General features: G+C 43.2%; 2 long non-coding RNA genes across 3 annotated transcripts; both read left to right on the forward strand.

Moving 5' to 3' along the window:
• The first annotated feature begins 4,767 nt into the window (after positions 1 to 4,767).
• Positions 4,768 to 13,243, forward strand: LOC132401688 (uncharacterized). The gene is made up of 3 exons (XR_009514668.1): positions 4,768 to 5,644; positions 11,552 to 11,615; positions 12,444 to 13,243. It is a non-coding gene; the product is annotated as an uncharacterized LOC132401688 (long non-coding RNA).
• A 19,644-nt stretch (positions 13,244 to 32,887) lies between these two features.
• Positions 32,888 to 92,867, forward strand: LOC132401535 (uncharacterized). Of its 2 annotated transcripts, none has more exons than XR_009514602.1 (3): positions 32,888 to 32,959; positions 37,786 to 37,833; positions 71,434 to 71,475. It is a non-coding gene; the product is annotated as an uncharacterized LOC132401535 (long non-coding RNA). The 2 variants fall into 2 exon arrangements; XR_009514603.1 differs by lacking the exons at positions 32,888 to 32,959; positions 37,786 to 37,833 and adding exons at positions 65,241 to 65,417; positions 90,975 to 92,867.
• The last annotated feature ends 23,015 nt before the right edge of the window (positions 92,868 to 115,882 follow it).

Consider the following 115,882-nt stretch of genomic DNA (forward strand, 5'->3'; position numbering starts at 1 on the left):
AGATAATATGAAAGGACAGAGACTGGTAGAGAGCTTAAAGGGCCCAGTGGCTGGTATAGTCAGGTTCCTCAAGGCAGAAAGTCCATTAGCCACATCAGCTAATTACCTGCAAGTTCTGGAAGTCGCTTTTGGCACTGCTGAAAGTGCAGCTGATCTTAGGATACAGTTTAGGCACACATTCCAGAAGGAAGTGGAGAAGTTGTCTTGCCTACATTTTGAGGTTGGAGAAGCTGCTCCACTGTTTGTGCCACAAAGGGGGCATTCAGCTGTCTGAGAGAAATTGCTTGAGGATGGAGCAAGTTGTGAAGGGTGTTGTCACATGACATGATATTGGAATAACCCACAAGATGCGCCCTCCTCCACCTTTTACCGAGTTACTTAGAGAAGTTAGAGAGGAGGATTACATGATGGGGGAGCGTGAGGCTTCTGTCAGCAGAGCTCAGTCCTCAGTACTAACCACTGTTGCTGAAGTGACCCCTGATGTCCAGGTGGGGCTTTTACAGGATTTCATGAAGGATCTTAGAGCTGAGATACCCCGGTTGATATCGGCAGATGCAGCCACAAAGTATGGCAAAGCCAACAGGGTCAGACCTACTGATGAACATACAAAGCAGAGGGCTGCTGCTGAATTGACCAGAGAAGTAACTGAAATTTTCTGTTGCCACTATGGCAAAGATGGACATTTCAAGCAGAAGTATGAAGGACAAGAACATTTTCAGAAGGTAAATCAGCAGTTAATCAAACAGAGAAGAGGTAAAACTATGGAGGGACCCAGTAAAGGACTGGGCTGACATTTTGGAAAGGATATGCTCCTATTAATGTATGAAGGGAATTGATAAAGTATCAAATGCTATTCCCGAAGGTTTAGTGGGACCAAGCTCTGATGCATCCATACAGATGAAAGGTATTTATGCTAGAGCTACGCTTGACACAAATTCTCAGGTTATTTGCTTTATAGATGCTTTCACAAGCCATAAATGATGCATTCACCATTCATGCTTCTCAGTGCCGTTGAGTTTCAGAGGCCTTATCACTGATGAGTACCCATATGATGATTACTTGTTGTTGAAGATTTCGGAAGCAGATGTTGGAGTAACTGAGTCTATTGCCACACTAGTATTGGTCTGCCCGGATCTGGTTGCCAAGAGTGGAACTTCCATTCTTGTGGGAAGCAAGGAGAGGAATGGAGAGAACGTTTTGAAATGAGGAAATGGGTGGTGCACCCAGTCTAAACCTGTCATGTTACATCCTGGAGGAGTAGCCAGCATGACAGGAACCCCTGAATTTTCCGAAATATCTGAGGAACAGAAACAAAGGTTAACTGAGAAAATGTTGAGACACGAAGATGCATTTTTGACTGACGAGGTGATGTTGGTTACACCAGGAATATTTGCCACACTATTGGAGCGACCTAGGACACCCCTTTCCAAGAGAGGTCTCACCAGTTAGCACCAACAGAGATTGAGGGTGTTTGGTCATACTGGCTTAAACTGACAAATTAAATTTGGCCAAGGGGCAAGGGGGACTGAGCTGTCAGCTGACATGAGTGATATGGGGGAGAGGCACCCTCTAGCAGACAGGAAAGGTCTCAAGGTGTGGTTGAGGATAGAGGAGCTGAAGATAGTATAGGGAAGTCTGAAATATGCTCCCAGATAGGCTGGCCGATGATGCACCAGGGGAACGGAGTGTTGTGCCTATCCCCCTAGTGAGATATGTCACTCCGTTCACAAATGGATTGGAGGTCCCAACATCTCAAAATTCCTTTGAAAACTGTATTATTAATGCTGGGTGAATAAGTTTCAAAATCATGAGGACATGACTATTTTTGGTGGCCAAGAGTGTAATGCCCTAGTTAAAGCTGTTACTGCTATGCTGTCGGTATTTTATTTTAACAGTTTTGCAAGAGCTGTCTGTTCTGCTTTCAGCTTGTTTGGGCATGAGCTGAGATAAGAGGCTTTGTTATTCACCTTAGGAATGTGGTGTCAGCCAACCAGGGTGGTAGAACTGAGAGAAGGTTCTAGACAATGCTGGAAGGAGAGGTCTTTATTGTCTGGGAGCTGGGAGATATAGGAGGGAGGTGGTGGAAGATACTGTCCCTGTTGCACAAAGTGCTTTGTGCAGATGAATGGCTTCAAGGAGGAAGGACCAATACTCCCGTGGGGGAGCCCGTTTGTTCAGGATGGATTTTGAGTGACCTTTGCTAGGTGGTGTGTACTTCCGTGCAGACCGAGGGCCAGCGTCTGAGTTAAAGACAAGTTCAAGGTTTGAGCTCCACATGCACGTGTGACTGTTGAAGAATAATGGCCCTTTTTGCATTTTCTTTCTTTCCTTTAATAACTGTTTGCTTAAGTTAACATTCTTAAATGTACTTCTTATTAATTGTATGCAGTGTACGATCTGTTAATTCTTGCCAGGGGCAGTAAATCACAGAGCATTCACACAAACAAGGGTTTGTGTGGGTGAGACATCACAACCTCACGGATTTGGTGGGACCAAAGTCATATAAACCCTTGATGTACCAAGCCCGAGAAAGGTGAGTCTCTCGCTGTGGAATCCAGTGGCTGTTAGCAAGATGCCTAGTAAAAGGGGATTTCATGCGGAAATGCAAAAGGTAAATAAAAATACATAAATCGATCTGAGAATGTCGAGTTCTTGAAAGTGAGGCTGTAGGTTGTGGAATTAGTTCAGTGTAGGGGTGAGTGAAGTTATCCACATTGGTTCAGGAGTTTGATCATTGAAGGGTAGTAACTGTTCCCGCACCTGGTGGTGTGGAACCAGAGGGTCCTGTACCTCCTTCCAGATGGTAGCAGCCAAAAGACAGCATGACATGGATGGCTGAAGGCCCCTGATGATAATTCAGAATCAGATTCAGACTAAAATGCAGATTCATTGATCAGAATGAAGGATCAACTTTATTCGCCATATACATTTACATGTGATTGCAGTGATGCAACATATAACAAAAACCAGCAGCATTCAACAATTATAAAGAATAAGAATTAGATAAAACATTTAAGTTTGATGTTAAAGTCCAGATATGGCATAAGATATGCAAAAATGTTTTTACACCTTATTTATCACACGTACATCGAAACAGACAGTGAAATGTGTCATTTGCATCAACAACTACACGTTCAAGGACGTGTTGTGGGCATCCCACAACCAACGCCACATAGTCATACCCCAAAATGTTCTGCAGAACAACAAAAGCAACAAAAACAAAACTTAATAATAACAGCAAGGCAAGTACCTTTCCCAACCCACACACACAGGTCTCCAACCCCAGGACGGAACATCACCAGGCCTCCAATCCCAGTCCTTGGTCCGGGAGTTGCAGACAGGCTGACATTGGGCCTCTTACTTGTGGACAGACTAATCCAGCAGCTCGGTTCAGTTGAAGGAAGTAAGTTGTCAAACGTATAGAGGATTTTTTTCAAACAGAAGCATCAAGTTGAAATTTTGGAGTTAAGGCGGCTTTTTGCCTAATACTGCAACTGAGGGAAAATAAAAGATTCCTCTTATTTAGGACTTTTCACATTCGATTAACAAGGTACCCAAACACCTGGCTTTTTTTAAGTGCCGTCACTGTTGTATTGTAAGACATCAGCTAATCACCCCACTGAAATTGGAAACAAAATACTGTGGTTTTAGCTTATAGTCAAACTGACACAGGAGTAGTCATCCAGCAGAATTAAAGATTTCAAAGATTAACGAACAACACAGCAGTAGATTGAACTGAACTGAGCTGAAACTGACCATTCCTGAACTTTGTGGTTTGATGTTTTATATCATGTGTTTTTAACTCTTTATTTGCTATTTGCATGATTCGTTCTTTTTTTGTGCGGGGAGGGGTTAATGTTTTTCTTTAAACGGGTTCCATGGTGTTTCTTTGTTTCCAGGCTGTCTGTACAAAGACGAATCTCAGGGTTGTATACTACATACATACTTTGATAATAATTGTACTTTGAACCTTTGATTAGCTTTATTTGTCATGTGCGCATTGAAACATACAGCGAAATGCATCATTTGCACAGGATCAAATTGGAAAGGTGCTGCCAACCCACAAGTATTACCGACACTAATACTGCATGCCCACAACTCACTAACCTTCAACCTGTTCATCTTTGGAAGAGGGAGGAAACCAAAAGAAACTCACACAGACAGAGGGAGAATGTAAAATTCCCCTTCAGTCAGCAGTGGGAACCGAACCCTGAGTGGTAATCGCTGGCACTGTAAAGTGATCGCGCTAACCACTAGTCTAGGGTGGCACAGGGTCCATGCCAACTATTAAGTAACAAGTCAATAAGGGCCATTCTCCTCTCCTTTCTCTATAGCCCCTACCATCTCCCACTATAACAGTCAGTGTGGAAAGGGGGTGGGACAAGGCTCATGAGGGTCATCTAACTCCTCCTCACTGACCATCAACACCGGGGCACCTCAGGGGTGTGTGCTTAGCCCACTGTATACATGTGATTGTGTGGCTAGGCATAGCTCAAATACCATCTATAAATTTGCCAGTGACGCAACCATTGTTGGTAGAATCTCAGATGGTGACAAGAGAGCACACAGGAGCAAGAGATACCAACTAGTGGAGTGGTGCCACAGCAACAACCTTGCACTCAACGTCAGTAAGATGAAAGCTGATTGTAGACCTCAGGAAGAGTAAGATGAAGGAACACATACAAGTTCTCACAGATGGAGATCTTCCAACAACCAGGCATTCTTTCTTTCTTTCTTTTTTTCTATAGGGCAGTTAGGGGGGAGGGGTTAAGGGGAGGGGGTAAGGGTTATATACATTGTTTTTTCATACTTTGTAACCATTTAAAAATGCAATAAAAAAAGTTTAAAAAAAAAAGAAGTGGAGAGAGTGAGCAGCTTCAAGTTCCTGTGTGTCAAGATCTCTGAAGATCTAACCTGGTCCCAACATATTGATGCAGCTATAAAGAAGGCAAGACAGCAACTGTACTTCATTAGGAGTTTGAAGAGATTTGGTATGTCAACAAAAACACTCAATATCTTTTATAGATGTACTATAGAGAGCATTGTGTCAGGCTGCAACACTGTCTGGTATGGGAGAGGGGGCTACTGCACAGGACTGAAAGTAGTTGCAGAGGGTCATGAATCTAGTCAGCTCCATCTTGGGTACTAGACTATAAAGTACCCAGGACATCTTCAAGGAGCGGTGTCTCCGAAAGGCAACATCCATTATTAAGGACCCCCAGCACCCAGGGCATGCCCTTTTCTCACTGTTACCAACAGGTAGGAGGTACAGAAGTCTAAAGCCACATACTCAGCAATTCAGGAACAGCTTCTTCACCTCTGCCATCTGATTCCTAAATGGACATTGAACCTATTAACACTACCTCACTTTATTAATATATATTATTTCTGTTTTTGCACAATTTTTTATCTATCAAATATACATATACTGTAATTTATTTATTTATTCTGCTAGATTATGTATTGCATTGACCTGCTGCTGCTAAGTTAACAAGTTTCACGTCGGTGATGATAAAGCTGATTCTGAATATACATGCACTATGCTCACAGCCACTGCTTCGGATGTGGTGACCATTACTGAGGAATTTAGAAGACTGTGGGGAACCTCATTGAAACCTACCGAATGTTGAAAGGACTAGATAAGGTGACTGTGGAGAGGATGTTTCCTCTGGTGGGGGTAACAGAAACTAGAGGGCACAGACTCAAAATTGAGAGGCGACGCTTTAAAACAGAAGTAGAGAGGAATTTTTTTTAAACAAAGAGTGGCGAATCCGTAAAATGCTCTGCCGCAGACTGCAGTTGAGGCCAATTCTGTGGGTATGTTTAAAGCAGAAGTTGATAGATTTCTGATTGGTCGGGGCATCAAGGGATATTGCGAGAAAGCAGGTGTATGGGGTTGAATGAGATTCGGAATCAGCCATGATGAAATGGTGGAGTGGACTCGATGGGCTGAATGGCCTAATTCTGCTCCTGTGTCTTATGGTCATATACTCCCATAAGTTATTCTCTGTCACACTTACACAATAACTCTGCTTTGCTATTTTTTGCCATTACACAACAGTATTTTGCAGCTGTCAATCAATATACCAGAACATCTTTGCATCTTGATATTAGATCACAGTACTGGTCCTTCAGCCCACTACGCTGTGCTAATCTTTTAAATAACCTAGCATAAATAACCGAGTTAGACAGAGCTCTTATAGATAGCGAGGTCAAGGGATATGGGGAGAGGGCAGGAACGGGGTACTGATTGTGCATGATCAGCCATGATCACAGTGAATGGCGGTGCTGGCTAGAAGGGCCAAATGGCCTACTCCTGCACCTACTGTCTATTGTCTGTTGTCTAGCATCAATTTAACACTTCCCTTTATGTAGCCTCCATTTTTCTATTATTCACGTGCCTGTTTTAGAGTCTCTTAAATGTTTCATGCATCTACCACACTTACTCACCTATACTTTGCTCCAATAATCTTAAAATGATGCACTCTCATATTACTCACTAATGCTCTGAGAAAAAGTCTTCAGCTATCCATTTGATCTATGCCTTTTATCATTTTGTACACCTTGATGACCTCTCCCTGCATTCCTGTTAATTACTCTCTCCAATTGCAATTCTCACCTGGGACTCGAGGAGAAATTATCCTATCAACCTCCATTTGTCTGCAGTACACAGTAGTCAAATCTGCCCAACACATTACCGGCAGCACTCTACCTGTCATCAGGTGCAATATACAGAAAAGTGCTAGCAGTACCGTGAAGGATCCCATCCACCCTGCTCATGGATTGTTTGTTCCACTCCCGTCAGGGAGGAGGCTACAAAGCATCCTCAGCAAGGCCACAAAGGCTCAGAAAGAGTTACTTTCCCCCAGCAATAAGGCTGATCAACACCTCCACCCAGTAACCCACCCCTCCACACCTCAACCACCACTATTTAACCATTCCCTATCAGTCACCTTATGTACAGACACTCCTGTGTCTAGTGTCACTTTATGGACATACAATTTTATATATATACTGTATATATCTCTTGAATTATATGATTCTAATATTATCAGGCAAAAGGTACAGGAGCCTTAGGTCCGACACCACCAGATTCAGGAGCAGTTATCACCCTTCAACCATCAGACTCATGAACCAGAATGAATAATGCTACTCACCTTAATGCTGAACTGATTCCACAATCTATTGGAGCACTTCCAAGAACGTTTCAACTCATGTTCTCAGTATTGTTTGTTTATTTATTTGTTTGTTTGTTTGTTTATATATTCATATCTACTTAACTATTTTTTAAAATTTGCATGTTGGCTGTTTATCAGCCTTTATTCATGCATAGTTTTTCATAAACTTTATTGTATTTCTTTATTGTCCTGTGAATACCTGCAAGAAAATGAATGTCAAGGTGGTATATGGTGAGAGACATACAGTGGCCATTCTATTAGATACAGGATTCTGCTGTCGTAGCCCATCCACTTCTCTTTTGCACACTGTTGTTGTAACGTGGTTACTTGAGTTGTTGTCGCCGTCGTGTCAGTGTGAATCAGTCTGGCCATTCTCCTCTGATCTCTCTCATTAACAAGGCGATTTTGGCAACAGAGCTGCCACTCACTAGATCCTTGTTTTGTTTTTCACACCATTCCCTTGAGACAGTTCTATGAGAAAATCCCAGGAGATAAGCCGTTTCTGAGATACTCAAGCCACCCTGTCTGGAACCAACAATCATTCCATAGTCAACGTCACTGAGATCACATTTCCTGCCCAATCTGATGCTTGGTCTGAACAACTGAACATCTTGGCCATGTTTACGTGCTTTTACTCATTGAGTTGCTGACAGATGATTGGTCGATTAGATATTTGCTTTAATGAGCAGGTCTATAAGTGTACCTTATGGAGTAGCCACTGAGTGTCTACATAGCTTGATAGTAAATTTACTTTCATAATTTTGACTAATATCTGGATGTGGGAGGCAACTTGTTCATAGAGGAACCCTATGTTGTGGGAAGAAGGTGTGGACACCACACAAACAATACTTGAGGTGGAGGTTTGAACCTAGGTCTTGGAGAGAAGAAGGATTCTATTATTTGTGTTGTGTACCTCCCACCAGCAACAATCCACTAGTTTCATGTTTACCCTTACCAAGTCTGGATTTGGTACTCACAATCTATTTAAGTATTTGAATTTAAATTGCTGAGCTCCTGTGGTGTGATTTGTATTCCTATCCTTGAATCAATTGCCCAGTTACTTAATCACTATGCTTCTGTGCCCAAGGCAGATAAATAGAGCTGAGAAATGGATTAGCCTGTATTTTAATCAATTATCGGTGCAGCCTTCAGGGTTACTGGCCACCTCCTGTTCCCATTTTCCTATTATAAGAAGAAGGCACCAATGCACAGGATTGGGAAAAGCCGCAGAGGGCTGTAAACTCAGCCAGCTTCAGCATGGGCAGTAGCCTGCCCAGCACTGAGGACTTCTTCAAAAGGCAATTCCTCAAAGTTCAAAGTACATATGCATCACCATATATCACCCTGAGATTCATTTCCCTGTGGGCACACTCAGCAAACTATAACAGCATCAATGAAAGATCAACCAGAGTGCAAGAGACAACAAACTGCAAAGGCAAATATAAATAAATAGCAATAAATAACGAGAACATGCAATAATGTGATTAAGAGTCCTGAAAGTGAGATATTTGGTTGTAGGAACACTCTAATGATGGGGCAAGTGCATTAAGGACCCTCACCACTCAGGACATGCCTTCTCCTAATTACTGCTACCAGGGATAGGTATAGGAGCTTCAGGATGCTCTCTTAAGGTTTTAGAAACAGCTTCTTTCTCTCTGCCATCAGATTTCTGAATGGTCCACGAACCTATAAACACAAGCTCATTATTTTTTTTCTTTTCTTTTCCTCTCTATTTGCACTATCTATTTAACTGAATCTTGTGCATACAGTATCTAAGTATATGTGGAGATATATATATATAAATATAAATGTGTGCTGCAAGTCTTTTGAAATATACTTCCTATTGTAATTTATAGTTTTAAAAACTATTTAGTATTGCAATGTACTGCTGCCATAAAACAATGAATTTCATGACAGATGCTGGGTTCAGATTCTGTTTCAATACAGATGTCACACTAAATTTTCACTGACATCCAAGGTCTTGGAAGCCCTAGCATTAACAAAAGTCTGGAAAAATTGACTGTTCATTCCTGTTCATTGATACTGCCTGACCTGCTCGATTTCTGCAGTATTTTGTGCGTGATACCAGGATGCTGCCTGGATTAGGGGATATTGCCTATCAGGAGTACTTGGGCAAAGTTGTGATGCTGAGGGAAGATGATGAAAGTTTATAACATAATGAGAGGCATTTGTGGTAAACCATGTATACCTGTCTGGACACGCCCCTCTGCTGACTCCTCCCACAGACCCCTGTATAAAAGTGATTGGGGCACTGCTCCTCCCACAGTCATCCAACATGGTCGTGCTCCGTTTTCGCTGTTAATAAAAGCCTATCGTTATTTACACTACTTCCAGTCTCCTAGGGTTAATGATGGTGCATCAGTATTGATAAGGTAGACATTCAGAATCTTTTGCCCAAGGTAGAAACATCAAATACTAGAGGCCTCATACTTAAGGAGAGAGGCAGAAAGTTTGAAGAGATATGCAGGACAAATCATTTTACACAGCTGCTTGGAACAACCTTCCAAGGAAAAGATAAAGAGATAAAGATGAAGATTAGATAGGATAAAGTACATTGAATCATACAGTGAAATTCATCATTGCATCAAATCAAATCAGACTGGATTGTGCTGGACAGCTCATTGGTGTCCCCACATTTCTGGTGCCAACATACTGTGCCTACAAATCATCAAAGCTTACTGTGTGTCTTTACAACGTGAAAGGAAACTGGAACACCCTGAGGAAATCCACACAGTCATGAGGGCAATGTAGAATGTGGAACCTTGCAGCACAGTACAGACTCTTTGGCCAGAATTGTTGGGCTGATCTTTTAACCTACTGTAAGATCAATCCAGGTATTTCCTAATACATAGCCCACTATTTTTTTCTTTTATTCATGTGCCTATCTAAGAGTTTCATGAATGTCCTTTATGTCTCTACCACCACCCCAGGCAGGGCATGCCACATGCTCACCACTCCCTTGTAAAGAATTTACCTCTGACAACCCCCATCCACATGGACTCCTTGCTGTCAGTGGCAGGAATTGAGCCCCAGTGAGTGAGTGCTAGTGTGGTAATAACGTTAATGTTAATCGCTGTACTACGGGGATGCCCTGCGTGGTGGAAGCCAGTACAATGTTGGCATTTAAAAAGTTTTTATGTCCATGAATATGCAGGAAATGGAGGGATACAGTTCATGTGGACATTTTGAGATTAACTCAGCGTCAACTCAGTGCAGATAGCATGAGCTGAAGGGCCTGTTTCTGTGCTGTTCTGTTCGATGTTTTATGTTCTATATCTACCCCTGGCTTTTAAAAGAAGCTGCAATGGCTGGATTGGCAGTCAGAGTTACTCGTTCTCACCGGCCCTGTTTAAGAAGTCTCAGTGTGCCTAACAACCAGCCGTGAGCGCTCTCAGCCCCTAGACACGGGCTGCTTTAAGCATCTGTCTTGCAGCCTCATTATCCTGGCCCATGCCTCGCCAGCCTCACACCTTCTCACCAACTACCCGCACTCAGCTCATTTTGCAGCTCATTTTTGGAGCTGGCAGCGAGCTGGATGACATACAGCCTGCCTGCCTGTTATCCACATCAGTAAAGACGCCCGCCATCAAACAGAGAATGAAGGGGAGCAGCAAGAACCTGCTTAAAGGAGGAGGAACGTCGTCGCTTTGGGTTCACTTCTCTGTGTTGCAACTTTTGAGTTACAAGCAATGTTTCTTGAAAGTTTTGCTGCCAAAATAACACTGAGGTAAAATAAGATCTGCATTATTCATGTGTAAAAAGTACAGAGGCCTCCAGAGCAACATGCACAGAGTGCTGGAGGAACTCAGCATCTACGGAGGTGAATAAACAGTCGATGTTTTGGACCAGCACCCTTCATCAGGACTAGAAAGGAAGGGAGAAGAGGTCAGAATAACAACGTGTGGTCAGGGGGTGAAGTTTAAACTGGAAGGTGATATATTAGAAGGAATCTGATAGGAGAAGAGAGTGGACCATGAGAGAAAGGGAAGGAGGAGGGAAACCAGAGGGAAGTGATAGGTAGGTGAGGAGATGAGGAGGGTGATGCACCATCAATAACTCACACTGAGACGTAGGTGAGATATCGGCTTTTATTGACTGGAAGAAGGAACCAGGAGTGAGTGTCTATCATACAAGGTCCTGGAGACTGAGGCCAATCTTCAGGCCGCAGGTCTCCTTTATACAGGGGCCTGTGGGAGGAGCCACAGGAGCAGTCAGCAGGGGCGTGTCCCGACAGGCACATAGTTCACCACAGAGGGGTAACAGGGAAGCAGGATGAAGAATGGGAGAATAGAGAAGGGAGAGAGGGGCGAGAAATTACTGGAAGTTTGATTAACTGATGTTTATTTCATCAGGTTGGAGTCTACCTAAACGGAATCCAAGGCGTTGTTTTGACAACCTGAGACTGACCTCATCATGGTAGTAGAAGCCTTGCCCTTCCCCTCCCTTCCGTTCCATAGAAGCTGCCTGACTGCTGAGGTCCTCTGGTGGGTGGGGGGGGGGGGGGTGTGAGAGTTACTCTGGGTTTCTGGGTTTCCAGCATCTATAGAATTCTTGTCTTTATCAGAGACTTCAAGGGAAAGGCAGAAAAAGAGTTTGTGTGAATACCCAAAAAGTGCTGCCTATTCATTGATGTATTTATTGAGATATAGTGCAGAGTAGGCCTTTCTGGCCTTTCAAGCTGCGCCGCCCAGCAGACCCCCGATTTAATCCTATCCTAATCACGGGACAACTTACAATGACCAATTAACCTACCAACCAGAGGAAAGTCTTTGAACTGTGTGAGGAAACTGGAGCACCTGGAGGAACTCACGCGGTCACAGAAAGGACGTATAAACTCCTTACCAGCAACAGCGGGAATTGAACCCTGGACACCTGCACTATAAAGTTTTCTCCTAAGCACTACTTTGCCATGCCACCCCTGATTCATTGATGGGTCTCGTTTGTTTGAGGGGTGTCAGCCCAAAACATTGACTGTTTATTGCTCTCCATAGATGCTGCCTGACCTGCTGAGCTCCTCCAGCATTTTGTGTGTGTTACTCATTTAAAGGTTATGGTTATCACCAAGCTGAACCTTTACTGCCCACTATAAATTCACCTTGAGCAGGGAATGCTGGGGAATTACTGAATTGGTCTACTAATGACGTGGAGATTATTTGGTTTGCATGCTGTCCATAAAGATCACTTCATTACATCAGTATAGGTACTGCAAGAGAAAAACAATAATAATTTATTTTTTATTTACAGATACTGCAAGTAACAGACCCTTCTAGCCCCATGAGCTGGACCACCCAGCAATCTACCTATTTAACACCAGCAGGACCACAGGACAGTCTACAATGACCAATTAACCTGCTAGCCAATATGTTTTTGGTCTATTGGAGGAAACTGGAGCATCCGGAACAAACTCGAGCAGTCTACAGGGAGAATGTACCAACTCCTTACATACAGTACCGTAATTGATCACCAAACTCTGGAGTGCCCCAAGCAGTCGGACAATCAGATGCGAGGAGCATAGCAAAGCAGATTGTGAGATAAAGAGTCCACCTTAATGTATAAGAGGTCCATTCAATAGTGCATAGCAACAGGAGAGGAACTGTCTTTGAACCTGATGGTATGTTGTGGTGAACTAAAGATACCTGTCTGGACATGCCCCTCTGCTGACTGCTCCTGTGGCTCCTCCCACAGACCCCGGTATAAAGGCGATTGGAGACACTGTCCCTCAGTCTCCAGGATGTTGTGTGATGGTCTCTTGCTGCTGACAGTGCTTTCTTCCAGCTAATAAAAGCCTATCTCTCGCCTCACGTCTCCAAGAGTTATTGATGGTGCATCATATGTGCTTTCAAGTTATTGTGTCTTCTTCTTGATGTGAGAAGGGAGAAGAGAAAATGTCCAGGCTGGGCAAGTTCTTTAGTTATATTGGCTACTGTACTGAGGTAGCAAGAAATGGAGACAGGGCAATTGGTTTTCGTGATGCGCTGATCTTTGCTCACATCTATCAGAATTAGATTTAATATCACCGGCAAACCAAAAGCAACAGATATAAAATGTTGGAGGAGCTCAGCAGGCCAGGGTCATCTATGACCGAAAACATCGACTGTACTTTTCTCCATAGAAGCTGCCTGGCCTGCTGAGTTCCTCCAGCATTTTGTGACTGTTGCTCTTATTATCACTGGCATATGTTGTGAAATTTGTTGTTTTGTGGCAGCAGTGCATTGCAATACATAATAAAACTGTGAATTACAGTAACAAGTATGTATATATAAAAACAAAATCAAATATGCCGTGCAAAAAACAGTAGTGGGGTAGTGTTCAAAGGTTCAAAGTCTATTCAGAAATCTAATGGCAGAGGGAAAAAACTGTTCCTGAATCACTGAGTGTGTGCCTTTAGGCTCCTGCACCCCCTTTCTGATGGAAGAGGGTATGAAGAGGGTATGTCCTGGGTGATGAGGAGGCTCATGCCCATGATGAAGCTCACTTTCACAATTTTCTGCCTCTTATTTCATTCCTGTGCAGATTCCACCCCCCCCCCCCACCACCCACTATACCAGACGGGGATTCAGCCAGTTCGAAAGTTCTCCACAGTACATCTGTAGAAACTTGTGAGTGTCTTTATGACAGCAAATCTCCTCAAACTCCTAATGAAAGAGAGCCACTATCAAGCCTTCTTTGTAACTGCATCAGTATGAAACTCTCTACAGTTTTTTTGCAGCTGTGTGCTGAGCAGTTGCCATACCAAATGATAATGCTGTTGGAATGCTTCAAGAACCTGGAATTACAGCACAGTACATGTGCTTCAGCCCATGTTGTTCCAATTTTTAACCTATTTTAAGATCAATCTAATACTTCCCTCCAACATAGCCCTCCATTTTTCTATCTCTCATTTGCAATTTCACTAATGTATCTCTCTCTACCGAGGTTCCCAACTTGGCATCCACGGACTGTTGCAGATGAAGGAGCTAGGCCGGAAAGATTGACTGTATCTCACCATGGATGCTGCCTGGCCCATTAAGTTCCTCCAGCTTTTCGTGTGTTGCTCCAGATTCCAGCACTTGCAGACTCTTAAGTCAGCCTTTCTGGAAGTTAGTTAAGCTCTATTCACATAGATGCTAGGGAAGGAATTCCTGGCAAGTGCGATGGGTTTGAGAGGGCTGGTTCAGCATGTCCTCTGAAAGACTCCGGCTCAAAGTGTGGACCTCTATCCTCAGTACTGTGATGCAGCAATAAACTGCACCTAATGCATCACTCTGTGGGTGGAAGTGAACTTGAACCCATGACTACTTACTCTCAGGTTGGAAGAGCAACAATTCATATTCTGTCTGGATAGTCTCCAACCTGATGGAATGAACACTGATTTGTCAAATTTCCAGTAATCACACCCATTCATCTCCTTCACCTTTCCCCATTCCTGTTTTCCTCTCTTACCTTATCTCCTTACCTGCCCATCACCTCCCTCTCAAGCTCCTCCCCCTTCCCTTTCTTCCACTGTCTTCTCCTCCCATCAGACTCCCCCTCCTCCAGCCCTTTATCTGTTCACCGATCGATTTCCAAGCTCTTTACTTCAAACCCTCCTCCTCCCCTCCTGGTTTCATCAATCACCTATGAGATTGTACTTCTACCACCCCTCTCCCCACCTTCTCATTCTTGATTTCTTCCCCCTTCCTTCCTAGACCCGATGAAGAGTCTTGGCTCAAAACATCAACCATTTATTCATTTCCATAGATGCAGCCTGACCTGCTGAGTTCCTCCAACATATTTTGTGTGTTTCTCTGCATTTCCAACATCTACAGTAGTAGCTATGGCTATCTAGCTCAGTTGTGTGTGTGTGTTTGTCTCCCTCTCCAGAGGAGGCTGAAGAGAGAAAGACGCGGGAAGATCTTACATTTGTGTCCCCCCCCCCACAACTAAAGTTGACCCCTATTTGTAGAAACAATTTCAACTACATTGGGCAAATTCCATGTGCAGCGTTTTCCCCTCCAAGAAGCAGGAACAAGATAAGCGACACTCCATTCTGATTTGATGCCATTTGCCGAGGAAAAAATTTCAATCAAAAAATCTCCTCTTTTGGCTGGGAATGCTCTGAAATTCTCACCAGGAAAAATTTGATATTGGCCCCCATGTCGTAAGAACTTTCTACAGGGGCACAATTTGAGAACATCCTGACTGGCTGCATCACTGCCTGGTATGGGAACTGTACTTCCCTCAGTCGCAGGACTCGGCAGAGAGTGGTGCGGACAGCCCACTGTATCTGTAAATGTGAACTTCCCACTATTCAGGATATTTACAAAGACAGGTGTGTAAAAAGAGCCTGAAGGATCACTGGACACCCGAGTCACCCACCCACAAACTGTTCCAGTTGCTACCATCCAGGAAATGGTATCGCAGCATAAAAGCCAGGACCGACAGGTTCCAGGACAATTTATTCCACCAGGCCATCAGGCTGATTAATTCACACTGATACAATTGTATTTCTATGCTATATTGACTGTCCTGTTGTACATACTATTTATTATAAATTATTATAAATTGCACATGGCACATTTAGACAGAGACGTAACGTAAAGATTTTTACTCCTCATGTATATGAAGGATGTAAGAAGTAAAGTCAACTTAATTCAATTCAATTCATCATGAGAATAGCTTGTGTAACCTGAAGTGTGGTGGGGTGGAGATAATCCTCTACCAAAGGAGGTGTAAGGCACTCCTTCCCTTCACTAGCCAGCCAGTCACCCTTGGACAAGGTGTAGCACCTGCTTAGCCACCCCTTAGCCTCCCCTCAATTATGGTCACGTGAAGCCATGGCTAATACCAGGCAGACAACCTCTGAAGAGTATTAATAACGGCTGGGGTCACCTGTCTTGTAAAGACACTGCGCAAAAGAAGGCAATGGAAAACCACTTCTGTAGAAAAATTTGGAAGAATGATCATGGCCATAGAAAGACCATGGCTACCCACATTATACAACATGGTACACAATGAAGAGACCACCCCTCCCGCCCTCACTAACATATCAGCTGACCTGTGGGCTTGAGTCATAGATAAGCACATAAATGATAGAAGAATGGAGGACTAGGTAGGAGGGGAGGGTGAGCTTGATCTTAGAGTAGGTGAAAAAGCCGGCACAACATTGTGAGCTGAAGGACCGCCACTGTGCTTTAATGTTGTATGTTCCATTAAGGCTGCTATGTTTGAGGTATCACTTTTATCTGCTGTAGGTAATGCACACCAAGGCATCTGAAAGACAGCCAATAAAACATATATAATAAATACTGCGAGACGGAGTCAGCAAGAATTCATGGTTTTACTGAAGCCTTTTGAAGATAATATAGGCTTTAGTGGAAAATAAAATTTACTGCCACTGATACAACATGGCTTTTTATCCGCTATTTGCAACCATTATTTTCTTACTGGCTCACCAAACTGTCCACGTGCCTTTGATTTTCCTTTAGTCAGCTGAGACTCAGTGTATCACAGTCTTGCTTAAAGAGCAACTGTTATGGATCCAAATCTAATCCATGTAGTTGGAGAATCAGGGAAGATTTGGATGACTCCAAGACTGCAGGTGTAGTGGACAGTGAAGAAGACTATCAAAGATAGAATCAGGATCTGGGTCAGCTGTAAAAATGGGCTGAAAAACGGCAGATAGATTTTAATGCAGACAAGTGTGAGGTGTTGCACTTTGGGAGGACCAACCAGAGAAGGACTTACACAGTAAATCATAGGGCACTGAGAAGTGTGGTTAAACAGAGGATTCTGGGGTTTCTTAATAATGGATGCTGCTTTTCTGAGGCACTGCTCCTTGAAAATGTCCTGAATATTTTGTAGACGAGTAGTCAAGATGGAGCCTACTAAATTTACAACCTTCTGCAGATTCTTTCAGTCCTGTGCAGTAGCCACCCGTGCCTCCCACCCCCCATACCGGACAGTGACGCAGCCTGTCAGAATGCTCTCCAATGTACATCTATAGAAGTTTTTGAGTGTATTTGTTGACATACCATTTATTCCCCTGTTCCTCCACACTACTAAGAAACTTGTTGTGGAGGGCATATCAGAACTTCAGGATGTGGATCAGACCGGGAACTTGGTCAGCATGAACAAGTTGGACCGAAGAGCCTTGGTTTCCTTGTTGTATAACAACATAAGTTGATGGAACCCATAGAGATGAAGCAGAAGTATATAAATTCACATCAGGATGGTGCGTGACTTTGACAGGCCCAATCAAGTATGAGGATAAAAGCTATCCTTTGATCTGGTAGTTCATTGTCTTAAGCTTTTGTATCATCTGCCCAACAGGAGACAAGTGCAGAGATAATGACCAGGATGGCAGGGATCCTTGATTATGTTAGCAACAGGAAATATGGACAAAGTCAACTGAATCAAAGCTTGACAGACAAAATTAGGAATATAAGAAATAGAAATAGCTGTAATCAAATTGGATTCTTAGACATGTTCAGGACAATTTTCATGCACTCAAGACCTTGGCCTTAACACCTCCTTGAGCAATAGGGTCCTTGATTTACTCACTTGCAGACCCCAGTCAGTTCAGACTGGGAAAAATATCTCCTTCACAATCTCCAACAGCACAAGTCTGAGTGCTTAGCCCCCACTCAGACTAAGCACTGAGTCTGAGTGCTTAGACTCGCTTTACGTTTATGGCTGTATGACTATGCACTGCTCCACTGCTAAATTTAAGTTTGCTGACGACACAATTGTCATTGGCTGATTCACAGGTGGTGACAAATTAGCATATAGGAGGGAAATTGAAAATCTGGCTTCAGAGGACCTGTCCTGAGCCCTGCAGTGAGGGCAATTATGAGGGAATCACGGCTGTGCCTCAACTTCCTTAAAAGGTTGTGAAGATTTGGCACGTCATCTGAAGCTTTGACAAATTTCTATGGATGTGTAGTGGAGAGTATATTGACTAGCTGTATCACAGCCTGGTATGGGAATACCAATGCCCTTGAATGGAAAATCCTACAAAAAATAGTGAAGAGGGCCCAGTCCATCATGGGTAAAACCTTTCCCACCACTGAGCACAGATACAAGGAGTGTTGTCGTAAGAAAGCAATGTTCATCATCAGAGACCCCCACCATCCAGGTCACACTTTCTTCTTGCTGCTGCTGCTATCAGGAAGAAGGTACAGGAACCCCAGAAATCACACCACCAGGTTCATGAACAGCCATTACCCCTCAATCATCAGGGTCATGAACCAGAGGAGATAACTTCACTTAACTTAAGTTGGCCCATCACTGAACTGTTCCAACACATCCTATGCACTTACTTTCAAGGACACCTCATCTCATGCTCTTGATATTTATTCTTTATTTATGTATTATTAATATATTTTTATCTTTTCTCAGCTCAAGCCGATAAAGCCTGAGATAAGGGCATAGCCAAACACAATAATTTCTCAATTGCTAGGAACATTTAGACAATTCTAGTGTGCTTAGTATTGTGGCTTTCTGAAGATCTGCATAAGTATTGCTGTGTAGCCCAAAGTGTTTAATGTTATTGTGTAGTGACTTTCGGATGATGGCAGTTTTAGATATTAGTGTTGGGGCAATTGGGAGAATCCATTTTGACTACTGTTCATTTTCCATGGTCCTTCAATTTCCTTCTTAAATTCAGCATATTTCTGGTATTCTTCACTTTTGATTTCTGTATGTTATGTGTGTTTGGAATGGCTATATCTATTAAGTAAGTTACTCTTGCTTGTTTATACTGTATTACTAGATGGTTACTATAGTTTGTCCTAACTGTAATAATGTATCACTCAAAATACAATTTGTGGTACTCCAAAGCTGACTCTGAAATGGATCAGGTTTGTATTTATAGTAGTGTATGGTTTCTTTTCAGAGTTTGTATTTTAAAGGTGAATGATGTTCGCCACTCAATTGTGACTGTATAAGTAATCAGATTCAGTTAAACTGCTGCAGGGTCCTGTAAAGTGTTGGATTGTTCCTGGCTTCTCTTGGCATTTTCTGCATTTATTGCCTTGAACTTGTTGGTCTTTTATTAATTATTTTTGATTTTTTTGTGTGTTAACCACTTGACCTGTATTGTCACAAGGAACCCTTCTGTTTTTGGGAAGGACGAGGTCTCCAACTCTGTGCCAGGTGTTCGATGCTTCCTTGTCAACGTCTAGTAATGTGGAATGCTGAATCCTATTTTCGTTGATGAAAGTATATCTTTGGAAGTTTTATCTGACCATTATATAATTTTTTATGTCTATTATTCCTCTTCCTCCTTGAGTACCAGCTTGAGCCGAGAAAAAAAAATTCAGAATGTTATTTTTTATTGTGAATTGAATACAATTTGAGGCTTTATAAGGCATTGCTCATCACATTTGGAATTATAATGAGCAGATTTGGGCCCCTTATCTAAGAAAATATATGCTAGCATTGGAGAGGATCCAGAGGATTACAGGAATGATCAGGGTAATGAAAGGATTAAATTATGAAGAACATTTTCTGGCTCTGGGCCTGTACTGGGTCTATTTACCACAAAAGACGGGATCTCCCAGTGACCATTCATTTCAAATTGACTTGCACTTCCCATTCTGACATGTTGGTCCATGACCTTCTTCTTTGCCATGATGAGGATAAACTCAAATTGGACATGAAACACTTCGTATTCAATGGGTAGCCTCCAACCTGATACATGAGCTTCTGATAGTATCTCCTTCTTCCATCCTTCTCTCTTTTTACATTCTCATTCTGGCTCCCCTCACACTCCCTCTCTTTTCTTTACCTGTCTACCAACTTCCTCTGGCACCCTTCTTCATTTTTTTCTTCCATGTTCCACTGTCCTCTCCTATCAGTGTCCTTCATCAGTCCTTTACCTCTGCCAACTCTGTCCTCCCAGCATCACACTAGATCCTGCTTCCTCCACCTAATTATCTTCCCCCTCACCTGGTCTTACACATCACCTGCCAACTTGTATTCCTTTGCCTCTCCCCACCTTCTTATTGTGATCTTCCCCCTTCTTTTCCAGGCCGAGAATAACTAAATGCACATTGACTCTTTTGTGCCTTATACAGCACAGACTTTGTTCAGTGGTTAACACAATTATTTTATTTTATTTAAAGGCATATCGTGGAATATGCCCTTTCAGCAATCCCTGACTTAACCCTAGCCTAATCATGGGACAATTTACAATGATCAATTAACCTACCATCTGGTTCATCTTTGGACTCTCCCTCCAGCGGTTTGGACACACAGGAGGTACCTAATAATGTGGCCAGTGAATGTATGGCAGCTATAGTTAGAAATTTAAGCCAAGAAATTAAGCCTGCAGTCTGTTTAACCTTGAGGTCAGATTTGATGTTTCTTATTGTAAGTTGAAGTGGAGTATAATACCACCAGCTCTGAATATCAAGTCACTCTTGCTGCCACTTGTGAGACTTTTTTGTGTATGACTAACATTTCTCTTAACAACATGAAGTATCTGAATTGGTGTAAAGCAATTTGAGATTCTTCAAGGTCAAAAATGATGACACAGAAACCAAGTGTTTACATGTCCATTTTCAGTAAGAAACATCAAATCTGACCTCAAGGTTAAGCATACTTTGCACTTACTGTAATTCCTTTGCTTAAAATTCTAATAATAGCCTTCTGTACTTAATAAAGTGACCACTGAGTGTACGTCTCTGATTTTTTGCTGCTGTAACCCATCCACTTCAAGTTTCAAGGTGCTGTGCATTCAGAGATGTTTTTCTGCACACCATTGTTTTAACGTGTAGTTATTTGTGTTCCCGTCTCCTTTCTGTCAGCTTGAACCAGTTTGATCATTCTCCTCTGACCTCTCTCATTAACAATGTTTGTTCATCCACAGAACTGCTTTTCACTGGATGCTTTTAGTTTCTCACACCACCCTCTGTAAATCTAGAGTCTGTTGAATGTGAAAATCCCAAGTGATGAGCTGTTTCTGTGATACTCAAACCACCCTGTCTGGCACCAACAATCATTACACAGTCAACGTCACTTAGGTCGCATTTCAAACCCATTCTGATGTTTGGTCTGAACAACAGCTGAACATCTATAATCATGCTTGCATGCTTTTCGGCACTGAGTTGCTGCCACATGATTGGCTGATTGGATACTTGCATTTATTGAGCCGGTGCACAGGTGCACCTAAAAACTGGCCTCTGTGTGTATTTCCAGCTATTGAATGTAGGCTGAGCTGGGGCGAAAGTATAAACATCACTGTAAATATGAGAGAGAAAGAAAGACGATTTTATCAAAAAATATTAGGTTCCAAGATTTCTTTGGAGCAGAGACTCACAACATTTTTTATCCATAGACCAATACCATTAAGCAAGGGGTCTGAGGACCCCAGGTGGGGAATCCCTACTTTAGAGGTTAAATGCTTGGAGGATAATTCCTTTCATTAGAATATAGAACATTACAACACAGTACCGGCCCTCTGCCCCCTGATGTTGTGCCAACTTTTTAACCTACTCCAAGATCAATCTAACCATCCTACATAGCCCTCCATTTTTCTACCAGCCATACACCTATATGAAAGTTTTTAAAAGCCCTAATGTATCTGCCCTTACCACCACCCCTGGCATGGAGTTCCATGCACCCACCGCTCTCTACATGAAAAATTTATGTCTGACATCAACCCCCTACACATTTCTCCCATCACCTTCGTTTGAATCTCTGGAACGAGGTGGCCTGGTGTCAGTGTAAGTGCTTGCCATCAATGCTTTGTATCCACCTACAAAATGCATTGCATTTACTCACCCTGGACACTCCATCTGCATCTCCCAAACCCACAACTTCTACCATCATGAAGAACAAGGGCAACAGGTATAAAAAGCATTATTACATGCAACCTTTGCAGTCATTTCTATAAGACACAAGACATAGGAGCAGAATTAGGCCATTCAGCCCATCGAGATTGCTCCACCATTCCACATTTATTTATTTATCAATTTATTGTTTATTTATTCATTTATTTATTTATTGGAATACAGTGTGGATCAGTTTCTTTCAGTGCTGCCCAACAATCTCTTATCTTGCTCTAGCCTAATTATGGAACAATTTACAAAGACCATTTAACCTACCAACCAGTACATCTTCGGACTGTAGGAGTAAACCAGAGCACTAGGGGGAAACACATGCAGACTGCAGACTCCTTACAGACTGTGGTGGGAATTGAACCAGGTAGCTAGCACTGTAAGTTGTTGTGCCAGCCAGACACTCTGCTAACGTGCCACCCAATTGGCTGATTTATTGTCCCTCTCAACACCACTCACCTGCCTTCTCCCCGTAACCTCTGACAACCGGACTCATCAGCCTCTGCTTTAAATATAGCCTATGATCTGGCCTCCACAGCAAACTGTGGCAATAAATTCCACATCACCCTCTGGCTAAAGAAATTCATCCTCATCTCTGTTCTAAAGGGGATATCCTGTTATTCTGTGGATATGATCTCTGGTCTTAGATTCTCCTGCTGTAGGAAACATCCTCTCCATGTCCACTCTATCTAGGCCTTTCAATATTCAGTAGGTTTCAATGAGATACCCACTCCCCCCCAGTTCTTCTAAACTCCAGTGAATACAGGCCCAGAGCTGCTGGAGTTATTCCAGTAGTTAGTTTTGTGCACTACAGTATTAATCGAACTTTTTAATACCCTCCTGTGTGGCAACATATTGAATGATTTTAGAAAGTCCAGTTGCTGTAATTCCACTGTTTCCCCTGAACTAATCAGCAAGATACAAGCTTAAAAAGCTCCAAAAGATTTGTCAGATGTGATTTCCCATTCAAAAATCCCCATTGACCCTGCTAATGCTAATGTTATATTCTCAGAGCCTTGTTACTCTTCCTTAATAGATTCCAGCATTTTCTCGACTACTGATCTCTCTTCCTTCTTCAACAGAGGGGTTGTACCTTCTACCTTCAAATCTATGGAAAAAAAATCCTGAAATCTATAGAATTTTGGCAAAAAAATCATCGTCTTCCTGGCAAGACCTTTTAAAACCCCAGGAAGCATGTAATCAGATGCTGAGGAATTATTAGTTTTTGGTCTTGCTATTTCACGAGCTGCTGTTCATTATTTCCACAAATTATTGAATTGCTAACTTTGCTTATTATTCTCAGATTGGTTTGCTATTGTGATAGGTACCAAGGTACAATGAAAAACTTAGTTTTGCATGCCACATCGTGAATCACACCAGTACATTGAGTGGTACAAAGGAATGACAATCACAGAATGCAGATTCATAAACACAAGAGGTTTGGCAGATGCTGCAAATCCAGAGCAAAACACACACAAAGTAAGAGAGAGAGAGAGAGAGAGAGAGAGAGAGAGAGAGAGAGAGAGAGAGAGAGAGAGAGAGAGAGAGAGAGAGAGAGAGAGAGTGTGTGTGTGTGTGTGTGTGTGTGAGAGAGAGTGTGTTTGAGAGTGTGTGTGAGAGTGTGGGTGTGTGCGTATGTGTGTGTGTTTGAGAGTATGTGTGTGAGAGAGTGTGTGTCTGAGTGTGTGTGTGTGTGAGAGAGAGTGTGTGTGTGAGAGAGTGTGTGTGTGTGTGTGAGAGTGTGTGTGTGTGAGTGTCGGTGTGTGTGTGAGTGTGTGTGTTTGAGAGTATGTGTGTGAGAGAGTGTGTGTGTGTGTGAGAGAGTGTGTGTGTGTGAGAGAGTATGTGTGTGTGTGAGAGTGTGTGTGTGAGTGTGTGTGTGAATGTGTGTGTCTGAGTGTGTGACTGTGCGTGTATGTGAGTGTCTGAGTGTGTGAGTGTGAGAGAGAGTGTGTGAGAGAGAGAGTGTGTGTGTGTGTGTGTGTGTGAGAGTGTGTGTGTGTGTGTGTGAGAGAGTATGTTTGAGAGTGTGTGTGTGAGAGAGTATGTGTGTGTGTGAGAGTGTGTGTGTGAGTGTGTATGTGTGTGAGAGTGTGTGTGTATGTGTGTGAATGTGTGTGTATGTGTGAGAGAGTGTGTGTGAGAGAGTGTGTGTGTGTGTGAGAGTGTGTGTGTGTGTGTGTGTCTGAGTGTGTGAGTGTGAGAGAGAGTGTGTGTGAGAGAGTGTATGTGTGTGAGAGTGTGGGAGAGTATGTTTGAGTGTGTGAGTGTGAGAGAGAGTGTGTGAGTGTGAGAGAGAGTGTGTGAGAGAGAGTGTGTGTGTGTGTGTGTATGTGTGAGAGAGTGTGTGTGAGAGAGTGTGTGTGTGTGAGAGTGTGGGTGTGTGTGAGAGTGTGTGTGTGTGTGTGTGTCTGAGTGTGTGAGTGTGAGAGAGAGTGTGTGTGATAAATGTCGACAAAGGGGAGAACGATTTCTGTGATGTGCTGAGCTATGTCTAAAACTCGTTCCTAAAGCTATTGTGCTTTTTTTTCAGAAGCCGGATACAAAATTTTTACTTGTTTTCTTGGCCACTTCCTTATTCCCACAGGTAATTTCGATTGCCTCAATCCGTAAGGAATGAAAGGGGACCACTGCACAGAGTGCTGGAGGAAGGCAAAGGATCAGACAGCGTCGATGAAGAAAAATGAACAGCCAGCATCTTGGGTCAAGGCCCGTCATTGGTACTGGAAAAGAAGCAGGTTAGACTATGGGGAGAGATTGAGTTGCCTGGGACTGTACTCGTTGGAATTCAGAAGATTGAGAGGAGGTCTTATAGAAACATAAAATTATGAAAGGGGTGGATAAGATAGAGGCAGGAAAGTTGTTCCCGTTGGTAAGTGAGACTAGAACTAGGGGACATTGCCTCAAGATTCAGGGGAGTAGATTTAGGACAGAGGTGAGGAGGAACTGCTTTTCCTAAAGAGTGGTGAATCTGTGGAATTCTTTGCCCAAAGAAGCAATGGAGGTACCTCAGTAAATATACTTAAGACAAGGTTGGATAGATTGTTGCATAGTAGGGGAGTTAAGGGTTACGGGGAAAAAGCAGGTAGGTGGAGATGGGTCTATGGTCAGATCAGCCATGATCTTATTGAATGGAGGAGCAAGCCTGATGGGCCAGATGGCCTCCTCCTGCTCCTGTTTCTGATGTTCTAGGTAGAGCCAGTAATAAGAGGGTGGAGGGTAAATGTGAAGCAAGATCTGGTGGATGATAAATTAATCCTGCTGCGAGTGGGGAGCGTAGTAGGAATGATGTAAGAAGCTGCAAGGTGATAGGTGGAAGAGACAAAAGGAGTGAATAAGATGGAGTCTGATAAGACCATGGAATAAAGGTTATGTCATAGAGCAAATATTCTGGAGCTATGGTATAGAGCAAATATTAATTTCAACAGAAACCAGATTTCAGGCCTGAATGTGGATTATAGATTGAGTTTAAAATGCAGCTCAGAACAATGGTGTTCTTGGAGCTGCAGACTGGGGTTAATAGCAAACCAGGAAACATACCCAATTGACCTGAGATGTCTGCATATGCACGAGTGCAGATCAAGAAACAATGGTGATTAACATTTGATTCTGAGTGTCTGGAATGTTGCTGTGAAGATCTAGGTGTTTGAAAATTATACATAACTCAAAGGAAGTATTGTCAACCCAAAGTATTGAAGTAAATGATGCCATTGTAACTATTGAAACTATATCAGGTTACCATTGATCTTAAGGGTATAAAAAATGTGATGTACTTTGAGTTTATGAGCCTCTTCTTCCAAGAGTGTCTTCAGTATGATTCCTGCTGTTTGGCTGAATAAAAGAATTCTATATCTAGCAGCTTCAAGATCTCTCCAGTGACTTTGTTCACAGTCACAACAGAGGGAACCAGATGAAGGAATGTCTGGGTGATGGACAGATTGAGAGGGTGGGAAAGGGGTGACAGGGCTGGTGGGATAAGGTAAAACAACGTAGGGGGGGGCAGAGGGTGGGAGTGCTTACTGGAAGTTAGAGAAGTCGATGTTCAAACTATCAGGACAGTTAATACCAATGTGAAATATAATGTCTACCCTCAACTTGGCTGATGAGGAGGCTTGTGTCTCGGAATAAAAAGGCAATATGATGTTAGAAACACTGAACCGAACTTGGAACATCTCTAAAGAGAGAAAAAAATAGGTGGTGGTTCTGTCAGTTTTTCCTCTTTATGTAAGGTTAGCGAAAGCATAAATAGAGTAAGCAGCCAGAATCTTTTGCCCAGGGCAGAAATATCAGATCAAAATTCAAATTCGAAGTATGCACACCATGTACAACCTTGAGGTCTGTCTCCTTGCGGGCAGTCACGGAACAAAGAAACACAATAGAGTCCACAAAACACCCCGCACAACAGAGACCGTCAGACATCCAATGTGTAAACAAATTGTGCAAACAATGAAACAAAGTAAACAAAAGCGGGTTCACAGCCATGGAGCCAGATCAGCACGGAGGTGAGTGAAATCGGTCCAGGAACCCAGTGGCTACAGGACAACAATTGCCCTCGAAGCCAGTGGCATGGACACAAGACTCCTGCACTACCTTCCAGTGAGAAGAGAGGGAGGTGGGTCAAACACAGGCATACAGGACAGGTCCAGATGAGGGATCCTGGCTGGCATGGAGGAGAGAACTGAATGCAAGTTCGCACTCTGCCCTCACCCTCAGTGCCCTATTGTTAGAAGACACTCCTAAAAGGTGCGGAGGTGAAAGTTTAAAGAACATGTGTGGTCCAAGATATTCTGAAGAGTGGTACGTTGCCGAGGATTGTGATGGAAGCAAATGCAATCAAGGAATTGAAGAGACTGTTCGATGGACAGGTGAACATGCAATGGATGGAGGAGATGGATCATGTACAGCCAGAGGAAAACTGGTTTACTTCAGCATCATGTTCAGCGTAGACATTCTGGATCAAAGGGCCTATTCTTGTCAGTACTGTTCTATACGTTCTACGTTCTATTATGTATGGAAGTGTTTCCACGCTTCACCTATCACCTCCTTCCCTTCTCTCCACCTTTCTATTCTGGCTTCTTCTCCCTTCCTTTTCAGTCTTGATGAAGGGTCTCGGCCCGAAACGTCAACTGTACTCGTTTCCATAGTTGGTGCCTGACCTGCTGAGATCCTCCAGCATTTTGTGTGTGTTGCTCTGGATTTCCAGCATCTGCAGACTTTCCCCTGTTTACGTTTACACACTGCTTGTGTGTTCACATTTTTAAAAATTTTGCGATACAACACAGTAACGGGCCCTCCTGACCCAAGGAGCTCGCGCTGCCCAATTACACCCATGTGACCAATTAATCCACTAACCTGTACATCTTTGGATTGTGGGAGGAAACAGGAGCAACTGGAGGAAACCCACGCGGTCTAACAGAGAACATACCAACTCTTTGCAAACAGCAGTGGAATGGAACCTGGGTGGGGCTGAACAACATTACACTAAGCAGTCCCCTCTTTCCTAAACAATTTCTAGGATCCCCTTTGCTAACTTCTGAAATTTTTGGGCATCATTGCAGGCCTTTGTTTTTAGATCTACTGCCATCTTTAATTTCTTTTGTTAGCCATGGATAGTCAACTTCTTTCTGGTTAATGTTTTGTGCCCTAAGGGGGTACAGTATGTATTTGTTGTAAACTATGTTGAGTCCATGTCTCTCGGTAGACTCTTGTGTTCCTATGTATTGGAATTTCCTCACCAGGCCCTGATTCAATCAGTCACACTTTAAACCGTAGATCTTCAAGCTCTGCATAGCCAACTCAATGTCATACCATATTAACATATATAAAACACCAGAGAAACTCAGCAGGTCTGATAGCATCTATGGAAAGGAGTTATAACAGGTCCTGATGAAGGGTCTCCACCTGAAAGATTGCCTATATATTCCTTTCTGGCCTGCTGTGTTCCTCCAGCATTTTGTGTGTGCTACTCTGGATTCCCACATCTGCAGAAAGTCTTGATTCAATGTCATGCCCTAATATATTAAGTAATTGAACAAAAGGTAAGTTTCAAAGGGGAGATGCCTCAGCTGGAGTCTTAGTACATTTACACAGGGGAAGTGTGGAATTTAAAACCAGAGCTTCCTGGTTGACCAAACTGATAGAAAGTAAAATAGAGCAAAGAAACTAAGAGCAGATGATAGATCTCGGTTTGCCGATGTTAATGATTGAAGTAAGTTCAGAAACAAAGTGAAAAAAGAAATAAGAGATGGCAAAGGGAGAGCTTGAAAAAGAGTATGAAACACAGGAGGAGTTTCACAAAAGGACTTCTGAACAGGAAGGGGGTTGTAAATGGAGAAGAGAAGCCAATTTGAAGCTAGAAATGTGCAAAGTGATACACATTGGAAGGTCAAACTTGAAGGCACAGTACAAGTTTACTGGTGGGATTGTTAGCAGTGTGGAGGAGCAGAGGTCTTTGACAGAGATCCTTCAAAGTTGCCATGCAATTTTATAGTGTAGTTAGGATGTGTTGTTCTTCATTAGTCAGGAATTGAGTTCAAGAGTAGTAAGGCAATATTACAGCTCGATAAAACTCTGGCTATTATCTTGTAAACACTTACAGACTCAGGAGTCTAAGTGGAAAATTGATCTCAAACCTTCGCTGCCTTGCAGCTATACCCCTTCATGGGGATGGCTTTGGGAGTAAACCCTGGGGAATTATCCAGAGCTGGGGTCCCTAAGTCAGTCTTAAGTTGAGTTTACCAGCTGCTGCGACACTGTTGGTGCCAAGCTGTACCATTCTCTGGTGTTTCTTCAGATTCATCAGCTGTGTGGAGAGGGAGAGAGGGCAACAGCTTGTTCTCATTCTACTGCTCTGGCTGGCATGTTACATACACAGCTAGGATACAACATCCATGGTGGACAACGACCAGTGACAGGCTTCAACTCAGAAGTGATGTATGAGGACTAATGTATAGCAACATAGAAAACCTACAGCACAATACAGGCTCTTTGGCCTACAAAGCTGTGCCAAAAATGTCTCTACCTTAGAACTACCTAGGCTTTACCCATCGCCCTCTATTTTTCTAAGCTCCATGTACCCATCCAGGAGGCTCTTAAAAGACTCTCTTATTTCCACCTCTACCACCTGCAGCCCATTCCACACACTCACCACTCTCTGCACAAGAAGCTTACCCCTGTGTAAAAAGCTTACCCCTAACATCTCCTCTGTACCTACTTCAAAGCACCTTAAAACTATGCCCTCTCATGCTAGCCATTTCAGCCCCAGAGAAAAGCCTCTGACTTCAATGTCTCTCATTATGTACACCTCCATCAAGTCACCTCTCATCCTCTGTCACTCCAGGGAGAAAAGGTCAAGTTCACTCAACCTATTCTCATAAGGCATGCTCCCCAATCCAGGCAACAGCCTTGCAAATCTCCTCTGCACCCTTGCTATGGTTTCCACGTCCATCCTGTAGTGAGGTGACCAGAATTGAGCACAGTACTCCAAGTGGGGTCTGACCAGGGTCCTATATAGCTGCAATATTACCTCTTTGTCATAAGGGGACAGGAGGGTTGGACCCAAACACAGGACACAGGCACTTAAGTACTAGGGGCAGGACAGGAACAACTGAACAAGAGACAAGACATGGAGACCATGGTGTGCATGAGGGACATGACATTCAAGGTGATTCTGGGGTTCCAGGAGAGTCTTAGAGTTCAGGCCAGGCAGGATCCCAGAGTTCACTGGGCAGGCCACATTACTCCTAGGCAGGGCCCAGACTCCCCAGGCAGGAACACAGGGGCCTGAGCAGGTCACAGGGCACCTGGGTAGGTTGCAGGGCACAACCCTTCAGCAGCAAGTGATGGAAAGGGGCAGAGTCTCCCACCAGGCAACAGCAGTCCAGAGGCCTAACAGAGGCAAGGGATAGGAAGGGAACTAGGTCCAGGATGACTGCCAGACTTACTCAAAGAAGTCATGTTTAACAACCCCCCCCACCCCCCCAAAAAAAAAACCCAGCAACCCCCAACTCCACTCAGTCCCAGAACCCCCTGTATACACCGCCAGCCGATGGGCATCAGGTGCACCTCCTTGAGTCCAAACAAGCCACGATGATCCACAGGTGTGACTAATTGGGCTCAAGGGTGAAAGGAGGGACGGCTACAAGACCCGGAGTCTGGAGTCCTCAGACCGGATCAAGACCCGGAGTGCGGGCTCTGGACTGGACCATAACACACTTGTCTCTTAAACTCAATCCCATGATTGATGGCCAATGCACTGTATGCCTTCTTAACCACAGAGTCAACCTGCATAGCAGCTTTGAGTGTCCTATGGACTCAGACCCCAAGATCCCTCTGATCCTCCACACTGCCAAGAGTCTTCCCATTAATACTATATTCTGCCATCATATTTGACCTACCAAAATGAACCACTTCACATTTATCTGGGTTGAATTCCATCTGCCACTTCTCAGCCCAGTTTTGCATCCTATCAATGTCCCGTTGCAATCTCTGACATTCCTCCACACTATCCACAACACCCCCAACCTTTGTGTCATCAGCAAACTTATTAATCCATCACTCCACCTCCTCACCCAGGTCATTTATAAAAATCACAAAGAGTAGGGGTCCCAGAACAGATTCCTGAGGCATACTATTTTTCACCAGCCTCCATGCAGAATATGACCTGTCTGCAACCACTCTTTGCCTTCTGTGGGCAAGCCAGTTCTGGATCCACAAAGCAATGTTCCCTTGGATCCCATGCCTCCTTACTTTCTCAATAATCCTTGTATGGGGTACCTTATCATGCTAAATGCTGAAATCCATATACACTACATCTACCACTCTGCCTTCATCAATGTGTTTAGTCACATCCTCAAAAAATTCAATCTGGCTCGTAATGCACAAACTGCCTTTGACAAAGCCATGCTGACTATTCCTAATCATATTATGCCTCTCCAAATGTTCCTAAATCCTACCTCTCAGGATCTTCTCCATCAGCTTACCAACTACTGAAGTAAGACTCACTGGCATATAATTTCCTGGGCTATCCCTACTCCCTTTTTTGAACAAGAGAAAAACATCTGCAACCCTCCAATCCTCCAGAGCCTCTCTCATCCTCATCGATGATGCAAAGATCATTGCCAGAAGCTCAGGAATCTCCTCCCTCGCCTCCCTCAGTACCCTGGGGTACACCCCTTCCGGTCCTGGTGACTTATCCAACGATGCTTTCCAAAAGCTCCAGCACATCCTCTTTCTTAATATCTACATTCTCAGGTTTTTCAAGTCATCACTGCAATCGCCAAGATCTTTTTAAATAGTGAATACTGAAGCAAAGTACCTCCGCTATTTCCTCCGGTTTAATACACACTTTTCCATTGTCACACTTAATTGGTCCTATTCTCTCACCTCTTATCCTCTTGCTCTTCACTTACTTGTAGAATGCCTTGGGGCGTTCCTTAATCCTGTCCGCCAAGGCCTTCTCATGGCCACTTCTGGCTCTCCAGCTCCTTCCTGCTAGCTTTATAATCTTCCAGATTCATATCATTACCTGGTTTTTTGAACCTTTCGTAAGCTCTTCTTTTCTTCTTGAAAATGCTACATCCTTGTTCAAAATAGATGTACGATAAACCCAGTAATTACAAGTCAACTGGCTTTACTCATCAAAGTTGTAAATATAGACTTGAAATTTAGCTTATCCCCAGTACAAATCCCACGTCACAGACATCTAAGCAAAACAGGATATGTTCAGTCCTACCCTCTCTGCTTGGTAAACAATCCTCAATTCACACCAATATATTACAGTCCAAATCCCTAGCAGTTTAATCTGTAAATTGGGAGAAATCTATAGAAATAATAATCAGATCACTGCATTTTTTTCCTGCAACGTCACTCACAAAGTTCCGGCATACTGTTGGTGGCTTCCACAGTGAAGACTAACGCAAAATACTTATTCAGTTTGTCCACCATTTCTTAGTCTCCCCCAACACCATTTTGCAGCAGTCCAAAATCTACTCTTCCCTCTCCGTGTTCTTTACATACTGAAAAAAACTTTTGGTATCCTCTTTGATATTGTTGGCTAGCTTACATATATATTTAATCTTTTTCCCTCTTATGGTTTTTTTAATTGACTGTTGTTGGATTTTAAAAGCTTCCCAGTTCTCTAGATTCCCACTATTATTTTGCTATATTTTATGCCCTCTCTTTGGCTTTTATCCTTTCTTTGACTTCCCTTGTCAGCCACAATTGCCTCATTCTCTCTTTCGAATACCCCTTTGTCTCTGGGGTGTATCTATTCTGTGCCTTCCTAATTCCTGTCAGAAACTCTAGCCATTGCTATTCTGCCTTCATCCCTGCTAGTGCCCTCTTCTAATAAGCTTTAGCCAGCTCTTCTCTTATGCCTCTTTAATTCCCTTTACTCCATTGTAATACTGATACATCTAACTTTATCTTTTTCCCCTCTTAAATTGAAGAGTGATTTCTACCATATTATGATCACTGCCTCCTAAATGTTCCTTTACTGGAAACTCCCTAATCAAATCTGGTGCATTACACAATGCCCAATTCAGAATTGTCTATTCCCTTGTGCTCTAAGCTGCTCTAAAAGCCATCTCACAGGCATTCGACTAATTCCTTCTCTCGGGATCCACCACCAGCATGATCCCAATCCTACTGCAAACTGAAATCCCCCCATGACTATTGTAACATGCCTTTTCTATGTCCTATTTTCCTGTCTAATGTTTGGAGGCCTTTATGAAACTCCTATCAGGGTGTTTTTTCCCTTACAGTTCCTTAACTCTACCCACAACAATTCTACATCTTCTGATCCTATCACAAACAAGAGAAAATATACAGATACTGGAAGTCCAAGCAACACACAAAATGCTGGAGGAACTCAGCAGATCAAGCAGCATCTGTGGAAAAGAGTACAGTCAACGTTTCAGGCTGAGGGCTTTCATCAGCACTGGAAAGAAAAGATGAGAGGTCAGTGTAAGAAGGCGGAGGGAGGGGAGGAAGAAATACAAAGAGATAGGTGAAACCAGGATGGGGGAGGGATGAAGAAAAGAGCTGGGAAGTCAATTGGTGAAAAAGATCAAGGGCTGGAGAAGGGGGAATCTGACAGGAAAGTACAGAAGGCCATTGAAGAAAGGGTAGCAGGAGAAGCACCAGAGGGAAGTGACAGACAAGTAAGGATTAAGGGGAGAGAGAGAGAGAGAGAGAAATGGGAATGGGAAATGTGGAATGGTGAAAGAGACGGGGCGGGGGGACATTACTGGAAGTTCGAGAAATCAATGTTTGTGCCATTAGGTTGGAGGCTTCCCAGACTGATGCTCTTCTGCCTGCTCTGGATCTTTACATTGCTCACTGCCAACAAGACATCAACTGCCCCAACTGCACCACTCCTCCATCCAATTCAAACTTCACTCCTTCCAAACACACTGCTAGCCACTCCCTCCGCCTAATCCTAACCTGCAGGTAAGTGGGTGCTGTAGTAGTTTGGCAGACTGACCTCTACCTTGCTGAGGCCAGGCAACAACAGTCAGACACTTCCACTTACTTATCTCTTGAAAAGGACCCCACCAAGGAGCAGCAGACCATTGCCTTACACAAGACACCATCAATGGCCTTATGAATTCTGGCACTGGCACCAACCTGGTAGTCCCTTCACCACTCACATCCCATTTAAACCTCCTACTCAAGATCCACAAACCTGACTGTCCAGGTAGACCCATTGTTTCTGCTTGTTCCTGCCCAACTGAACTTATATCTGCACACCTTGACTCAGTTTTATCCCCTCTGGTTCAGTCCCTTCCTATCTACATCCGTGAAACTTCACATGCTCTTGACCTTCTCAATGATTTCAAGTTCACTGGCCCCAATCAACCTATTTTCACTCTGGGTGTCCAGTCCCTACACACTTCCATCCCCAACCAGGAGGGCCTCAAAGCTCTTTGTTTCTTTCTGGACACCAATCCCAACCAGTTCCCTTCCACCACCACTCTCCTCTGTCTAGCGGAACTTGTCCTCACTCTCAATATTTCTCCTTTACTTCAAACAAAAGTTATACCCATGAGCACTCACATAAGTCCCAGCTATGTCTGCATTTCTGTTGGCTACATGAAACAGTCTTTGATCCAAGTCTACACTGGTGCCACTCTCCCGCTTTCCCTACGCTACATCGACGACTGCATTGGTGCTTCTTCCTACACCCATGCAGAACTCGTTGTCTTCATCAACTTTGTTTCCAACTTCCACACTGCCCTCAAATTTACTTAGTCATTCCAACACCTCCCTCCCGTTTCTCAATCTGTCTGTCTCTATCTCTGGAGATAAATTATCTACTGATGTCTATTATAAACACATGGACTCTCACAGCTACCTGGACTATACCTCGTCCCACCCTGTTACTTGTAAAAATGCCATCCCCTTCTCTCAATTCCTCCATCTGTAACACAGCTGCTCTGAGGATGAGGTTTTCTTATTCCAGGAGTAATGAGATTTCCTCCTTCTTCAAAGAAAGGGGCTTTCCTTCCTCCACCATCAACGCTGACCTCAACCACATCTCTTCCAATCTGCACATGACGGCCCTCACCTCATCGTCCTGCCACCCCTCCAGGGATAGGGTTCCTCTTGTCCTCACCTATTGCCCCATCAGCTTCCACATCTAGCATATGATTCTCCATAACTTCCGCCATCTCCAGCAGGATCCCACTACCAAGCACATCTTTCCCTACACCCCATTTCCTGCTTTCCGCAGATATCCCTCCCTATGTGACTCCGTTGTCCATTCGTCCCTCCCCACTGATCTCCCTCCCGGCACTTATCCTTGCAAGTGGAACAAATGCCACACCTGCCCCTACACCTCCTCCCTCACTATCATTCAGGGCCCCCAGCAGTCCTTCTGGTGAGGCGATGCTTCACCTGCCAGTCTGTTGAGGTCTACACTGTGTCCAGTGCTCCCGGTGTGGCCTGCACAGTGGTTCGGTGAGACCTGATGTAGATTAGGACACCACTTCACCAAGTACTTATGTTCCGTCCACAAGAAAAAGCAGGATCTCTCAGTGGCCACCCATTTTAATTCCACTTCCCATTCCCAGACCAACATGTCATGTCAGTCCATGGCTTTCTCTACTGTTGTGATGAGGCCACATTCAGGTTAGAGGAACAACACCTTGTATTCTGTTTAGGTAGCTTCTGACCTGATGGCATGAACATTGATTTCTCGAAATTACACAAATCACAGCCCCACCACCTCCTTCACTAATATTTCACCATTATTTTTTAACCCCTCTGCCTACCTGCCTGTCCTTTCAATACAAAGTGTATCCTTGGATGTTAAGCTCCCAACTATGGACTGTTGCCGGCAACCCATTCCACGCACTCACCACTCCCTGCATACAAAACTTACCCCTGACATCTCCTCTGTACCTACCCCCAAGCACCTTAAACCTGTGCCCTCTTGTGGCAGCCATTTCAGCCCTGGGAAAAAGCCTCTGACTATCCACACGATCAATGTCTCTCATCATTTTATGCACCTCTAAGTGGCTCAGCAGGGTCCCATGATTCTCTCAGTGCAACCTTCAAATGTCACGGTCTTTCCAAAAAGGACTTCCTCTTGAATGAATGTCAGAGAGAGCCAGTAAATGTGCCCAGATTCCGGGGAGAGGTACTCCGGTATAATTATACGTGAAAAGACAACTGGGCACTGGGGAGAGAGAGAATGACCAGAGAGAGAGAGAGAGAGAGAGAGACTAAATTAATGTGCCTCAAGACCAGGTTAACTTCAGTAAAATAACATGAAACACACCTCAAGAAGAAGAAGCCCAGGTTTAATATACAGGATTAAAGTAGATAAGTCTTCCCTGATTAATGATAAATTAGGATTTACATATAGAAAAGTGCTAAAGCCTTTTGCTTAAAATCTGCTTTGGCCTCACCAATTAAATGAAGACTTTTATAATTAAGGTTAACTCATTTATCAAGAAATTAAAAGGCCAAGTGATAGCACTACCACAGCGAGCACTAACAGACTGAAATGACTAATATAAGTTTGCACACTGCATGGCAAGGCAACAAGGAAATCTTTGGCATAAATACCATCTGCTTTAGAGTGAGATCAGAATTTAGGCAACTGATTAATTTTGGCTTAACAAACCTGGGAGGAAAATACTTTTAAATATTTTATCTCCTTTCCAGATGAAATTCCTTCATAGGGCCACTTTTAGAACATAGAACACACAACAGTACTTCACAGTAGAGACCCTTCTCCCCATGATATTGTGCCGAACTTTTAACCTACTCCAAGGTCAATTTAAACCTTCCTTCCTACATAGCCTTCCATTTTTCTATCAACCATGTGCCAATCTAAGAGTTTCTTAAATGCCCTAATGTATGTGTCTCTGCAACCACCCCTGACAGGTGTTCCATGCAGTCACCATTCTTTATGCTATAAATGTAACTTGACATCACTTTTATATTTTCCTCCAATCACCTTAAAATTATGCCCTCTCATGTTACCCATTTCGGCCGTGGAAAAGGTCTCTGGTTGTCCACCCAATCTATACCTCTCATCATCCCGTATATCTCTGTCAAGTCACCTCTCATTTTCCTTTGCTCCAAAGAGAAAAACTCAAGCTCACTCAACCAATGAGACATGCTCTTTAACCCAGGCAGCATCCTGGATCCATTCTTCTTCTATCTTGTTAACAGACTAGATATGAGACAAGATACAGGCCGATTCATTCATTCTGTGGATGCTGTCTAGACTTCTCGCTTCACCAGTACAGTTGCCAGCATAGTCAAAGACCCCATCCACCTTCTCCGTTTCTCTCTTCTCCCTTCTCCCGTTGGGCAGAAGGTGCAAAAGACTGTAAGCACAGATTACCAGGGTCATGGATTGCAGTGATCCTACTGTTATCAGACACTTGAATGGTCCTCTTTTACAATAAGATCAAATCATACCTCAGTATGATGGTGGACTTTATCTTTTACCTGCACAGCACACTTTTGGTAATGTTTACACTTTATTGTGCAGTGTTATTATTTTACTTTATTCTAGTTCAATGCACTGTGAAATGATCTGATCTTTATGATTAATAAGCAAGACAAGCTTTCCCTTGTATCTTGGAGTATGTGACAATAATAAACCAATGCCAATAAGTGTCCTCATGCACTTGAGCTCAGGTTATTAAACAGCGTAGTAGTCTCAAGCCAATTCAGCAGACTGGGGGGTTTCCAATCCAAGAATATCAGGAGTTAGTGGAAGGCAATCAGATATTTTGTCACCTGTATGTTGAAACATACATCATTTTAATCCACAACCAACACACCCAAGGGCAGCCCATATGTGTCACCATACATTCTGGTGCCAACATAGCTTGCTCACAGTGTTCAGCAGAACAACACAAACAACAACAGCAAAACATGTCCCTTTCACAATCACCCACTCGCTCACACACACAGACAAATCTCCAATCGCTCCGGGCATCCTGTCCTTGATCTCGGACTCTCAAACTACCAGGCTTCTGACCACCAGTCTCCAGTCCCTGGCCCAGACTAATAACGTATGCTCAGTGGTTAATTTATTGGGTATCTTCTCTCCCTGATAAGGTGGCCACTGGCGTATGTTTGTGGTCTTCTGCTGCTATAGCCCAGTCATTTTAAGGTTTGACGTGTTGTGCATTCAGAGATGCTCATCTGTGCACCACGGTTGTAACGTGTGGCTGTTTGAGTTACTGTCGCCTTCCTGTCAGCTTGAATCAGTCTGGCCATTCTGCCCTTTCTCATTAACAAGGTGTTTTTACCCACAGAACTGCTGCTCCGTGGATGGGGAATTAAGGATTATGGAGAAAAGGCAGGTAGGTGGAGATGTGTCCATGGCCACATCTTACTGAATGGTGGAGCAGGCTCGACGACCAGATGGCCTACTCCTGCTTCTTTTTCTTATGTTCTTATGCTTTTTTTGTTCTTTTGAATCATTCTCTGTAAAGTGTAGAGACTGGTGTGTATGAAACTCCCACCAATTCAGCACTCTCTGAGATAATCATATTACCCCATCTGGCACTAACAGTCATTCCCCAGTCAGCAACATTCCGTCTCCAATCTGATGTTTGAGCTGAGCAACAAGTGAACCACTTGACCACGTCTTCATGTTTTTATGTATTGAGTTGCTGCCACCTGATTGGCTGGTTAGATATTTACATTATGAGCAGGTGTATGGGTGTACCTAACAAAGTGGCCACTGATTGTATTTATCAATATAATCAGAATTTGCAGACTCATAGACATCTTGCCGCTGACTTCCAGAGAAGCTGAGCCAAAGGTTTTGAAACATGGTCATCCACCTCTGGAATCACCCACTTTGGCCTTTGACCTTCTACCTCCTGCACATTATTCCTGTCCCAACCCTTTGAAAAGGCTTTCCGGTCAGTCCCACTTTTCCTGCTCCATCGCCTCAGTCCCATAGGCTTTGTGTTCAAGTATCTGTCTGATCCTCTTTTAAACATTCAGGTGTGGGGTGACACGGTATTGTAGTGGTCAGCACAACGCTGTATAGTACCAGCGACCAGGGTTCAGCTCCGGCCCGCTGCCTGGAAGGAGTTTGTACGTTCTCCCCCGGTTGCCCGGGTTTCCTCCCACAGTACAAAGACATACTGATTTGTAGGTTAATTGGTCATTGTAAGTTGTTCTGTGATTAGGCTCGGGTTAAATCGGAGGATTACTGGGCAGTGTGGCTTGAAGGGCCTGTTCTGTGCTGTATTTTACTAAAATAAGATTCAAATTAAATAAAAATAAAACTAATATTTTAGTAATATTATTTCTTTTAAATTAAAGCTCTTTCAATCTGTCTTCTACCGTTTCTCCCTTTTATGTTTGGTTTATTATCTTTAAAAATCTGCACCCGTCTGCCTCGTGACTCGACTACCAAGGCAATGAATTCTCTTATCAATATCTCTCACTGTTTGAGTGCCTAAAAAGAATGTTTTCTGGCTTTTGTTCCTTCAGACAATGCTCAGTGTGATCCTACCACACACTGGACACATGAGCCATTGTGAAGGCTCTAAAGTGGAAATACTTTAAGCTGCCTGATCTCTCCCAGAGTAACATCGCTTCAACAAGCTTTAGATCAGGGATTACGGGTGGATTTTATGATTCAACACGACTTAATTAAAATCTGATATTTTTTGTGCTTCCGTTAAATATTATGGCATGTCAATGGGCCACATAAAATGTTTTCTCCGTGCCTGTTCCCTGCTAATCCCATTGTCTCAGACTCTCTCCTCCCACTCTATGCAGCACTGCTTCAAGTATTTGTCCACTTTAAGCAAAGAGATTCTGCAGATGCTGGAAATCTTGAACAACACACACAAACACCGACCACAGACATGAGAGTAATTCTGGAATGAAAGTACAAGGAGTATTTGTTGGCTCTGGGCCTGTACTCACTGTTGAGAAGAATGGGGGGGCGATTTCATTGAAATCTTTCAAATTTTGAAAGTTCTCAACAGAGTGGATGTGAAGAGGATGTTTCCTACGGTGGAAAAGTCTAGAACCAGAGGGGACAGTCTCAGAGTAGAAGAACAGAGGTGAAGAGAAATTTCTTTAGCCCGTGAGTGGTGAACCTGTCTAATTCATTGCCATGAACAGCTGTGGAAACCAAGTCTTTGGGTATATTTAAAGCAGAGGAAGGTTTGTAGGTTCTTGGTTAGTCAGTGTATCAAAGGTAATAGGGAGAGGCAGGTGAATGATATTGAAAGGGTTAATAAATTAGTCATGATGGAATAGATTTTATGACCTGAATGGCCTAATTTGGCTGCTATGTCTTTTGGTATTATAGTCTTAAAATGCTGGAGGAACTCAGCAGGTCAGGCAGCTTTTATGGAGGGAAGTGAACAGTCGAAATTTGAAACAGAGATGCTTCATGCCGAAAGGTTGACTGTTCATCCCCCTCCATAGACGCCGTCTGACGTGCTGAGTTCCTCCAGCATTTGGTCCAAGTTGCATTCCATGCGCAGCCTCTTGTCCTGTATCTGTTTTATCTGCTAATGCTCTCAGCCCTGTCTCATGGGTTCTCAGCGTGATCACCCCACCCACGGAAAATCAACGTGGATGCTCTTTGTGAGGGACAGTACTGTTGTACCGTTATGAGAGAAAATAACAACGTATTTAAAACAGAATCCAGTGGATTGTTTCATTATCATCATTCCTGTGAAGGCATCCCCATAGTGATCTTGGGAGGTGAGTTTGAGGATTTAGGCCCTAAAGCTGGTTAAAAAACCAGAACACAGAACATTACACCACAGTGCAGGCCCTTCAGCCCATGATGTCGTGCCAACCTTTAAACCTGCTCTAAACTAATTCTAGCCCTTCCCTCCCACATAGACCTCCATTTTTTATCACCACGTGTCTATGTATGAGTTCCTTAACTGCCCCTTTGTATCTGCCTCTACTATCCATCCCTGGTAATGTTTCCATGTTTCCAGTATTTGCTCTAAAATTATTTACCTCTGACTTCCCCCCTAAATTTTCCTCCAAGCACCCTAAAATTATGCTAATTCGTATTAGCTATTTCTGTCTGGCTTTCCACTTGACCTTTCCCTCCTATCATCTTGTATATCTCTACCAAGTCACCGCACATCCTCCTTTACTCCAAGAACCCGAGCTAGTTCAACCTATGCTCATGAGACCTAATATCTTATCGAGGCAGCATCCTGGTCAATCTCCTCTGCTCCCTTTCTAAACCTGTCACCTCTTTCCTGTAAAGAGCCAACCCAAAATGATCGCAATATTCTAAGTGTGGCCTAACCAAGGTTTTATAGATTTGTAAAATTACCAGAATCAGAATCAGGTTAATATCACTGGCATATGTCGTGAAATCAGTTGCCTTTGCGGCAGCAATACAATGCAATACATAATAATAGAGATCAAAACTGTGAATTACAGTGTGTATGTATGTATATGTGTGTGTGTGTGTGTGTGTGTGTGTGTGTGTGTGTGTGTGTGTGTGTCTGTGTGTCTGTGTGTCTGTGTGTCTGTGTGTGTGTGTGTGTGTGTGTGTGTGTGTGTGTGTGTGTCTGTGTGTCTGTGTGTGTCTGTGTGTGTGTGCGTGTGTGTGTCTGTGTGTCTGTGTGTCTGTGTGTCTGTGTCTGTGTGTGTGTGTGTCTGTGTGTGTGTGTGTGTGTGTGTGTGTGTCTGTGTGTCTGTGTGTCTGTGTGTGTCTGTGTGTGTGTGTGTGTGTGTTACCCTCAGGGCTCGGCCAGCTCATGTTCATCTAGGAAAAACAGCCCTCTAGCCCCGCCAAACTGAGAAATCGTGTTTGCGTGGATGTAGCGCCCAGTTACAAACTCACAACGCAAAATAACAGTACACCATATACAATTAAATGATTGAACTTTATGAATCTTAATCTGAATATAGGGTTAGTAATGAAAATAAGAAACAGCCCAATTTGAGGAAAAGTCAGAAATGCACGTTGGGACTCACTCATTCGCCATACTTCCACCATCGATCTCCTTTGGGTGCCGTCCACCTTTGGACCCTCAGATCCCAGTCCACCCTGTCCGGTGGTCTACCAGCTCTCTCCACAAGTGCCTTCCCTCTTCATCTATCCTCGACAAAGATTGCGAAAAATCTCCTTCCAGATTCACAGGATGGAGCAACAATCTCTGATTGGCTAACATGCGTACCACAGTCCCGTTATCTCCAGCCATAACCCAAACATTGCTGCTACAGAGAAACTGTTACCTCAGCAGTGATCATTACAAAGAAGCCATTACATTAGCAGTGAATCCTTACATACATAGAAACATAGAAAATAGGTGCAGGAGTAGGCCATTTGGCCCTTCGAGCCTGCACTGCCATTCAGTATGATCATGGCTGATCATCCAACTCAGAACCCTGTACCTGCTTTCTTTCCATAACCCCTTTAGCCACAAGGGCCATTTCTAACTTCCCCCCTCAATCTTCTATATTCCAGTGAGTATAAGCCTAGTCGATCCAGTCTTTCTTCATTTGAACGTCCTGCCATCCCAGGAATCAATCTTGTGAACCTTCTCTGTACTCCCTCTATGGCAAGAATGTCTTTCCACAGATTAGGGGACCAAAACTGCATACAATATTCTAGGTGCAGTCTCACCAAGGCCTTCTACAACTGCAGTAGAACCTCCTTGCTCCAGTACTCAAATCGTTTTGCTATGAATGCCAACATACCATTTGCCTTTTTCACCGCCTGCTGTACCTGCATGCCCACCTTCAATGACTGGTGTACAATGACACCCAGGTCTCGTTGCATCTCCCCTTTTCCTAATCGGCCACCATTCAGGTAATAATCTGTTTTCCTGTTCTTGCAACCAAAGTGGATAACCTCACATTTATCCACATTAAATTGCATCTAGCATGAATTTGCCCACTCACCTAACCTATCCAAGTCACCCTGCATCCTCTAAGCATCCTCCTCACAGCTAACACCGCCGCCCAGCTTCGTGTCATCTGCAAACTTGGAGATGCTGCATTTAATTCCCTCATCTAAATCATTAATATATATTGTAAACAACTGGGTCCCAGCACTGAGCCTTGCAGTACCCCATTAGTCACTGCCTGCCATTCTGAAAAAGTCCCATTTCTCCCACTTTTTGCTTCCTGTCTGCCAACCAATTCTCTATCCACATCAACACCATACCCCCAATACCGTGTGCTTTAAGTTTGCACACTAATCTCCTGTGTGGGGCCTTGTCAAAAACCTTTTGAAAATCTAAATATACCACATCCACTGGTTCTCCCCTATCCACTCTACTAGTTACATCTTCAAAAAATTCTATAAGATTCGTCAGACATGATTTTCCTTTCACAAATCCATGCTGACTTTGTCCGATGATTTCACCTCTTTCCAAATGTGCTGTTATCACAGCTTTGATAACCGACTCTAACATTTTCCCCACCACCGATGTCAGACTAACTGGTCTATAATTCCCTGGTTTCTCTCTCCCTCCTTTTTAGTGGGGTTACATTAGCCACCCTCCAATCCTCAGGAACTAATCCAGAATCTAAGGAGTTTTGAAAAATTATCACTAATGCATCCACTATTTCTTGGGCTACTTCCTTAAGCACTCTGGGATGCAGACCATCTGGCCCTGGGGATTTATCTGTCTTTAATCCCTTCAATTTACCTAACACCACTTCCCTACTAACATGTATTTCCCTCAGTTCCTCCATCTCACTAGACCCTCGGTCCCTTACTATTTCCGGAAGATTATTTATGTCCTCCTTAGTGAAGACAGAGCCAAAATAGTTATTCAATTGATCTGCCATGACTTTGTTCCCTATGATCAATTCACCTGTTTCTGACTGTAAAAGACCTACATTTGTCTTGACCTGTCTTTTTTTCTTTTCAAGTATCTATAAAAGCTTTTACAGTCAGTTTTTATGTTCCCTGCCAGCTTTCTCTCATAATCTTTTTTCCTTTTCCTTATTAAGTTCTTTGTCCTCCTCTGCTGGTCTCTGAATTTCTCCCAGTCCTCAGGTGTGCCGCTTTTTTTTGCTAATTTATATGTTTCTTCTTTGGACTTGATACTATCCCTAATTTCCCTTATCAGCCACGGGTGCACTACCTTCCTTGGTTTATTCTTTTGCCAAATTGGGATGAACAACTGTTGTAGTTCATCCATGCGATCTTTAAATGCTTGCCATTGCATATCCACCGTCAACCCTTTAAGTATTATTTGCCAGTCTACCTTAGTTAATTCACGTCTCATACCTTCAAAGTTACCCTTCTTTAAGTTCAGAACCTTTGTTTCTGAATAAACTATGTCACTCTCCATCTTAATGAAGAATTCCACCATATTATGGTCACTCTTACCCAAGGGGCCTCGCACGACAAGATTGCTAACTAACCCTTCCTCATTGCTCAATACCCAATCTAGAATGGCCTGCTCTCTAGTTAGTTCCTCGACACGTTGGTTCAGAAAACCATCCCGCATACATTCCAAGAAATCCTCTTCCTTAGCACCCTTGCCAATTTGGTTCACCCAATCTATATGTAGATTGAAGTCACCCACTATAACTACTGTTCCTTTATAGCACGCATTTCTAATTTCCTGTTTAATGCCATCCCCAACCTCACTACTACTGTTAGGTGGCCTGTACACAACTCCCACCAGAATTTTCTGCCCCTTAGTGTTATGCAGTTCTACCCATATCGATTCCACATCCTCCAGGCTAATGTCCTTCCTTTTTATTGCGTTATAATAGTTGAACCATATAATGTGTTCAACTTCCATTCTGAAATCAGATGGCAGAGGGGAAGAAGCTGTTCCTGCATCATAAGTGTGTGCCTTCCGGGTTCTGTATCTCCTGATGGTAGCAATGAGAAGAGGGCGTGTCCTGGGTGATGGGATCCTTAATGATGGATGCTGCCTTTTGAAGCTTTATTCCTTGAAGATGTCTTGGATACTGTGGAGGCTAGTGCCCATGATGGAGCTGACTGAGTTTACAACTCTCTGCAGCTTATCTTTGCAGTAGCCCCACGCCCCCTGCAAAGCAGAATGTGATGCAGCAGCCAATTGGAATGCTCTCTATGGTACGTACATAGTTTTAAGTTTAGCTGTAAAAGGTTTCATTAGAAGCTGATGGACAAATGGATTTTAACCATCTCCATCGTATCTCCTCTTAACCTTTGCTGGTCTATGGATATTATTGATAACTGAAGGACTGAGGAAAAGAGAGAAGTTGGACAGGGTAGAACTTTATTCCTGAGAGGTGATCTTATAGAGGTGTTTTAAATCTTGAGGGGCATAGATGGCATGAATATGCACAGTCTTTTTCCTAGGGTTGTAGAATTAAGAACAAGAAGATATAGGTTTAAGGTGAAAGAGCAGAAATATAATAAGAATCTAAGAGGCAACTTTTCCACTTAAAAGGTGGTCAGTGTGTGGAACGAGGGGCCAGTGAAAATAGTTGAGGCAAATACATTAACAATATTTCAAAGATATTTGGACAGGTACATGGTATTCTGACATTTTACATCCTTATTACTTGCCCCAGAGTCCCCTCCTCCTTTCCTTTTTCCTGTGGTCCACTCTCCTCTCTTATGAGATTCCTTCTTCTCCAGCTTTTTACCTTTCCCATCCACATGGCTTCACCTATCACCTTCTAGCTAACCTCCGCCTCCTCCCCCTCTTTTTTATTCTTGCATCTTCCCCATTCCTACTCACTCCTGACAAAGGGTCTCGGCTTGAAATAGAAACATAGAAAACCTACATCTCAATACAGGCCCTTCGGCCCACGAAGTGGTGCCAATACCTACCATGTCCCTACCTTAGAAACTTCTAGGGTTACCCAGCTCTCTATTTTTTAAGGTCCATTTAACTATCCAAAAGTCTCTTAAAAGACCCTAATGCATCTGCCTCCACCATGATTGCTGACAGCCCATTCCACGCACTCACCACTCTCTGCATAAGAATCTTACCCCTGACATTTCCTCTGTATCTACTCTCAAGCACCTTAATGTCGACTATCTATTGATTTCCATAGATGCTGCCTGACCTGCTGAGTTCCTCCAGCATTTTGTGTATGTTCTTTTATATGGATAGGAAATGTTAAGAGGAATATCTGCCAAAGATGGACTCTTGGCCTCTCAATCTACCTCCTTGGGAAGCTGCACTTTATCCTTTACCTGCACTGCACATTTTCGGTAATTTTTAGACTTTGTTGTTCATTGATATGGATTTGCGTTATTCTACTCAATGCACTGTGTAACAATTTTGATCTGTATGAGAGTTGTGCCAAGTGTCTTACCTGCTCATCATAAGCCGCTCCCCCATAGGAGGTGAGGAGTGGCCCATGTAATCAGCATTGCAAAGCCTCCCACTAGCTTCTCTTTAACTGATGATGTCATGGCACTGGTAGGGTTTAAATTTAGAGCGTGGCAACCAAGCGGTCTCCTTCCCTGACAGATCCAGTGGACCAGTTCAATGAGAGTGCCGCAGAAACAGTAAGCATTAGGGAGTTGGTATGCAGTAATGCAGAAGACCCATGTGCACACTCTAGCTAACTATTTGCCACTATATGTATGCTTACTGTCTGCTTTGTCCTGCCACTTCAGGCGCTCAGTTTAGATAAGAATCTTTAACCGAGTTTGAGCTTGAAAACTCATTGAATGGTTAGTGTCAAGGCTTATTTAAGTACTTGTTTGACTTAGAAGTTTTGTTAAGTATTTTACTGTATGTCTTGTAAATAAATAGTTAACATGCTTATTTGCAATCAGTGGCTTCTATCCCAGTCATAAAATCCACAAATCTGCTTCCACGTAACACCGAGCAGTATGCAAGACAAGCTTTTCCCTGTTCCTTGGTATATATGACAATAATAAACCAATAGCTATACCAAACCAAACTGTGGATAAATGGGACTGGATTGGATGGGAATCTTGGCCAGGCATGGACAGATGGGCTGAAAGGTCTTTTGCCATGCTGTATGACTCTGTGACATAACCTCCAACTTAATTTTTATATAATTCTTTATAACATTGTTTAGACAATAAGACATAGGAACAGAAATAGGCCATTCAGCAAATCGAGTCTGCTACGCCATTTCATCATGGCTAATCCCGGATCCCATTCAACCCCTACACCTGCCATCTCACCATGTCCCTTGATGCCTCGACCAATCAGTAATCTACTAACTTCTCCTTTAAATATACCCACAGATGTGGCCTCCACTACATTCTAACAGAACATTCCACAGATTCACCATTCTTTGGCTAAAAAAAAAATCCTCCTTACCACTGTACAAAAAGGTTGCTCCTCATTTCTGAGGTTGTGTCCTCTAGTTCTGGGTACCCCCACCAGAGGGAACATCCTCTCCACATCTACCTTATCTAATACTGTCAACATTTGGTAGGTTTCAATGAGATCCTCACACATTCTTCTAAATTCTAGTGAGTACATCCCCAAAGCTGCTAAATGGTCCTGATATGTTAACCCGTTCATTCGTGGAATCATCTTCGTGAACTTTCTCTGGATTCTCTCCAATGACAATACATCCTTTTGGAGTTAAGGGACCCAAAACTGTTGACAATACTCTAAGTGCAACCTGACTAGAGTCTTACAAAGCCTGAGTATTATTTCCTTGTTTTTATAGTCCATTCCCCTTGAAATAAATGCCAACATTGCATTTTCCTTCTTTACCACAGAGTGAACCTGTGAATTAACCTTCTGGGGGTCTTGCATGAGGACTCCTAATTTCCTCTGCACCTCTGATGTTTGAAAATTCGCACCATTTTGGTATAGTCTTTTAACAAAATGCCTCATCAATGGGAACAGGAGAGGTTCCAGAGGATTGGAAGGTTGCAGATGTTGTTCCCTTGTTCAAGAAAAGGAACAGAGATAGAAAGATAGGGAAAGGATCAGAGGGATCTTGGGGTCTGAGTCAATAGGACACTCAAAGCTGCTGCACAGGTTGACTCTGTGGTTAAGAAAGCATACGGTGCATTGGCCTTCATCAATCATGGGACTGAGTTTAGGAGATGAGAGGTAATGATGCAGCTATATAGGACCCTGGTCAGACCCCACTTGGAGTACTGTGCTCAGTTCTGGTCACCTCACTATCAGAAGGATGTGGAAACCATAGAAAGGATGCAGAGGAGATTTACAAGGATGTTGCCTGGATTAGGGAGCATGCCTTATGAAAATAGTTTGAGTGAACTCGGCCTTTTCTCCTTGGAGTGACGGAGGATGAGAGGTGACCAGATAGAGGTGTATAAGATGATGAGAGGCATCGATCTTGTGGATAATCAGAAGCGTTTTCCCAGGGCTGAAATGGCTAGCACATGAGGGCACAGTTTTAAGGTTCTGGGGAGTAGGTACAGAGGAGATACCAAGAGTAAGTTTTTTACATAGAGAATGGTGAGTGCGTGGAATGGGCTGCCAGGAGAGTGGTGTGTCAGATACAATGGTATCTTTTAAGAGACTCCTGGACAAGTATATGGAGCTCATAAGAATAGAGGGCTATGGGTAACCCTAGGTAATTTCACAGGTAAGGAAACGTTTGGTACAACTTTGTGGGCCTACAGCTGTATTGTGCTGTAGGTTTTCTATGTTTCTATGTTTCTATGAATTATATTTTATTAATATGTTTGTGGCAATATTTTGTTTCATGTGCTGTGTGCGTTATATATAGGTTTTGTGTGGGCATTGTGGTCTGAAGGAAGATTGTTTCATTTTGTTGTACAAACGTTTGTACATATGTACATTCAGATTACAATAAACAAGCTTGAAATAAATACTAGCCTTGCTTATATCCTAGAAGTTAAAAATAGCCCTATCTTTATTCCCTTAGGTGGAAAGAACCCATCATATTCTCTGAATAAAACCGAAGATTTTGTATAAATCTGAAGTTTAATCCATGCAAATAGATCACCTCGGAGCATTATACGTTATAGGAACACCAGTCACAACTAGCATAGTTCTATCAGGAATTCCTGCTTAATTAGTATGCCAGAACATTTGCTGTTTTTATCTCAGATTTGTGGCATCTGCTGCAATTATTGCCGTAACAGAAGGGAATATCATAGAGTGAGAAAAAGACCGTGTGATTATTGGAAAAGAGTGAAGCATCCCAGGGCAGTGAATTCAGGAAAACTGGTGTCCCAATTATGAACACAAAAGATAGTGCATATACTTGAAATCTTGAGCAACACACACAAAATGCTGGAGGAACTCAGCAAGTCAAGCAGCTTCCACAGGAAGGGCTAAACAGTCAACACTTTGGACTGAGACTCTTCGCCAGGACTGCAAAGGAAGGGAGTAGAGGTCAGAAAAAGAAGATGGGGGATGGGAAGGAATATAAGCTGGCAGGTGATAGGTGAGACCAGGTGAGGTGGAATGTGGGTAGATGGGGGAAAGTGGATGAAGTAAGAAGCTGTAAGGGTGGAGTAGGTAAAAGTCTGAAAAACAAAGAATCTGATAGGAGATGACAGTGGACCATGGGAGAAAGAGAAGGAGGAGGGGAACCAGACAGCTGAGGAGAAGGCAAGGGGTAAGAATGGGGAATGAGGGAGGGGGGAGAAATTCCCAGAATTTAGAGAAATCAATGTTCATGCCTGTGGTGAACTACATATATCTGTCTGGACACGCGCCCCCCCCCCCCCTCCGCTGACTGCTCCGGTGGCTCCTCCCACTGACCGTGGCTCCTCCCACTGACCCCGGTATAAAGGCGATTGGAGACACAGCCTCGGCCTCAGTCTCCAGGATGTAGTGTGGTGGTCAATTGCTGCTTGTTCTTTCTTCCAGTCAATAAAAGCCTATATCTCGCCTCACGTCTCCGAGAGTTATTGATGGTGCATCAATTTTATTAGCTGGAAGTTTAAAACATGGAAAGCATTTTACGTCCGGAAAAATTAGACGTTGATCCTCAAGACTCCGAAGCAGCTCTTGCCTTTGAACTCTGGCTTGCATGCTTCCAATCATACTTGGAACAGATTCCAGTGACTGAGCCTGCCACAAAGTACAAAATATTACTATCTAGAGTAAGTCCGAAAGTATTCTCCCTTATCAGGGACCTACCAACCTACCAAGGGGCACTGGTCGCCCTCAAAAGATGGTGCCTGCGGCCGGTGAACACCGTCTATGCAAGACGTCGCTTAGCGACGCGGCGACAGCGACCCGGTGAGTCGAGCGCCGAGTTTTTCCGAGCCCTAAAGGCACTCGTGTGAACTTGCGACTGCAAAGGACTGACGGCGGAACAACATGCAGAGCTGCTAGTACGAGACGCCTTCGTTACGGGGATCAGGTCAGTGTACGTGCACCAGCGGCTGCTGGAAAATGCCGATCTTACCTTACGCTCGGCGATCGAGACGGCCGACACGCTGGAGGCTGCTCTGCACAATGCTGACGCTGTCCAGCCGCGCAAACCCCCGCCGGTTCCGTGGACACTGCAGACCCCGCCAACCGCCAGCGAATTGACCTTGACTGCTGCCAATCGCGAGTCCACAAACTCCCCAAAACCGACCACAGCTGCTGCCAGTTGCAAGTCCGCGCAGTGTTACTTCTGCGGACTCGAAAAGCACCCCCGAGAAGTGACCTGCTCCAGCTGCAGGAAGAAGGGCCATTTTGCCAAGGAAGTCTGCCACTGGGACCATCCTACCAGCTTGGCTGACGTCCCCAGGGCCAACTGCTCCGGAAACATGTGAGGAGCAATAAATAATCCCCGCAGGTCGAGAGGGTTCACCTTCTACATGCGAACCCCCAGTATGCCTATGTGGTCTTACCTGATGGGCGGGAGGACATGGTCGACCTGGCGCCCGCAGGAGCAGCAGACCACTACCCCGAACACTCCATGGTAACTATGAACCCTGTACCTGAGGTGACACCGCGCACACCGAGCCCTACACAGACTCCTCATGACACTCCTATACCGGGCATTTCGTTTGCGCATATACCAGGTGCCTCGCACACACACGAGGGATCACTGACGCCTAATGGGCTGACACTTCGTTAGGCCGGAACCAGCACAACCACCGTCTCCGGTGCAATCACCACCGGCACCTGTGCAATCACAGCCGGTGCTACGTAGATCACAGCGACAGATTCGACCACCTGATAGACTTAACCTGTAAATATACTTGTAAGAAACTTCGCCCCATGGGGACTCTCTTTTAAAACAAAGGGGGGATGAATGTGGTGAACTACATATACCTGTCTGGACACGCCCCCCCCCCCCCCCCCCGCTGACTCTCCTGTGGCTCCTCCCACAGACCCCAGTATAAAGGTGATTGGAGCCTGAGACCTGGCCCCAGTCTCCAGGATGCAGTGTGGTGGTCAATTGCTGCTTGTTCTTTCTTCCAGTCAATAAAAGCCTGTATCTCGCCTCACGTCTCGGAGAGTTATTGATGGTGCATCAATGCCATCAAGTTATGATGGAATATGATGTAATATGAGCTGTTGCTCCTCCAGCCTGAGTTTGGCCTCACCATGCAGTAGAGGAGGCCGCAGACAGTCTAACTGAAGTGGCTAGCCACCGGGAGATCCTGACTTTTGTGACGCACATGAGCGAAGGTTATCCAATTAGTCATTGAAACTGGAGAACCAGAGAGAGAAAAAAAACATCAGACCTTGGCCTTGTTCTTGAAAATTTATTCCAAAGGAGCAAGATCTTTTTCCAGATTTCATTCTTTCAATTTGCTCCTTTGCCTGAGTTACTGCAAATTGTGTTGTGGGTTTAATGGGGAAAGGAAACACTTAATGCGCTGTGTTAAACCTTTAATGTGCCACTTTGTTTAAGGGTTTGTTCTTCCATTTCAAGCAGTTCCCTCATTGATAGGCTCCTGTCTAGAGCCCAGGAGGCATTTGCTTTAATGGAGATACTCTGATGTTATCAACACTGGGTATCTCGTGAAGCATTATGGTCGTTGCCTTTGATATTATAATTGATGTCTGATTTAATTCAGTTCCGGCAGAGTTCTTGCTAAATGCAGCAGTTCAGCAATAAACTTTAAAGTGATTTCTCCTCGATGTTGGAACCACCTTTAGGCCTATTACGAGCTTCTTTCAATTTCAGCTGGCAGTTTTCTGGCAAGTTTATTGCAAAACTCTTATTTTTATTCACTTTGTGTAAATAGAAAACAACATTGGTGTAGATGGGAGAGTTACGAGGACACAAGAGCCACATAAGTAGTCAGGGTGGTAAAGAAGGCATAGGGTATGCTCATAAACACCAGAGATCCTGCAAATCACAAACGCCAGTAAGTTTGCGAATGCTGGTGTAACACTTGCCCAACAGGCTGGTATATGTCTAGGGCGGGGGTCGGCAACCCGCGGCTCCGGAGCCACATGTGGCTCTTTTACCTCTGTGTTGCGGCTCCCTGTTGCTTTGGGAAATAATTGGTCTTTTGCAGCATCCACGCCCATGGGGGCCAGGTTGAGGGAGGCTTAAAAGCAAGGCTGTTTAGTTCAAATAAAGTTATTCGACTGCAGTTTACTGACTGCGTGAGCACACCGCTACAACGTGTTTTTATCGCTATTAATATACGTCACCACTGCCAGTACCTGACACCCGTCAGTGCGCGATTTCTTTAATTTTTCGATCCAAGGTAGGCCAACTATGGAGAATTCTAAAAAAAGAAAAGTGACTGAAGAAAACAGAACGTTTACTGATAAGTGGACAGATTCATTTGCTTTCACTGCTGACGAGACTGGTTTACCGGTATGCTTAATGTGCAATGAGAAACTACCAAACAAGAAATAGTCAAAAATCGCAAGACTTTTCCAGAATAAACACGCAGCCTTTGCTCAAAAATATCCGGATGGAGATGAGAGAGAAAAAGTCGTTTCGGAACTGATGCGGAAGGTTGATCTGAGCAAAAATCATTTCAAGCAATGGATGAAGTCCGGAAAACCAACGACATACGCTAGTTATATTGCCGCTCAGGAAATAGTCAGGCACGGGAAGCAGTTTACAGATGGTGAATATATAAAAGAATCTTTCATTAAGATTTCAGAACATCTATTCACGGACTTTAAAAACAAGAGTGAAATTGTGCAGAAAATCAGGGATATGCCCCTCTCTGCAAAGACTGTCAAAGACAGAACCATAAAAATGGCAGAAGACATCACAAGACAGCAAATTAAAGTCATCAATTCAGCTGTGGCCTACTCGATTGCCTGTGACGAGTCTCAAGACAAAGGTGATATTGAACAAATAGCGTTGTTCTGCCGGTATGTAAACTCTGCCGGGCCACAGGATGAACTGATTGAGTTGATACCTCTAAAAGACCAAACACGGGGGGAGGACATCTGTGAGGCTCTCTTGAATTGTTTAAGAGCCAAAGGAATAAAGACCACCCACCTGGTGTCAGTAGCTACTGATGGGGCACCGAATATGACGGGAACGCACAAGGGAATTGTGGCTTTACTGCAGAAGTCGCTGGACAGAAAGCTGCTGATTTTTCACTGCATCTTGCACCATGAGGCACTGTGCGCTCAAACATTTCCTCCGGAATGCACAGAAGTAATGGATGTTGTCATTCAGATTGTCAATAAAATAATGGCAAATCACCGTCAATTCCGTTTGTTACTGGACGAGCTGGAAAGCGCATATTCTGATCTGCTGCACAACAAAGTCCGGTGGCTGTCCAGAGGGGAGGTGCTGAAACGCTTTGTCGTGTGTCTGGAAGAAGTGAAAACTTTCCTGGGCAGCAAAGGGCTGGAAAAGCTACACTTCACGGTAAACATGACAGCACATCTGAACACGCTGAACACAGTTCTTCAGGGGAAAGGACGTACAGCCCTACACATGTTGGAGGAGTTTTGGCATTCGAGCGCAAGTTGACAGTGCTTGCCAGAGATTGACAGAAAGGCACTTTGTCTCACTTCCCCAATTTGAGAGAGTTCAAACAAGGTCACGACATGAGAATTTCGGACTATTTACATTCTGCAATCATTGCAATGCAAACATCATTTGGGAAACGCTTCTGTGAGTTCAGAGAGGAAAAATACACATTATCCTTCCCGGTCACTCCCCCAAGCATCGATTCATCTCTATTGAATACGACTGCATTGGCAGGTGTGAGTAAACCTGATCTTGAGATGGAACTGGCCGAAATAGCCGACAAAGACATATGGGTGTCCAAGTTTAGACGCTTGACAGCAGACCTTGAAGATGTTGCCCGTCAGAAGGCCGTTCTTGCTCAGAATCACAAATGGAGTGGTATTGAAAATCTCCTTAAACTGGACAAACTTGTGTTCGAAACATGGAATGTTATCCCCGACATTTATGTAAACATTAAAAAGTATGCGCTTGGAGTACTGTCGATCTTTGGATCCACATATGTATGTGAGCAGGTGTTCTCCAACATGAACTTTATTAAAAACAAACATCGTGCACGCCTCACAGATGACAGCTTGTGATCCTGTGTAAAGATGAAGGTGACATCATACAGCCCTGATGTGCAGATGCTGTGCGCTGAGGTCCAGGAGCAGAAATCCCATTAACCAAGTATGATACATATTTTAATTGCCTATTATTTTAGGAATATTCATATTTTTTCATTGTTCAGTGAAATAGTCCTTTGATTTTTCAGGTTGACAGCTGGCTGACGTTATTTTTGGTTTGCTGCTGGCGGAAAATTTAAGTTCAGCGTTTTTCATAAATAAAAGAAGGACTCAAATAGACGTTGAGTATTTTACTTAAAAGTAACCTTCAACCCAACGTCTTTTTTTCGGAGTTCAAAATGTTTTTGTTGCATGCAGAAATGTAATTTCGTTTTCTCTGCAGGAGTTCATCAATTTCATAAATGCAACACATTACAGTTTGTTTATACATAGCATAAGGGCAAAAAAAAAAACATTGTATGCAGTGTTATTTCATTTTAAATGTCAAACGGGTTTTGCGGCTCCCAGTGTTTTCTTTTCTGTGGGAAACGGGTCCAAGTGGCTCTTTCAGTGGTAAAGGTTGCTGACCCCTGGTCTAGGGGGAAAAGGAAATCCAGCCACACACCAACCCCACCTCCCGTACATGCAGGTGCTGTGAGAATCAAGTTTATGCCTCGCGCCCGCCCACAGTATCAAACCCACAACAAATACCGTTATGAAATACACTTTAAAGAGTTTACTAAAATTAACAGAGTATTAGGCAATATAATATATATGCAAGGGAAAAAAACAAAAAGGCGCCAACTTATCAAAGTTCAGTCAGTTTAGTGCACATCATTGGAGCTCAACCATCAACCATCCGACCCCTCGTCACTTACCTCCGACCTCCACATCTTCGCACCTAGGACCACGCCCAGTGGTCTTCCGAGCAGTGCAGCGCGCATCCACCTTCCTCGGCGTCGTCCTCCCGGTTCTCCACCAAAAGCCTGCGAAAAACCCCTCCCCCGAGTTTCCAGCCTCACAAGACAAAATAACATTCCCCATTGGTTAACAAATGAATACAATTACCATATCAACAAGAGTAAAGCAAAACAACTGCGAGCGAAACACTTATCAGACAAAGAAGCATTCCTACTCTTAACAAACCAAAAAAAAACCCATTTTGAGTAACATACACAGGACATGGTACACTGGAAATGCAGAGTAACATAACATGCCCAAAATGCTGGAGGAGCTCAGCATGTCAGCCAGCATCTATGGAAATAAATAAAAAGTCAGTATTTCGGGCCAATTCCCTTCTTCAGAACTGAGAATGATGGGGGGGAGGTGGGGGAGAGGGAGATGCCAGAATAAAAAAGGTGAGGGGGAGGGTAAAAAGAGGCTAGCTGGAAGGTGATAGGTCAAGTCAGGTAGGTAGGAAAAGTCAAGGGCTGGAGAAGAAAGAGTCTTCTAGGAGAAGAGAGTGGACCATAGGAGAAAGGGAAGGAGGAGGGGACCCGGGGAAGAGATGGGCAGTTGATAAGCAGTCCATCCACCACAAGTGAGCCTTCCTGGTAGCCAAACGTTTTAATTCCAATTCCCATTTCTGTTCTGCCATGTCAGTCCATAGCCTCCTCTTGTGCCAAGATGACGCCACCCTTAGAGTGGAGGAACAACACCTTATATTCTGACTGCGTACCCTCCAACCTGATGACATAAATATTGATTTCTCCTCTCAGTAGACAAACTACACACTCCCCCTTCCTCTGCACCCCACCCTGACCTTTTATCTTTCACCTACCTATCTCTTCCCCCGGGTCCCCTCTTCCTTCCCCTTCTCCTGTGAGATTCCTCTCCTATTGGATTCCTTCTTCTCCAGCACCTGACTTCACCCATCACCTTCCAGCTAGTTTCTTTCTCCTCCCCCTCCCTTTTTATTCTGGCATCTTGCCCCTTTCTTCTTAGTCTTGAGGAAGGGACTCAGCCTGAAACATCAACTATTTACTCATTTCCATAGATGCTGCCTGACCTGCTGAGTTCCTCCAGCATTTTGTGTGTGTTGCTTTAGAGATTCCGCAGAACCTCACATTTATCCCTGCAAGTGCTAGAAAGCCCACTTATCTCCTCCTTCACATCTATTCAGGGCCTCAAACTGTCCTTTCAGTTGAGACAACACTTCATCTGAGACCCTATTGGGGCATTCTATTCCATCTGGTGCTCCAGATATGGATTCCTCTACATTGGTGAGATCTGTTGTAGATTGGGGGACCACTTTCTTGAATTAGATTTCGCAGTGGCTGTCAGTTTTAAACCTAATCCCCATTCCCATGTCAGTCCATGGCCTCCTCTGCCACCGCAATGAGGCCTCTCTCAATTCGGAGGAACAACACCACATTCCATCTGGGTAGCCTCTAATCTGATGGTATGAACAGTGATTTCTCCAACTTCTGGTAATTTTCCATCTCTTCTTTCACTCTTCTTTAATTAACCACTCTTATCTTTTTTCTTCTCCTCACCTAATAATTACCTCCCCCAATGCCTCTCCTCCTTCTCTTTCTCCCTTTCTCCACTCTCCTCTTCAATCAGATTCCATCTTCTCCCTATCATTTCCCAGCTACTCACGTCATCCCCGCTCCTGCACCCACCCGGCTTCACCCATCACCTTCCAGCTTGTATTAACCCACCTTCTTCACCCTTCCTCACCCATCCTTTCTGGTCCTGATGAAAGGTCTTGGCCCAAAATGTTAACTGCTTATTCCTTTCCATGGATTCGGCCTGAGCTGATGAGTTCCTCCAGCATTTTTTGTGTGTTACACTGACCCCAAGGTCCTTTGCAACAGAGGCAGCCTGTCCTAAGGTTGGAGGCCTATCTGTGTGTGGATGGGAGGGCAGGAAAGGGGCTTGTTTGCTGCTGATCTCTTGATTAGATCTGTTGTTGCTGCTGCTGCTGCTTGTGTTGTTCTGCTGAACTTTGTGGGCATGCTGCGTTGGAATTGGAATGCCAATGCACGGCAACGCTTGTGGGCTTCTGCAGCACTTGCTAAGGTGCATCGGTTGTTAACACAAATGACACGATTCACTGTATGTTTGCCGAACACTTGTTGATGCACACTAGAATATTTTAAAAAGTATGTAATGTTGATGCTTTATAAAGCACTGGTGAGGCCTTAGTTGGAGCATTGTGAGCAGTTTTGGACCCCTTACCTAAACAAAGGATGTGCTGGCATTTGAGAGGGTTCAAACATTCATAAAAATGATTCCAGGATTGAAGAGCTTGTCATCTGAGGAGCATTTGATGGTTCTGGGCCTCTCTCCCTGGAATTCAGAATGCGGGGTAACCTCATTGAAACCATGTTGAATGTTGAAAGACCTAAATAGTGTGGAAGTGGAGAGCATGTTTCCTATGGTGGAGGAGTTTACAACCAGATGACGCAGCCTCAGATTAGAGGGGCATCCTTTTAGGACTGAGGTGAGGAGGGTTTTCTTTAGTCAGGGACTGATGAGTCTGTGGAATTCATTGCTACAGTCAGCTGTGGGGGTTAAGTCTTTGTGTATATTGAAAACAAAGGTTGATAGAATCTTGATTAGTCAGGGTATAAAGAGATATAGGAAGAAGACAGGAGATTGGGGCTGAGGGGGAAATAGACTTGCCCTGATGAAATAGTAGAACAGACTCGATGGGCCGAATATCCTAATTTTGTTTCTATATCTTAAGGTCTTATGGTTATGCCTCAATGATAACTGAATATAACTAGTTGTCAGCCCTCACGTGCACTTTTGGAATCTATCCTGGGCCAAACACATTGATGGAATTACAAACAGCGCACGGCAGCAGCTATCTTTCATTGGGAGTCTGCGGAGACTGTTGTAAGTCTCCAAAGAGTGTAGCAAATTTCTACAGACGTACCGTGGAGAACCTTCTAACTGGTTGCATTACCACCTGGTACAGAGGTGATGTTAAAATAGGTCTTGAATTCCACCCAGGATACTTGTTCATCTCTTCATTGCTGACTCCTCCAAACTGATCTGTTCCAGAAGGCTGGACAAGGTGACCATCCATGAGGTGGACTGAGGTCCATCTCATTCTCATTCTTGGATTACTGGTCGGTCCAGCTGGGTCCCCCACTGAACCCCACACTATATCCTTGCAGACAAAGCCAAATTTCTCCCCACTCACTGTCTATATATCACCAGGTATTGAAAGACTTTGTACTGTCCATAAATGGATTTGGAATTGGAATTTGTTTATTATTGTCACATGTACTAAGGTTCAGTGTAAAGCTTGTCTTAGCGCCCCGCTAATACAGATCCATTCATTACTCTGTGCACTGAAATGAGTAGTAGGTGGAAATACATCTCCATCAAGGCGCTCCCTCCCTCCACTAGCCTTGGGCAAATGTAGCACCTGCTTAGCCCTTGATCAGGGTTACTTGAAGCCATGGGAGCAGGTATGGTCGTATGAACAGCTGGTGTATATCACAAGTCCTAGTTATGTGTCCACTGACGCCAGACAGGCAATCTCTGAAGAGTATTGATGATGGCTGGGGCACCCGTCTTGAAAAGACACCGCCCAGAGGAAAGCAATGACAAACCACTTCTGTAGAGAAATTTGCCAAGAGCAGTCGTGGTGAAGACCATGATCGGCTACGTAATATGACAGGGTACATAATGAGTGAATAAATAAATGAGTATCCTGAGGTAGTCGAAGGGAAAATGCAGAATAAAGTGCAACAGTTACAGAGGAAGTGCAGTGCGGGTAGAGAATAAAATACAAGGGCTTAATAAGATAGATTGTGAGGTCACATGTTCAAAATATCAAATGAAGAAACTATTTAATAATCTTATAACAGCAGGATAGAAACTGTCCTTTGGGTATATTTAAAGCAGTGATTGATCAGTTCTTGATTAGTCAGGGCACCAAAGTTTATATGGAGAAAGCAAGAGAATGGGTATAATAAATCAGCTATGAGGGAATAGTAGCGATATTCTGAGAGGCTGAATGGCCTAATTCTGCTCCTGTGTCTTATGGTCTTATGATCCTTGAGCCTGATGGTACTTGCTTTCAGGCTTTTGTAATCTCTGCCCAATAGAAGAGGGACGAGATCTTGGATAATGCTGGCTGCTTTACTCAGGCAGTGAGAAGTAGAGGCACAGTCCATTGAGGGGACTCTTAGGGTTTAAAAGCTGCCCAGAGAAAATTAAAATATCTTCTAAAGTGTCATTAAAAATTAAATATAATTAAAATCATTTTCAAATCCCTGCAAATAATTAAAGATATTAAAGTGTAGAATAATATTTAGCTTCACAAATGGAATCGCTTCACAAGATCAGTGATTCCATTTATTTTATACTTTTAAATTCCCTTGTAGAGAATCTTATCAGATTTAATCATCCCTCTGAGCACTTTTTCCACGTATTTATTTCTCAGTAAACTATTTTCTCTCAAAGTCCAAGTCAAGTTTATTGCCATATGCACAAATCCATGGATGCACAGGCAATGAAAAATTTACTTGTAGCAGAATCACAGGCACATGATATTATGTAAGCACCCCTCACAAGGAAAACAAATTAAACATAAATGACGCACACGTTTACAGGAAAGGACACAGCTAGAACAAAACAAAAATAAGGACAGTCCATTATCATGCAGTCATCAAAGCAGTCAAGCATTGCTAAACTGTAGTGGTTAGGGTCGTGTGGGATGGTTCAAGAACTGAACAATTGAAGGGAAGTTCTCCAACCTAATGGTGTGGTACTTTAAGTGTAATGAGCACTTTGGGCCTGTGTGGGGCGCCAAAGAGCACTGGGCTCTCAAGCTTTTAGACCACCTGAATTGGTTAACTGTTGTTTAGCGACAATCGGTAATTGTTTAAAGTTCCTTGTGTTTTTCTCGAGTGACTCACTGTTTGTAATGCTGTCTCCTAGTGCCTTCTGTTTAAACTCATTAAGTTTATTTTGATAGGCTCAGGTTACTTGTATTGTTTAAATGGCTATCCAACCAGTGCTAATCACAGGGTCTTAGTATTGAGAATGTTACTTCGCGTGGTGTCACTTGTCACCATCCCTACCTCAGAGTCTGTCTTTCCTTCACACTTGAGTTCTGACGTTGCCAGCGCACGTTGTGACCTCAGGCTTCTGTACCTTCTGTCTGATGGTTGCTGTGAGAAGGTGGCATGGTCCTGATGGTGGGGGTCATTGATCAAGGATGTTGCCCCTGAGTTTGCACATCGGTGAGACTGGAGTTCAAGGCCCAGTGTTTGGTGATCTCCTTGATCTGGAATCAATGCCGAGGATCAAGGCCTGATGAGCAAATCGGAAGCCTGGAAGCTAAGGCTGGAGAGGCTGTGAATCTCTGTAAGTCCACTGGGGAGGTCAAAGCCCTGTGGGCCCACTGGAGGTATGTCTTGCTTTTAAAGGACTTTGTTTGTGTGTTATTTATTTATTTATTTATTCTTTATTTATTGAGATACAACATGGAATAGGCCCTTCAAATCACACAGCCCAGCAACCCCCAATTTATTGTAGCCTAATCATGGGAAAAGTTTCAATGACCAATTAACCTATCAACTGGTATGTCTTTGGACTGTGGGAGGAAACTGGAGCACCTGAAGAAAACCCACGCACTCACGGGGAGAAAATACAAACTCCTTACAAAGAGCAACAGGAATCGAACCCTGTCTCTGTACTGTACACCATCGTGCTAACTACTACCCTACCATGGGGGGGGGGGGGGGGGGGGGAGGGATGGAACTTTCTTTCGCTGTTGCTGTTTTGTTGCTTGCTGCATTCTGTGCTGCTCTGAAAAGTATTGTGTGCATGCTATGCTGGCTCCAGAATGGAAGACAACACTTGTGGGCTGCCCCCAGCAGACCCTTGGGTGTGTTGACTGTTAATGCAACCAACGCATCTCACTGTATGCTTCAATGTAAACATGACAAATAAACTTGAATCGTGAATCAGTGCTTATTAACATTCTTTACTGTAGTCATCCTGCACATGAAGCTAAGGATTGGACCAGAATGGCAGACAGACCCTTTCCGCTGCATGTCAGTTCTGAATCTACATACAGAATGGGACGTCCAGTCTACTGAGGGATGACTTCACTTCAACTGTGCTTCCTTTTCTAACCATGTCCATACAGATCTCTGGGACACACTGTATCCAAAATGCCTTAAGGTCTCTGCTTCAAGATTCAAGACTGTTTATTGTCATTCTTCAGTGCACGAGAATAAAGGAGAATAAAATAATAGTTACTCTGGATCCGATGCAGCTTGAAGAAAATAGAATAAGTGTAAAAAACACAATAATTATAAAAGCAGCCCTATAAACCACAATGTACAGGTGGCTGTTTGAGTGTGGCCACATATACATAAGATAGCATATATACATAGTCTGACTGTATGTCCATAAAGTGATGCTAGGCACAGGTGTATCTGTGCATAAGGTGACTCTGACAGGAAGTGGTAAAGTAGTGGTTGTGGGGGACTGTGATGGGATGGATTGTTGATCAGCCCTGACCCTTAGGGTTTCCATACTTTGTGGCTGCCTGCAAGGAGACGTATACACAGGGTTGTATAACATATACATACTGCAATAATAAATGTACTCTGAACTTTGAGGTGCTGGAAATCCGGATCAACACACACAAAATGCTGGAGGAGCTCAGCAGGTTGGGCAGCATCTATGGAGAGGAATAAACTGTTGGCATTTCAGGACAAGACTCTTCATCGGGATTGGAAAGGAATTAGAAATAAACCAGAATAAGAAGGTGGTGGGGAGTGGAAGGGGTACAAACTAGAAGGAAGAAACTATGTTTACAAAGTAAATTTATTATCAAAGTACATATATGTCACCACATACGGCTCAGTGATTCATTTTCCTGCAGGCATTTTTGAGTTTAATGATCCTGTCATGTATTCTACATAGCCTCTTCTCTAATGGGTTTGGGACAAACTGTCCATGAGCAGGCTGGGTAGAACACTTTATGATGTGCTAGCCTTTCTTCTGGCACCTTTCCAAATGTATGTCCGTGATGAAGGTTAGGCTGGTGCCGGTGATGCATTGGGCAATATTTTCTACCAGTTGTAGAGCCCACCTGCAGGTGGGTCATGGCCTGCTTATAACATGGGGGTGGGAACAGTTAGAAAAAATAAATCGATCCTGAGTAAAGACTGCTGAAGAAATGATCAATTCTGCTGAACTCTAGGCAGAGAAGAAACTGCTAACGACTTCATGCCATCCTGAGGAGCGTACCTATTCAGAACTGATTATCATTTGTCGCAATAATTTAATTAAACAGTGTCACAGTCACTAAAGACCACTTAGTATTCGTCTTGGGTTAATTTCCACACCATGGTTACTGAACTGTCACAAGGAATTTCACGGAAAATAATCTTAATTAATAGAGAAGATATGTAATATACGTTTTTAAAATGCGTCCCTGGAGGTCTCCATTTACTGTGTAATGACCGAGCACATCATTTAAAACAATCAGTTATACTGATATTAAGGAATAGGAAGCAATTCAGACACACAGGTCCACTGCCAAGAGCACCCATGTCAGATGGAACATAGCTAAATGAAAAGATCGCTCTACACTGCACTTCTCATCCCACCTTGGTTTCCAACTGCCTTTTCCCCCTATGGAGCATTTTATTTGTCTTATTTTCCTCACTCTCTCTCTGAGGAAGGCTGAAAGAAAAAACTTTACTTTTGAAAGAAAAACTAGCATTTATAAATAAAAGAGATTCTGCAGATAGCTGCTGGGAATCCAGAATAAGACACATACAAACTGCTGGAGCAACTCAGCAGGTCAGGCAGTACCAATGGAAAGTAATAAACAGGCCGAGACCATTCAGCAGGACTGGTGTAGGGCTTAAGCCCACAATGTCGCCTCTGTATTCCCTTCATCAATGTTGTCTGACCTGCTGAGTTGCTCCAGCATTTTGTGCGTGTTTCTCAGCATTTATGAAGCACTTTTTTGGGCTCCAATCTATACCAGTGTGAATTACAGCCAATACAATAGCGTCATAGAATCATACAGTACAGAACCAGATTCTTTCCTTCCTGCTAATCTCAGTTGTCCCTTAACACTCCAAGCCCCACCCCTCTATACACCTACCCACATTGCCTCTTAAAAGTCACCATTGTACTCACCTGCATCACCTCCTCTGGCAGCTCATTCCACCTACTAATTACCCACTCCGTAAACAAGCTATATTTCAGGTTGCTCGTTAAATCCTCCTGTTCCTGTGCCCTCTGATTTTCCACAACCCAACCCTGCCCATCCACCTGGGAGACTGGAAATTTGACCGAGTCGTCAAATATCAATAATGACGTACTCATTGTCAATAAGACCAAAGAACTGATGGTAGACTTCAGAAGAGGGAAACCAGAGGTCCATGAGCCAGTCCTCATCAGAAGATCAGAGGTGGAGAGGGTTAGCAACTTTGAATTCCTGCATGTTACTATTTCAGAGGATCTGTTCAAGACCAAGCACAGGTGTACTATTGCGAAGAAAGCATGGCAAAGCCTCTATTTCCTTATGAGTCTGTGGAACATTCGGCATGACATCAAAAGCTTTGACAAACTTGCATAGACGTGTGTTGGAGATTGTATTGATTGGCTGCATTATAGCCTAGTATTGAATGCAAAATCCCAGGAAAGGTAGTGGATTAGGTCTAGTTCATTAGGGGTAAAGCTCTCCCAACTACTGGCTATATCTACAAGAAACGCTGTTGTTTGAAGGCAGCATCTATTTGTCAGAGATCCTCACCACCCAGGCCATGCTCTTTTCTCACTGCTACCATCAGGTAGAAGGTACAGGTGCCTCAGAACTTGCACCGCCAGGTTCTCGAACAGTTACTACCCCACAAACATTAGGCTCTTGAACAAAGCGGATAACTTCTCTCATTTGCCCATCTATTGAGGGGTTCCCAAAGCCGATGCTCTCACTTCAAGGAATCTTTTATCTTGTAATCTCATGTTCTCATTATTTATTACTATTTATTTATATTTGGATTCACACAGTTTGTTGTCTTCTGCACTCTGGTTGATCTTTCATTGATCCTGTTATAGTTATTATTCTATAGATTTGCTGAGTATGGCCACAAGAAAATGAATCACAGGGCTGTAGTTGGTGGCATAAGAGGCCATCGTTCATATTCCTACAGTCCAAAGAATAAAGATCTATTGTTTAATTTATTAATTTTATTTAGAGATACGGCACGGTAACAGGTCCTTTGGCCCAATGAGTCTGTGCCACCTATTTATACCCATGTGACCAATTAGCTTACTCACCCATATTTCTTTGGAATGTGAGAGGAAACTAAAGTAACCAGAGGAAACCCATGCTGTCCCGGGTAGAATGTACAAATTCATTACAGGCAGTGGAAGGAATTGAACCCGTGTCACCAGGGTTGTAACAGAGTTATGCTAACCATTACATTACCCTCTGGCCAATCTCTCCGAAAAAGCCAGGCCCTTTAGGCCAGGCAGCTTCCTGGTAATCCTCTTCTGCACTATCTCCAGCTTGACTATGCCTTTCCTGCACGAGGGTGAGCAAAAGTGTTCACAGTACTCCACGTATGAAATATTGCAATGTAGGAAACAGGGCAGGCTATTTGGGCACGGAAAGCTTCCACAAACAAAAATTGCCACAAACTGGTCTCAGCAGTGAAGCCGGCTGTGGACTGAGCAATCAGTTTGACAGTCATTTGAGTTCTATGAACTATTGCCATCGAGAGTTCCTTGTTGCTGACCTTTCCAATTCCCTTCCCCATTCCCACATCGACTTGTCTGTCGCCTGCCTCCTCCACTGCCAGCATGAGGACAAAATCAAACAAGCGAAACAGAATTTCCTATCGCACTTGGGTTGCCTGTAACCTGATGGCACGAGCACTTCATGTGACTTATATATTGTGTATGCTTCAGTATACCCTCACAATGTCCAGTGTGTGTTGCTTTCACACTGTGTGTGTTGCTTTCGAATGGAAGGGTTTGAGACATTGAGACTGTCTAGCCAGGTGGTGATTTATAACATCATTTCTGCCCTTGGATCACAAAGTGAGGTAGAGTCTGAGTCAGAGTACAAATCAGAAGGATTCCTGGGAGGTCTCTTTATCTCTCTTTGCCTTGGTCCAATTAAATTACTGAAGTCATGGGTAATTGACTAATTTTACTGCAGTCTTCATGTGTGACTTAAAGCATCAAGATAATTTGCTGACAATGAAGTAGCAACATCTCTGTAACAGCCTTCGCATACTGATAGACCCCTTTTCACATTTTAATGTGTTGTGGATAATGAGCCGTCTGTGTTCCCTGGAGAGTTTACTGTTCCGGTGGGTTCCTGAACAGATCCTCTGGCACTGTTCTCTGTGAGCGTGACCTAACCTGCACAAAGTCCTCTGCACCCTTCAGCTGTCTGCTCGTTGCCCTGTGCTGAACATTGAACACAGAACAAGGAGTATGCGGCATCCATCATGAAGGGCCCTCACCTTCAGGGACATGCCTTCTTCCCGCTTCTACCTGAAGACCCACACTCAATGGTTGATGCGCAGCTCCTTTCTCCTCTGTCATCTGATTTCATGGACTCATGAACGGTATTTTTAAACTCTTTATTTTTTGTAATTTATAGTTATCTGATGTCTTTACACTGTACTGCTGCTGCAAAACGACAAATTACACATCGGACAGTGACAATGAGCCTGTTTTTGGTTCTCATTCTGATTCTGATTGAATACTGAGCATGGAACACAGAATTCAAGATTGTTTAATGTAATTTCCGGCTAGGTGAGGAGAGGTGAGGGCCTCCGTCAGTCAGAGCTGACCATGGATGTTAATGTAAGAAATAGGAGCAGGAGTAGGCCATCCGGCCCATCGAGCCTGCCCCACCATTTAATAAGATCATGGCTGATCTGTCCATAATTTCAGCTCTATCTACCTGCCTTTTCCCCATAACCCTTACTACGTAAAAACCTATCTAACTGTTTCTTAAATATATTTAGTGAAGAGGCCTCAACTGCTTCCCTGGGCAGAGAATTCCACAGATTCACCACTCACTGGGATAAACAGTTTCTCCTCATCTCCGTCCTAAATCTTCTGCCCTGAATCTTGAGGCAATGTTATAGATATTGCATCCTAGCTGTCTAGATACGCAAGCCTGGGCAGTACAATATGGGGAGCAAGCCATTGCCCATGTAGCAAGCTCCCCCTCTCCACACATCTGATGAACCCAAAGGAACGGCAGAGACCGATACAGTTTGGTACCAGTGGTGTTGCAGGAGTTGCCAGTCAACATTGAACTCAATGTGGGGCTGCTCCTGATTTTTCCCTCGGGGTTTACTCCAGAAGCCTTCCTCATGAGTGGGTATAAGGCACTCCAAGGCATCCAAGCATCCAAGGCAGCAGAAGTTTGAGATCAGAGTTTTCCTTCTCCTAGATGAGCTGCCAAACACAGCTGATGAGCCCCATCTGCCCGACGCAACTGGTTTTAAGGAACCAGTAACCCACCTTTTCCCCTTCTCCTGTCAGTAGAAACGGTTCTGCTGGGCTTAGTAGTTAAGCCACATGTGAAGGCCAGGAGCTGCACTTGGTTGTCAGAGGCTATTTGAGGTGCATTCCTTGGGAGAACTTAATAGGCAGTAGGAGCTTGTCCCCATTACCACCCCCTGGCTATAACAACCATTTTCAGTACACAAATGCAAGGGAGAACAAAATAATTGTTACTCCGAATCTCATGCAGCACAAAATATTTACAATAAGACAAACAGTACAATAATACTTTAAAAAAGTACACAATAAAGACATATTCCCAGTCCTGTTTCCCTCTCACACTTTCTCTTCTTACCTGCCCACCGCCTCCCTCTGGTGCTCCTCCCACTTCTCTTTCTTTCATGGTTTTCTGTTCTCTACCATCAGATTTCCCTTTCTCCAGCCCTTTATCGCTTTCACCAATCACCTTCCCAGCTCTTTACTCACCCCACCTACTCTCCCGGCTTCATCTATCACCGACCATCTTGTACTTCTTCCTCCAATCCCTCCATCATCTTATTCTGAGTTCTCCCCTTCCTTTACAGTCCCGATAAAGGGTCTTGGCCCAAAACATCAACTAGTTACTCTTTTCCATCAAAGTTGCCTGGTCTACTGAGTTCCTCCAGTATTTTGTGTGTGCCTTGATTTATAAAGCTCCTTTAAACTTCTCCTATCCCAACTTCAACTCTAACACACACAGCGGTGATAGGTTAAGGGTGTAAGGTAAAAGGGGAACATAAGGGTGATTTTTGTCACTCGAAGGTTGGCTCAAGTATGGAATAAGCTGCCAGCCAAAATGATAGGTGTTGATTTGATTTTAACATTTAAAATAAATTGGATGGGTATCTGGATGGGATAGGTATGGATTACTATGGTTTGAGTGCACATCAATGGGACTAGGCAGTTTGAATGGTTTGGCATGGTCTGGTTGAAGTGCCTATATCTGTGCTATGCTGTTGTATAATTCTACAGTACAAGGCCCTTGGCATCCTTTGTTTGCTAACCTATATAAACACATCCCACGATCAATCTGACACATCCCTCCCTCACAACCCGTAACCCTCTATTTTTTCTTATGTCTGTATGTTTATCTAAGAATCTTTTAAATGTCCAACTTATATCTGCTTCTACCACTACCTTGGCAGTGTGTTCCAGGCACCCACCACAGACATGACCTCTAAATGTCCTTCTACTCACCTCAAACAGATGTACTCTGGTATTGGCCATTGCTCCTGGGAAAATGATGTTGGCTGTCCACTAGTTACCTACATCTCCCATCACATAATCCTCCTCTATCAAGTCACCTCTTATCTCTGTCACTGCAAGAAGAAAAGATCTTTCTCACTGCCACTTCTCATAATCCTGGCAGCATCCCGGTAAATCTCCTCTGCACCCTCTCTAGAGGTTCCACATTCCTCCCATGATGAGATGACCAGAAATGACCACCATATTCTATGTGGTCATGATATTTTATAAAACAGAGTTTTATAGATCTGCAATATTACTTCGTGTTCTTGAATTCAGTCCCCCAACTAATGAAGGCAAGTACACCATACACACAAGCACTTCTGCAGAAGTTGGTAATCCAGAGAAACACACACAAAATGGTGGAGGAACTCAGCAGGTCAGGCAGCATTTATGGAAATGAATAAACAATTGACATTTCAGGCCGAGGCCCTTCATCAGGACTAGAATGGGTGGGGAAAGATGTCAGTGTAAGGTGAGAGGAAGGAATTAATAAATCGAAATGACTGAAGGATATATAATAATCTCAGTGAGCAACATGTAAGCACTAAGCTTGGAGTTTAGGAATTATTTCTGATGATAGTCTAGACTTCCCACCATATCAGTAAAAATACAGATATAGCAATACACTTAAGTTTCAAAGTTCAAAGTAAATGTTTTATCAAAGTACATATTTGTCACCATACACAGCCCTGAGATTCATTTTCTTGTGGGCATACTCAATAAATCAAATAATCACAGTAGAATCAATGAAAGACCATACTAACAAGATGGGCGGATAACCAGTGTGCAAAAGACAACAAATTGTGCAAATACAAAAAGGAAGAAATAATAATAATAATTACAAAGACTCAAAGTACATTTATTATCAAAGAATGTATAAGTTAGCTTTTTTGAGATTTGTTTGCTTCCAGGCAGCCACAAAGCAAGAAACTTGAAAGAACCCAATATAAAACATAAAGACCAATGCACAGAGAAAGAGAAAAACACACAAATCTTGCAAACAATAGAAATGAGTAGCAACAGCGCTCAGCACTAAATTGAGCAATAAATATCGAGAACATGAGATGACACGTCCTTGGAAGTGAATCCATAGGTTGCGGGAACGGTTCAGTGATGGGCAAATGATGTTGAGTGAAATTTTACCCATCACAGACACATCTCTCTCTGTGTTTTAAGTAACACAGGCAAAATGTTGGAGGAACACAGCAGGTTAGGCAGCATCTGGGGAGAGGAATAAATGGCCTTAGACTACTTGGACAACACAAATACCTATGTCACGATTCCGTTCATTGACTATAGCTCAGCGTTTAATACCATCATTCCCATAATCCTGATTGAGCAGTTGCAGAGCCTGGGCCTCTGTACCTCCCTCTGTAATTGGATCCTTGACTTCCTAATTGGAAGACCACAATCTGTGGGGATTGGTGATAATATCTCCTCCTTGCTGATGATCAACATTGGTGCACCTCAGGGATGTGTGCTTAGCCACTGTTCTACTCTCTATATCCATGACTGTGTGGCTAGACATAGCTCAAATACTATCTATAAATCTGCTGATGATACAACCATTGTTGGTAGAATCTCAGATGGTGACGAAAGGGCATACAGGAGTGAGATATGCCAACTATCAGGTAAGAGGTACAGAACCATGAAGGCACACACTCAGCAATTCAGGAACAGCTTCTTCACCTCTGCCATCTGATTCCTAAATGGGCATTGAGCCCGTGAACACTAGTCACTTTTTAAATATATATTATTTCTGAGTTTTGCACGATTTTAATCTATTCCATACATGTATACTGTAATTGATTTACTTTTTTATTTTTTTTCTTCTTCTACATTATATATTGCATTGAACTACTGCTGCTAAGTTAACGAATTTCATGACACATGCCATTGATAATAAAGCTGATTCTGATTCCGATTCTGATTCTGAAACAGCCGACTTTTCGACCCAAGATGCTTCACCAGGACCGGAAAAGAAATGGGATAAAGCCAGAATAAGAAAGTGGGGGGATGGGAAGGAGTACAAGCTGATAGGTAGTGGGTGAAGCCAGATGAGGGGAAAATGGTTGGGTGAGGAATTGGGGGGCGGGGGGGGGGGATGAAGTAGAAGACTGAGATTAGTGGAAATGGTAAAGGGCTGAAAAAGAAGGAATCTGATTGGAGAGTGCACCAGACCATGGGAGAAAGGAAAGGAGGGACACTAGAGAGAGGTGATAATCAGATGAGAAGGGGTGAGAAGGGAGCCAGAATGCAGGATGGAAAAAAGAGAAGGGGGAAGTGGGGAGAAATTTCCAGTTAGAGAAATCAATTTTCATGCTGTCAGTTTTGTATCTCCAGTATCTGCAGAATCTCCTGTGTATATGTGTGTGTTTTACATACTTTTTTCAGTGCACACTGTTGAGAAGCCTTGGGTCAAATTCTTTCTGCAGTAATTGATACTTACGTACACAAACTGAATAATCATCACTAATATAAACTGAAAGCTAGCAATGACAAGATCACGATGCAAACTTGACTGAGGCCAGAGGCTGATTTACTGAATGGCTGACCTTGAGGGAAAGAGCATATGACAACTTTGGGCTCCACATTCCAAGAGTCTAGTCGACATTTCTGGCATGTTCTCCTCTCACTGCTGCCATCAGGGAGGAAGTACAGGAGGCTTAAGTCCACACAACCTGGTTCAGGAACAGTGATAGTTCCTCAACCTTCAGGCTCCTGAACTAGAGTGAATAACTTCACTGACTATAATCCAAAACTGACTCTACAACAAATAAACCTCCAAGGACTCTTTTGAACCCACATCTGCTGTATTTACTTTTATTTGCACAGTTTGTCTTCCTTTCCACATTGGTAACAGAACTCTTTCTTTTTGTATAATTTCATAAAATTTCCATGGACCCACTTTTAAGGACTCAGCAACCCATGACCTCAGTATTATTAATCTACTATTAATTTTTTTGTTTTTATTATTATCAGTATTTGCAGAATCTTTCTTCTTTTGCACATTGGTTGTCAGTTTTGTGTAGAGTTATTTATTGATTCTATTGTATTTCTTTGTTCTATTGGGATGTAATGTTAAAATTGTACAAGGCATTGGTAAGGCCAAATTTGGAATATTGTGTACATTTCTGGTCACCGAATTATAGGAAAGATATCAATAAATTAGAGAGAGTGCAGAGACGATTTACTAGGATGTTACCTGGGTTTCAGCACTTAAGTTACAGAGAAAGGTTGAACAAGTTAGGTCTCTATTCATTGGAGCATAGAAGGTTGAGGGGGGATTTGATCGAGGTATTTAAAATTTTGAGAGGGATAGATAGAGTTGACGTGAATAGGCTGTTTCCATTGAGAGTAGGGGAGATTCAAACGAGAGGACATGATTTGAGAGTTAGGGGGCAGAAGTTTAAGGGAAACACGAGGGGGTATTTCTTTACTCAGAGAGTGATAGCTGTGTGGAATGAGCTTCCTGTAGAAGTAGTAGAGGCCAGTTCAGCTGTGTCATTTAAGGTAAAATTGGATAGGTATATGGACAGGAAAGGAGTGGAGGGTTATGGGCTGAGTGCAGGTAGGTGAGATTAAGAGTTCGGCACGGACTAGGAGGGCTGAGATGGCCTGTTTCCGTGCTGTGATTGTTATATGGTTACTCTGAATGCCCGCAAGAACGTGATTCTCCGGATAGTACATGGTGACATATACGTACTTCGATAATAAACTGGCTGATCTGATGCCGGTTACAGCATTAATTCCCTGTGCTGCCCCCATTCCTGTTGCCTCCTTTGTAGGTTCAATTCCTGCCACTTTCCATCTTAAATACGATCAATGTTTCCACAGATCTCTGAGGTACAGAAATCACAAGACTGATGACCATCTAAGGTAAGAAATTCCTTGTCACCTCCATCCCAGATAGTGACCCTGTATTTCAAACTATAGCTTCTAATTCTCGAAGCCTCCTTTTGAAGAGGTCACAGAGTTCCACAGGATGGAAACAGGCTCCTCGGCCCAAGTGATCCATGTCATCCCTATAGTCTGTCCTCTAAAGATAAACTTCTTTAGCCTCCTGATGGTGAAACTGTGGAATTCATTGCCGCAGGTGGCTGTAGAGGCCAAGTCATTGAACATACTTAAAGCAGAGGTTAATAGATCAATGGTTGTTGAATTGACCCCAGCATCTGCAGCGTATTTTGTGTTTGTTTGTTTATATGGTTGTTTGCCGAGCCTCTGCATCCGAAGACCAAGAAGGACATGAGTTCATCTGGGAAACGATGAACACCCTAGCAGAAGCACAAAACAAGAAATCAACAGAATTCTTTGAAGCTTGGTTCCCAACAGAAGACTCTATTAACAAGCATCTTGAACTGGACACAGTTTATGAACCTTTGTGTCTATGGGATCAGGGCCAAAGGATGAGCTGTGGGCACTTGAGAACAACGCTTACAATTACCAATGACCAGGGTTGCAGGCCAGTGGAAATCCAGCTGACCAGGACCCTGCAGAGACTAGTGCCCAGCACAACAGCTAACCAATCAGAACAGTGAGTCAGACTAATATAAGCATGAGCACTCGGCAGAAACAACACTCAATTGTGTCCTGATAATGTCACCTCAACTGGCGACAAAATGTTTGCAAACTAAGCTCTAGGCTCAGCAAACAACCTTACAAGCATTAGTATGAGTGTCAAAGGTTTCAGGGGAGAATGGGGTTGAGAGTGACAATAAATCATCCATGATCGAATAGCAGAGCAGATTCGATGGGCTGAGTGGTCCAATTATGCTCCAATGTCTTGTGGCTTTGGGTTATTTTTGCTGGAGGAGTAGAGGACGCGGCTAAACCTGATTAAAGTTTAAGAAATGTTGATGGAGTGGACAGAAAGAATATTTATCCCACGTAGGAAGGTCAGATACTGGAGGGTATGCATTGGTGGTGAAAGAGAGAAAGCTTAAAGGAGATGTTTACTCATACAGGGGTAGGCAAATAACTAGAATTGGCTGTCGGGGGGAATGATTCTAGGTAGAAATGGGAGTGTGCAGGGAAAGGAGGGATATAGATCATCTGCAGGCAGAAGAGATTTAGAACATCATATGTAGCACAGATATGACGGGCTAAAGGCACTGTTCCTGAGCTGAACCGTTCAATGTTTCATGGTCCTTGTTTTGTTCGGTTCCTTGCACACCATCTTGACTTGGAAATCTCTCACAATTTTTTCATTGTCAATTAATGTGAATCTTTGAATTCCCACCACATTACACAGTATAAACCTCTACCCTCGAAGGACTTCAGCAGTTGAAAAAGGTATGTCATTAACACCTACATAAATAATAAACTTCTCATAGACCTGATGGGACAGATGAGGAGCTGGTATCTTCCCTGAGTACGGTGTCTGGAAACTGGGGTCACCAATTTCAAATCAGAGTCATAGAGCACCATAGAATAGAAACAGGCCCTTTGGTCCATCCAGTTCCTGCTGAACTGTTATTCCTAGTCCAATCGACCCACACCCGAGTCATAACCCTCCATACCCCTTCCATCCCTGTACTTATACAAACTTCTCTTGAATGTTGCAATCAAAGTTGTGTTCACACCTTTGCTGGCAGCTCGTTCTACACTCACACCACCCTCCGAGTGAAAAAGATTCCCCTCAGGATCCCCTTAAATAATTCACCTTTCACCTTTAATCCATGACCTCTAGCTCTAGTCTCTCCTCAATGGAAAAAGCCTGCTTGTATTTACCCTATCTATTCCCCTCTCAATTTTATTTGCCTTTATCAAATCTCCCCTCATTCTCCTACTGTTCAGGGAGTAAAGTCCTAAGCTAAAATAAGAAGTTGGCTTCTCAAGACAGGTGGGGAGGCATGGGGGTGGTGAAAAGTAAGTCACATGATACTGTAAACTCTGGAATCTGGATGAATAAATAATCTGCTGAAAGAACTCAACGGGTTGAGCAGCATCTGTGGGCCGAATGGCCTGTTCCTGGGCTGTACTGTTCAATGTGCTATGCTTCTCTCCTCACAACTGCCGACTGCGCTGCACAGCATTTCCAGTAGTGTTTTAAAAATGTAAATACCTTTCCTACCTTTCCCTTACCTTCATCAGTGCCGCCTGATTCAATGTTATTCCACTGACCTACAGTTCAGCTGCAGGGATCGGAGGATGATGGGTGAATACAAGCATTGGGTGGAGCCTTATTATGCTGAATTGGACCAAAGTCAGCTGGAATGTACACTAAATCACTAATCCCTATGGAATATTCTATTTGATCTCTGCAGCACTCTGATTCTTCAATCATATAGTCACCCTGCCTCGTTCCACCCCCAAGGATTGGTTGTTATGACACACACCCATCTGAGCCAGCTTCTGAGGATTAGATGCTCTAATTCCCTGGAGTATGGATAGCTGGCATGGCCCCTTGGAAGATTCAGGACAGTCCTGCTAATGGGCAATCAGGTTTTGGGCACCAAGGACTGAGCATTTCAGGAGCACCTAAACTGGGGTTTGCTTCTCAATACTCATGATTTTCTCTAGTGTTTGTTTTGTACTCAGAGTCTCAATCTAGCTCGAGAGTCTGTCTCGATCCTAGACTCCGATACTCTAACATTTGGGTCAAAGCCATCATCATCAAGGATCCTCGTCACATTACCTTGTCATGGTGGAGAGGCTTGTGATCCTGAGATCCTGAGAGCAATACTGTCCAGAGTTTAGCCATCTGGGGCTTAGCTCCTGGTAGGGTGACCCATGGCCATAAGGTCACGTGGAACGTTCCAGACTAAAAGCAATCCAACCAAGACCTCGACAGTGGAGCTGGCGGAAGATGATGACACATTACGATGGCACTGAAAGTGGAGAAAGGCTGCAGGAATGAAGGGTCCCCAGTCATCTTGCATTCCATGCCATTGGACCCTGACCCCAATCTGTCGAGAACCGTGTGGTGACTGCTTGTGCATCAGCCTCCTCACATTAAACAAAATCACTCAAAGACATTCTCCATTAAGGGAATCCACCCTCCCTGACACAAACTCACTATCACAGCCATGTGTCACCAATTACCTGCCAGATAGTACTTTGTCCTCTTCCCAAATAACTTCGTATTCTGGCTCATGCCTCTTTCCTTTTCGGTCCTGATGAAGAGTTTTGTTTAAAAAGGCATACAGTGCATTGGCCTTCGACAACTGTGGGATTGAGTTTAAGAGCTGAGAGGTAATGTTGCAGCTATATAGGACCCTGGTCAGACTCCACTTGGAGTACCGTGCTCAGTTTTGGTCACCTCACTACAGGAAGGATGTGGAAACCATAGAAATGGTGTAGAGGAGATTTACAAGGATGTTGCCTGGATTGGGGAGTGTGCTTTATGAGAATAGGCTGAGTGAACTCAACTTTTCCTCCTTGCAGTGACAGAGGATGAGAGGTGACCTGATAGAGGTGTACAAGATGATGAGAAGCATTGATCATTTAAATAGTCAGGGGTTTTTCCCCAGAGCTGAAATGGCTAGCACGAGAGAGCACAGTTTTAAGGTGCTGGGGAGTAGGTACAGAGGAGATATCAGGGGGAAGTATTTTACACAAAAAGTGGTGAGTGCGTGGAATGGGTTGCTGGTAACATTGGTGGAGGCGGAAACGATAGGGTCTTTTAAGAGACTCCTGGATAGGTACATGGATCTCAGAAAAATAGAGGGCTATGGGTAACCTTAGGTAATTTCTAAGTAACTACATGTTTGGCACAGCATTGTGGGTTGAAGGGCCTGTATTGTGCTGAAAGTTTTCTATGTTTCTATATTTCTAAACCATCAACCATTTATTCCCCTCCATTGATGCAAGTAGATCTATCGAGTGTTGCTCCTGGCTTCAAGCATTTGCGGATTCAAGCAGTGTGTATACATCACTGCTGCCCACTTAGGATCACCATGCATTCACACTCACATGTTAGGTACAATAAGTTGGACTCTTACCTTCACAATTTAAATTGATATCAGAATTGGGTTTGATATCACCATTATATGTTGTGAAATTTGTTAACTTTGCAGCAGCAATACAATACAATACATGATAATAGAAACAAAAATTGTAAATTACAGTCTGTATATTAACTAGATCGCTAAGATAGATAAGTAATGCAAAAATGGAAATAAAGGGGTAGTGAGGTAGTGTTCATGGTTTCAATGTCCAAGCAGAAACCGGATGGCAGAGGGGAAGAAGCTGTTCCTGAGTTGCTGAGTGTGAGCCTTCAGGCTCCTGTATCTCCTTCCTCATGGAAGCAATGAAAACAAAGCACGACCTGGGTGATGAGGGTCCTTCGTGACGGACACTGCCTTTTTGAGGCTGGTGCCCATGATGGAGCTGACGAAGTTTACAAGTCCCTGCAGCTTATTTAGATCCTGTGCAATAACAACCCTCCCCACACCCTTGCCCTCCCTTACCAGACAATAATGTTTTTGGTGACATACCAAATCTCATTGAACTCCTAAAGGAATATAACCTCTGACGTACCTTCTTTGAAGCTACATCAATATGTTGGGTCCAGATTGACACTCAGGAACTTGAAATTGCTCACTCTGTCCACTCCTGAGCCCTCTGTGAAGATTGGTGTGTGTTCCTTGTCTTACCCTTTCGGAAGTCCACATTCAGGTCTCTGGTCTTACTGATGCTGAGTGCCAGGTTGTTGCTATAACATCAGTCATCAAGCTGATGCTCAGCACTTTATTCGTTAACTGCACTACACTTTATGGGTCACATGTAGATTGAAACATACAGTGAAATGTGTTGTTTGTGTTCCATTTTGTAACTTCAGGGGAAGACATGGGTGTCCAAAGTGTGAGTCTAATTTCCTCTTTTATTTTAAGTGAGCCACGCATGTATCGCAGGATAATGTGATGATGTATGCAGTTCACATCATTACACATATAACATGTGCTGAGTTATTGAAATAAACAAGAATGCCTAATCAAACAATTTATTTACAAGATTACTCAAATATTACGCAACAGTTTGTGTCAAATCAAGTCTGTGAGGATTGTATTGGAGGCAGCCCGCAAGTGTTGCCAAGCTTCTACCGCCAACATAGCCTGGCCACAACTCACAAACTGACTGAAACAAATGTGGGAGGAAACCGGAGTACACAAGAAGTCACAAGCTCCTTACAAGCAGCAGTGGGAATTGAACCCCGATCGGTGATGGCTGGGGCTGCAAAGCGATTGCGCTAATAGCTGAACTACCGCGCATCACTTAATTTGTTAATCATTGCAACAATTTGATACTTACGGATATTGCATCTGAAGCAGCCCTGTTCCAGCTAAAGAATGGATGAGTCAGACTGTCTGTGCACTGCTGTAGAAGATCCAGCCTCTTTACATACTCCATGACTGATACATCACAGAAACTCAAGCTGCTTTATGAACTGAGAGTCCCATTAGTTTCCATTTCCCTCCTCTTTCTTCTTGGCCGGGTGAGGCTTTACAAAGTATTTATTCTTGATAAAGCAGACTGTTGAATTTGTTCCCTCTTTATTTTCAAGGAATAATTCCCAGGAATCAATAACTCAGTATGTTGAGGAAATAAATCTCTCATATTCCATCTGTGTCACCTCCAACCTGATGTCATGAACAGCGATTTCTCCAATTTCTGGTAATTTCTTTCGCACCCCCCCCCCCACCATTCTCCCTTTTCCCATTCCCCATTCTGGCTCCCCTCACACGCCGTCTCTTCTCACCTGCCTATCACCTCCCTCTGTTGTCCCTCCAATTTCCCTTTCTGTCATGGTCCACTCTACTTCCCTATCGGATTTCTTCTTCTTCAGTCCTTTTCCACCCACCATGTCTTAGCTCCTAGTTCCAACCCTGTCCCCCACCCACCTACCTTCTACTTCGCCTGGCTTCACCTACCAGCTTGTACTCCCCCCTCCCCCCCCCCATCTTCTTATTCTGGCTTCTACCTCCTTCCTCTCCAGTCCTGATGAAGAGTCTTGCCCTGAAACATCGACCATTTATTCCTCTCCATAGACGCTGCCTGATCTGCTGAGTTCCTCCAGCATTTTGTGTGTGTTACACTGGTTTTCAGCATCTGCAGAATTTCCACTGTTTATCATCCTCCCCAGCTCTTTTACCAATAACTTCTATTAGCAATTACTTTCAAGTTCTATCAATGACCTCTCAACAACAGAACGGGATAGTTTTATGGCTTGCAGAAATCCCTTTAAATGTAATCACTGGGTGGAAAATCTGTGCTGACAGGTCAGCACAGGATGTAGATTTCAGAGGAAGAACCAAGCAAACAAGAGTTCCAGCTAACTGAACAAATGAGACTGTCTACTTGCTCAGCTGAATGTGTGACTTCCAATTACCTTCAATCCAGCCGTTCCTGATGAGGAATCCAAACAAGGCACAACAGCCAGTCAGAGGCTATTTCAGTAGCAGATCTGCTCATGTTTCAGAGGAAGTTTTCAAATTATTTGGAACCCTTCCAGAAATAGGTAAGGTGGATCTGCAAACCTTCATTGTCAATGTAACTTGACTGCTAAAGCATTAATTTGAACTTTGTCAGCTGGAGAAGTTGGCTAAATTGTTTTCAACTGGTAATATACCAGTTTTGTAATATTGCTGTTTATTTACTAGGCTGAAGATATAGGAGCAGAATTAGACTGTTTGACCCATCTATCATGGCTGACTTATTATCCCTCTCAACCCCTCTCTCCAGCCTTCCGCCTCATAACCTTTGACACCATTACTAATCAAGAATTTTTCAAAACTCTGCTTTAAATATTCTCAAAGATCTAGCTTTACAGCACTCTGTGGCAATGAATTCCACAGATTTACCACTCTCTGGCTAATAAAATTACTCCTCATCTCTCATCACTGTTCTAAATGGACGTCCTTGTATTCTAAGGCTGTGTTCTCTGCTCCTGGACTCTGCCACCATAGGAAACCTCCACTCCACATCCACTTTATTTAGGCCTTTCGATATTTGATAAGTTTCAATGAGATTTCATCCCTCCACCATTCTTCTAAACTGGGGGGCATTGAGTCTACAACAATTTACTTTTCATTTCTTCTTCAGTTACATTTTTTTCTTCTTTTATAGTTGAAGGTGCAGCTAGGAAAGGGTTAATGCACTGTCCCAGCAAAGATACTTTGCAGATAACATGCAGTCAGTCTGGGCAAGAAAGATCTTTTATGAAAAGTCTTTTATGATAAGAGGTCTCTGAAGATGTTGGACATACTATGTTGAATAATTCCTTGTTTACAACCAACATGCATGATACGGGCATTTGCAAGGAGTACAGTTGTCAAGAAATATTGCAGCATTTGCTACTGTTTAAATGCAGATCCTATATGGTGCAAAAGAAATATATAATTGCTAAGTCAAGTTCTGTGGGAGAGACATGGTTTAACATGGGAAAGTTTGTTAGTATGTCACTTGCGTCATAATGTATATAACTGCATATTTGGCTTCTGAAGAGTATTAGATTTTTTGATACTCTTTGATTTTTTTGTTTGAGGGGAAGTTGAAGGGAGTGTACTTTCCGTCTCTTTGCTCCATACTCCTGCTCAGTAGGTGGCAGTAATGTACCTAACGCTGGTTTGTCAACCGCATGTTGTACCGCTGAACGTTTTTGGCATTATATGTTGGTGCCAGAATGTATGGTGACTTTTGCGGGCTGCCCCCAGCTCATCGGCACTTTGGGTTGGTTGTCAACGCATTCACTGTGTGGTTTGATGTGCATGTGACTAACAAATCCAATCTAATCTAACCTGATCTGTTCTAATCTAATCTACTCTAACATTTAAAAGTTATTTTGATAAGTATGTGGATAGGAAATATTTGGAGGAATACGGTTGAAACGTAAGCAAATGGGTTCATATTAAGTGGGCACCTTGATCAGAATGTATGAGATAGGCCGAAGGGCCTGTTTCTGTACAGCATTATTCTATTCCTCTGATTCTCTGTTCCATTTATTCATACAGATAATTCTCTGGCTTTTTAAGGGCTAAATATTTTAACAAAATATAAAATATTAAATGTTGAAAGCAGTTGAAGTTTATAATTACTTCACTGATATTGTGACATTACAGTCATAATTTATTTAACAAAATGTAATGTCCCGTTTAAGTGATCTGTTAACAGCTAATTATTCTCATTCCTACTATTTACTGATTATGTAATATCATTGTTGAGAGAACTTCAGTCTGTTAACTGTAAACTAAAGCTTTCTTCCTCAGCTCACTCTCACTAGGGCAATGAATCATTCCAATAAAATGAAAGAAAAGTGGACAAAAAGACAAAATAGAGACAACACAATAAATCCTGTAGCACAGAAGCAGGTCCTTTGGCCCAACTCATCCATTCTGATCAAGACACTGGAGGTACTCAGCAAGTCAGATAGCATCAACGGAGGGAAGCTTCTCTCTTATCCCACCTCTCCCACCCACCCTCCCGGTCTCACCCATCACCTACAACACAGACAAAGTGTTGGATGAACTCCACAGGTGAGGCTGCATCTATGGAGGGGAATAAGCAACCTGGGCTCAAAATGTCAACTGTTTATTCCTCATCATAGAAGCTGATTGACCTGCTGAGTTCTCCAGTATTTTGTGTGTGTGTGTGTGTGTGTGTGTGTGTGTTGGTCTAGATTTTCAGCATTTGCAGATTCTCATGTGTTTCTGAATCACCTATCACCTACCAATTTGTACTCCTGACCTCCCCACCCCCCACCTTCTTATTTTAGCATTCTTCCCCCTTCCCTTCCAGTCCTGATGAAGGCTCTCCTCCCAAGTCCTACCTACCTACCGCCCGTTATGCTGATGGTGCTTAGGACAGCAATGAAGGTCCTCCATCTTAGTTGGTCCTTGGCCATCTTCTCTATTGTGCCTTAGGTGTGGTTTAGGTTCTTCCTTTCGGCATCTGTGGTACAGTGGCAAGTAGTCTCTGTTCTCCCATGTTTCCTCCACCCTTCAGGGGTCCAATCAAATGCTGCCTTGTAGACTGAGTAGGCCTCTCTGCACATCACATGCCCAATTCATCTCCAAAGTCTCCTCATGAAGATTTTGGCCATGTCCTCTTGATGACACTGAAGGAGTAGGGCATGGCCCCCTCACAGTCCTCAGCAGCCCTGTGTCCAGCGTGGAGAACTTCAGGTTCCTGGGAACCACCATCTCTCAGGATTTGAAGTGGGAGCAGAACATCAGCTCCATCCTGAAGAAGGCCCAGCAGCGGATGTACTTCCTGCGGCTCTTGAGGAAATATGGTCTGCCTCAGGAATTGCTGCTGCAGTTCTACACTGCAGTCATTGAGTCTGTCCTGTGCACCTCCATCACTGTGTGGTTTGGAGCCGCCACCAAGCAGGATAGAACCAGACTACAGCGCACAGTGAGGACTGCCAAGCGCATCATTGGAGCCTCCCTGCCCTCTATTGTGGACCTGTACTCTTCCAGGTTGAAGAAGAGGGCGGGGAACATCATAAAGGACTCCTCCCATCCTGCGCACGGACTGTTTGAACTGCTTCCGTCAGGTAGGCGCTTCAGATCCCTCCAGACTAAGACTAATAGGCACTGGAGAAGTTTTTTCCCTACTGCGGTCACTTTGCTGAACAGTTAACTGCCGGTTAACTATCAGCTAACTATTACTTGGATTGCACTACTTGTATGTATAATCTATATTTTCATTTATATTTATCATTATTATTGTTATGAGCAGAGAGACAACATTTGCCGGAAGTAAGTTCCTTGTATGTGTACAGGTACTTGGCGATTAAAGTCTGATTCTGAATTTGATTCTGATTCTGATTCTGGTTGCAGATCTTTCTTGGTCAGAAAACCTGAAATCTCCCCATCTCCTCCCATATCATTGACTGCTTATTCTTGCTGTCTGACTTGCTGAGTTCCTCCAGCATTTTGAGTGTGCGTTGCTCAAGATTTCAAGCATTTGCAGAATCTGGTGTGACAAAATAGGACTTTCTTTTCCCCAGTTAGGTCAGCTGAGGACCTACAACCTCTGCTACCTAGTACATAGTAAATGAGTACTGACCACTGACTAAATTCAGCAAATCAATCTCTCTGTGGGAGTTATGGAGTAATTCAAAGGAAATGCATTGGCACTGCAGCTAGTGCTGGTAATTGGTTTATTACTGTCAGATGTTCTGAGATCCAGTGAAAAGCTTTTCTTTGCGTGCCATCTAGACAGCTGATTCCATACATACATACGCTGGGGTAGCACAAAAAGAAAACAAGACAGAATGCACGATACAGTGATACATTATATTGTGTTAAGTGTGTTAGAGCAAGCAGTGAGAGGAATGGATGGGAGAGATTGTAGTGGGTGTATTCCCAGTGGAAAGCTCAGAGATTCAGATTCAGATTTATTTATCATGTGAACATCGAAACATGCAGTGAAATTCCTTGTTTGCATTAATATCCAACATACCCACAGATCTGCTGGGGACAGCCTGCAAGTGTTGCCACATGATCTGGCACCAACACACAGGAGCATAACACAGAATAACAACAGTGAAACATACCCCTCCAACCCCCCCCCCCCCCACACACACACACACACTCTCTCTCTCTCTCTCTCTCTCTCTCTCTCTCTCTCTCTCTCTCTCTCTCTCTCTCTCTCTCCCTCCCTCCCTCCCTCCCTCCCTCCCCCCCTTCCTTCCTTCCTTCCTTCCTTCCAACCAGGAGGCAAACGAAGGTGGTGGATAAATCCCCAGGGTCAGACAAGAGACAAGGTGTTTTCACAGACCCCATGTGAGGCTAGAGTAGAAACTACAGGGCCTCAAGCAGAGATATTTAAAACATCCTTAGCCATGGTTGAGGTACTGGAGAATTGGTGGATAGCAAATATTGTTCCATTGTTTAAGAAAGGCTCTAAGAATAAGCCAGGAAATTATCAGCTGGTGAGTCTGGCATCAGTAGTAGGTAAGTTATTGGTAGGTTTTCTAAGGGACTGGATATATGATTATTTAGATAAACAGGGACTGAAGGTCAACATGGTTGTGCCTAACCAATTTTATATAATTTTATGAGGAAGTTACAAGGAAAGTTGAGGAAGGCAAAGCAGTGGATGCTGTCTACATGGATTTTAGCAAGGCCTTTAACAAGGTCCCACATGGGGGTTTGGTTAGGAAGGTTCAGTCGCTTGGTATTCAAAATCTGGATGATACTGTAGTAAACTGGGTCAGCCAATTTGCAGGTGACACTGAGACTGCGGTACAGTGAGGAAGACTACCAAAGCTTGCAGTGGGATCTCAACCAGCTGGACAAAGGGCAGATGGAATTGAATGCAGACAAGTGTGAGGGGTTGCACTTTGGGAGGACCATTCAGGGTAGGTCTTGCTCAGTGAGCTTTAGGGCACTGAGGAGTGTGGTGAAACAGAGGGATCCAGGAATACAGATTCATAATTTCTTGAAAATGGTGTTTCAGGTAGATGGGTTCTTAAAGAAAGTTCTTTGCACTTTCACCTTCATAAGTCAATGTATTGGGTGCAGGAGATGGGATGTTATGTTGAAGTTGTATCAGATGTTGGTGAGGCCTAATTTGGAGTATTGTGTGCAGTTTTGGTCACCTACCTACAGGAAAGATGTAAATAAGATTGAAAGAGCACAGAGGAAATTTACAAGGATGCTGCCGGGACTGGAGGACCTGAGTTATAAGAAAAGATTGAATAGGTTAGAACTTTATTTCCTAAAATTGTAAAAGATTGTGAGGAGATTTGATAGAAGTAGGCTAAATTATGAGAGGTATAGATCGGACAAGTGAAAGCAGATTTTTTTCCACTGAGGTTGGGTAATAGAGGTCATGGGTTAAGGATGAAAGGTTTAAGGCGAATAGGAGGGGAAACTTCTGCTCTCAGAGCCCGGTGAAAGTGTGGAGACAGCTGCCAGCGCATATGGTTAATGCAGGGTTGATTACAACTTTTAAGAGAAATTTGAATGGGTATATGGAGGGCTGTGGTCCAGGTGCAGGCCAATGGGATTAGGCAGATTGATAGTGTGGCACAGACTAGATGGGCCAAAGGGCCTGTTTCTGTGCTGTAATGTTCTATAACTCTATGATTCTATTTCCTCTCATCACTCTCAGTCCTGCTGCAGAGTTCAATTCCCACCACTGTCTGTAAGGACTTTGCTTGTTTTCCCTGTGACCTCATGGGTTTCTTTTAGGTTGAACTGACTTCCTCCCACATCCCAAAGATATATGGTTACTGTTAGGGTTAGTAGGGTGTGGGCATGCTATGTTGATACCAAAAATGTGGCAGTACTTTTAGGAGCATCAGGACCAGGACTGCCAGACTGGGTAACAGCTTCTTCCCCCAAGCTGTCAGAGTAATGAATACCCCCAGCCATCATTGAGGTCTCATCTCTAGGACAGTGAGCTGTTTACTGTTTGCCTCTGCTGGACCAAGATGATACTCCATGTGTGAAGCCAAAACAGATTCAGAAGATTTAAAATGCATTCTTTGCATTTGTTTTTACTTAGAAGATGGTCTATAGAGGGAAGGCAAATTAGCATCAACTTCATGAACCCTGTACTGCTTACAGATGAGGAGGTATTTCCTACCCTGGGGCAAATCAGGGTGGATGAATCCCCAGGGCCTGACAAGGTGTTCCCTCAGCCCCTACGGGATACAAGTGTAGAAATTACTGAGGCTCTAGTAGATGTATTTAAAATATCCTTAGTGACAGGAGAGATTTCAGAGGATTGGAGGATTGCTAATGTTGTTCTGCTGTTTAAAAAAGGCTCAACAGAAACAAGGAAATTATAGGCCAGTCAGTCTGCCATCAGTTGTGGGAAAGTTATTGGAAGATATTCTAAGGGACCAGATATACAAATATTTGGATAGACACAGACTGATTAAGGACTGTCAGCATGGCTTTGTGCATGGTAGGTCATGTCTAACCAACCTTATAGAATTTTTTGAGCAAGTTACCAAGAAAGTGGATAAAGGTAAAGCAGTGAATGTTATCTATGTAGTAAGGCATTTGACAAGGTCCTGCATGGAAGGCCGGTCAAGAAGTTTCAGTCACTCGGCATTCAGGATAAGGTGGTAAACTGGATTAGACATCAGTTTTGTGGAAGTGGTAGTAGAGGGTTGCCTTTCTGACTGGAGGTCTGTAGCTAGTGGTGTTCCACAGGGATCGGTGCTGGGTCTTTTGTTGTTAGTCATCTATATCAATGATGTCAAATAAATTATCTGCATGGATGGCGTGCAAGATTCCTAAAAAGCTAATTTGTAGGTTGAGTCAGTGATGAAGTAGGCAAATGGGATTTTAACATTCATTTCGAGAGGACTGGGACGCATTTGATCAGGTACCCCATGCAAAACTTATTGAGCAAGTAAGGAGGTGTGGGATCCAAGGGGACATTGCTTTGTTGATCCAGAACTGGCTTGCCCACAGAAGGCAAAGAGTGGTTGTAGATGGGTCATATTCTGCATAGAGGTCAGTGACCAGCGTGTGCCTCAGAGATCTGATCTGTGACCCCTACGCTTCATGATTTTTATAAATGACCTGGATGAAGAAGTGGAGGGATAGGTTAGTAAATTTGCTGATGATTCAAAGGTTGGGGATTTTGTGGATAGTGTGGAATACTGTCAGAGGTTATAGTGGGACATTGATAGGGTGCAAAAATGGGCTGAGAAGTGGCAGATGGAGTTCAACCCAGATAAGTGTGAGGTGGTTCATTTTGGTAGGTCAAATATGATGGCAGAATATAGTATTGATGGTAAGACTCGGCAGTGTGAAGTATCAGAGGGATCTTGGGGTCTGAGTCCACAGGACACTCAAAGCTGCTGTGCAGGTTGACTCTGTGGTTAAGAAGGCATATGGTTCATTGGCCTTCATCAATCATGGGACTGAGTTTAAGAGCTGAGAAGTAATGATGCAGCTATATTGGACCCTGGTCAGACCACACTTGGAGTGCTGTGCTCAGTTCTGGTCGCCTCACTATGGGAAGGATGCAGAAACCATAGAAAGGATGCACAGGAGACTTACAAGGATGTTGCCTGGATTGGGGAGCATGTCTTATGAAACTAGGTTAAGTGAACTTGACCTTTTCTCCTTGGAGTGACAGAGGATGAGAGGTGACCTGATAGAGTTGTACAAGATGATGAGAAGTATTGATTGTGTAAATAGTCCCAGGGCTGAAATGGCAAGCACAAGAGGACTCAGTTTTAAGGTACTTGGATGTAGGAGCAGAGGAGATGTCAGGGGTAAGTTTTTTACGCAGAGTGGTGAGTGCGTGGAATGGGCCACCGGCGATGGTGGTGAAGGCAGATATGATAGGGTCTTTTAAGAGACTCCTGGACTAGTACATAGAGCTTAGAAAAATAGAGGGAATTGGGTAGCCCTAGGTAATTTCTAAGATGAGGACATGTTCGGCACAGCTTTGTGGGTCGAAGGGCCTGTATTGTGCTGTAGGGTTTCTATGTTTCTATAAAAACAAGGATGTGATGTTGAGGCTTTATAAAGCACTGGTGAGGCCTCAGTTGGAGAAATGTGAGCAGTCTTCTGCCCCTATCTAAGAAAGCTTGGGCTGACATTGGAGAGGGTTCAAAGGAGTTTGCAAAAATGATTCTGGGATTGAAAGGCTTATCATTTGAGGACTGTTTGATGGCTCCGGGCCTGTACTCATTGGAGTTCAGAAGAATGAGGGGTGACCTCATTGAAACCTATGAAATGGTGAAAGGCCTTAATAGAGAGGATGTGGAGAGGATGTTTCCTATGACATGAGAGTGTAAGACCAGAGAATACAGCCTCAGAATAGAGGGATGTCCATTTAGAATGGGGATGAGGAGGAATTTCCTTAGCCAGAGAGTGGTAAATCTGTGGAATTTGTTTCCACAGGTGTTTGTGGAGGACAAGTCATTGGGGATACTTAAGGCAGAAGTTGATAGGTTGTTGATTAGTCAGGGTATGAAGGGTTACGGGGAGAAGGCAGGAGATTAGGGATGAGAGATAAAATGGATCTGCCATGATGAAATGGTGGAAAGACTCAATTAGCCAAATGACCTAATTCTGCTCCTATATCTTATGGTCTTGACTTATGATCATAATAATGTCGATTGTGGGACCATGAGCCCATTTTATCATTCAAGAGTTCTATTCCGGAGCCTGATAACAGTGAGATCGAAGCTGAAGGTACATGCTTTCAGACTTGTGCCTGATGGTTGAAGGAAGTAATTGTTCTTGAACCTGGTGGTGAAAGTCCTGAGGCTCTTATACCTTTACCTGATGGCAGGAGCGAGAAGACAGCATTACCTGGGTGGTGGGGATCCCTGATGATGGGCACTACCTTCCTATGATAGCGCTTTATGTAGATTATTCAATAATTAGGAAGGTTTATCTGTGATGGACTGGTCCAAATCCACTACTTTTTGTAGGATTTTCTGTCCAAGGGCATTGGTGTTTCCATACCAGGCTGCAATGCAGCCAATCCATATACTCTTGTCTGCCTGTACTGCACTTTCCCTGTAACTGTAACACTCTACTCTGTATTCTGTAATTGTTTTCCATTGCACTGCCTCAGCGTACTGACGTGATGAAATGATCTGCATGGGAAACAAAGTTTTTCAGACATATATCTTGATATGACAATGATAAACTGATTTAACAATTTACCAGGCCACAGTCACTGAGCTGGTCTGAACTGCATGTTGTCGGGTCTCAAAGGTCTAGAAGGTGATCAAACCCTCTGGCAAGAATAAAAGTCACAAAAAATAGTCAACTGAACAAAGAAATTAGCCAGAACTTTTTGTCCCTAATGAGATATTATCATTCTCACAAAGACTCAGAAATATTAACACAGTTGGACACCCTATGACCTTTTCTGCCTGCACTGAATTGCAGCCCCTCTTGGGGGCTGATTTCACACAGACCCATTTTCCTGATTTTTTTTTTTGAAGTAATTATCCAGTCCATTATGGAACGCTGTAATCAATCATCCCTTGCAGCAGAGCGTCACACAATCCGATATCTCAGCTTGAGCCGGCTTCCTCTAATCTCTCCTTTACACGTGAAGTTCTCCTCTTGAGATTGTGTCTTCAATACAGTCACCGGCAGAAAATAATCTGCAGTTTATCTTTCCCTTTTATCCTCTGAATACCACTATCAAATCCCCCATTTAAATGTCATTACTGAATATCAAAAAAGAACTACGTGTTTATCCCATTTATCAGTCAGGCAGAATCAGAATTGGTTTTATTATCACTGACATATGTCGTGAAAATTGTTGTTTTGAGGGAGCAGTATAATGTAATGCATAATAAATTACAATAAGAATATAAATAATAGAATTATAACATTGCACTGGAATAATTTTACACTATTGATTTTGGTGTTTATTATAATAATAAATAAAAAATAAGTACTGGTATTGCAAAAAGAGAGCGAAACAGTGAGGTAGTGTTTATGGTACTTTTCAGTGTTGTATCTCAATAAATAATTAATTATGTCCCTCATATTAGCTATTTCCAACCTGGCAAAAAGTCTCTAGCTGTCCATCCAATCTATGCCTCTTATTACCTTATATACCTCCAGCAAGTCACCTCTCGTCCTCCTGACACCCAATGGGAACACACATTCAGGCACTTTGTGATGGTAAATACAGTGAGTCATTACTATCAAAAGCACCCATGAACCTGAAAGATATCATGGGAAATATCCATTGCACGAACATTTAGAACATAGAACAATACAGCACAGTACAGGCCCTTCGACCCACAATGTTGTGCTGACCCTTAAACCTTGCCTCCCATATAACCCCCCACCTTAAATTCCTCCATATACCTGTCTAGTAGTCTCTTAAACTTCACTAGTGCGTCTGCCTCCACCACTGACTCAGGCAGTGCATTCCATGTACCAACCACTCTCTGAGTGAAAAACCTTCCTCTAATATCCCCCTTGAACTTCCCACCCCTTACCTTAAAGCCATGTCCTCTTGTATTGAGCAGTGGTGCCCTGGGAAGAGGCACTGGCTGTCCACTCTATCTATTCCTCTTAAGTTAGTAGCCATTTATTAGGTATCTCCTCTCCCTAATAAAGTTGCCACTGAGTGTATATGTCAGTTCTTATGCTGCTGTAAACCATCCACTTCAAGGTTCATGTGTGGTGTATTCAGAGATGCTCTTCTGCACACCACTGTTGTAATGTGTGGTTATTTGAGTTACTGTCACCTTTCTGTCAGCTTGAACCAGTCCTGCCTTTCTCCTCTAAACTCTCTCACTAACAAGGCATTTTCTCCCACAGAACTGCTACGTACTGGAAGTTTTTTTTTTGTTTTTCATGCTATTCTCTGTAAAGTCCTGAGACAGTTTTGTGTGAAAATCCCTGGAGACCAACAGTTTTTGAGATACTCAAAACAGTCCTTCTGGCAACAACAATCATTCCATGGTCAAAATCATTTAGATCACACTTCATCTCCATTCTGATGTTTAGTCTGAACAACAGCTGAATCTCTTGACCATGTTTACGTGCTTTTGTAACCCACAGGCTCGGCTAGCAGCTTACTCCAGGGAAAGATAGCCTCTGGCCTGGCCAAGCTTGAGACATTTGGTTTGGGTGGGTGCTGCGTGACGTGTTCCCCTGTTACAAATCAGTACCATGAAATAACAAACAGTACACAATATACAATTAAATAACTGAGCTTTATAACTCTTAATTGGACTATAGGGTTAGTAAGGAAACAAAAAAAAAAGCCCATGTCTATTTCGCAATGTTGGAGCTCACGGTTTTCCCATAGGTTTGTTTTCCCTCAATTTTCTCCCTGGGGGTCCACTGCGAACCCCATTCCAAGTCAACTCCATCCTGTAGTCTATGACTTCCCTGTTCTGGCATCTTCTCTCTCCATTTTCCGCCAAACAAAAGACTGCGAATCCATTCTCTCAGACACACAAGAAAGAAACAATGTCTCTCATCAGATGGCGTACATTCCAAAGCCCCTGTTATCTGTAGTCATAACCCAAACATTGCTGCTACAGAGAAACCATTACATTAGCAGTGAAATATTACAGAGAGGCCGTTACATTAACAGTGAAACCTTACAGTGTGTTACATTTTTACGCACTGAGATGCTGCCAGGTGATTGACTGAATAGATATTTGCATTAACATGCAGGTAATTGAGTTTATTTGTGGAGTTTAATCCAAGCAAGTATGAGGATTTGCATTTTGGAGAATTAAATATAAATAGATGGTATTATCTTGACATCATATCTGTTAATGACAAGACCTTTAACAGATCTGATGTACAGTGGAATCTTGAGGTCCATTCTGGTCCAAATGCCCAACCTGCAAATCTGTGGGATTGGGAGGAAAATGGAGCTTCTGGACAGAACCCACATGATCACAGGGAAAATGAGCAAACTCCCCACACAGAAAGCACCAGAGGTCAGAACTGAACCTGGCTCCTTGTTTCTGTGGTTTTATGAAGATTTGTAGTTTCATTTTACTTTTACTGAAACTTGTAAGTCCTTAAAGTGGTCTATTTAATTACCTGGATTTAAATTCCTCATGAATATATCTGTTTATTTATTTAGAGATACAAATCAGAGCAGGCCTTTCCAACCCAATGTCTCACAACTAACCTATTAACCCTAGCCTAACCATGGGACAATTTACAATGACCAATCAACCTACTAACTATTAAATCTTTGGAATATGGAAGGAAACAGGAGCACCTGGAAAGACATACAAACTCCTTACAGGTGGTGTTGGAGTTGATCTCTGAATTCCGATGCACCGAGCTGTAATAGCCGCACGCTAACCACAATGTTACCTCGGCACCCCAATGTAGGCAAGCTGTGTTTCAGGAAGTATTTGAACTTATGCCTTTGGGTCAATGATCAGTTTTCTACATTTTAGAGCAGCAAATTCATCACCAACAAGTCCACTCAGCTCAACTGAACTACACACATTCCTTAACTTCTGGACCTCACTCACATTCACCTGAAAACCACTTAATGCCATATGAAGCCACCCTCAGGTTCTATTCCAACTAGACACCCACCAAGCTGATGGTATGAACATCGATTTCTCCATCTTCCAGTAACTTCCACCCTCGTCCTCCCCCACCACCCTTTACCTCTTCAGTTCCCCACTCTGGCCTCTTTGTTCATCTCCTCACCTGCCTATCACCTCCCCCCAGTGCCCCTCCTTCTTCCCGGTTTACCATGGTCCTCTCTCTCCTCCTATCATGTTCTTTCTTTTCCACCTATCACCATCTAGCTTCTTACTTTATTTCACACCCCACCATCCACCCGGCTTCAACTATCACCTTCCAGCTTGTTCTCCTTCCTTTCCCCCCACCCCCCACCTACTTATTCAGTCATCTTCCCTCTTCCTTTCCAGTCCTGCTGAAGGGTCATGGCCTGAAACATTAACTGTATATTCTTTTCCACAGATGCTGCCTAACCTGCTGAGTTACTCCAGCATTTCGTATGCTTTGCTCTGGATTTCCAGCATCTGCGGAATCTCTTGTGTTTGCCACACTGTTTTCCCTCAAGCATCATCAACAGAGTGGATTCCTGAAACATATACCATATTTTAGAATTTACTTAGCGTAGTTGGAATGAATAAAATGAGTCATTGAGCTTTGAACAGAATATTTTAAACTCTTACAGATACATTCATGTATATAAAGTTCAAAGTACATTTATTATCAAAGTTTGCATAAATTATACAAACTTGAAATTCATCTCCTTAGAGACAGCTGCAAAACAAGAAACCCAAAAGAACCTATTAAATAAAGACCAACAAACACCCAATAGGCAGAGAGAGAAAGAAAACACGAATCGTGCAAACGATATGAGGAAGCAACAGCATTCAGAATGAAAGTGAGTCCATAGACACAAAGCCAAGGGCGGCCCAGGGCCTCAGCCTCAGTTCACCCCACAGCAGGGCAAATTGTCATGGAGCTTGCAGATACAAAGTACGGAACAGACAGAGCAGGCCACATACTCAGCCTCAGTGTCGCAGAGAGCAGAGTAAACATAATCGAGCTGCAAATGGAACTGGCACGTACCTCAGCTTTGAATGCATCAAACCATGATGCAGTCAGATCTGAAGCCTTCTATTGTACGCCTATAAAAGTTTTTGAGAGTCAATGGGAACATGCCAAGTATCCTCAGCCTCCTGAGGAAGTGGAGGTACTGGTATTTCTTCTGTTTCCTTGGCCATGGCAACTGCATGGTAGGACCAGGACAGGATTTTGGTCATTGTCGCTATCCTATTGTGCAATTGTCAAAGTTCAAAGTTCAAAATACTTTGATTTATTGGAGTAAGTTTACCTTGAAATTCAACTTCTTGCAGGCAGCCACAAAACAAAGAAACACAATAAAATCTATGCAAAACACCACGCAATAAAGAGCATCAAATATACGAAAAAAACGGAGTTCAAAGTTTAAAGTACAGTTTATTATCGAAGTATGGATACTTTATACACTGTTGAGATTTAGCTCCTTTCAGGCAGCCATGAAATTAAGAGCCCCAATAGAACACCTTAAAAACAAAAGAACACCATTCAAACACCCAGTGTTCACAGAGAGAAAAAACATCTTCAGAAGCTTTCTGATGACTCTGCCATAGTTGGATGCATCAGCAAGGGAGATGAGGCTGAGTATAGGGCTACGGTGGGAAACTTTGTCACATGGTGCAAGCAGAATCATCTGCAGCTTAATGTGAAAAAGACTAAGGAGCTGGTGGTGGACCTGAGGAGGGCTAAGGCACCGGTGACCCCTGTTTCCATCCAAGGGGTCAGTGTGGACATAGTGGAGGATTACAAATACCTGGGGACATGAATGGACAATAAACTGGACTGGTCAAAGAACACTGAGGCTGTCTACAAGAAGGGTCAGAGCCATTTCTATTTCCTGAGGAGAATGAGGTCCTTTAACATCTGCCGGACGATGCTAAGGATGTTCTACGAGGCTGTGATGGCCAGTGCTATCATGTTTGCTGTTGTGTGCTGGGGCAGCAGGCTGAGGGTAGCAGACACCAACAGAATCAACAAACTCATTCGTAAGGCCAGTGATGTTGTGGGGGTGGAACTGGACTCTCTGACGGTGGTGTCTGAAAAGAGGATGCTGTCCAAGTTGCATGCCATCTTGGACAATGACTCCCATCCACTCCATTATGTGCTGGTTAGGCACAAGAGTGCATTCAGCCAGAGACTCATTCCACCAAGATGTAACACTGAACGTCATAGGAAGTCATTCCTACCTGTGGCCATCAAACTTTACAACTCCTCCCTCAGAGTGTCAGACACCCTGAGCCAATAGGCTGGTCCTGGACTTAATTCCACTTGGTATGATTAACTTAATATTTTTTAATTATTTATGGTTTTATATTGCTATATTTCTTCACTATTCTTGGGCTGTAACAAAACCCAATTTCCCTCGGGATCAATAAAGTATGTCTGTCTGTCTGTCTGTCTGTCAAATTGTGCAGTCATTCAGAACTTAAGCTCACAAAGCCAGGCATCACTGCAGCCAATCCAGAAGATCACTAATTGCAGACCAGTCCAGCATAGAGACAAGCAAACCCATGGAGAAACAAGCCAAACCAGTCTGTCTTTCACCTTCATCCCTGATAGCATGACCTTTTCAATCCAGTCCGGTGCTCAAATTCTCCAACCCTCGAGTCATTCATCATCCTTGGGCCTGGGCCCCACAGCCTCGATATGGTCAGTACCCAATCTTTCTAATCGGCTCAGCTCTTAGATCAATCAAATCTGGGATCATTCCTTGCCTCTCCTCAACTTGGCTCCATTGCATCGAATCATCCAAACTTTCCAATCCGGCTCGGCTCTTAAATCGATCATACCTCGGATCTTCTCTCAGTTCGCTTCGGTTCCACCTGATGGAATTGCCCCAAGTCCACTCCAGCAACTCCAACCTGCATATGCTACACCTATCATGCCCCAGCGAGACCCCAGTCACACCAAAAATATGTCAGATGGTACAAGCAATTCAGCTTAACTTCAATGAGGAAATAACAAGCCACTGCTTATGACAACTGTTTACCAAAAAAAGTGTGAGTAACAAAGTCCGCCAGAAGAAGTGGGATTTCCCAGTGGCCACCCATTCTAATTCCACGTCCCATTCCCATTCTGATATGCAAGTCCATGGCCTCCTCTACTGTTGTGATGAGGCCACACTCAGGTTGGAGGAACAACACCTTATATTCTGTCTGGGTAGTCTCCAACCTGATGACATGAGCATCAACTTCTCAAACTTCCATTAGTCCTCCCCCTCTCTTTGACCATTCCCCATCTATTTTTCCCTCTCGCAATTTATCTCCTTGCCTGCCCATCACCTCCCTCTTGTGTTCCTCTCCATTTTTCTTTCTTCCGGGGATTATTGTCCTCTCTTGTCAGATTTCCCCTTCTCCAGCTCTGTATCTCTCTCAGCAATCAATTTCCTAGTTCTTTACTTCACCCCTCCACCTCCCAGTTTCATCTACCACCTTGCATTTCTCCCCCTTCCTTTTAAATCTACTCCTCAACTTTTTTTCTCCAGCCCTGCTGAAGGGTCTTGGCCTGAAACCTTAACTATACTCTTTTCCATAAATGCTGCTTGGCCTGCTGAGTTCCATCAGCATCTTAGATTTCCAGCATCTGCAGATCTTCTCTTGTTTGTGATAACAAAGTATTTAGTTGCTTTCTTTGTTTCATTGACCACCAGAAAGTTGTTGCTTAAACCAGTAAGTAGCACCATCTTAAACCGAAAGAGTACAAATCATGCAAACAATAAAAAAGTCAACAAATAACACAGAGAAAGTGAATCGCAGACTCTCCAAAGCCACAGAGCCAGTTTAGTTCAGAGGTGAGTGCTGAGGGTCAAAACTCCTCTACCTTGCACCCAATGATAGTAGTGAGAAGAGAGGGAGAAAGGTCGTATGCGAGCAAGAGAGCCACATCTTGCAGGGCGGAACCATTTAAAAAGTGCACCCCATTGAGAGTGAGTCTAACCTGAGCCAATAAAAAGAAAGGAGGTGTATGCTAAGTGACCAATGTTGGAGCAGCCATTGTGTGAGTGGACAGTGTTAGAGTGGCCAGGCGTGGGTTTAACAGGTTTGGGCAAGTAGACGTCTAGCTTCAAAGTAAGTATCTAGTAAGTGAAACACTCTGGTTCTGTTGGCTGCGTAAGTCTAAGGAGGATAATCTCTGGCCCCGACAAACGTGTAAGATTGAGATGCGAGCCCACCCTGAAACCCCCCGTTTGTGTGGATGCTGCGTGATCTGTTACCCTGTTGCAAGTCAGCACCACGAAATAACAGACAGTACACTGCACACAGTTAAACAATTTAGCTTTATAATTCTTAATTTGACTACAGTGAAGAAAAAACAAAAAAAAAGACCTCATTTTAATGAAACAGTCTAACATGCACAAGTTGGAGCTCACAGTTTCCCCTTCGTCGATCCTCCTTCGACCTCCCCGGCCTTTGACAAATCATGGCTCCACTCCGGGTCGAGGCCTATGGCCTCTCATTCATCCTAATGACCTACCGAGGGAAGCCGCAGTCTCTGACACTAACTCTGGTTGTGTGCCTCAGAAGGGAAGTGAGGAGAAGAGCAGTTGTGATAGGAGATTCCATTGTCAGGGGAGCACGCAGGAGATTGGTGGATGTGATAAAGACACCCAGAAGGTATTTTGCCTCACTGGTGCCAAGGTTAGGGAAGTAGGAGGAGGCTTTGAAGAGAGAATATAGGTAGAAAGCTGAAAAGCAGGACCTGCAAGTTCCTAATCTTTGGCTTACTGCCTTTGCCACATGCTGCTAACGGAAGAATAAGATGATACGACAGTTGAATGCAATTGGCGAGAGGACGGGTTTTAGTTTTCTGGATCATTGGGATCTCTTCTGGTGAATGTATGGCCTGTACAAAATGGATGGGTTACACATGAACCCAAGGAGGATCAGTATCCATGTGGGCATGTTTGCAAGAGCTGTTGGGGAGGGTTTAAACTAATTTGGCAGGGGAATGGGAACCGGAGTGATAGATCTGAGGATGGGGCAGTTGGTATACAGGCAAAGTCAGTGTCCAGTGAGAGTGTGAGGAAGGACAGACAGATCATAGGGCAACATTGCAGTCAGTGGGATGAGGTGAGGTGTAACATGAGGACAAAATCTAAAGGATGATGAATACAGGACTGAAGGTGTTATATTTGAATGCATGCAGTGTGCAGAATAAGGTAGATGATCTTGTAGGGCAAATACGATTTGTGGGCATCACTGAGTGGTGGCTGAAAAAAGATCAGAGTAGGGAGCATAACATCTATGTATACACTTTGTATTGAAGGGAGAGGCAGGTAGGAAGAGGGGTGGGATGGCTCTGTTGGTAAAATATTAAATCAAATCCTTATAAAGAGGTGACATAGGATCAGAAGATGTAGAAACGTTGTGGGTAGAGTTAAGAATCTGTAAGAGTACAGGCCTCCAAACAGCAGTAAAGATATAGTCAACCAATTACAACTAGAGATAGAAAAAGCATGGAAAAAGGACAATGTTATGATAGTCATGGGGGATTTCAATATACAGGTAGATAGGAAAATTCAGGTTGGTACTGGATCCCAAGAGAGGGAATTTGTAGAATGCCTACGAGATGACTTTTTAAGAGCAGCTTGTCATTGAGCCCTCTAGGGGAAAGGAAATTCTGTTCAGGAAGCAATAATCATGATTTGATAGAATTCACCCTGCAGTTTGAAAGGGAGAAGTTAAAGTCAGATGTATTAGTATTGCAATGGAGTAAAGGGAACTACAGAGGCATGAGAGAGGAGCTGACCAGAGTTGATTGGCAGGAGACGTAAGCAGGTATGACAGCAGAACAGCAATGGCTGGAGTTTCTGGGGACAATTCCGAAGGCACAGGATTGATATATCCAAAATAAGAAGTATTCTAAAGAAAGGATGAGGCAACCGTGGCTGACAGGAGAAGTCAAAGACAACATAAAAGCAAAACAGAGAGAATACATTATAGCAAAAAATAGTGGGAAGTTAAGGGTTGGAAAGCTTTTAAAAACCAACAGAAGGCAACTCAAAAGCCATCAGAGAGAAAGATGAAATAAGAAGGGAAGCTAACCAATAATATAAATGAGGATACCAAATGTTTTTATCAAATATAGAGAGTAAAGGAGAGGTGAGAATGGCTATCGAACCATTATGAAATAAGTGGCTAAAGAAATTGTAGAGGCAACAGTAATGATCTTTCAAATATCATTAGATTCTTTAATAGTTCCACAGGACTGGAAAGTTGCAAATGACACTCCACTCTTTAAGAAGGGAGGCAGGCAGGATATAGTAACTTATAGGCCATTTAGCCTGACCTCAGTGGGTTGAGTCCATTATTAAGGATGAGGTTTCAGGGTAGTTGTGGAGGTGCATGATAAAATAGGTCATAATCAGCATTTTTTCCTTAATGGAAAAACTTGCCTGACAGATCTATTAAAATTATTTGAGGAAACCTTTGATGATCTTTGCATCATCAATGGGGATGGGAGAGGTTCTGGAGGATTGGAGGGTTGTGAATGTTGTTCCTTAATTCAAGAAAGGGAGTAGAGATAGCCCAGGAAATTATAGACCAGTGAGTCTTACCTTAGAGATTGGTAAATTGATGGAGAAGATCCTGAGAAGCAGTATTTATGAACATTTGGAGAGGTATATAATGATCAGGAGTAGTCAGTATGGCTTTGTCAAGGGCAGGTCATGCCTTACGAGCCTGATAGGGTTTTTTGAGGATGTGACTAAACATAGAGCAGTATAAGTAGTGTATATGGATTTCAGCAAGGCATTTGATAAGGTACCCCATGCAAGGCTTATTGAGAAAAGTAAGGAGGCATGGGATCCAAGGGGACATTGCTTTGTGGATCCAGAACTAGCTTGCCCACAGAAGGCAAAGAGTGGTTGTAGACGGGTCATATTCTGCATGTAGATTGGTGACCAGTGGTGTGCCTCAGGGATCTGTTCTGGGACCCTTACTCTTCGTGATTTTTATAAATGACCTGGATGAAGAAGTGGAGGGATAGGTTAGTAAGTTTGCTGATGACACAAAGGTTGGAGGTGTTGTGGATAGTGTGGAGGGCTGTCAGGGGTTACAGCAGGACATTGATAGGATACAAAACTGGGCTGAGAAGTGGCAGATGGAATTCAACCCAGGTAAGTGTGAGGTGGTTCATTTGGTAGATCCAATATGATGGCAGAATATAGTATTAATGGTAAGTCTCTTGGCAGTGTGAAGTATCAGAGGGATCTTGGGATGCAAGTCCATAGGATGCTCAAAGCAGCTGCGCAGATTGACTCTGTGGTTAAGAAGGCATGTGGTGTATTGGGCTTCATCAATCAAGGAATTGAATTTAGGAGCCAAGAGGTAATGTTGCAGCTATATAGGACCCTGGTCAGACCCCACTTGGAGTACTGTGCTCAGTTCTGGTCGCCCCACTACAGGAAGGATGTGGAAGCCATAGAAAGGGTGCAGAGATTTACAAGGATGTTGCCTGGATTGGGGAGCATGCCTTATAAGAATAGGTTGAGTGAACTCAGCCTTTTCTCCTTGGAGTGACGGAGGATGAGAGGTGACCTGATAGAGGTGTACAAGATGGTGAGAGGCATTGATCGTTTGGGTAGTCAGAGGCTTTTTCCCAGGGCTGAAATGGTTGCCACAAGAGGACACAGGTTTAAGGTGCTGGAGAGTAGGTACAGAGGAGATGTCAGGGGTAAGATTTTTACTCAGAGTGTTGAGTGCGTGGAATGGGCTGCCGGCAATGGCGGTGGAGGTGGATACGATAGGGTCTTTTAAAAGGCTTCAAGATAGGTACATGGAGCTTAGAAAAATAGAGTGCTATAAGTAAGCCTAGTAATTTCTGAGTGAGGGCCACGTTCTGCACAACTTTGTGGGTTGAAGGGCCTGTATTGTGCTGTAGGTTTTCTATGTTTCTATGCTTCCAAGTAGCAGGCAAGACAGACAAAAGAGAGTCAGTGGACGTTGTTTACTTCGATTTTCAGAATGCCTTTGACAAGGTACCACACATGAGGCTGCTTAATAAGGTAAGAACATATAGTATAATGAGAGATATGCTACCATGGATAGAAGATTGTCTGACAGGCCAGAGGAAAAGAATGAGAATAAAGGGGACCTTTTTAGGTTGACTAGTAGTTTTCTGTAGAGGTTGATGTTGGGACTGATCCTTTTTACGTTATATGTCAATGATTTGGATGAAGGAATTGTTGGTTTTATGGCCAAGATACAGATGATATGGTGGAGCAGCAGCTAGTGGTAAAGAAGCTGGGAGTCTGTAGAAGGACTTAGATAGATCAGTAGAATGGGCAAAGAGTTGGCAGATGGAAATAAATGTGTTTTTCTAAAAACTCAAAAAAGAATTTTCTAAAAATTCAGTAATTGGAGTTGCAAAGGAACTTGGGAGTCTTTGTGCAGGATTCCCTAAAGCTTAACTTCTTTTCTGAATATTAGCATTCATTTTGAGAGGACTAGAATATAACAGCAAGGATATAATGCTGAGGCTTTATAAGGCATTGCTCAGACCACACTTGGACTGTGAGTCGTCTTGGGCTCCTTATTTAAGAAAAGATTTTCTGTTGTTGTTGAAGGTCCTGAAGAGGTTCACAAGAATGATTAAGGGAATGAAAAGGCAAATGTTTGCAGATGATTTCATGGCTTTGGGCCTGCACTTGCTATAGTTTAGAAGAATGAAGGGTGATCTTATTGAAAGCTATGGAATATTGAATGGTCTGGATAGGGTGGATAGATAGATTCCCATAGTGAATGAGTTTGGGACCAGAGGGCATGTTAGAGAGACGCCCATTTAGAACAGTGTTGAGGAGGAATTTCTTTATCCAGAGGCTGGTGAATCTGTAGAATTCATTGCCACAGGTGGCTGTGGAGGTGACGTCATTGAAAATACTTAAAGCAAAGATCTGTAGGTTCTTGATCTGGCCGGGTGTCAAAGGTTTCATGGATAAGGCAGGAGAATGGGGTTGACAGCGATAATAGATAAGTATAATAGAATGACAGAGCAGTCTTGATGGGCCAAATTCTGCTCTTAAGGCTTGTGGTCTTATGGCTCAGATGGGGGACAATCCAAAATGGAAGCCGTGGATCTGAGGCTCATTGAGTCCACATGGAACGTCAGCGTAATTGGAGCAGTAATCTACTAGAGAAACTTAGTGGGTCAAGCAGCATCTGTGGGAGAAAGGTTAAAGGTGAAACATCTTAAAGATAAGCTTTATTTATCACATGTACATTGTTCTTGTGGAAGGATATAGTGAAATGCAACATTTGCATCAAATCAAATCAAATCAACAAGGATTGTGCTGGGTAGAAAACGTAGCATGCCCACAATTCACAAGCCCTAAGCATACTTCTTTGGAATGTGGGAAGTAATAGGAGCACCCAGAGGAAACATGGTCGGAGGAGAACATACAAACTCCTTGCAGACAGCAGTGGGAATTGAACCCCGATCTTACATTTGGTGCTGTAAAGTGTTGCAGTAACCACTACACCTCAGAGCTACATGCATGTTGCTCAACCTGCTGGACCTTGTCAACAAATAATAAACCCAAGAGATACTGCAGATGCTGGAAATCACTAGTAACATGCACAAAATTGCAGAGGAAAGCAACAGGTCACACGGCATCTGTGGAGAGGAATAAACAGTCAACAGTCTGGGCTGAGAATCTTCATCAGGATTGTACGAATGTATATACATACATACATACATGTACAGTATTCCCTCTACTCTGAGAACACAGCCTCAGGATAGAGGTATGTCCATTTAGAATAGTGTTGAGGAATAATTTCTTTGGCCAGAGGGCGGTGAATCTGTGGAATTAATTGCCACAGACGGCTGTGTGGGTCAGGTTGTTGGGTATATTTAAAGTGGAGGTTGACAGGCTCTTGATTAGTGACGGCATCAAAGGTTTCAGGGAGAAGGCAGGAGGATGAGGTTGAATGGGATAATAAGTCAGCCATGATAGAATGTTGTATTAGACTCAATGGGCCGAATGGCCTGATTCTGCTTCTATGTCTCATAGAGTTATAGAAGCTCTATGTGAGTTCTTCCGGCAAGTTGTTTGTTACCCTAGATACCCACTTTCCTTCCTTTCCAGTCCTGAGGAAGGGTCTCGGCCCAAAACGTCGACTGTTTATTCATTTCTATAGACACTGCTTGACCTGCTGAGTTCCTTCAGCACTTTGTGAGTGTTGCATTGGATTTCCAGCATCCACAGAATCTCTTGTCAAGAAGGCTGCTTTTGAAGTGTAGGTAAGCCTAGAACGTGAACTTTAGATTCAGATTCATTTATTTATCACACGTACATCAAAACGTACAGTGAAACGGATCATTTGCACTAACAACCAACACAACCTAAGGATGTGCTGGGAGCAAGTGTTACCTTGTGTTCTAGCGCCATCATAGCATGCCCATAGCGTTCAGCAGAGCAATTGGCGTGACCCTCTTTCTGCTTTGTATTTGTGAATGTTTCTATGAATGCACAAAATACTTAAAAAAAAGGCTTGGTGGTTAATTTTACCTTCGATCACACACTGAAACTGTGAACATATTTTCTCACTCACTAAAGAAAGTGAATATAGAACAATCACACCTCTCCACAGTAACATTAAAGTGGGTCACTAGAACCTGACGTTTCCATGGATCATTGAGTTACTGAGACTAGCTTGACACAGTTGCCAGGCAATGAATGGGAAGGTGTGTACTAATGTCTTATGCACCTTCTGCAGCGCAGTACTAAGAAAGCATCATGCAAGATGTATAAGACATTGGTGAGGCCTAATTTGCAGCATTGTGTGCAGATTTGGTCACCTACCTGCAGGAAAGATGTCAATAAGTTTGAAAGAGTACAGAGAAAATTTACAAGGATGTTGCTGGGTCTGGAGGACCTGAGTTATAAGTAAAAATTGAATAGGTTAGGACTTTATTCCTTGGAACGTAGAAGACTGAGAGGAGATTTGATTGAGGTATTCAAAATTATGAGAAGTATAGATAGGGTAAATGCAAGCAGGCTTTTTCCACTGAGGCTGGGTGGGACTACAACCAGAGGTCACAGGTGACAGGTGAAGCCGAGTGAGGGGGAAGATGGTTGGGGGAGGAAGGAGGATGAATTGAGGAACTGGAAGGTAATAGCTGGGAGAGGAATAGGTGTGTGGAAGAAGAAAGAATGTGAAAGAAGAGGAGAGTGGACCATGGAAGGAAGAGGGGAACTGACCCATCTTACCCTTCAGGCATTTATATCTTCTGCCTGATGGGAGAGGGGAGAAGAGAAAATGCTGGAGTGGGTGGGGTCTTTAATAATGCTGGGTGTTTTACCAAGGCAATGATACAAGAGCTTATTCTCAAAAAAGAGGTTTCATGAGTCCTGATGAAGAGTTTTGGCCTGAAACATCGACTGTTTACACTTTTCCATAAATGCTGAGTTCCTCCAGTATTTTGTGTGTCTTGCTATGGATTTCCAGCATCTGCAGATTTTCCCATGTTTGTGGCAATACCTCGGTCTGAATATTTCCATAACTGCTATTGTTTCAGATTTCCAGCATCCTTCAATATTTTCCACATTTTATCTATTTACGAACGTGGCATGGGCCACCAGCAACAGTTTGCAGAGTCCTCTGTCTTGGGTCAGTCTTTCAAGTTGTTCCCAGGTGTAGCCCATTTACTTAGATCCTTCATCTCCAGGGATGACGTCTTTGGAACTTCTGTTGGCATTTCTGTAGTTCTGCGTTTTTGACGGGATGGGGCTGCTAGACCCATGCCCAACCATCCTCCTTTCACAGCCAGGCTTGGAACCATCCACGGCGGAGTTCACATTTTATTCATGCTCAATCAAAGTCATTTTATTCCAGAGAAGTGTATCTCCAGCGATGATAGTTCTTTAACATTGAAGTTTTAACGATCACATGGTTTTGTTTACCTATTGAAGTTACATCTGCTTCTGGTAATTTCCAATTTCCCCAAAGACATGTTACTTAAGAGAAAGTATTTTGTGGGATGGTGGTGAAATTGTTTACGAAATCTGGAGAAATGAGCCAAAGGCACAAATCAAAGGCTGAGGGCTTTTCCCTTTGGAGTGAAGGAGAATAAGAGGTGACTTGATAGTGGTGTACAACATGATAAGAGGGATAGATAAAGTGGAAAGCCAGAGTCTTTTTCCAGCACTGAATTACCTAATACAAGGGGCATAATTTTGCTGGTGATTGGAGAAACATATAGGGGGAATGTCAGAGACAAGTTCTTTATACGGAGTGTGGTGGTTGCTTGGAACGCACTGCCAAGGATAGTGGTAGAGGAAAACTCTTTAGGGACATTCAAGAAATCCATGGATAGGCACAGGGATGATGGACAAATGGAGGCTATGTGGAAGGAAAGGGTTAGATTTATCTTAGCGTAGCTTAAAAGTTTGGAACAAAATTGTGGGCCGAAGGGCCTATACTGTGTTGCTGTGTTCTATATTCAATGCTTTCTTCTTTTTTTCCTGAAGCAGATATCTCCAGTGACAATGGTTTTCAACACTGAAGTTTTAACGATCCCATGGTTTTGTTTACCAGTTGAAGTTACATATGCTTATGATAAGTTCTAATGTCCCCAAAGACATGTCACTTAAAAGAAAGTATTCTGTGGAGTGGTGGTTAAATTGTTCAGGAAATCTGGATAAATGAGCCAGAGGCACAAACCCAAATCCCAAAGCAGCAGGTGTGGAGTGTAAATTCAGAACGAAGGAATCAGTAGCAGGGAACCTTTGTCAACTGAGCTCCAGTGCAGGTTTTGATTGAGAACTAGTCACCAAGGCAGAAGAAAATAAAACATGACTGTCATTCCATTTCCCTGGGAGTGTGGCACTTGCTACTTTTCATCAGTGATCTCTGGTTTGAAATTGTTGCCTTGGGTATCATTAGAATTGCTTCGCAGCAGCGAGACCCCCAAGTGCTAAATGTTCTGGCTTATTTACATTCTTCTGGCGGAGTGTGAATATTGACCGCACACTTCCAAGGTTATTCAGACGACTGAAGTGTTTACAATGCAGTGTTAGCGGCTGCATTGCTTCATGGGTATTTGTTTAAAATAGTCCTTCATAAGACATAATAGAAAGGAACAGAATTAGGCCATACACTCCATCGGGTCTGCTCTACCATTCTGTCTTGGTTGATTTATTATCCCTTTGAACCCCATGTTCCTGCCTTCTCTGTATTACTTTTACAGTCAAGAACCTATCAACTTCTACTTTAAATGTACTCAATAATTTGGCCTCTGCAATCATCTGTTTCAACGCCTTCAAAATCATTTAAGAACTCAGAAGGTCATCTGTGTAATGGAAAGAAGAATTGATGTTTCATGCAGAGACTTTCCATAAGAACTGGAAAGGAAAGGGGAAGGAGAAGAATAAGAAGGTGAGGGGGGGAGGAGTTCAAGCTAGGAGGTGGTAGGTGACGTCAGGTGAGGGTGAAGTTAGGTGGATGGGGCAGGGTAGATAAAGTAAAAAGTTGGAAGGTGATAGTTGGAAAAGGTGAAGTGCTGAAGAAGAAGGAATACTGACAGAAGAGAGTGGTTGATGGGAGAAAGGGAAGGAGGAGGGGCACCAGAGGGTCATGATAGGCAGTGAAAGAAAGAGGAGAGGTAAGAATAGTGAAATGGAAAAAGGGAATAAAGGGAGGATGGTGAAGTAACTGGGATTTAGAGAAATAGATGTTCATACTATCATGCCAATCAGTGGTCCACTGCGAAGTCTGTGGCAATGAGTGCAGCACATTCACCATCCTCTGGCTAAAGAAATCCCTCCTCATCTCTGCTCCAAAGGGACGCCCTTGAATTCTGGTCCGAGTCCACCCCACTAAAAGAAACATCTGTTCCACATCCACACTGTCCAGGCCTTTCAACATTCAACAGTTTTCAATGAGATCCCCTCTCACTCGTCTAAGCTCCAGAGCCATCACATGCTCCTCATCTGTTAACCTTTTCATTCCCAGGATCATTCTTGCGAACCTCCTCTTGATCTTCTCCAATGCCGACACATCCCTTCTTAGAAAAGGAGCCCAACATTGCTCCAAATGCTCTGTATACAGTCTGATCAATATCTTATAAAACCACAACTTCAGTCAGAAAGGGTTTCAATCATTTCCCACTATTCAAACCATTAATCAAATTTTGGGCACAGTAATAATTTATCAAAGTATTGAGTATAAGAGTTGGACTATTAGGTTGCAGCTTCTGGTTAGATTAAACTTGCAATATTGTGTTCTGTTACGGTCCCCTCATTACAAGACCATAAGAGCATAAAATATCGGGGCAAAATTAGGTCATTTGGCCCATCAATTCTGCTCCACCATTTCATCATGGCAGATACATTTTTCCTCTTAACCCCAATATCCTGCCTTCTCCCTGTGTCCCTTCATGCCCTTGAATCTATCAACCTCTGTCTCAAGTACACTCAATGGCTTGGCCTACTTATTAAGGAGGTGGAAGTTTCAGAGAGGATACAGACAAGATTTACCGGGTGCTGCCTGGACGAGTGAGCAAAACTTATGAGAAAATGTTGAACAAGCTAAAGCTTATCTCTTTGGAGTGAAAGAAGATGAGAAATTACTTGATAGAGAAGTACAGGATGATGCGATGCATAGACTAAGTGAACAGTCAGACATTTTCCCAGGGCAAAAATGGCAACCATGAGGAGGCATTGTTTTTAGGTGATTAGAGGCAAGCATAGGGGGATTCAGAGGTATATTTTTTACAGAGAGTGTTGTGAGTGTATGCAATGCACTGCCAGTGGTGGTTTTGAGGCAGATGCATCAGAGGTTTTTTAAGAAACTTTTAAATAGGCACATGGATAGCAGAAAATGGAGGGTTATGTAGGATATTGATTTTAGTACAGGTTAAGATGTTGGCACAACATTGTGGGCTGTGCTGTTCTATGTTCTATGTCATGAATTCCAAGTTATATGTTCAATGTTATGTTGAAGCTATGTATGACATTGTATGCAGTTTTGATCATGTACCTACAGGAAAGATAACAATAAGATTGAAAGAGTGCCGAGAAAATTATAAGGTCATTTAATCATAGCTGATCCATTTCCCTCTCAGCCTCAATCTCCTGCCTCCCCACCATCACCAGCCCCCCCACCTTTTCATTCCCCGATCAGTCAAGAATCTATCAATCTCTGCCTTAAATATTCACAAGCATTTGGCCTTCACAGCTGCCTGAGGCAAAGAATTCCACAGATTAACTACTCTCTGGATAGGAAAATTCCTCCTCATCTCCATTCCACCATCACTGGCAGTACATTGCATGTACCACACAGCATTCTCTATAAAAAAATCTACCTCTGAATCCCCTGATACTTTCCTTCAATCACCTTAAAATTATGCCACCTCATAGTTGCCATTTTCACCCTGGGAAAAAGTTGGACTGGCTGTTCAACCTATGCATCTTATCTTGCACACCCTATTAAGTCACTTCTCATTCTCCTTTGCGCTGAGGAGAAAAGCTTTAGCTCACTCAGCCTCTTAATCTGAGGCTGTGTCCTCAGTGTACTCCAAGTGAGGCCTCACTAGTGTTTTATGAAGTCTCAACATTACATCCTTGACTTTATATTCTAGTCCTTTGGAAATGATTACGACCATTGAATTTGCCTTCCTCACCACAGACTCAACCTGCAACTTAACCTTCAGGGAATCCTGCACAAGGACTCCCAAGTCCTTTACACCTCAATATTTTGTATTTCTCTCCTTTTAAACAGTAAACCTTTTCATTTGCTTTACCAAGGTGAGTGACCATTAACTTCCCGACACCATATTCTATCTGTCAGTTCTTCTCCTAAACTGTCAAAGTCTTTCTCTAGCTTTCCTACTTCCTCAGAACTACCAGCCCCTCTACCTATCTTCATATCATCTGCAAACTTTGTAAGAAAACCATCAATTCCATCATCCAAATCATTGACTGGTAATGTAAAAAGGATTGCTCCCAGCACAGACCCCTGTGGAACACCATTAGTCACTGGTAGCCAGTCAGAAAAGGCCTCTTTACTCTTTGGCTCCTGCAAATCAGCCATTGCTTTATCCATGCTAGAATCTTTCATGTAATTCCATGGGCTCATAGCTTGTTAAGCAGCCTCATGTGTAGCACCTTGTCAAAGGCCATCTGAAAACCCAAGTGCGCAACATCCACTGATTTCCCTTTGTCTATCCTGCTTGTTATTTCTACAAAGAATTCCAACAGATTGATCAGGCAAGATTTTCTGACTATGGCCTATTTTATCACATGCCTCCAAGTAACCAAGACCTCATCTTTAATAATTGACTCTAGCATCTTCCCAATCACTGAGGTCAGACTAACTGGCCTATAGTTTCCTTTCTTCTGCCTCTCTCCCTTCTTGAAGAGTGAAGTGACATTTGCAATTTTCCAGTCTTATCTACCTTCAGACCATTCAGTATTGGTAACTTCACACACTTCATACCCCCTGACACCTGGAACTTTCACCATACTGCTAGTGTCTTCTACAATGTAGATTAATGCAAAATACTTATTCAGATCATTTACTATTTTGTTGTCTGCAATTAATACCTCTCCAGCATTGTTTTCCAACAGTGCAATGTCCACTCTCCCCTCTCTTTTACATTTTATGTATCTGAAGAGACTTTTGGTATTCTCTTTAATAATATTGGCTAGCTTACTTTCGTATTCCTACTTTTCCTTCTTAAAGACTTTATAGTTGCCTTCTATTGGTTTTTAAAAGCTTCCCAATCCTCTAACTTCCCATTAATTTTTGATCTATTATATGTCCTCTCTTTGGCTTTGATTTCTCTTGTTAGCCACACTTGTGTCATCTTTCCTTCAGAATACTTCTTCCTCTCTGGGATGTGTACATCTTGTGCCTTCCAATTGCTTCCAGAAATTCCAACCATTACTGCTCTGCCTTCATCCCCAACAGTGTTAGTTTTTTCCAATCATTTCTGGCAAAGTCCTCTCTCGTGCCTCTGTAATTCCCTTTACTCCACTGTAATACTGATATATCTGACTTTAGCTTCTCCTTCTCAAACTTCAGGGCGAATTTGATCATATTATGATCACTTGCCCCTAAGGCTTCTTTTACCTTAAGTTTTCTAATCATTATGGTCCATCGCACATCACCCAATCCAGAATAGCTTATACTCTAATGGGCTAAACCATGAGCTGATCTAGAAAGCCATCTTGAAGGCACACTAGAAATACCTCCTCCTGTAAACCAGCACCAACCTGATTCTCCCAATCTACCTGCATATTGAAGTCATCCTTGACCACCGTAACACTGCCCTTTTGGCATCCATCTTCTTTCTCCTATTGAAATTTGTAGGCCACAGCCTTACTACTGTTTTGGGGTTTGTACACCAGTCCCACCAGGGTCTTTTTGTAATTTGTCAACTCTATCAACAATGATTCAACACCTTCCAACCCTATGCCACCTCTTTCTAATGATTTGATTTTTTTTTACCAGCAGAGCAACACTCTCTGCCTTCCTGCCCATTTTTTCAATACAATGTGTATCCTTGGATATTAAGCTCCCAGCTATAATCTTCCTTCAGCCGTGATTCAGTGATGCCCACAACATCATCCATGCCAATCTGCAACTGTGCTACAAGTTCATCTACCTTATTCCATATATTGAGCACTTTCAGATGAAAAACCTTCAGTCACGTATTCACCCTTTTCGATTTTGTCGCATCATGCTCAACCTTTTGATTCCTAACTTTGAGATCTTACCAACCTCTGTGTCCACAACCTCTCCACTAACTGTTCTGGCACTTTAGTTCCCATCTTCCTGCAATTCTAGCAAACTCCCTGAACTCCCTATTCAGAAACTTGTCACTTGTCCTACCCATGTCATTGGTAGCTACATGGACCATGATTTCCGACTGTTCACCCTCCCACTTAAGAACGCTGAGGACTTGATCTGAGGTGACTCAGACTCTGTCACCTGGGAGGCAACATATCATCTGGGAATGTTGTTCTCACCCACAGAACCTCCTGTCCATTCCCCTAACTAATCAATCCCATATTAGTACACTGTCCCTCTTCTCCCTACTTCCCTACTGAGTCACAGAGGCAGACTCAGTGCCAGAGACCCAATCATGGTGACTTTCCTCTGTTTGGTCAATCCCCCACCCCTCCGCAGTATCCAATTTGATATACCTGTTGTTGAGGAGGATGGCCACAGGGGTACTTTGCACTGGCTCCTTAACCACTTTCCCTTTCCTGACTGTCACCCAGTTTCCTGTGTCCTCCACTTTGGGTGTAACTACCTCTCTATATGTCCAATCACCCCCTCAACCTCTGGACACCGGACAGCTCCCTGATTTCCCACATCCCACAAGAGAGCATTCAACTATCCTTTCTGGCATGTCTAAAGATATAAAGAAGGGAAGGAAAAAGAAAACTTAACTTAGAGATTTTCTTTCCTTTACTTTCTCTACCCGAAGGTTCTCTTCGCTGAAGCCTCGAAGAGCTCAGGCCTTAAGGTTTGTCCACTCAGATGATGTCCACTGCAATGCTGGCCACTGTGCTTGCCCCTGCTTTCCTTTAATTTGCACTTGCTGAATAATCCCCAATGCCGACTGGTCACTGGTCAGAGCTGTTTTTTGCTGTAGTGACCCACCACTATCTTTTCTGCTCAAGCAGTAGACTGATTGAAACCCTCAAAACTCTCAAAACTTCCAATGCCCAGATTGGTCACTGGTCAAAGCCCTTTTTTGATAAGAGGGGTGCGGAGGTCTATGGTACAAGTGCTGTCAATGGGACTAGACAGAATAACTGGCATGGACTAGATGGGCAGAAAGGCCTGTTTCAATGCTGTAATACTGAGTGACTTTATGTTCTAGTCCCACCCAACCTCAATAGAAAAAGTCTGCTGTCAAATACTCTTCATGATTTTGACTACCTTGATCAAATCATAGTATAACAAATTAATAGATTAATTTATCAAGGTATAAATCTATTAATTTATATATAACATAGTGTAGAAGAGTAAGGCAGAAGAACAGGCTCTTCAGCTCATGATGAAGGAATACAGAATTACAAAGTAAATTCACTGCAGATGACTCTATTGTTAGATTTGTGGATTGACACCAGATGGACCAGTTTAGAAAACTCATTTCTTCACAGTGAGATCCACTGATCCTATTGATATTTCATTTAACTTAACAACAGGTGGTCTCTTTAATCAACTCCAAGGGGGGGGGGGGGATGGTGAGCTTAGTTGATAATGAATCAATACACAGATTTAAACCCTTCCAAAACGAGGATGAAACAAATCAAGGAATCGTTTTAAACAGTCGACTCTACGTTCAGTGGCCACTTTACTATGTACCTCCTGTACCTAATAAAGTGGCCACTGAGTGTGGGTTTGTGACCTTCTGCTGAACTTCAAGGTTCAACGTGTAGTGCATTCAGAGATGCTCTTCTGCACACCACTGTTGTAACGGGTGGTTCTTTGAGTTACTGTCACTTTCCTGTCAGTTTGAACCAGTCCGGCTGTTCTCCTTTGACCTCTCTCATTAACAAAAGAATTTTCATCCACAGAACTGCCGCTCTCTGGATTCTTTTTTGCACCATTCCTGTCAACTCTAGAGATTGTTGAGTCCGAAATTCCCAGGACAGCAGTGGTTTCTAAGTTTTTCAAACCACTATGCCTGGCACCAAAAATGATTGCTCAGTGGAAGTCATTTAGATAATATTTCTTCCGCATTCTGATGTTTGATCTCAACAACAACTGAACCTCTTGACTGTGTCTGCATGCTTTTATGCATTGAGTTGCTCTGTAGCTGTGTGAGATCACCCAGAATGCTCCAGTTTCATTTCAGCTCCCTAAGACAGACCAGTCGGTAGGCTGGTGAGACCAAATGCAAATTGGGAGACTGCCTTACTGAGCACCTTCACTCTGTCTGCTTCAAACAGCAGGATCTCTTGGTTAATAAACATAAGAAAGTCTGCAGATGCTGGAAATACAAAGTCACACACACACACGGAGGAAATCAGCAAGTCAGGCAGCATCTATGTAAAAGAACAAACAGTCGCCAAGACTCTTCTTCAGGACTGGAAAGGAAGAGGGAAGGTACCGAATATGAAGTTTGAGGGAGGGGAAGGAGGATAGCTAGAAGGTGATAGATGAAGCCAGGTGGGTAGAGAAGGCAAAGGAATGGAGAACAAAGAATCTAATAGAAGAAGAGAATAGACCATAGGAAAAATGGAAGAAGGAGGGGCACCAGGTGGAGGTGCTAGGCAGGTAAGAAGAGATAAGCGACCAGAGTCTCTTATCTCTTCAAAGGAAGGATATAATGTTGAGATTTTATAAAGCCCCGGTGAAATCTCACTTGGAGTATTGTGAGCAGCTTTGAGCCTATTAACTTAGAAATCATATGCTGAAACTGGAAAGGGTTCAAAAGAGGTTCAGAAAAATGATCCCAGGATAGTTTGGCCTGCCATATGAAGAGCGTTTGATGGCTCTGGGCCTGTATTTACTGGAATTCAGAATAATGAGGGGTGATCTCATTGGAACCTATCATATGGTGAAAGGCCTTGATTGAGTGGATGTGGAGAGCATGTTTCTTTTGGTGGGAGAGACTAAGACCAGAGAACACAGCCTCAGAATAGAATGGTGTCCCTTTAGTACAGAGATGAGGAGGAATTTTTTTATCCAGAGGGTAGTGAATCTGTGGAATTCTTTGCCACAAGCAGCTGCGGAGCCCAAGTCTTAATGCATATTTAGGACAAAAGTTGATAAATTCTCAATTAGTCGGGGCATGTAGGGATATGGGTGAAAGCAGCAGACTGGGACCGAGAGGAAAATTGGATCAGCCATGATGAAATGGCGAAGCAGACTCGATGGGCCAATTGGCCTAAATCTGCTCCTATATCTTGAGGTCTTATCGTCTAATTTCTTTAGCCAGAAGGTGGTGAATCTGGAATTCATTGCCACAGATATCTGTGGAGGCCAAGTCATTGGGTCTATTTAAAGTAGACCTTGATAGGTTCTTGATTAGTAAAGGTGTCAAAGGTTATTGGGTGCAGGTCAGAGAATGGGGTAAAGTTGGATAATAAGTCAGCCATGATGGAATGGTGGTGCAGGCTTGATGAGTTGAATGACTTAATTCTTTTCCTGTGTTTTGTGATGTATGGTCTTAATAGGCCTTTCCATTTGATAAAGCTTATAGGACATTGGACTTAATAAATATAAATATTAAATTTAGAATCCCGGAGGTTTATTTCACAACAACTGGAGTCTTGTAAAATTCTACGAATAACAGTTTAGGAAGGATGTGAAGGTTTTATGGAGGGCAAAGAAGTGATTTATGGGAATAGCTCTAGACTTGAGGGATCATATTTATGTGGACAGAGTGCAGGAGTTGAGGCTGTTCTCATGATTGCGTAGAGAGAGGGCCAATTAAGGAAGGACCTAGAGGTCATGTAACTTCCAACAATGTTCACATCCTGTGAATGATTAAATGAGAAATTGAGAAACTGCAAGAGTTAACAACCAGCAGAGACACAGTTTAGGTGACTGGAATAAGAAGCAGAAGCAATATTTGGTAAAGCTTCAGACCCCAACAAGTGTTTTGGATTCAGAATACCGGTTTGACAGGATGGTGGAGAATGGTCCAATTGTGCTCTTCAGAAGGATATTAGAATAATGTGGGATAATGTGGGATGGAAATACGGCAAATGTGGGAGGTGGGATCAATGAGTTTGGATTGCAATTGGAGTTGGAATTGGTTTATTATTGTCACACGTACCGACGTACAGTGAAAAGCTTGCCTTGCAAAAGGTTCATACAGATCAATTTATTACAACCCCACTTGCCCTCTCTCTATCTGATAGCTCAGTCTCTGCACTGCATTATAAAGATCTTAAACCATTTTTTTATAATTCTGTTTACATTATAAATACATGCCGGTATTTATATACTTATTCACTTACTATCCATTATGCCACTAGTACTTAGGGCAGAAACGAAGGTCTTTCACCTCTGGAGGTGTTCATCGTATTAGTAGCTTCTTTTCACGAGTGTTGGTCATGCGAGTCCCAGGTGGAGACTCAGGACTACCATCGCATTCAGATGTAGAAGGATCCTTCATTACTATTTCTGTAAAAATTTTATTTGACCAATCAAGATTGTTAGCCCTGAGCTGAAGCCCCAGATCTGGAGACTCTGTGCTCCACTCTTTGACTGACCTCTGCCCTTTGACCTGTTTGACATGGGTGACCCTACCAAGAGCCAAAGCATAAAGCCCTGAGTCCAGCCAACATAGCTCTCCAAGTCATTGAGGCAATCAACCCTCTAAACTCTATGATAAGGTTGTGGTCCTCTTAGAGGGTTTATGTATTTATTCACATTTTATTACATATCCATATTTTACCCACTAACTTTATTTTAATATAATTCTTTACTCTTTATAGTTATTGATTTTTTTTCATGCCCTGATGAACACACCACAGCAAATTCCTAATCTGTGTATATGGTGAATAAAATTGAGTTTTGATCTTATTGTATTAGGAAACCATTCAATAGTCTTATAAAAATGGGATAGAAGCCATCCTTGAGCTTGGTGGAACGTGTTTTCAGCTTTGGTATCTTCTACCTAATAGGAATGGCTGAGTGGACATATGTCTCTACCAAAGGAGGTATAAGATGTTCCTTCCCTACGCTAGCCTGCAGGTCACCCTTGGGAAAGGTGTTGCACCTACTTACCCCCCACCCCTGATCAGGGTCATGTGAAACCATGGGAGCAGGTGGTTGATAGTCATATGAGTGGCTGATGCTTGTCACAAATCCTGGTTTTGCGACCACTGTCGCCTGGCAGACAATCCCTGAAGAATATTGACAATGTCTGGGGTCACCTGACTTGGAAAGACACTGCCCAGAAGAAGGCAATGGCAAACCACTTCTGTAGAAAAGTATATTCATGATTATAGAGAGACCACGATCGTCAACATCATGCAACACGGCACAATATGAGCAAACTCGATAGCAGAGGGGAGAAGAGAGAATGTCTGGGGTGGGGGAGGTCATATGTTTATACTGCTGCTTTACTGAGTCAGTGAGAAGTGCAAACAGAGTCCATGGAGAGAACAAACACGAGGAGATCTGCAGATGCTGGAAATTCAAGCAACACACACAAAATGCTGGTGGAACACAGCAGGCCAGGCAGCATCTATAGGAGAAGCACTGTTGACGTTTTGGACCAAGACCCTTTGTCAGGACTAACTGAAAGGAAAGATAGTAAGAGATTGAAAGTAGGAGGGGGAAGGGGAAATGCAAAATGATAGGAGAAGACCAGAGGGGGTGGGATGAAGCTAAGAGCTGGAAAGATGATTGACAAAAGGGATATGGAGCTGGAGAAGGGAAAGGATCATGGGACGGGAGGCCTAGGGAGAAAGAAAGGGGGAGGGGGGCAGCAGAGGGAGATGGAGAACAGGTAGAGTGATGGGCTGAGAGAGAGTAAAAAACAAACAACTAAATATGTCAGGGATGGGGTAAGAAGGGGAGGAGGGGCATTAACGGAAGTTAGAGGTCAATGTTCATGCCATCAGGTTGGAGGCTACCCAGCTGGTATATAAGGTGTTGTTCCTCCAACCTGAGTGTGGCTTCATCTTGACTGTAGAGGAGAGAAGGCTGGTTTCTGTGATATGTGGAATTGAGTGGTCTCTCTCTCCCTCTCATTCACTGCTGCCAGAGCTCCGGGTCTTGGCTACAGTTTAGTCAATGTGGTTTGTGGATCGGACTCTGTCGTTCACATTATAACATGCTTATCATTTTTGGTTACTCCTTTTTATGTTGCTATTTTGTGCAATTTTTATCAGGACATACTGGTTCTTTGGCCTGCAAGTAACAAATAACATAGCGTAGGTTTGAATTGAGATGAATATGACTGGGCTCTTTCAATGTCTTTGTAGTCTGGTGTTTTATATTCTGTGTTTTTCCACTCTTTTTTTTGCTGTTTGCATGATTTGTTCTTTTTTTGTGCATTGGGAGCTTGTTGTTTTTCTCTGAACGGGTTCCATGGCATTTCTTTGTTTCATGGCTGTCTGTGTAAAGATGAATCATAGGGTTGTATACTGCATACATACTTTAATAATAAATGTACTTTGAACCTTTGTATCTTTGTGTCCACAGTTTCATGTGGCCATGTGCAGAGCAGTTACCATACCGACCCATGATGCATTTGTAAAGGATGCTTTCTGTGGTGCATCAATAAAAAAAAAGGTAAGATAAAAAGGGACACACTAATTTTTTTTAACCTGCTGAGGAGGCAGAAGCATTGGTAAGCTTTCATGGCAAAATTCTATTTTGTAAGAGTTATCATAGATTTGTTGAGCTGAATGTTTATCACAGCTGTAATATTCCATGTCAATAGGTTCGTGGCTTGCGTGAAAGTTTCTGCATGTTCCAGGTGACATTGCCACATCACCACCTCCCAACCAAAGTAAAACTTCATTCTTGCAAACACAAATCATATTTTCACAATCTCAGCCCATTAAGGAGGCATTGGATAGTCTGAGACTTTTCCCAGGAGGATGAAGGGTAACCATATAAAAGTTTATGAGGGTAAGGTGAATTATTACAGTTTTTATCCTAGTGTAGGGACATCCAAAATGAGAGGGCTCAGGTGTGTGTGTGTGTGTGTGTGTGTGTGTGTGTGTCTGGTTGTGTGTGTGTGTGTGTGTGTGTGTGTGTGTGTGTATGTCTTGGACAATATATGTTTTTTCAAGTGAATATGCTTGTTTGCTTGACATTTTGAATTATGTTACTCACTATTTTTGAATGTTTGCTTGCTATTTTCAATGTGTTACACCTTGGCCCAAGAGGAATGTTGTCTCATTCAGCTGTGTCTATGTATGGTTTGGATGATAATTAAACTTGATTTGATTTGAGAGATTTCAAATGGACTTGAGGGAAAACTTCTTCACATAGAATTTGTGATAGAAACTGGTATGGTTATGACATTTGAAAGACATTTGGACAGCTACATAGATAGGAATGTTTCAGAGTGATCTGGGTCAAATGCAGGCAAGTGAGACTAGCTCACTCAGAATATATGGTTAGGAATGCATGTAATGGGCTGAAGTGTCAGTTTCTATGCTGTATCTCTCTGTAACTGTGGTTCCAAAATGTCTCGCAGCGGACACACACATGTGAAGTAGCGATGCCTTGCAAAACACATTCATTTATTATGAACACAAGATTCTGCAGATGCTGGAAATTCCAGAGTAACATACATAAGTGCTGGAGGAACTCGGCAGGTCAGGCAGCATCTATGGAAATGAA

The sequence above is a fragment of the Hypanus sabinus genome, chromosome 11 (genome assembly GCF_030144855.1).
Source record: "Hypanus sabinus isolate sHypSab1 chromosome 11, sHypSab1.hap1, whole genome shotgun sequence".
Lineage (NCBI taxonomy): Eukaryota > Metazoa > Chordata > Chondrichthyes > Myliobatiformes > Dasyatidae > Hypanus > Hypanus sabinus.